Raw genomic sequence first — 144,179 nt, forward strand, 5'->3', positions numbered from 1 at the left:
CATTACACCACCACTAATGGAGAAGTCCATTACATTCGATTATACCACAGTGTATTAGTCTCTGTGTACAATGTTCTCCTGGTTCTGCTCCTCTTGCTCTGCATCACTTCCTGGAGGTTGTTCCAGTCTCCATGGAATTCCTCCACTTTATTATTCCTTTTAGCACAATAGTATTCCATCACCAACATATACCACAATTTGTTCAGCCATTCCCCAATTGATGGGCATCCCCTCGTTTTCCAGTTTTTGGCCACCACAAAGAGCACAGCTATGAATATTTTTGTACAAGTCTTTTTGTCCATTATCTCTTTGGGGTACAGACCCAGCAGTGCTATGGCTGGATCAAAGGGTAGACATTCTTTTGTCGCCCTTTGGGCATAGTTTCAAATTGCCCTCCAGAATGGTTGGATCAGTTCACAACTCCACCAGCAATGAATTAATGTCCCTACTTTTCTATAACAATCTTAAAAGGTGAAATTTTCACCACAACACTAAATGCACTTCTAACTACAGATGTATGCAATATTCAATTTTCTAAGAGGAAATTACAGTAGTGAGGGAGGAATAGAAAAGAAAGAAAGCAAAACCAATGTTTTGCTAGGCGCATTGACAGAAAGCCAAATTAGGGGCAGTACCCTTGGCATAAAAGTGTACATTTACAATTAAATGTTCAATCAAACTTCAGTTCAATCAACTACACCCAAAGTTGATTCTTGATCTTCTTGATGTAGTGTGGGTTTTCTGGCATCTTTCTGCAACAGTTCATTCTCTGGATTTAGGAGTTAGCAAGCTTCTTCCTTGAAGATATTTTCTTGAACAAAATCAAAATCTTGGATTTTTATAAAAATACAATCTCAAATAAAAAAATAAAAAATCTTGGATTTTAAATTAAAATACATTAGCCAATCTGCTAGGTGTGAGGTGATACTTCAGAGTTGTTTTGATTTGCATTTCTCTGATTATAAGAGATTTAGAAAACTTTTTTTATGTGATTATTAATAGTTTTGATTTCTTTGACTGAAAATTGCCTATTCATGTCCCTTGCCCATTTATCAATTGGAGAATGACTTGATTTTTTGTACAATTGATTTAGCTCTTTGTAAATTTGAATAATTAGACCTTTGTCAGAGGTTTTTGTTATGAAGATTGTTTCCCAATTTGTTACTTCCCTTCTAATTTTGGTTACATTGGTTTTGTTTGTACAAAAACTTTTTAATTTGATATAATCAAAATTATTTATTTTATATTTTGTGACTTTTTCTAAGTCTTGCTTGATTTTAAAACCTTTCCTTTCCCAAAGGTCTGTCATGTATACTATTCTGTGTTCACATAACTTACTTCTAGTTTCCTTCTTTATGTTCAAGACATCCCCCCATTCTGAATTTATCTTGGTGTAGGATGTGAGGTGTTGATCCAAACCTAATCTCTCCCATACTGTGTTCCAATTTTCCCAGAAGTTTTTATCAAATAGTGGATTTTTGTCCCAAAAGCTGGAATCTTTGGGCTTGTCATAGACTGTCTTGCTGAAATCACTTACCTCAAGTCTATTCCACTGATCCTCCTTTCTGTCTCTTAGCCAGTACCATATTGTTTTGATGACCACTGCTTTATAGTCTAGTTTGAGATCTGGTACTGCAAGGCTACCTACCTTCCTTCACATTTTTTTTATTGTTTCCCTGGATATCCTTGATCTTTTGTTCTTCCAAATGAATTTTGTTGTGATTTTTTCTAATTCAGTTAAAAGTTTTTTGGTAGTTCAATTGGTATGGCACTAAATAAGTAAATAAGTTTGGGTAGGATGGTCATTTTTATTATGTTTGCTCGTCCTACCCATGAGCAGTTAATGTTTTTCCAATTGTTTAGATCTAGTTTTAATTGTGTGGAGTGTGTTTTGTAGTTGTGTTCATATAGTCCCTGTGTTTGTCTTGGCAGATAGATTCCTAAGTATTTTATATTGTCTAGGGTGATTTTAAATGGAATTTCTCTTTCTAATTCTTGCTGCTGAGATGTGTTGGAAATATATAGAAATGCTGATGACTTATGTGGGTTTATTTTGTATCCTGCAACTTTGCTAAAGTTGTTGATTATTTTGACTAGCTTTTTGGTTGAATCTCTAGGATTCTTTAAGTAGACCATCATATCATCTGCAAAGAGTGATAACTTGGTCTCCTCATTGCCAATTTTAATACCTCAAATTTCTTTTTCTTCTCTGATTGCTACTGCTAGTGTTTCTAGTACAATGTTAAATATTAGCGGTGATAACGGGCATCCTTGTTTCACTCCTGATCTTATTGGGAATGCATCTAGTTTATCCCCATTGCAGATGATGTTGGCTGATGGTTTTAGATAAATACTGTTTATTATTTTTTTAGGAAAGACCCTTCTATTCCTATACTTTCTGGTGTTTTCAATAGGAATTAGTGTTGTATTTTGTCAAAGACTTTTTCTACATCTATTGAGATAATCATGTGATTTTTGTTGGTTTGCTTGTTAATATGGTCAATTATGTGGATGGCTTTCCTAATATTGAACCATCCTTGCATTCCTGGTATAAATCCCACCTGATCATAGTGAATTACCCTTGTGATGACTTGCTGGAGTCTTTTTGCTAGTATCCCACTTAAGATTTTTGCATCTATGTTCATTAAGGAGATTGGTCTATAGTTTTCTTTCTCCATTTTTGGTCTGCCTGGCTTTGGAATCAGAGCCATATTTGTGTCATGAAAGGAATTTGGTAGAACTCCCTCTTTGCTTACTATGTCAAATAGTTTGTATAGTATCGGGATTAGCTGTTCTTTTAATGTTTGATAGAATTCACTTGTGAATCCATCAGGCCCTGGGGATTTTTTCTTAGGGAGTTCTCTGATGGCTTGTTTCAATTTTTTTTTCTGATATGGGATTATTTAAGAATTCTATTTCTTCTTCTGTTAATCTAGGCAATTTATATTTTTTGTAAATATTCATTCATATCACCTAGATTGGCATATTTATTGCCATGTATTTGGGTAAAATAGTTTTTAATGATTGTCTTAATTTCCTCTTCATTGGAGGTGAGGTCTCCCTTTTCATCTATGATACTGTTAATTTGGTTTTCTCCTTTCCTTTTTTTTTATTAGATTGACCAGTACTTTGTCTATTTTTTTTAAACCCTTACCTTCTGTCTTGGAGTCAATATTGTGTATTGGCTCCAAGGCAGAAGAGTGGTAAGGGCTAGGCAATGGGGGTCAAGTGACTTTCCCAAGGTCACACAGCTAGGAAGTGTCTGAGACCAGATTTAAACCTAGGACCTCCCATCTCTAGGCCCGGCTCTCAATACACTGAGCTACCCAGCTGCCCTCTGTTTGTTTTTTTAAAATACCAATTCATTCACTTTCAATTTTATTAATTTCTCCCTTAATTTTTAGAATCTCTAATTTAGTTTTCTTCTGGGGATTTTTAATTTGTTTGCTTTCAAGTTTTTTGATTTGCATGTCCAATTCATTGACCTCTACCCTCCCTAATTTGTTAATATATGAACTAAAGGATATCAATTTTCCCCTGAGTACTGCTTTGGCTGCATCCCATAGATTTTGAAAGGATGTCTCATCATTGTAATTTTCTTCAATAAAATTATTAATTGTTTCTATGATTTGTTCTCTAACTGATTTTGGAGAATCATATTATTTAATTTCCAATTAATTTTTGATTTGGTTCTCCATGTACCCTTACTGATCATTATTTTTATTGTTTTATGATCTGAAAAGATTACATTTATTATTTCTGCTTTTCTGCATTTGTTTGCCATGTTTTATGATCTAGTACATGGTCAATCTATTTCTTTTTGTCCCTATTTATTTTTCTCCATATATCTATTAACTCTAATTTTTCTAAGTTTTCACTCACATCTCTTACCTCTTTTTATTTATTTTTTTATTTGATTTATCTAAATTTGATAGTGGTAGGTTCAGGTCTCCCACTAGAATAGTTTTACTATCTATTTCCTCCTTCAGTTTCACTAGTTTCTCCTTTAGAAATTTGGATGCTATACAATTTGGTGCATATATGTTCATTACTGATATTTCCTAATTGTATATACTCCCTTTTATCAGGATATATTTATCTTCCCTATCCCTTTTAATCAGATATAATTTTACTTTGGCTTTGTCAGATATCATGATAGCAACCCCTGCCTTCTTTCTGTCAGTTGAGGCCCAATAGGTTTTGCTCCACTGTTTGATTCTAACCTTGTGAGTATCTACCCACCTCAGGTATGTTTATTGTAGACAATTATGGTAGGATTTTGGATTCCAATCCATTCTCCTATTTGTTTTCATTTTATGGGAGAGTTCATCCCATTCACATTCAAAGTTATGATTGTCACTTGTGTATTCCCTAGCATTTTGATATCCTCTCCTTGTTCTGTCCTTTCTTCTTTTCCTATATCCTTTCAAACCCATGGTTTTCTTCTAATCAATCCCCCTAATTTCCTCCCTTGATATGCTTCCCTTTCTGGCCCCTCCCTTTTTGTTCCCTTCTTGTTTTTTTTTTAGGGTCTATTAAGTTCCCTCCCTCCTTTCTTTCCCTCCCTTTTTGTACTCCCTCCCCTCTACCCCCCTTAGTTTTCCCTTCTTACTTTCCCTGTAGGATAAGATAGAATTCAGGATCCCAATGGATCTATATGCTCTTCCCTCTCAGAATTGATTTCACTGAGAATAAGGTTTAAGTATTACCTATTAGCACTCTTTCCCTCTCCTTCTTATAAGAGAATTCTTCCCCTCCCCTTCCCAAGCATATCTTCGTGTGATAAAGATGATCTTATTTATTTCATTTCTTCAAGTATTTCTTGGTGCTATCTTCAATTCCCCCCTCCCTTTTTCTTTTTTTGTATATCATTTTATAGCATTTATTACCCCAATCTCTTCCTGTAAATGATTCTTCTAATTACTATAATAGTGAATATAATTTTTGAGAGTTACAAATAACATTTCCCCCATATATAATTTGACCTAATTGTAGTCCTTAAAAAAGAAAGTTTGAATAAAAAAATTTTCCCCCTTTCCCTCTCTTCCTTATTTACCTTTTCATGTTTTTCTTGATCTTTGTGTTTGGATATCAACCTTTCCACTTAGTTCTGGTCTTTTATTTACAAATACTTGGAAACCTTCTATTTTGTTGAATATCCATACTTTCCCCTAGAAGTATATAGTCAGTTTTGATGGATAGGTGATCCTTGGTTGAAGACCCAATTCTCTTGCCTTTCTGAATATCATGTTCCAAGCTTTTTGGTCCTTTTGTGTGGAAGTTGCCCCATCTTGTGTAATCCTGATTGGTGCTCCTTGGTATATGAATTGTCTCTTTTAGGCTTCTTGTAGAATTTTCTCCTTAGCTTGAAAGCTCTTGAACTTGGCAATTACATTTCTGGGAGTTGTCTTTTGAGGACTTAGTGTAGAGGGTGTTCTATGAACTCTTCAATGTCTATTTTGTCCCCTTGTTCAAGAACATCAGGGCAATTTTCTTGCATAATTTCTTGTAGTATGATGTCAATATTTCTGTTTATTTCTGGTTTTTCAGGTAGACCAATGATTCTCAAATTGTCTTGTCGTGATCTGTTTTCCTGATCTGTCATCTTGTCAGTGAGATATTTTATATTTTCTTCTATTTGTGTCAGTCTTTTGACTTGCTTTATTAATTCTTGCTGTTTTGCAAGATCATTGTCTTACAGTTGCCTAATTCTTGATTTTCCTTTTTAGTTTGGTCTAACCTGGTTTTTGTGGCTTCTAGCTGTTTCTCCAATTGAGAGTTCTTGTCCTTTAAACTGTTATTTTCTCTTTGAATTATTTCCTATTTTTCTTGTCAGAAGGCTTCCATCTTTTTGATAAGCTCCAATTTAAATTATTCAAGAGCTTGTGGGCAATTTCCATTTTTGGGGGAAGGTTTTGGGTTTATTTGAATTTCCTCTTGTATTTCCTCTGTAGCCTGGGTTTTTCCTCTGTAAAAATTTTCCAGGGTCAACCCCTTCTTCCTGTTTTTATTAGAGGGAGTTTATTGCTCCTGGCCACAATTTGCCATCACTGTGGAGGTTTTTCCTTCCCTTTTTAGTAAGAAATCTGAGTGAGATGGGCAGGCTATCTGTGTATGGAGCTAAGGAGCAAGGGTTTTGCCTGAGGCAAGCTCTTGAATCTCTGCAGCTTCTGCTTTTTGCTGCCCTTCTCTGTGCTATTTTCCCATGAGTGCCCATGGTCTGTGTTCTTCCGCCTGCTGGGGTTTCAGGTGTAGCTGCTCTCAAGGGTAGGTCTTTGGTGGTCTTAGTCAACTCCCAAGGACCTAGAGGTGCCCCTTATTCACTTTAGAAGTGCCCTTCACTCACTCACTGATTCTGGCACATGCTGGCTCTGACTCTGGCTCCGTAGATGGGGTAGGAGAGGGTAGATCAGCTTGTGGTTTTGGTGGGAGCTTTTTCATCCCCTTATAGTGTGGAAATGCCCAAATCCCATGTACCTTCAATGCTATGCCCTACTGTAGAGTCCCTTCATTCTTATGAATTCGGTTTTTTTGATCTTTTGAGGTAGTCTATATTGGTGGGTGCTGAGGAGAGGAAGAGTATTATGTTTAGACTGCTACCATGTTTACCCGGAAGTCCAATGATAGTTTTCTTAAATATTTTTATTCTTATAAAAAAAACAATACCTAGCAAAGTTGCTCAGCCTGTCAAACATTGGATAAGGGTTAAATTCGGTCACATTTGGGGTTCTGCACATGCCTAGGTTAGTCTTACTGTTGTACCTTTCTGGAATTCCCTTTCTCTTTGCATTGCTACTGTTCTTCATTTGTGTATGACTTACTGAGCCTGTGGTCCAGATCATGCCAACACTGTCTGTGATATTTTCTTTGCAATGATACCAGAGTGGTTTACCATTTTCTTTTCTGGTGGATTAAGGCAAACTTAGGGTTAAGTGACTTGCCCAGGGTCTTATAGCTAGTAAGTGTCTGAGGCTGGATTTGAACTCACATCTTCCTGACTCCAGGCCCCCCAAACCAGAATTGTTCTAAGTTTGATAGTTAATGAAACATCACATTGCAATTAAAACTAGACTAGTGTGTAGATGATAAAAGCATCTGGAAGGATCTTTGGGAAACAACACAGAATGAAAGCAAATCAGAACTAATAGAGTTTGAACCTCTGACCATCACAAAAGAAAAATGGCTGACAGGAAATGGCTCTTCTGGAATGAATTGAAGATGTTAATAGGTGCAAAATTAGTAGATTGCTTAAGAGTAGAGACTGCTCTTTTTGTGTGTGTGTTTGTATCCTCAGAACCTAGTATCAGTACCTAGAACATAGTAAATGCTTGTAGATGTACTAAATTATTTGTATTAATGTTTATATAAATTATTTTAAAATAGCTTTACAATCAAAAGTGGTGGTACTTGTCTGAATCCACTGCTGCCAAGGACAGGATGAGGCTGGTGGATTCCCTTCGGTTCAGATATTCTGAGCTGAAGCCCACCTGGTTTTCACTAGCACCACCATGATGTGCCCCCATCATAATGGAAGAGTCAGGGTTGAGGCAGCAGGCTGCTGAGAAGGGGCAGACTAGCCCTGATCGGTGGCACCCATCGGCAGTGGAATAGGGCTCAGCCTAGGAAACTTTCATAGGAAGACCAACCTCAAAGATTTTTTAAAATCTCCCATTTCTTCCAGAATATCACAACAAATAAAAGGCTTCAATGGGGGGGGGGGGTTGGTTTAAAGGTACCCTGTGAAACCCAATAAAGTGATCTTTAGAAGAAGCCAGTATTTGTGTATTTTAAAATTCTTTTTAATATTAGAATTTCCAGAAAATGTAGAAATTGAAAAGTTTACTTCGCTTAAACTCCACCCCACACATACATACATACATACATTCCTATATATACACATTGATACAAAACATTTTACTTTGAAAGCACAAAAAATGACAGAAAAGATTTCCCCATATGTACAAGGGTAAAGTCACCCACTGGGTACCACCCTAGCAGGGAGGAGAGAATGCACACATAATAAAAAGATAATTACAATTCAATTGCATTTAGACGCTATGGAGCTGCTGATGTTGAATGATCTTTCAAAGGAGCAATTTTCTAGACTGAGCTGGATGGACAATAGCTTACAAAAAAGTGAAATTTGGGTATCTTTTAAGCACCTACATTTTTTGTACAAAAGACAGTAGTTTTTCTAATCAGGATTTAAAATTTTATCTTTTAGCTAAATTGGAGCCCTCTCCTACAATGGAAACTATTCTTTTTAAGCTACTAGGTGGAAGCATCAAGTTGGGAGAATTCCACTGCAAGCTTGATGAAACACATTGACTCAGGTAACCCATGTGGGAATTGTGCGCCATCTTGATATATGAAAGAGAGAGAGAGACAGACAGACAGACAGAGAGACAGAGACAGAAAGGGAGAGACAGAGAGAGACACAGAGAGAGAAAACCAAAGAACAAAGACATTAATAATGATAAAAAGGAAAATGTCAAAGTTGGACTTTATACCATATTCAGTTTCTTTATGGATTTATTAAAATGGCACTTCTTAAAATCCCTTAGACTTTAAAACTTTTCAGCCAACTGTAAGATAAGTGCAATACCAGGCAGAGAGTGAACACTCATTCACTGAGAGTGAAATGAATATAATTTCCATTTTTGCAAACAAAGTGTTATTTTCAAGGTCTGCTTATTGACAGACAATATTTTCTCATGTGAATTGGAAAACTGCTTGGTGTAAGGGCTGTGAAAAATCTGATGAATACAATTGATTTTCATAAATAACTTTTTCTGGGGCTGGTGTATCTGGACATGTTATTTCATTGGTGAGGAAAAAAATGTATGATTCAGAAACACTTCACCAATGGACTCCCTTTCCTAGGTACCCAGGGATTCTTAGTAGAAAAAGACACTTCTTTCCAAACTGCCCAATAACTGAATGTACATATTTTCAAAGTATTCTGGACCTAGAATATCTAGATGTTGCTTAAAAGTAACTTGCATTGTACCTGGGATAACATTTCTTTATATACAAATTCTTTAAAAACGAATCTAATTGAAAACGAAAATTGTGTTTTCATACTTCACAAATGTCAATATTTATTGAGAATCAGAATTATTATTATCCATACCTCTGGCAAATTCCAGTCTTTATGGCCCCTGCTTCCAGGGTATCTTTAAATTAAATCCTTAGTTTCAGAATGGGTATTTTCTTTAAATACAGATAGCTAACCAGTTTGTTTCCTAGTAAGTGGTTTGTATTAGAATATTCGGTAGTAGAAATGGGGACCTGGAGTCAAGCCTTCATTCAGACTTTAATCAGGAAGAAGCAGTAGCAGTGGAAGCCTTCTACCCAGATGACTTTCTCCACTGGTTAAGTTTCTCTCTTCTGATCCTCCAGAACTCTCTTCATTCCTTCACTCCAGAGCAGGTTCTTCCCTTCTTTCATATGGGCCAACTCAACAGTCTCTTGTAACCATTGAGTCATCTTTCCCTTCAGTAAAAGAAAGAAACTCACAAACATTTTTTCCTGATAGTTATAAAATGAATCACTCATATTCAGTCACTGCACAGTCTCCAAACATTAATTTATCATTTTATGTTTTAAACTTTTCAGACCTTAAAACCAAGTGAGGTGAGGGATTGCAATATCTGTGGTCTCCATCTTCAAACTGGTCTGTTTTATGTTCTGTGTCTCTGAAAACTTTCTTCCCAATTGCATTTTATCAAGTTTTTCATAAATAAATTCTTTTTTTTCTGCTCTTTTTAGCTACTATTCATGTACAAAAGGGGCAACACTTTACATCTTTTATAAACCATTTAAGCCTTCTTATTTCTTGCAAAAATCCATATTCTAGGATCTATATTCATAGCATTACACTGCCTTTGTACAAAACAGATTAAAAAGGAAATCTTAGGGAATTTTTAGTTCTTTGCATCTACTAACAGAACTCTGTGAATTTATATGATTCTAGCATCTGAAGAGAAGCTGTTAAATTTGTAGTAAAGGGTTTAATAACTGGTGTGTTTTACAAAACTGTTAGGGCAGTTGATTTGTTCTGTTCTATCTACTAACTTTCTCAGTAAGTGAACTTTGAAATGTTTCTTTTATCTTTTAAAATAATAAAGCAGTGTTTTTACTCAAACTTAAAAAAAAATCCATATTCTGCTCCCTTTGGCAACAATTTAAAAAACAACCCCTACCTTCTGTCTTAGTTTCATTCCTAAGCCAGAGGAGCAACAAAGGGCTAAGCAATCAGGGTTAGGGGACTTTCCCAGGGTCACACAGATAGTAAATGTCTGAGACCAGATTTGAACCCTGGTCCTCCTGACTCCAGACTTTGCTGCTCCCAAATTGTTTCTTTATAAATGGATTTTTATTAAAGATAAGTTTTTTATCTGTCCCTTTCAGCCACTAAACTGTTCACCTATGGAAAGGAGCAATAGCTTTCATTCTTCCCAAACTTCACAGGAAGGGATTTTTCTTTATGCAAAAACTCTTTTCTGTCCCTTTCAGTAAATAAATAAATATATTTTATACGAAAAGGTATTACTTACCATTAAGATCTTGGAGTTGGAAGGAATCTGAGATAATTTAGCTCAAACCCTACCCAAATCAGGAATTCCATCCAAAATATCCTTGAACCACTCTACTTAAGTACCATTACTGATGAGCATCTCACCACTACCTTGAAGCATCCCATTCCAGTTTTGAAAATTCACTGTTGTTTTGCAATCCATATTCCAAGCATTGGTCCTATGTTCCTGCCTCTAGAGGGTCCAGTCCAGAGACAGACCTCCAAATATCTAAAATTATCTAAAATATCTAAATATCTTAAAAAAAAAAAGACCTCCCTTCTTGCAGAGTTCCTGATTCCCTCCTTGTTGTTAAATCTTATTTGACTCTTTGTGACCCCACGGGACATATTGCCTGTGAGGTTTTCTTGGCACAGAGACTGCTATTTCATCCTCCAGTAGGTTAAGGCAAACAGAGTTTAGGTGACTTGCTCAGGATCTCAAAGCTAGTACTTTGAACTTGGTCTTCCCGACTCTGTCCACTGAGCTCCTTAATTCCTTTGCTGTCCTAAAATCTTAAAGAGTTGGAAGGGATTTTAGAGGTCATCCAGTCTGGTATGCTCCCAACTTTTTTGATCAGGCACCCCCAATCAGAAAATTTTTTTGCATGCATCCCCAATATTTGTATTCTTATACATTATATCATGAGCCCCTACCTTAATTATATATAATAAGGCTTATATAAAAATAGGAATTTTAATTATGTTTTCATTTATTATTCTATTATTAATTAATATTGTATATTACATATAATATTAATCAAATAAAAATAAAATATAAAATAAATAAAATAATTAACTAAGTTAAATTAAAATAAATTAAATAAAAATGAATTAAGTTGATCTGAGGGTCTGAAGGGAGGCACTGGTGTTTACAGAGCAGGATAGCGATGTGTTATCAAAAAATCTTGTTGACATATAATTTATCACTCGGTTATATGGGTTTTGGTTTTAAAAGATGATCCTATTACAAAAGTGAATAATATGGAAACAGGTTTTGAGTGATAATATATGTATAACCCAGCAGAATGGCTTGTCAATTCTGGGAGCAGAAAGGGAAGTATGAGAGCATGAATCATGGAACCATGGAAAAATATTCTAAAATAAATAAATCATCTTTTTGCTAGCTGTGGTTTTGATGGATTGGTGAGAGGAGAGGCTGAAGCAGGGAGGCTAATGTTGGGGCCACTGCAATAGCTCAGATAAGAGGTGGTTATGTTGGGAGGAAAGAGGCGGAGGTAGAATTAAGAGAACTTGGAAATTTAATCAGATATCATGGATGAGACCAAGGAGTAGAGGATGACTCTGAGATTTCGATCTGGGTGACTGGATTTAGAATCCACAAAAATCTCCAGATCTTTATATACAAACCACTGTCTACCTCGACATTCAGGGCTATACATCTTAATGTGCTAATTCCATGCCAGAAAAGTAAAGCATCTTTCATTTATCCCAACTAAATTGTTGAGATCTTTTTGGATTTTGACCAATCATCCAAAATATTAGCCATCTTTTGAAGCCTCGTTACTGTCTTCTTTGATACGCTGTAGATGGTTGAGGCGACCAGAAATGTAAAAATATTCAAATGAAAATTAAGTAATACATATTTTATAGAATGACAATCAATTTAATTGCCACAGGCTTTCAAGATTCATATAAAAACAAAGCATCAAAACATTCAGTTAATTCCATCACAACCTTTAAGAATACTTTACAAATTGTGTGCCTTGACATTTAATATCATATTGTAAATACAAGTATAATAAACTTTAAAGAATTGTCTGTATATGTATTTCCCTTCTATTGGTTTAAATAAATGGGAAGAAAATGGCAATGATAACAGTTGTTCTCATCATGTTGATTAACTGCCTTATGTGTTCAGTCATGTCCAACTCTTCATGAGCCCATTTGGGATTTTATTGGCAAAAATACTGGTGTGGTTCACCATTTTTCCTTCTCCAGTTCATTTTACAGATGAGGAAACTGAGGCAAACAAGGTTAAGTAACTTGCCCTGAATCAACACAGCTGAGGCTGGATTTGAACTCATGAGTTTTCTAATTACAAGGCTAGTGCTTTATCTACTGTGCCACCTCACTGTCCTAACTACCATGTAGTATGGTAGGAAAAACTGGGGAAAATTAGCTTTGTTGGACAAAACTTGAATCTTTGTGATTCATTTCATGGTGAAGCAGAATGACTAATCTATACTCGAGTAGAGATTCATAGAGGAGCAAATTACCTCTCTTGGGCTATTAGGTGATTATTATGTGGTCCATTTTTTTTTTTTTGGATTCAAGACAATTTCAGTCTCTATGGCTTTTGAGCACTTTCCAATCAGACAAGAACAATTAAGGTAATTCACCTTAGGTATTGAGCTTCTTGGAGGCTGCCAGGCTTCCCATAAGTGGCAAGTATTCTCATTTTTTATGAGAATTCCACATGAACCCAAAAGATAAAATTCCATAGTGGAGGCAATGCTAAGAAAAACCACCAGCTCCTATGAACACCGAACATACCTCCAAACAGAAATCTCGTTGGAAAGACACTAGGGGTGGTTATGTGGACAGTGGGCAGTCAGGAGGTCCTGGGTTTCAAATATGGACTCAGACACTTGCTAGGTGTGTGACCCTGGGCAAGTCACTTAACTCCAGTTGCTTAGTCTTTTATTGCTTTTCAGACTTAAAAGAATTGATATTAAGAATTAAAAAAAATACACTGGTCTGCAATGAAGAACAACACCAATTATGGGCCACACTCAAGTTTTATACAAATCTATATTCAGAACGATACAATTTTCACACTTATATTTTGTTGTATTGAGTATTGCTTATTACAGAGATTTGGTTTATGTAGCTATCCTTTTCAATCAAATGAATCACAATGGTACTAGTAGCAATATATGAGTTTAAAAGCACCAATAATAATAATAATAATAATAATGACAATGTTTGGTTCAGTAAATTTTGAGATTTATTTACTGACTTAAATATAAGCACATTCTACAACTGGGTTGCTAGCGAATGGAGATATCCTGGACTTGTCTCCATAAGATGATCCAGGATCCTACACAGCTTCTGAGTAGGGACCGAAATCCTACTCAAGTATGGCTCCATTTGGGCATTTAGACCCTCTGTCATTTCAGCGGTGAATGCTCACACTCCTTTCCTCATAGCACCAGCACTGGCATTAATTCCTTGCACTGGATATTTTTCTACACCCTCCAAATGACCTGTCTATCCTCTGCCAGAATTTCTGACCTCCTTAATTTTAAGATGCCAAGGAGGAGAAGCGAATCCTGGGAGGGCAGAGGAAGAATCTATTGGAAGCACTCAGAAAGAAAAGGCTGACGACCGGTCATTAGAAAGAACTGACAGTGTCTAGTCTTACCTTGAAGTACTGACTGGTCATCTTGCCAATGTCTGCTTCCATATTTCCCTCTGGTCTAGCCAGCCAAAGTCACTTGAAATTTTGACCCACAACTCTAGCATTCATTCTTCTAAGTCCTGCCAATAAAAACCTCCTGTATCCTTGCACCATCAGCCTTAGCCCCTAGCACAAGACCTTATAGTAGATGCAACCTTAAATATTTATTTTGATGTCATACGTATGAATTCACTTGGGAGTTCCATTTATTGTGCAAAGTGGGTTCCATTTTTTTCCCATTGTAGGAACTACTCTGTACTTATTAATTTTTAAGCTTGGTAATTTCCCAAGATGACTTCAAGCCTAGCAGCAGTTCTAAGAGGTAGCAGTGGAAGTAGCTAGCACCATGGACCTTCCTCTCTTCCTTTATTTCTGAAAGGTTTATACACGCTTTCCAGGTGGCCTTTGGGCATGGTTGAGCTCCACTAATAACCTTGAGCATCCTTATGAACAACCCAATTCCCCTTTCCCCCTTAGCTTTCCCAAATTAAACATTTTCCTCCCCAAAGAACTCACATGCTAGTGGAAATGAAGAAGGGCAGAATCAAGCTCTTAATAGATTGGACTGCTACGACTGATTGTTCTCAAAAAGGGGTTTTAAATCTTTGTGTGTGTGTGTGTGTGTGTGTGTGTGTGTGTGTGTGTGTGTGTGTGTGTTATGGATCATTTTTGCCATCAGTTCAACATATAGAATTTTTTTTCTTTTCAGAATAATCCATCTTAAAAAGTAGAGGTAATTTCAGCTAGAGTTTGATGAAACTATTTAACCCCCCTCCTCTAGTCTCAAGTTCATGGACCTTCCCAAAATGATCCATGGGCTTCTTGGATATCTGTTGACCAAGTTAAAAAGTCCTGTCCTAAAGGCTGAAGAATGAGAGGTCATTCAGAGGTGAGAGCCCCAATGTACAAGATAAAAATAAATACATTTGACAGTCCAGATGACCGATGGTCAAGACCTTAGGCAGATTCAATAGACTAGGAGATGATTCCAATCTCCCCCAAACCCTGCCTAGCTCAGGGGGCACCATGGAACCATAGGCTCAGGGAAGACCTGCTGTTCTCAGATCCCCCTTCACAAGTAACTAATAGTTCACTCTGGAATTTCTAAGTAGCACCATTATGGGCATGACTAGGCTGAACTGGGTGCTCTCAGTTCTCCACCTAGTTTGAATGATTCAGGAACATCCAGACCCCTGGGAAAGAATGACTCCCCTCTTAGGGAAACTCTGTGGCAACAAGACAGAACGTCAGCAAGGTTGAGGTGGCTTGGCTTGAAGGGATGAGTTCATTACACATCTTGGAAGGAGGGTGGAGTGGGTTGGTGTTGTTTTCATTTTTATTTTATATAAAAGAGAGATACAAAAGTCATTAAAAATAAGATAAAATGTGATTTCAGTCTTTCAGAGTGATTTTCCAAATACATGTAAAGAGGAACTTCAGAACACGAAAGCCGGGTGGTTGTATTATGTGATTTCACTTGGAATGGGAAATGAAAGTCCATTCTAAGTGCACTGAAGTTCTGCATGTTGTCCGGGATGGTCACTTCCTTTAGGATTGACTTATGTCCTGGGACTGTAGCCTGAGAAGAAACAAAAAAAAAATCCACCATCATTTGATTGAGTTCAGACATCCCACCTTGCCAACATGTTCTACACTGAAAGACTGAAAGGTCATCTCTGTGTCGTTCCCCCAGAGCTTTGCAGGCAGTCAAGAACAGAATCCTTCCCCAGTATTCAACAAGCCTTCTAGGGTCCCCTGGATAAGAATCAAGGCTGATAGAGACGTAGTCAAGAACTATAAAATGAAACATAATCCAGGAACACAGCTGAGAAAGTAGAAAGCAAGAGGCTAATTCCAGTTCTACCATGGTCTTCTTCTGGAGATGGTGACTGAGCCCTCAGTGAAGGCAAAAGAGCTTACTCTAAATCTGTACCAAAGTGAGTAAGTAATCTTGGCTTTCTCCAAGGGAATGTCACAATGTTTGTAAATGGAATAAGCATATAGAGTCAGCTTCCAAGCAATTTATTCTCTCTCTTCAGAGTTAATCTAAGCTTGGAGCCTGAATTCTCTCCAAAAGAACTTGAAATAGGCTCCTTTGTCCATCTCGGGAAACTGGGATCAAGGTATGATTTTGTCTCCATGAGTTGTCAGTCAGCGGTGTAACCCATCCTAGCATGTGGGGGGCACTGACTTTGGTACCCCAGAATTTCCCCTTGCTCCAGCTTCACAAGGGAGACACCTGAAGATTCAGCAGTATACGACCCTGCTTTCAGAGGGTGGCCCATGATTCTTGGTCGCTGAATTGGCAGAGGGGATGGAGAGGAGGGTTGTTACCCTGGAACCCTGTCACTAGCTGGCTGAACCAGTTGTCATCCTCAGATCAGTAAGAGAGAAATGACAACCAACTGAAATGGCCCTTGGCTGTACTACTGACGATTGAAATCTTCTGAAAGATTGAAGAAAGATTGGAGGGAGAATCAGAGCTCTTAGATGTACTGATGCTGAAGGACAGCTCAATTCAGCCAGCGACAATGGTGAAAAGAGTGAGGAGAAGGAGAATTCAGAGCTCTACTCCCTAGACTTGTCTGGGGGCTTCCTATTGATTTCTGGGGTTTCATGATAGATAAAGGTCCCTACCAATGTGGGGCCAACACCCAGGCTGCCTTTCTTTCCTTCCTTTTTATTAAAAAGTTTTTTATATCGATCATTTCCAAATTTCTCCCTCCCTTATACAATGAACCATCCCTTTCAAAAGACTAAAAACAGACAGGAAAAATAGCAGTTTGGCCAAACCAATGACTAACCCACTGAAGAATTCCCTCTGACAGTATGTATGATTTCATACGTATGGTCAGCCCCCTACTCTGCAAAGAGGGGAGAGAGAGGCAGTGCCTAATATTTCTTAGAGGAAAAAAATATGGTGAGAAAGAAAGTGTGCAACCAGATGATCACAGCCAAAAATGTGACTGGTACAGAATCTGTGGTGAATGGGAGTGCAGCTGGCCTGAAAAAAGGAATCTCTAAATGTCAACTGGAAGGGACTTCAGGGAGAATAACTCATCCCTGACCAAAGAGCACTTAACATCCTCAACAAGTGGTCTGGGCCATCTGTGCATCTAAACTTCCAGTGAGGGGAGATGTGGTACCTCCCAAAGTGGCAGATTCCAATTTCTACCTCCCAAAGCAGCAGATTCCAATTCTGTCGAGCTCACATTGCCCCACTCATATCAACCTTAAAAGAGTTATCTGGTCCCCGCTGCTCCTACTTCTGTCCCCGGGGCCAAGTAAAACAAATCTAGTCCCTTCTTCAGGTGTATATTTGAAGACAGTTACCACGGTCTCCTCCCCATGTTTTCTCTTCTACAGGGTAAACACCTTGAGTCTTTTCAATGGATCCTCAAATCTCACAGGTTCGAGGCCAGCCTTTACCTTCTTATCCTTATTTAGAGGTTTCTCCAGTTTAGAAATGTCCCTTCCTAAAATGTGGTGCTCAGAACTGAACACAACACGGCAAATATATGGTTAGAAATGAATATAATAAGAACATTCTTAGTTTTAACCTCTGAGTTTTCTTTCACCCATTAAATGTTTCATAAGCGCTTGTAATGGCAGGCAAGTTGCTTTGAGCCAGGCTGGTTAATGGGGCATAAATAATTCACCACCTGGTATGTCTGAGTGCCTCCTTCTTTACAAGGCTGCCCAATAATTTTTTTATTTACAATGAGGATGTACAATCTGTCTAATGATTAAATGTTTGTATAGATTTTAATAGCTGAAGAACCTGGAATGAAAAATCCAAGGCAGCAAGCTTAATGTGTATTAAATGGGCAAATCGTTTGGTTCAAATCATGCAGAATATCCCTTGAGGTCTTGGCATGTCCTTGTACTGTAAGAAAGTTTACATTTCAAGCTGCCTCTGATGTCCCAGAGAACAATTCATTTTATTTACTAGACTACTCCAATGCTGCCATTCCACCGAGGTGCATGGGTTCCTAGCCAAAGGGAAACACCCCGGTGAAGTCCAGTGGACACAGAAGGGTCCATCTTACTACTATGGTGGGGAAAAAGGGATTGATGGCAAAGTAAAAGATCTGAAGGATCATTCTTTCATAGATTTAGATCTAGAAGGGATCTCAGAAGCCATCTAGTCTGATCCTCTTGTTTTCTATGAGGAAACACAGGTTGAACAGGTATAAGTGACTTGTCCCGTGTCACTCCCATGGCATATAGATGTCAGAGCTGAGATATGAACTCGGTCTTCTTTTGAGTACACCTTCCAGCTTCCTTAATTATGATGAAGTTTTGCTCTATTCTGACTAAGAAAAGGAGATGCAGCATCTCATTGGATGATATTCCCTCCACAGTAACCTTCACCCCTTTCTTTTACCTCCAGCCCCTTCACATCTAGGAAGGGCAGGCAAAAGCCCTGTTTCCCCAGTATATAGTGGAGGGAACAACGTTTAAGATGGTAAAGGGCTTGAATTGAGTGCCAGGGTAACTAAGAATAGAGCATTTAGAGCCACTAGTGATGATGTTTCTCTGGTAGAAATAATTAATAAAAGGGGACCAACAGCAAAAATCAGCAACAACCGAAAACTCAGAAGAAATACATCAATCTGCTACTGCGGGGGTCACGTTCCAAGGACCTACTATGAATGACTGAAACTGGATTTAAGTGAATACTTGCTGACCCCCATTTCGATGTGCTCTCTCCCTGCTTCTGCCCTGGCTCAGTGCCCCATAGTGCTCCCACAAAAAAAAAGTGAAAAAAGTAGCAGAAGAGACCACTGCCTCTGGCAGATTTTCAGGGCTTCATTGGGTTGACCATGGTAGACTGAAATCTCAGATAAGGGAGCCCTACTGTAATCCATTCCAGTGGAAGGGACTTAAAGGATTATTGATGACCCTGAGAATACTCTTGCTATTAAAGGGGCAAAAAGAAAACCTGGTGGAGATACTGTGGAAGTCTCTTATTGATTCAATCATTACTGCCCTGCCTTCTGAAAGAAGTTCAGAAACTTTATTGTTGCTCAGTCATTTCAGTTTTGTCCAACCCTTCAATCCCATTTGGGGTTTTCTTGGCAGAGATATGGGAGTCACTTGCCCTTTCCTTCTCCAGCTCATTTTACAGGTGAGGAAACTGAGGCAAACAGGGTTAAGTGACTTTCCTGAGGTCTCACAGATAGTAAGTGTTTGAGATAAAATTTGAACTCTGGAAGAGGAATCTACCTGATTTCAGGTCTGGCATTCTGTGCCACTCAGCTGAAAATTTCCTTCTACCAGTAAAAGGCAACATACATACCTGGGGGATGGGGTGCCAGTTGTTAAATTTTCATTGTGAGCATACCTCAAAAATGAGGAATTAGTAAACATTAGGGCTTGATTTGTCATTGATTGTCTAGACTTGAAGGTTAATGCAGATTAAACTGCTACCTGGTTGTTAAACATTGACCAGCACACCCCTGAATTGCTCCATAAATATTTCTTGCAATAGAAGGCTGAGGGGATGATGCCACACAGCCCTGGTGACTTTAGACTAATAACAAACAACAAATATAATTACTACTACCAGTACTACATCTATACCTGTTATTTATTTATATAGCATTTCAAGGTTTGTGAAGTGCTTTAGTCATTATTTCAATTGAATCTCACAATGGCCCTGCTTAGAGATTAGCTCCTAGGAAGACACACTTCAGTGACCCAGAATTCCATTTTATTTTGCACTCTGGGATAGGTTAATCCTGTAAGTTTATGGTTTAAATTGGACTGAGTGATTGGGTAATACCAATTTACATTGCATTAAATCAGTTATAAGGTGACTCAGTGGATTGAGAACCAGGTTTAGAGATGGGAGGTCCTGGTTTCAAATCTAGCCTCAGACACTTACTAGCTGTATGACCCTGGGCAAATCATTTAGCACCATTTACCTCAGTTTCCTCATCTATAAAATGAGCTGGAGAAGGAAAAGGCAAATCACTCCAGCATCTTTACCAAGAAAATCCCAAATGGGGTGAGGAAAAGAGTCAGACATGGCTGAAACAATTGAATAACAACAATAAAAAAATGGTTACATAATCCTGGTCATTCATTCTCACTGTCTTTTTTGTTCATTCTATCTCTGCTTAAACCTTATTGCCATACTAACTAACCTTTTCCCAAAGCTTCACTTTAAACTAATTTACCGAACTCTTAGCCCATTCTACTGTGCCTTTTAGAAAATCTAGTCTCAAACATTCTTCTATATCCTCATTTTTTTTAATAGTATCCCTTCTACTTCCTTATTTGAACTTTAGCTCAACTCTTTCCCGAGTACGTGCAATCCCTTGCAACTTCTGTGGAGGCTGTCTCTCTCATTCTCTAACTCATGGGTCAGGAAGGTTAGATATTTCTTGCTTCTTACTGTAGGTGATTTCTCTACCTCCATTACTTTTCTAGAATACATTGGTACCCATCTCTCCCCATTCTTGCCATCATTTCCTTATTTTCCAAACTTCTTTGTGTGTGTGACTTCAGTTTTTCTCTCCATTTCATTCTTTGAACATCCTAGGACAGTGATGGTGAACCTTTTAGAGATTCAGTGACCAAACTGCACCTTCATGACTCATATGAGCTTCCCTCTTATCCCAGATATGGGATGGAGGAAGTGATCCCATTGGGCCACTGGGCAGAGGGGTGGGTGATGGGAAAATTGTCCTCAGGCATGGTGGAGAGGGGGAAGGGAGCAGCCTCCTCTGGCACTTGTGCCATAGGTTTCCCAACATGGTCCTAAGAGATGTTAGTATTCATGATGACAAACTCTTCTAACCTGACCACACAATTTCTCAACCTGAAGACCCCCTTTTCTCCAATACATTGACACTAATATACTTTCATCTTCCCTATCTCTTGAAATGAGACGCTCTCCAAGATTTTTTGAGATTCCTCTTTCTGACCTTCTATTCTTCTTCCCCTCCCACTTTGCCAAACCTAATCTTCACTTTGAGCTATGGCGTTTGGAACTAGCCGGAGTCTCCTAATTCATTTCCTATACTTGATTTACTTCATCTCCACATCATTTTAGTAGTTTCTACCCTAGAATAGCTTGACCCCTTACGTGATCTTTAACCATTACCAAATAGAAAATTATCATCCCTGAGTAATTCAGATTTCTGATTTTTTTGCTTCAAGATATATTGCTGGATTTGGAACTATGCCCAAAGGACTCTATAAGACTGTCTGCTCTTTGATCCAGCTGTACCACTGCTGGGTTTATACCCCAAAGAGATCATAAGGAAAAAGACATGTACAAGAATATTCATAGCTGTGCTCTTTGTGGTGACAAAAAATTAGAAAATGATGGGATGCCCTTCCATTGGGGAATGGATAAACAAATTGTGGTCTATGTTGGTGATGGAATACTATTGTGCTCAAAGGAATAATGAACTGGAGAGATGCCATGTGACTTGGAATGACCTCCAGCAAGTGATGCAGAGTGAGAGGAGCAGAACCAGGAGAACATTGTACACAGAGACTGATACACTGTGGCACAATCAAATGTAATGGACTTCTCCATTAGTGGCAATGCAGTGATCCTCAACAACTCAGAGGGATCTACAGAAAGAGCACTATCCACATTCAGAGGAAAAACTGTGGGAGTAGAAACACAGAAGAAAAACAACTGCCTGATCACATGGGTTGATGGGGATATGACTGGGGATGTAGACTCTGAATGATGCACTCTGGTGCAATTATCAATAATATGGAAATAGGTCTTGATCAATGACACATGTAAAACCCAGTGGAATTGCGCATTGGCTATGGGAGGGGGGTGGGAGAAGTGGAGGGAGAACATGAATCATGGAACCATGGAAAATCTTCTAAATTAATTAATTAAATAAATAAAAACAATTTAAAAACTAAAAAAGATATATTGCTGGTAAATGTCACAAAAAGAAAATGAACTTCCACCTTCTTTTTAACTGTTTGATGTTAACTTCTCTCTTGGCCTCAATTACTTCCTATCTCACTCCCAATAAAGATGGTTGTAAACCCTTTTTCTGCCCCTTCTTACCCCTAACCACACCCCACATTGGGAAGATAGAGGCTATCTGAAGAGCGCTTGGTTACCTCTCAGTATCATCTTCCCTCTGGTCACAGAAGAAAATGCTCTACAGTCCTTACTTAATAAAGCTAGATCCTTTTCCTGGGTCCTTGAACCCACTTACTTACTCAAGAACCAAGACATTCTTCTCATGAATTTATCCCCCTTAGACATCTTCTGTCCTTCTCTCTGTCCTTAGACACTTCTAGTCCTTGGGATTTTTTGGCTTACTTTCAGTTGTCGACACGACCTCTGCCCAAACTACATCCCTTTGAGGAGAGCAAGTTGGTTACTGGATTTTATGACTTTTTTTTAACGTGTTTTAGAACCAAGCAGTCCCGTCCGCCTCAGCCTCTCTGATGTCATGCCCAAGGAAATTTGTTTAGGGGAAAGCCATGCCTTTTCACAGTGAACATGAGCCACATTGCATCATATGCTTACATTTATCGTATAGGAGCCAGGCAAAAGAAGAAGAAAATATTCTCCAAATCTGTTGGTTCTGTATGGGCAGATATGTTTTCTGTCAGTAGATTCCACTATTGCATTGGCTATTGGGTTTTTATTCACATCAAAAACTTGACCTTTAACACCTGCAAAGCCAAAAAAAGAAGAAGAAAAAAAGAAGCATCAGTGTTCAGAAGTATAGACTGAGAAAGACCAAACTTAAAAAAAAAATTTAACTATCAGACTAACCCTTATTAGAAGCTGCTTAGTTAATCAATGATGATTTTGTAAAAGGAAAAACTCAAATCTCGGTGGCTTAGCACCTGCTAGAGACTAGTCCCAACATCTATAGGGCATTAAAGGTCACAGGGGAGAATTTTAGGGGAAGAAGGAAGCAGTTCAATGGTTCAAGTTGTGCTCAGGAAGAGTGAACCAATGCCCAAGAGAGCTGACGATGGAGGATACCAATCTGAAGCTCAAAAGAAAAGGCGGTTATGGAGATTCCATGAGGCAGTTCAAAAGCTGCAGAGTGAGTACAATTGTGTAAGGTTGAGCATGCTGCAAAGTGATGAATAATAATTATTATTATTGATTACAATTGATACCGATAAATGACAGTTTTGCCTTACATTTCCTCTATTCAAAATGATGATGGTAGTGGCATGAGAGCCACATCCCCACCTTGCTCTCTTGAAACCTATTGTCCCACCAAAGACTAGTTCTCTCTAAAGCAGCAAGGGCTGGGCAATTGGGAGTTAAGTGACTTGCCCAGGATCATACAACTAGGAAGTGTTTGAGGTCAGATTTGAACCCAGGTCCTCCTGTCTCCAGACACTCTCTTATGCACAGTGCTCTTTAGTTGCTCTGGAAGACATCATTTTAAGAGTACAGCTCTTTGTCCATGGAGTCTGAATGCAGATCAAGGCACACATTTTTTCTTTTTATTGTCTTGGAAGGTTTTTGTTGCTGTTGATCTGTCTTCTTTCCCAACAAGACCAATATGGAACTATATTTACATGACTGCACTGTAGAACCTATACCAAATTGTGAGAAGGGACAGAATTTGGAGCTAGAAATTTTATTTTTTTACAAGATATTTTCTTTTACCAATTCCATGTAAGAACAGTTGCCATGGATTTTAAGTTACCAAGGCAGAAAAGACATTCTCCAAAGACCCTGAAAGCAAAGCATCACAAATTAGCTTTGAAATTGGTTGGAACTGCAATGGACAGTCTGAAACCACCAGAGGGCAGAATTGCTGCACTCATCCATGGTCATTCTCATTCTCATTCTCTCTTTCTCTCCTCTCTGTCTCTCTCTCTCTGTCTCTCTCCCTCTCTGTCCCTCTCTCTGTCTCTGTCTCTATCTCTTTCTCTCTCTGTCTCTCTCCCTCTCTGTCCCTCTCTCTGTCTCTGTCTCTGTCTCTATCTCTCTCTCTCTCTGTCTCTGTCCCTCTCTCTGTCTCTGTCCCTCTCTGTCTCTCTCTCCCTCCCCTCCCCTTCCCCCTTTCTTCAGCAACAAATGGAAACTTTCCCCAGCAAGAGTCATGTTCCTTCCACTGGGAACCTGACCATGGAGTACCATGAAAAATATAGCCGGCCTGCAAGGACTCTATTTCAAGATGCTACAAGAATAAAACATGAGCTATGACTGGGAAGTCGTTGTTCAGTCACTCTGCCCCTGTTCACCTCAGTTTCTTTGTCTGTAAAATGAACTGGGGAAGGAGATGGCAAAGCACTCCAAAATCTTTTCGAAGAAAGCCCCAAATGCAGTCATGAGGAGTCAGACACAACTGAAAAATGACTGAACAACATCAGGCAGTGGAGGATTCGTGTCCTTTGCCCTTCATCCCTGAGAGGAACCAGTGTGGACCCACCTCCTCTCTGAGAGTAAAGGAGAAGCAGTTCAGCTCCAGGAAAGAACACAAATGTCTTGGGAGTCAGGAGGCTGGAGTTGTGTCACTGATTAATAACAACCAACATTTAAGGTTGGCAAAAGCATTTTTCAAATATCTCATTTTGTCCTCTTAACAATCCTGTGAGGGTCTATTAAACCCATTTTACAGATGAGGAAACTGAGGCCCAGAGAAATAAAGTGACTGGTCCAAAGATTTGCAAGGAATTAAATGGAAGAGCTGGGATTCGAGCCCATGTCTTTTAACTCCTCTATCCACTACTGAGAGTAAACCTATGGATTAGAGAAAACACAAATGATTTCTTTGGCATGCTGGTCTTGAGAAAATTTGCCTTTTCTGTAACCCGCCTCCTTATGGAGAGGTGATGGACTCAGAAAGCAGAATGAGACATACTTTTTTTTTTTTGGGAAACTGCAAACATGGTAAATTTATTTTATTGGGTGCTTTTTATTTGTCATGGGTTAATTTTTATTTTTTCTTGGGAGAGAGAGAAAGACAGAGAAAGTAGAAATGGAAAAGGCAAAGGAGGTTAATTTAGCGTTTGAATGGCTGCATTCCAAGGAAACAAGTCAGAGTTCTGACAATATGAAACTATTTATCTAGAGCTGGAATGGACCCATTCCAAAGAAGAGGCAGCATTTCAGATTTGAAAGATCATGAGGACAGAGAAAGGCTTTGGGGACTTTAAAAATTAGATAAAGCGTAGGTGAAAAATCATGGAAAGAAAAACAGCATTTAAAGACATCCAAATTCTGATCAGTAACCAATCTTGACTTTAGAAGAGTGACAATGAACAGAGCCCTCTTTGGGTAGCAAGGGGGCGAATGAGGTATAAGGCATCGGACATGCCAGTGCTTTGTTTAAGTGACTATGCTTGTGACAAGGGAAGCTTCCATAAAGAACGGCGTGGGTATCTGTGTATGGGGAAATACTCCCATTTGGAGAAGCATCACTAGGAGGTAGAATTAATATAAAGAACCTGCTCCCCCCCCCCCCCCAAAGAAGCATCAGAAGAAGGAAGGAAAATCGTATATAAAGGAAGAGAAAATCCTAAATGCAACTAGACATGAAGGAAAAAACCAAAACAAAACCTTGCAAGAAAGATTTTAGATGAGGAAATCTATAGGATGAAGAGGAGGAGATTTTTTGGATGAAAGAATTTTGGATGTGAATGATGAATGAAGTTTAGTCAGGATAGATTTATTTTACTGGGCTATTTTTATTTATAAAGTGTTAGTTTTTCTTTTTTCTGGGGAGAGATAAAGACAGAGAAAGTAGAAATGGAAAAGGCAAAGGAGGTGAAGATCTATCACTTGCTTTATAGTGAAAACCTTTGGGTGATGCTTATATTCTATTTTCAAAAAACCCTTACCTTCTGCCTCCGAATCAATACTGTGGCAATGGCATTTAAGTGACTTGCCCAGGGTCACACAGCTAGAAAGTGTCTGAGGCCACATTTGAACCCAGGACCTCCCATTTCTAGGCCTCAATCTACTAAGCCACCTAGCTGCCCCCACTTATAGCCAATTGAGTAGCTAGGTAGCTCATTGGATAGAGCAATGGGCCTAGAATTAGGAAGACCTAAATTCAAATCTGGCCTGAAGATACTTAGTAGCTGTATGTTTCTGAGCAAGTCACTTAACCTTTCTTTGCCTCAGTTTCCTCATCTGTAAAATAAACTGGAGAAGGAAATGGCAAAGCACTCCAGTATCCTCCAAGAAAACCCCAAATGGAGTCACTGAGATTTGGAAATGATTGAACAACAAGCACAAAAAAATCCTGTTGAATGTACTTTGCAACTCAAAAGGAGAGAAAAAAAAAGAGAAAGCAAACTAAGGGGCCATCCAGTTTAGGACTTTTCTTTCATCTACATTTCTTACTACCAGATCTTTTTGAATTCTTTCTGAATTTCTTTGTCCTCTTTTCCCTTCTTAAGATATCCTCAAGAATATACTCTTGTGGCATTACACAAGTGACAGACAGAAATAAAGAGGGAGGTGAGGGTCCAAAGTAGGCATTCAGTTATGATCGCAATGACACAATAAGGGGATACATCATCAGGAATTTGGGCATCCACAGACATCAAAACCCAGGGAGCCAAAGAGACTCAGAGGAGTAAGTCTGGGGTCTCAGTCCATCAAGCAAGGTTTAGCAAGGGAACAGGAGGTCCTAGGTTCGAATCTGATCTCAGACACTTACTAGCTGTGTGACCCTGGGCAAGTCACTTGACCCCCATTGTCCAGCTCTTACCACTCTTCTGCCTTGGAGCCAATACACAGTATTGATTCTAAGGCAGAAGGTAAGGGTTTAAAATAAAAAAGAAAAGAAAAGAAATTAGCAAGGGAGAAAGACTGAGGAAGATGGGCCAACTCCCTAGAACCTGACTGAAGATGGAAATGATATCCCCTTTTAAAAAAACATGACCTAAAAAAAGAATGGTTGTGGCTGAGTTTTAGGGCAAGATCTTGGCACAACGCCCCCGATACTTTTCTCTCCTCTCTCCCTCCTTCTCCTTTCCTTGGCCAATGTTGGATTTTTCTTCCTGGAGGACATTCTAAATAGAAGCAGATGACATCAACATTGACAGAGTCAAAGAGCTTTACTAAAAAAGACTGAGTGACAGCTGGAACCCTGAACTGTACTTGATCCTAGTTAATATACCGCTCTATTGTTCATTGTATTTGACCAGCAGCTGTGGGGAAAAACACTGGCAGAGAGGACTTTCCAGAAGCAAGCTGGGTAAAGCCCCAGGACACTGGCTTGGGTCCATTTGGCAGGATTTCTGGGGGTAAGGGAGGTGATGCTGGAGTCTCTGCTGGGCCCTTCCTAGCTTGGAAAAAACAAACAATGGCCCAAAGGTCACTGGGAAGGTCTTTGGATACATCCATGGACTGCTCTGGTCCTCAGCTGGAACCCTACGCAAGTCATTTGCATTCTTAGCATCAGCTTCCCCAGCTGTGAAATGGAGCCAAGATTTATGTTGGGGAAACTAAAGTCAAGTCCAAATAAGAGATTAGATCCATAAAGAGAAGCCTAGGCAGGTGGGCTTTTATTCTCCCCCCCCCCCCCCACCATGGGGAGGTAATAAGCAGGTCACCATTAACTTGGAGTAAGATACTCAGTTCCTGGAGGATGGAGTTGGTGCCACGTTTAGCTTTGTATCCCCCAATGCCTACCAGAATGCTTTTTTTATACCACAAACTTAAAAAACCCAACCCTTATCTTCTGCCTTAGAATTGATACTGAGTTCCAAGAGACTCATACTTAGTATCAGTTCAAAAACAAAAGAAACTTCTACCTTGGAACTCATACTTACTATCAATTCTAAGACAGAAGATAAGGGTCTTGTAGTTAGTAGTGTCTTGAGGCCATATTTGAACCCAGGACTTCTTGTCTCTAGGCAATTGGGACTAAGTGACTTGCCCAGAGCCACATGAAGCTAGATTTGAACCCAGGACTTCCTGACTCTGGGCAATTGGGATTAAGTGATTTGCTTAGGGTCACACAGCTAATAAATAAGTGTCTGAGGCTAGATGTGAACCCAGGACTTCATGTCTCTAGGCAATTGGGATTAAGTGACTTGCCCAGGGCCACATGAAGCTAGATTTGAACCCAGGACTTCCTGACTCTGGGCAATTGGGATTAAGTGATTTGCTTAGGGTCACACAGCTAATAAATAAGTGTCTGAGGCTAGATGTGAACCCAGGACTTCTTGTCTCTAGGCAATTGGGGTTAGGTGACTTGCCCAGGGCCACATGAAGCTAGATTTGAACCCAGGACTTCCTGACTCTGGGCAATTGGGATTAAGTGATTTGCTTAGGGTCACACAGCTAATAAATAAGTGTCTGAGGCTAGATGTGAACCCAGGACTTCATGTCTCTAGGCAATTGGGATTAAGTGATTTACCTAGGGTCACAAAGATACTATGAAGTGTCTGAGGTCATATTTGAACTCAGGATCTCTCATCTCTGGGCTCTATCCACTGAATCACCTAGCTGCCCCAAGAGACTAATAAATATTTGCTGCACAAAAGCCACCTCTCTCTCTCTCTGTCTCTGTCTCTCTGTCTCTGTCTCTCTCTCCCTCTCTCTCTGTCTCTCTCTGTCTCTCTCTCTATCTCTGTCTCTCTGTCTCTGTCTCTGTCTCTGTCTCTCTGTCTCTCTCTCTCTCTCACACACACACACACACACACACAGAGGTTCATGTCTTGAGGCCAGTTTCCAAGTGACTTGATATTTGAACTTGGGGCCATTGGAAATCAACACTTTTTGTCCTCTTTTGCCCTCACTAGTTGAAACAACATGGCAGAAACATACTTCCCAAACAACATGGCAGAACATCTCCCTAAAAGAGGAAAATGTTCACTTCTAGTTATGCCTACTAGGAAAAACTACAACGTACCCAGGAAATGCCATTTGGCAAGCTCACATCTTACCCCACAGGTTTCAAGAGAGGTCACAGTTGGTGTTAGCAAAGCATTATTTTGACAGTCTTACAGACCTAGATGAACCTGTTTCATGTAGCTGATGAGTGAGTTTCGGTTATCATTCCAGAAGCTTGGGAGATCTTCAGCTGGTGGATATTTGCAGCATGACAACTCCAGTGTGATTTCAAAGCACTGGCTCCAGATGTAGTTGTAATCCTGCATCCCTCCTAAACAAAAGCATCAGACAGACAGAAATGGATGAATTAGGCAGTTTCAGATGCCTGGGTTAGAGGAAAAGAAGAGGCTCTTCGGTTTGGTGATAAGGGATAAGATAGAGTGATTGATGGCTAAATTCTGTTTTTGGTACCGATTACTTGGGAGATCCCAAGCCAAGTCTCTTGACCTCTCAGGGCTTCACATTCCTGTCTCTTAAAGCGAAGGGGGTGTAATTGATTATCTCAAAAGGTCTTACCAATTGGAGTAAAGAGACAGTCTGACAGTACGGTATCGAGGGCCAACAGGAAATATGGCTCTTAGAACAGGATCCTGAAGCACATTCAAGGCTGCCTCCACTTTACAAGATTCCCATTAAATAAGATTTCTTCACTTAACAAAATAATTCATTGTTGAGACTTTTAAAAAAGTCCTGCCGTGTGCTGCTGGGCAAGTCACGTAACCCCACTTGCCCAACCATTACTGTTCTTTTGCCTTGGAACCGATACTTAGTATGGATTCCAAGATAGCAGGTAAGGGTTTAAAAGGAAAAAGAAAAAGAAAAACAAGAAAACAGGGCCTCCTGAAGTGAGTGCACTGGAAATAGAAGTCGATGACAGGGAAAAAAAGTAGGTGCACATCCAGTTCTTTTTGATTCTTTTTTAATGAAGACTCACTTCCTGGGACATCTCTAGGTCAGTTGTCACCAGAGCAGTCTTCTGGGAGAAAAACAAGGCACAGGCTCTGTTGCTATCCATGCAAACAGAGTTTAGGGGGTTCCTACTGCTCCAACATTGAGGATGTTCACTCTGATCCTTTCTAGCATGCATTTTTTAGATTTAATTTTAAGTTAGAATCCTAGGAAAGTTGGAAAGTGCCTCAGGTATCAAGTAGTTCAGGCATTTTTAACCTGGGGACCGTGAATCCTCTCTGGGTTCTATGGGTAGATGCCAGAGGATCCATGAATTTGGATGGGGAAATGAATTATACATTCATTTCAATATAATTGGTTTCCTTTGTAATCCAAAGTATTTTCTGTATTTAAAAGCATGTGCCTCGTAAAACCCAGTGGAATTGTGTCAGATATGGGAGGGGTTTAGGGGAGAGGAGGGAAAGAACATGATTTTTGTAATCCTGAAAAAATGCTCTAAATGAATTAATTATATAAAATTAAAAAACAAAAAAACAAAACCCTAAAAACACATGTCTATAGGCTACCCTGGACTGCCAAAGAGGCAGAAGCTTTCCTAGGGGAGAGCTAGGTATCTCAATAGAAAGATAGAACAGAGGTCCTCAGACACTTCCTAGCTGTGTGACTCTGGGCAAGTCACTTCACTCCCATTGCCTAGCCCTTAACTCTCTTTTGCCTTGGAGCCAATACACAGCATTGATTCTAAGACAGGAGGTGAGGGTTAATAAAGAAAAAAATAAGAAGCTCCCCTAGACTGATCCAAGTCCCAAAGAACCTCTGACAAGGTTTGTGTTGGACTAGTTCTGGCTACAGAGGGCTTAACCATTTCCTTAATATATACAGTTCTGCCTCCCTGGAACTTCCAGCCTGTCCTCCTAGTTGTGCCTTGTGCAATCCCTTCTTTGCACACGTGAGCCCTTCAAGCATCTGAACGGAACACGCTTTCTGCCAAACTCCCCATTCTTCAGGCTAAAGACACACACACTCACTCAGAGCCCATCGAGAGACACGCTTGGGAGTGGGTCCCAGAATAACCACAGTCATGTCTCTGTTTCCAACAAATCCCCCACAATATGGGTTTGTTCTTATACACGAGACCCAGACACGACGTTTGCCTTTGGGCCAGAGACTATTTCTCTGCGAGGTGTGAGGAGAAAAGTTTGGATCAACAGCGAGGAGGAAGGTGACAGGAGGCTGGAAAGGGAGAGAGTGAGGGAGGTGAAAGTCATAGAAAGAGGACGTGCTCAAGACATGTATTCATCTGGCCAGGTTATCCATCAGACTGTCTGTCTGTCTGATGTTCTTTCATGGAGCTGGCCCAGAGCCACACTGCTGCAAAAAGACCGGCTGGTGGGGCTGCTCTCCATTCTTCCCCCAGCTGAACAGCAGAACTGGAGGGAGCTGAGGCGAGTGGCCCACTAGCACCCTGACTTGGAAGGAAGCAATATTTGGGCCCAGAGAGAGCACCTGAACTACTCCATTTTCACATTTCTGCCTGGGTCCCTGATGGCAGGAGACGTGATATTATCTATGTCGCACACAAAGTCCTCTCCACTCTGCTGGCTGGAAGGGCTGGAGGTCTCTGGACAACTGCCTGGAGAGATGAGTGGATCCCCTTTGGATTCAGGGAAACGAGAGGAAAACTAACCTTTGAGTGGGTACCACGTGAACCCATTCGTGATGCCGTTGCGGAAATTCATATTGTCACAGGCGTCTCCTTGGCTCATTTTGGGATTCTTTGAAGAGTAGGTATATGCCAGGTACTCAAACACATCATTGTCTGGGGTTAGGCTATGGCCCCGATTTGTCCCGGTTGCTGTAAAGGCAAGGCAGACCCATGGCAGTAAATCTCTACTTTGGCAGAGGAACCTGAACCTATCACTTTGACCAATCCCCGGGGCTGCAGTGTAATCAGACCACGCACCGACTGACGTGAATGGGGATGCTAGCTGCAGACAAGGAAACACAAGACGACATGGAGCAAGATGCAGACCAGAAACAGGACTAGATTCACTAAGCTCTTAGTTGTTCTCTTTATTCACTGGGGACAGTCTGGGGGGAAGCTAAGCCTTTCCTGGGCAGGGGAAGGCAAGAGTTAAAGGAAAATTTTGAAGCATGAAGAATCCTGTCTTGTTGCACCTCGCTCCAGGGAACCCGTTGGCTCTGCACGGAGTCAGAAAATTCTGAGCAAAGAGCAGACGAGATAACTGTCGGCCTTTTACGAGGTTGGGTTTTAGCTACTTTGCCAGCCAGGCTTGATGAAGGCTTCAGACCCAGGGAAAGAGGTTTTTCTTCTTTAAAGTAGCATATTGCCTAGGAAGAGTAGCTTCAAACTCAAGTTTCCTGCTTAAGTTGTTGGCATTGCAATTCCCCGAGCCTTTGTTTCTCCTTACAGAAGCTAGTCAACATGATTTTGAGGGGTTACCAGCACCCCTGCCTGATCTTTGAGATCCTTTGTTTAGGAAACTGGGCTAATAGAGAGTCTAGAGAAGGGCCTTGAAGGATTCTCTAGCAACACTCCAAGGAGAAGCTGAAAATATATGCATGTGGCGATGGTACACCAAGTGGGTGGGAATCCTGGTCATGGACTCCCCTTTCTTCTTCTGTTCTGCTATCCCCTGCCCAAGCGGACAGGAGGGATTATGGGGGCTGAGAAGCTGTCCTGCCACTTCTCCTCCACCACCCCTTGGGTTCCCATAGCAGTCCTCACCCAACGAGTCTGTCTTGTGCCAGTTATAGGACAATGTCTAACGTAAGCACAGCCGAGCCACATAAGATGGAAGGTTGAGGGAGAAAAAGACTCTCTAGAAGAGCTCACTGAAAATTCAAGGGGCCCAGATCGGTATTGGCTGAACCTCTCTCCAAGTGTTTCCATCAGTCTCTGCCTTAGGCGACATGGTACTAGATGCTGCTTTGGTCATTGCTTTTTTTATGGGCTGCAAAGGGATGTCCATTCATCAGGGGATGGAGATTGGGCCTGCCTCCCACTTTGGAGGAAAGTAAACAGAACGTTCCCCAGCTTCAGCGAACACCTGGTTACCCTCTGTGGAGAGAGATAGGAGGAGTGGGCCAGTGTGTTATTTCTTACCTACGACGCCATTATCAAACGGGTAACTGGCCACCAAAGCTCCACCGTGTAAGTTAGCAGAGAGAACGAATGATTCCGATTTCAGCCACTTCATGATGGCTAGAGTTTCGGGCTGTCTCACCTCAGAATTGTTTTCAAAAGCATCAGGAAAATTCCTATTTAGATCAAATTGATTTTCATTGAACCTTGAAAAGAAAATATAACAAGGATTTCCTTGAGTTATGGAGCACATTTCTATACGGTGAAAAAGACCCCCGATTATTCTGGCATGGGGAATGACCCTGTAGAGAGGACTAGCTTATGAACCAGAGGTCCTCGCTCTGATGGAGACTGTAGCCTGGGGGAACTTAGGCTCAGAGAGGCCAGGCATTGAGTTCAATTCCTTATCATCTAGCCCACAGGGTTTTAGGGAGGAGGACATGGAATAGCAAATGTGAGACTTATCACACGTAACATGCAACCTGCTGGTTGGCATCCCTGCTTCAAATCTCCCCTCATTTCAGTCCATCCTTCACTTAGCTGTCAGTGTAATAAGCACAAGTCTTACGAAGTGACCCCACGCTGCTCACCTCACTCAATAAACTCCAGTGGCTCCCTACCCTTGTCAGGTTTTATATAAAGCCTTCAGATTGGCTTTTAAGACCCTCTATAATCAGGTCCTTTCCTACCTTTCAGCTCTTCCCCTTCACATTTCGAGGATCCAGTAGCACTCACCTTCTTTGCTATTCTCTATACATCCCATCTGACTCCTACACTTGGGATTCTCTCCCTCCTCACCTCTGTCCCCTGGCTTTCCTGACTTCTTCCAAGACCCAACTGAAATCCTTCTTCCTGCAGGAGGCCCTTCTGGGTCCCCCCATTTCTCTCCCCAACACCTCCCTTCTCCAGTGCCTTTTCTCCAAGGTTCTGTTCTGTCTACATCTGGGGTGACTTGATTGGCATTGTGGATAGAATATTGGACCCAGAATCAGGGAGACGTGAGTTTCACCGAGTTCAAATCTAATCTTGGTCACTAGCTATGTGACCTGGGCAAGTCACTTAACCCTGTTTGCCTTAGTTCCTTATTTTTTAAATCAGCAAGAAGAGAAAATGTCAAACTAATCTAGTGTCTCAGCCAAGAGAACCCCTGAACAACAGAAGGATCATAAGATATAAGACCATAGATTCAGGGGTAGAGGGGACCTTAAAAGTCATCTAGTAAAACCCATTATGGGTAGCTATGTAGCTCGGTGGAGAAAGTGCCAAGCCTGGCCTCAGGAAGACTTTTGAGTCCCAGTCTGGCCTCAGACACCTCATAGCCACAAAACCCTGGACAAGTCACTTGACTCTATTTGCCTCAGTTTCTTCATCTATAAAATGAGATGGAGATGGAAATGGCAACCACTCCAATATCTTTGCCAAGAAAACCCCAAATGGGGTCATAAAGAGTCAGATATGAGTGAAGGAACAACATATATCTTATATACACACATATTACATATAATGTAGTATGACACATGCATCACACTACATATGTACAAGTAGGCACCCCTCACCCCTATTAGAATGCAAATTTCTTGAGAACTATGCTTTTATCTTTCTCTGTATCTTCAGCACTGAGAACAGTGCCTGGAACACAGTAAAGGCTTGTTGGCCACCACAAATGGATTTCTGATTTAATCAATGTGATCTTCCCTCTAGTGGTGACAACTGCATTCTACCCATCTTGTGCAACTCTTGTGAAGTTCCTCCATAAGTTTTCAAAAGAGATTCTTTTGCAAGTTGGGTACCTTTCCAGACTCTTCTTACCCTCATGGGCAACACCAGTGGAACACCAAGGTTGCCGCACTCTCACCGTGTGACCTGTCCATCTCTTCCATTCAACCATTTCTTTGGGGGCATCTTTTACTCCATTTCTTCTTCATTGTTCAATATCTTCTAAGTGTTATGGTTTTGAGTCCCTGAATACCACCATTTTCTTTTGCTGATCCATTGAGAAGGTAAGCAATATAACAAGTGTACACATTGTTATGTATCATGTTCATGGCTACCATGTGCCACTCCATTGCTTTTTGTGTGATGACCATTTTTAATTCTTTAGGGACAAGAAGTGACCAGCAGCCATACAACAATTCTGAAGGCATTTTGGTATGAAAAAGAAAGTTCTGGGTTTCTGGGAGAAGCTTGGGAGTCCTTAAAGAGCTTTGCTATTTCCCAAAGGCATCAAGCTTGGCTTCTTCTTCTTCTTGTCTAGTTCTGGGTGAAAGGCACTGTCCATATGCACTCTCTGTCTAAGAGGGATGTACTAATAGACAAGTTCTATAAGCTGACTATCTCAATACATGTCATAAATTGGATAATAGATAATATTCTTCCATTGGATTTTTCCTATGTGGATATTAGCCCAGACTCTTCTGAGCAGTTTCTGATATCCAGTATTCTGGAATGTTCCAGGGATTGATAGAAGCTGCATGAAGTTGGCCACAAATAGAATTATCAAGAGAACCATGCCATCCACATGGAATCTCTCTTCAATTTGAACGCTACTGTGGAATACTTTTTGTGAAAACTTAACTGATCCCTAGCCATACCTCAATCACAGATGTCCTTTGATTTGATTTTTCGAATGCTATTGACAACTGGGAAAACCTTTCTTGATCAGATGAATATCATTAATATTAAATAAGGTAAAAACAATAATTGACATTATTCTCATAATATTTTATGTAAATTAGAACAAAGATAACTTAGTTGTTATTGATCTGGTATCTTTCCTTCTTCAGATGTCTTGTGAATCAATTCTTCAATGGTTTCATAAATGTGTTGCTTCCAACCCAGATCTTCTCTAGACACTTCTTCAAATCCAGCTGCATTTTCTATCTTTGTTTCCTTTAGTGCTAGTTCTGCTTCTTCTGGCTAAGCATATCTGGGAGTATGGTCATACATTCTAGAGTTGGGGTTGGAAAAGATCTTGTTCTGTGATTCCAGTAATCATTTTGAGATGCTATTTTAAAGTTGGTTTGAGAGATTCTCCGAGTAGTTCCAGTTTTCCATGCCGCTACTCTGCCATCTTGGCTCTGCCTCCTAGAAAGGATCTTTAGTGATTATATCCTACTCCCTCATTTAAAAGATGAGGAAACTAGGGGCAGCTAGATGATTCAGTGGAGAGAGCTAAGCTAAGAGATGAGAGTTCCTGGGTTCAAATTGGCCCAAGACATTCCTAACTGTGTGACCCTGGGTAAGTCCTAGCTCTTATCCCTCTTCTGCCTTGGAACTGATATTTAGTACTGATTCTAAGGTAGACGGATTAAAAAAAAAGGATGAGGAAATTGAGGTCCCAAGAAGTCATAATTTTGACTTGCCCAAGGGAAGGATTTGAACCCAAGTCTTTCTGACTTCAGATGTAGCTCTCTACTATAGCATGTTGTCTCTGAGACCCATAGATTCTACTTTCCTTGATAAAAGGTGCTACTTAAAAGTTATTTCAGATCTAAGACTTTGATTCAGATCTCATTTTTTACTACCTATATGGCCCCAGGCAAATAATTTAACTTCTCAACCTCATTTCCTTATCTATGCTTCTAATCATTTTTAGTCTGTCATTATCTTTATATTTTTTTTCTAAAAGGCTCCTAGGGTGACTTTATTTGATTGAGTCTCTATCTAAGTATTCTTTAAACTGACTTTATATATCATTGAGTCTCTGTTTTACAAGAAAGATAATCTTTCATCTTCATTCTCTCCTTAAATTTTCACAAATGAATTTCCACTTAAAAATGGCATTAACTTTGGCTGTTATGTCTCTTCACTTGTTGAGTAAGTAAAATGTGTACTGACTAAGGTGTTTTCTAGGCTCTTTTGGCTCACCCTTAATGGCAACTGATTTTACAATGGCTCAACTTTTGTGTGAAATTATTGCAGTCAGTGCCTATGTCCTTTCTTCTATCCACATTCCTTTTTACTAGCCTATAACTTGTTTAAATGAGGTTAGGTTGTTTCATTATGTGCCTTATATTTTTTTAAAACTTGTATTCCTTTGGTAGCTTTGTGTTAATTTTGAACCTTGCCCTAACAAATGGGAAGACAACTGATTCAGGAACAACTAAATCAAGTTGTTTAATGACTTAAAATAGAATTTTTGACATTATTTAGCATTTTCCATGTATAGTATATTTTAATTGCTTTCTTAAAGAAATTATTCATGATTTGTAGAACTTAGGTTTCTTTATGATGAACAAACCTACAATTCCTTATTACTGATCTGCTATTTCTTACTTTTTAAAATCAAAATCACCTGACACACCACCTATGTATTGAAGTCACTGAACATCAAAGCATTTGGTGATTTAATTTGGAGGCTCTTATGAAAGTCTAAGAATATCTCAACTGTTTTTATCCTCTGCATTTGCAGCTGTTAAGAGCATAAGCTGAACTCATTTTGATGGTGGTCTTTGGTGTAATACTTATCAAAATGAGATGACATGAAATGATGTTTCTTCTTACATTTGAATGCTTCATAAAATCAAGTGAAAATTCCTTTATTTCCCTTTCCAAGGTGAGTATGAGTCATTTTCATCCTTCCATTTAAGTGCATCTTGTTTCTGACTTTAGGTTTCATTTATAGAGAAAATGACAAGATTCAATTCCTCTAGTGGTACATTCTATGGAAGTGGATTTCACATTTAGAGAACCAAGATCAAACAAAAAAAATTATAGATCATCTTAACTATGTTTTTCTTAATACTTATTGTCTCCTTTTCTGGAAGTCAGCCAGGACCACTTTAGAAGTGGGCTGGGTGGGGGTTTCCATGGCCACAGAATTCGTCCTTATCACCAATCTGTCAGAGTTATTCCACTCAAATAGCCTTAGATGAATTAAGATCACCTCCAGGCCACAATGAGGAATCAGTCAGATTGTATAAAGGACCACATGACTGAATCAATGTAAATGAATTTGTAGGGTTTGTATTATGCGTGCTGCTACGGAGATAAGAGTCTCAAGCAGATTTTGTCCCAGAGTTCATCAGCTGGTGATTTTTTCCCCAATATATTTTGAACTTGGATTTCTAGATGCTATTAGTGGAAAACTATTGGAGATAGTAAGTAGAAGAAGAGAATCTGTTTTCCATTTTGGAGTTCTATGAATTACTTCCTCTGCCAGTAAACCACTTCCCTCATTGTTCACTGTTCTTTCATGCCTATTGTTTTCTACAAAAGAAAATCTGATGATCACTGCTTCTCGTCAATATGATTACTGCTGGTATGGATACAAACCACATAGGTTTTTGTAGAGGGATGGGAATGATATCCCATGTCAGGAATAAGAGGAAGAACTAGCAGTGTCTCCATTTGGAAGGCACAAGCAGAATGATGAGATATTGAAAGAAGATCCCTAAGTGTGTGCAACTTTCCATAAACTTTCCATAGAGTTCTTAAGGAAGGACTGATTGATAACAAATGTAAATATACTTAATAGAGATAAGCCCTTTAGGCAAAAGCCAGTTTACAATCAGAAAGGAGGACTCTGTGCTGTGTTTTAAATGGGCTACCAGTAGGACACTCCCTGCACTAACCATCAAATGAGTCACACATAGAGCCTTTTCATTTTTAATGCTACAAGAGATGCCTCCCTTATATTCTTTACAAAGATAACACTAAAAAGCAACAAAAACTCAGGTCAAACACAATGTAAGTTTCATATTATTAAAGTTAAAGGATGCATCTTTCCTTTCTGATAATAAAGGGTAAGCTAAAACAAAGAAACGCTGCTCCAAGTTTCCTGTTTCGTTTGTACAAAACCTTTTAAATTTTATGTATGATAAGAACTGTTCATTTTATCTCGTGATCACCACTATCCAGTATTTGATCAAGAACTCTTCCCTTACCTGACATTGTGAAAGGCTATCTCATTTGATTCTTATTTAAGATATGACCTTTTCTCTCTAGATCATGTGTACATGTGGAATTGGCTGTTTGAACCACCAAGCTACTGGATTCAATTGCTTCTAGATCTTAGGTACCTACTTAGCTGTACTGAACAATATTTCCCATTTTGTAACTAGTACCACCAGGTTGTTTTGCCGTATAATTTGAAGCATGATATCAGCGGACTCCCTTACTTTCTATCTTACTTTTTTATAATTCCCCTTAAACTTCTTGACCTTTAATTTTCCAGATAAATTTTATTAAGGGTTTTTTTTTTTGGTTGTATAGAACAATTTGTTAAGTTTTCTTAGTTTGGCATTGAACCTATAAAGTAATTTAGGTAGTTTGGTTACTTTATTTCTGTTAGCTTGGTCCAACCTTGAATAATTAAATCTTTTATTTTTCATATCTTCCTTTATTTCTGTAATAAATATTTTATTTGTATTTATCTAGTTCTTGTGAATATTTTGGTAGATAGGTGTCTAGATATTGCATACATTTTTTGGGATAACTTTGAATGGAAAGTCTTGATTTTTTCTTTTGAATGTTTATTAGTAATATACAGAAAAAATTATGTTTTGTGGGTTTTTTATATGGAAACATTACTAATGTGATTAATTAGTAATATTAGTTCTATTTTCAGTTGGATCTCTTCAGTTTCCTACATAAACCACTATGCCATTGCATTGTCATTGCAAAAAGCACTTATTTTCTTCTTTGCCCATTTCCTCAGTTTCACTATTTTTGTTTCTGTAAGGCATGTATATATATATATATAATGCAAATAAAAATATTCTATATAATGGTGACAATGAGTATTCTTTCTTTCACCTGGCTCATATTGGAAAGGACTCTAATGTTTATTCACATGGTAGCATAGTTTAGAAATATATTGTTTACCACATTAAGAAAACATACACGATATGATCTTATGTTTATATTTTCCTAGTATTGAACCAACTCTGAATTCTTACTATTAATCCAGTGTAGTAATAGTATATATTTTTTAGTGTTATTATAGTCTGCCAATATTTAATTCAATGTTTTATCAATATTTATGAGAGATATTAGTTTATAGTTTTCTTTCTCTGATTTATCTTTCCCTGTTTTAGGTATCAGGACAACAGTAGTATCAAAAAGGGATTCCATCTTTCCCAATTCTTGCCATTAAAACATATAAAATTGGAATTCATTATTCTTTGAAAGTTTGAAATTTTCACTTTTAAAATCAACTGGTTTGGATTTTTGTTCCTTTGGGAGTTGATTTATGACTTATTTAATTTCTTTTCTTAATGATTAAATTATTTACATTTCTATTTCTTATTCTGATAATATATTTATACTTTGAAAACAATGATATAATTTCTCCCTATTTCAAGTTGACAAATTTTCTCCCCTCCTCCAAAAGGTGCATTGACCCTAGGGCAAGAATTTCTGATATAGAGCCAAACTAGTCCACCCTTACCTGCCATCTGAGGAATAACAGTCACGTATTTCGATAGATTCAAATCCATCTGGATTCATAGTAGGCATGATGTGTATCCGAGTGTTATTAATCAGGCGGGTGATTTCAGGATCCCTTCCATCATTGCTAACCAAGTAGTCTATCAGATGGAGGAGTAACTCTCGTCCTACAACCTATAAAAGAAGAAAAGCTGAACTACAGGAAACCACTCCCAAAACTGCAAGAGAAAAAGAACCACCAGGCATATGGATTTTCTCTTTCATAAATCACAAGACCAAATGGTCAAGTACCGCCAAGAATTTGCAAATGTGTCATCAGAATAAATTAAGGGCAGTGCTGAAGTTATAAATTTGACTCGTTCAGATACTCATAAGCATTGATTATATGCCAGGCACTGTGCTAAGCACTGATGATACAAAGGAACGCAAAAGACAGTTGCTACCCTCGAGGAGCTCACAATCTAATGGAGGAGATGGCATGGGTACCACTATGGGCAAACAAGCTACACACAGGAGAAATAGGATGTAATTAACAGAAGAAATGGATGACAATTAAGAGATAGATAAAGGTTTTTTGAAGTGAAATTTAAAATGAATCTTGAAGGAAGTTGGGGCAGCCAAGAATTGGAGATGACAGAGAACATTCCAGGCATGGGAGGCATCTAGAGAAGATTCCTAGAGATGAAAGATGGAGGGTTTTGTTGGAGGAACAGCAAGGAGTCCAGTATCAGGACAATATTGAGAAATAGAGTAATAAACCCAGGGACCGCCCTAAAAAGACACCAAAACAAACAAGTCTGGGGAAGTTCGGGTCTGGAAACCGTTTTTTGTGTGGATGTTTCATGGATCGGTTTGTCAGTGCAGTGAAATCTACAGACCTCTTCTCAGAATAATGGTTTCAAATGTATAAAATGAAATATGTAGAATTATGAAGGAAATCAATTTTTTTGAGTTCTAAAAATTTTAAGAACCATAAGTTCTTGGGCTGTGGGTTTTTTGACTGCTAGACTAGAAGGACAAAATAGTGTTTTGATCCTATAACTTCAGAAAATGTAAGTGGAAAATTATTATCACATGTAATTGGGAAAATAAAAGATTTTTCACTGGTTTTGCCCAAATTGAAATCCCCAATGTTTTTGTGTTTTTCAAACATATACCTTCTGTCTTGGAATCTATATTGGTTCCAAGGCAGAAAACCAGTAGGGTGTAGGCTAGGTCGAGTGCCCAGAGGGCAAATTCAAGCTTGCTTTGGGCACCTGTACATGAAAGTGGGGCATGCAAAAAATATGCTTGAATGCTGGGATGAGGGGGAATGGAGCAGGTGCATATCAACTAGGGGGCAATTAGGGTTAAGTGACTGGCTTAGGATAACACTGCTAGGAAGTGTCCGAGGTCAGATTTGAGCCCAGGACCTCCCACCTCCAGGGCTGGCTCTCTAACCACTGAGCCACCTAGCTATCCCTCCCCTCTGCCTACATCTTAAGATAGCTTCTTGCCAATAAATTTGATTTTTATTTTTACAAACAAAAGAATGAAAGAAAACAGGTAAATATCAGCAAAAGATGAATGCTGCAATTTTAAACTTCTAGGTCTAACAGCTTACATTCAAGTAATTTCTATTGGAAAAGAAAATGTTTGGGAAAGCTTTTTGGTTGGTGAATAGAAAGGAGAAAAGGGACTCTGTGTGTGTGTGTGTGTGTGTGTGTGTGTGTGTAAAACAGAAGCCCCTTGAGAACATGGTACAGAGTAACAGCAATATTGTACAATGACCAACTGTGAAAATGTGGCCACTCCCAGCAATGCACGGGTGTGGGACAATCCTGAAGGACTAGAAGGACTTATGATGGGGAATGTGATCCACCTTCAGAGAAAGAACTGTTGGAGTCAGATGGATGTGGACCAAAGCAGACTGTCTTTCACATCAGTGTGTTTATGCTCTTCGACAATGATCAGTGTGGAAGTGGGTTTGGCATGATAATCCATGGGTTGTCCAGATCAAATTGATTATCATCTCCGGGGGGGGGGGGGGAAGGAAAGAAGGGAGGGAGAGACAATTTGGATATTATAATTTTGGAAAACGGATGTTGGAAATGATGATTATGTGTAATTAGGAAAATAAAATATCTTTGGATTAAAAAAAATAGAAGCCTCTTGAATGTCATGAAAAATACCTAGAGACTGCCTCGGTCTCTTGTGTGATTTTATAAAAACCCAGTTTGTACTATATAACTAAGTGGAAAGAAGCAAATATACCAACATTATATTAGTAGGCAAAGAAGTAGAAGTAATTTTATTAATTTATTAAAAAAAAAACCCTTACCTTCCACCTTAGAATCAACACTATGGGGGGCAGCTGGGTAGCTCAGTGGATTGAGAGCCAGCCCTAGAGATGGGAGGTCCTAGGTTCAAATCTGGCCTCAGACACTTCCCAGCTGTGTGACCCTGGGCAAGTAACTTGACCCCCATTGCCTAGTCCTTACCACTCTTCTGCCTTGGAGCCAATACACAGTATTGACTCCAAGACAGAAGGTCAGGGTTTAAAAAAAAAAAAAAGAATCAACACTATGTATTTGTTCACAGGCAGAAGAGTCATAAGGGCTAGGCAATGGGGGTTATGTGACCAGCCCAGGGTCACACAGCTAGGAAGTGTCTGAGGCCATGTTTGAACTCAGAACTTCTTGTCTCTAGGTCTGGCTCTTAGTCCCTGAAGTCACCTAGCTGCCCCTGGCATCATCTATTTTTTAAGAATGACATGTTGAATTTATTATTATGTATGTCAAATATTTATTGATTACCAATTCCATCCAAAAATGGAACTTCTTCCTGGGTACTCTGAAATCTAGACACTGGTCTCTTTTCTTTTTTTTCCTCTACTGCATCTCCTGATGGCAGGCATTTACCTAGACTGTCTCTAATACCTGAAAAAGTCTCCTTCCCCATCTCTTCCATGTGGCTTCCTTAATTGCTGTAGTTGTTCAATCTTTTTCATCAAGTCCAATCCATCCTAACTTCATTTGGGGTTTTCTTGGTAAAGATATTGGAGGGGTTTGGATTTCCTTTCCTAAATCATTTTATAAATGAGGAACTAAGGCAAACAGAGTTAAATGATTTGCCTAGGGTCACACAGCTAGTAAGGGACCGAGGTCAAATTTGAACTCACTTCCTGATTTCAGGCTTGGCACTCTATTTACAGTGCCACTAGCTGGTTTCCTAAAGTACCAGCTAAGATTCACTTTCTACAGGAAGCTTTTCTTCTTCTTCTTTTTTTTAATAAAATTAAATAAAAATTTTAATTATTTTTATTTTTTGGAAGCTTTTCTTAATTCCTTCCTAAAATCTAGCATCTTCACTCTGTTAATTATCTCCAGTTTTTCCTGCCTATATCTTGCATGTCCATAGTCGTTTGTATGTTGTCTCCCTGTTAGACTATGAGCTCCGTGAGGGCAGACTATCTTTTGCCTCTTGTTCTATCCCTGGTGTTCAGCACAGTACCTGGTATTTAATACATATTTCTTGACCTGACTTGGACAGGTATTCTTAGGAGGTAGTGAGATGTCCTCAAAGCAAAAGCTGGAGGACCTCTCAGCGGGCAAAGAACAAAAGGTATTATTGTCTTCAGGACCAGCTGGTCTCTGCAATCCATTCTGGTTAAAATGAGGAAAAAGGCTAAAAAAAGAAAGCAAAGGTCCCGCCAATCCCCCAGATTCAAGATGTTTGGTAACTCTAGCCTGAAGGTAATGAACACAAAAAGAACACACAACAAGTAATTTTAAGAACTGAACTGACAGTCAAAGTGAATTGGGCACTTTGCCCAGAATAAAGATAGTCTAATGCCCCAGAGCATCTTAGAAAGTTTAGAAGAACGAACATAAACAGGGATATTTCTCCAAGAAATCATTTATCTAAAAGTTAGTATACTTTAGCTGTCCCCCCTCTCCCCACATTCAACTTCATATTTTGGGTGCTAAATAAGACGTGTTTGAGGAGAATATGCTGGGAAGGTAGTATGTGGGTTACACATATATGTGCAACTCTTCCTGACCCCACTTGGATTTTTTAAGGAAGAGATACTGGAGTGGTTTGCCATTTCCTTCTCTAGCTTATTTTGCAGATGAAGAAACTAAGGCCAATGGGATCAAGTGACTTGTCCAAGATCATACAGCTAGTATCTAAGGTCTTCCAGACTCCAGGGCCAGCACTCGATCCACTGAGCAACCCAGCTTCCCACTGTCTGACATCTGGCAGAAGCTTTAAGAATGCTGGATTGTTGATGGACATCTACTAGGTTGACCAATATGGTGAGAGAAGTAGACCTCATTCCATAAAAAGATGTTTACCCTGGAGACAATGAAACTCTTTGGGGGATAGGAAGTCATGAACAATAGCTCTCTTCAGATATTTGAGGGGCTGGCGCATAGAAGAGGGACTTAGATTTGTTTTACTTGGCATTGGAGGGCAGAACTAGGTTGATTCAATGGGTGGAAATTATAGGAGTAGATTTGAGGTCAATAGAAGGGAGCAGTGCTAATTGTAAGAGCTGCCTCTGGGATATGCGTCTTCTTGTTGGGAATGTTGTAGATACATTGGGTGAGGGTGGTGGTTGGAGAAGTTGGTCCTTTTCTGGTCCTGCCATTTTATAACTCCCATTCATAGTCTCCTTCACTGACCCACATTTTCAAATTTTCCTTTCCTGTCTCTCAAGAGCTTAGACAAGGAATAAAAGAGGAAACAAAATAAAAGTCTATTTTTATGTGTTTATAATAAATAAAAGGAAAAGAAAGGCTAAAGATATATTTAGTAACAAATTTCCACTTAAGTTTTCCAAAATTATATGATCCAAATTGTCTCCTTCCCTCTCTTCCTTCCCTTCTCTGGGGAGAGCTGGCAGGAAATTATCATGCAAAACATAAGAAAGGTCTATTTAAAGAGATGGGGATGGGGTGGAGTGATCTGTAAGTCCCAGCCAAGCACAGGTGATTGCAATTCTTCTTAACAAGGTAAGGGATACTTCTGATTTCAAGGCAGAGGGATGATGCTATCCCCAGCACTATTCCTTCTATTTGGGAAGATGGTCATGAGAAATCTACTGAAGACACAGCAATCACTGGGAGAAAAACAGAATCTGACCCCAGAGGCATCTTGGGTAGAGAAGAGGATGTTTATATGCAAACCAGAGCCCAAATTAACTGGGGGAAAACCCTAGGCACACCACTTTGCTTAATGTTTGAGAAAGGAAGTGCCAAGTCTCATCTTTCCAGTCTCACCTTAGAAACTCTTGACTGTCCTGGCTTTCAAAAGAGAGTATCTTGCCAGGTGACAGTACTTTTTATAAGTGGACTCTCTTATCGTTTAGCTACCAATATAGACAGATCCCAAGATGGACAAACAAATATCAAGGAGCTAGCAGGAAGTGGGTGAATAAAGAAGAGGCACCTTGAGTGGGAAAATGTTGTGTCTTAGAGGTTGTTAATCTTCTCTACTCTCAGTAATCTCAATTCTCCAGTAAATTCTATTAGGAGACCACTTCAAGAACAACCCCATGAGCTCTTATCTGGAGACAAGGGAATATCCAACTCTGGGTAACAGGTTTAGATATTAAGTGATTAGAAAGAGAAGAGGAGAAAAACCAACAAACCTTAAGACATCACTAACTTCCCTTTTAAAGGCAAGAACCATTGAGAATGATGGACAAGCAGCCAGAGTTAGAAAGGGACTCTAGACAGTATAAAATACTTAGGAATCTATCTGCCAAGACAAACACAGAGATTATATGAACACAACTACAAAACATTTCCCTCACAATTAAAACTAGATCTAAATAATTGGAAAAACATGAATTGCTCATGGATAGGATGAGTCAACATAATAAAAATGTCAATCCTACCCAAATTAATCTACTTATTCAGTGCCATATATATCAAACTAGCAAGAAAATTTTATAGAATCAGAAACAATATAACAAAGTTCATCTGGAAGAACAAAAGATCAATACCAAGGGAAATAAGAGAATGATGGACAATTCTAGTTCTAGGCTCCCCTCCACTTTCCTCACCCCACAATAGGGGGACAGAAGCATGTAAATGCTAACTCAGACCTACTAGCTAACTAGCATAATGCTGTTAAAAGGTATCTTAGTTCAATCTTTTTTTCCACTCAACTTTCTCCTACCTCCTGTTTTAATTTTTTTAAAAACCCTTACCTTTTGCCTTAGGATAAAGACAAAGTATTGGTTCCTTATAACTAGCCACAAATCTTTTGAAAACAGGGTTCTTGGATTTTGAGTCAAAAGCCCTGTTGCAGGTTATTTTTCTTTAATCTGTACACCTTTATTTGAACTGTTTTTTTTTAAACCCTTACCTTCTGTCTTAGAACTGATACAGATCCTAAGGCAAAAGAGGGGTAAGGGCAAGGGCTAGACAATGGGGGTTAAGAGACTTACCCAGGGTCACCTAGGTAGGAAGTGTCTGAGGCTAGATTTGAACCCAGGATCTCCCCTCTCCAGACCTGGTTCTCAATCCACAGAGCCACCTAGCTGCCCCTTCCTCTAGCTATTAACTGTGCTATTTATCACACATGAGTGGGGGTAACTGGTGAGTGAACCCCATCACAAAATACCATCATCTGAGATGCATCCATTTTGGAACTCTCATCAGTCAGCTGGCTTCATATGGAAACACTCAATTTATAGAGAGGAATGTGGAAAGATGTTTGTGACCCAGTGAGAATGACTGTGGCACATTCTGCTGTTAATCTTTAAGGAGGTGATTTTCAAATCCGTATAAATGATCCTCAGTTGTCTCCTGAGTTTCAGTCCTGCATCTCAAATCAACTATTCTATACAGATCTTAAACTCTACTTATCTTTTTTCTGGAACCCCTATTTCTATCCCACTTCCCCCCCCCCACCCCCCCAGTCACCAAAGTTCAAAACCTAGGAGCCATTCTCCACTCTTCACTTTTACTCATGCTCCATAGAGTGTCAGGTCTGGAGTCAGGAAGACTCCTCTTCCTAGGTACAAACCTGACATCAGACACTTACTAGCTGTATGACCTTGGACAAGTCCTGATTGCCTCAGTTTCCTCATCTGTCAAATGAGCTGGAGAAGGAAATGGCAAACCAGAATCCAGTATCTTTGCCAAGTTGGGGTCATGAAGAGTCAGACATGCCCGAAAAACAACTGAACAAAAAAGGTATTTTGAGTAGATAACCACTGAGGACCTTTCCATCTCTCAAATCTCATCTTACTCCAATAAAAGAGTAGTTAAAAACACAGTTGAAAAAGGCTTGGATCGATCACGCTAGAGCATATATCAATAATATGGAAATAGGTCTTGGCCAAAGACACATGTAAAACCCAGTGGAGTTGTCCGTTGGCTATGGGGGGGGGGTTGGGGAGAGGGGAGGGAAAGAACATGATTTTTGTAATCCTGGAAAAATGCTCTGAATTAATCAATTAAAAAAAGAAAAAGGCTGGATCACTAAGAGGTGGGACTGTATTTTAGTTGCCTTTCTTGCTTTTGATAAATTAAATTATTAAATGTTAATATTTCTCAATAATTTCCAATGAATTTAATATGCTTCTGGCCAAGCTCAGGAAGTATGCTACTTCTAGGTTACAGGAGACAAAACTGCAATCTTGAACAGAGACTAAGATGGATGGTTCAAATAGAGTGAGAGAACACCACTGGGAACCTCCTAAAAACAGTGAAGAGGGAGTGGCAGTGGGCTCCAAACCAGATCTTCTAACTTCAAATCTTCTACATCAGCATTTTGACAAACACTAGAAAAATGTGTAGAAACATGCGGATTAATTTCCATTTTTGAGATACTGGGTGATACAGTTAAAAAGCCTGAGTGTAGAATACAGGGTCCTTTAAAACTACTTTAATGATGATTTCAATCTAATTGGTTTCCTTCATAATCCTGTTTATTTTGTGAATTTATTATTCTGAAAATGGATTGCTGGCACCAAGAAAGATTAAGAAAAAAAGGTGTAGAATCTTGGCTTAGTCAAATCCAGTGTGGAGAATTCATTTTTTAGCCTATTGATGATCTTAAAATTCTCTAACAGGTGGTGCCAATACTTGTGGGAGGGGAGAAACTTTATCTGTCTACTTACTTAAGGCCACCTTAATAGAAAGAGAGTCAGGAGGTCTGGGTTCAAATTGAGCTCAAGATACTTTCTAGCTGTGTGACCCTGGATAAGTCACTTAACTCCAATTATATAGCCCTTACTCATCTTCTGCCTTAGAATCAATACTTCTAAGATGGAAGGTAAGGGTTAAGAAAAACCTACAAAACCAGTTCAAATAAAAGTGTACACATTAAAGAAAAAAAATCTGCAACAGGGCTTTGGACTCACAAAATCCAACGACCCTGTACTTGAAAGGACCTGGGGTCAGCAACAGGCCTCTTGGGTTTGAGCTCTTTCTCCTCTCTTCCCCCTTTCCTAGTTTTATCAGTGATCAGCTGATCTGTCCTGAAGTTGAAACCCCAAATATCAAACTATGAACGAGGCAAAGAACAATGGATGGGAGCCAGGACATGTGGATCCCAATCCAATACTCATGTGACCTTGGGCAAAGACTCTGGCTGCTCAGTAAAATAAGGGTGTTTGGACAAGATGACTTAGGCAGGCTAAGGGATACAGTGGGGAGTCTTGGGGCTTGGAGTCCAACCCCAGCTGACTTGTGTTGGGCATACCACTTAACATCGAAATGTCACAATCTCCTTAGCTGTGAGATAGGAATTATAATAGCACCAGCTTCACAAAGCACTTGTGAGTTAATATGAAAAGTGTTTTGGAAACCCTAAAACCTTTAAGATGCTGCCATCGATTAGTATTTCTAAGGTTCCTTTCTCACTGTCCATTATAAGACATAGTGTTCATTCCTCTTCTTTATTCCAGGGTTTGTTTGTTTTTTTAAACCCTTACCTTCCATCTTGGAGTCAATACTGAGTATTGGTTCCAAGGCAGAAGAGTGGTAAAGGCTAGGCAATGGGGGTCAAGTGACTTGCCCAGGATCACACAGCTGGGAAGTATCTGAGGCCAGATTTGAACCCAGGACCTCCCATCTCTACGCCTGATTCTCAATCCACTGAACCACCCAGCTGACCCCTATTCCAGGTTTGTTTGTTTGTTTTTTAATCTTTTGCCTTTTATAATAGATTCCAAGGCAGAAGAGCAGTAAGAGCTAGGCAATTGGGGATACTTGCCTATGGTTACACAGATAGGAAGTGTCTGAGACTAAATTTGAACCCAGGACTTCCAAACTCTAAGACTAATTCCAAGAGTTCTTAACCTGGGGTCAAGGAACTTAAAAAAAACTATTACCTATATTTCAATCTAATTGGTTTCCTTTGGCAATCTTAGGCATTTTATTCAATGCATCCAATGATTCAGAGGAAGGTGTGGTCCATAAGTTTTACCACACAGCCAAAGGGGTTCAGGTCACAGAAAAGGTTAATAATTCCTTCTTGATCATTACAAAATAGGCTATTAACTAATAGAGCCCTACAGGGTAAGCTGGTAATTAAAGTGTCAACAAGCAACACTTTAGAGCAGTGCATGCCAGAAAGTGAGTACAGTTGGGGCAGCTTGAAATAATACCATACTTTCAACCACTAATGACCACTACTGTTAACAAAGCATTTATGGAGTCCACCTGGGGCCCCTAGATTTACCTTGGACCCAGCTGTGTGCCCTTTGTCAAGAAGAAGAAAGAAATACATTTTGTAATGCCAATTTGGGGACTGGTAGTGTTCCTGAGCTATCAGGAACTTCCTTATTGGCTGTTTTTTTGGGAGGAGGGAGTAGTGGTTAGTGGCTTTTATTTGCTTTGAGAGAAGGGGTTTTGGGAAATGGATTTACTAATTGTTTACCTGAACCTGCAGGCTCCAAGTTAGGGTTGCTTCACCTTTATTTGATGTCTTGGATTCCTCTGGCAAAGTGGTGAGAAACCTAACATGACTGTGGTTTGTTGCATTCTTAATTGAAGAAAATGCTAAATTTCAGCTGGAGGTTAGTAAAAAGATGGAATCTCCCCTTTCCCTCAATCAAGATCATGGGCCCTCCTGACATCTATCCACGGACCCCAGTTATGGAACTGCTGCTAGAAGTGATTATTGGGCCAGATGTGGAACCACACCTGGGACTATTAGTGAAATGAGTCCTGAGAGAGGTGGCTTTTACTGGGGATTACTGATGATCCTTTAATGGCCAAAAGAAGGCCATCTCCAATAATGTGAGTGCTGCCTTGCCTTCCAACACTGCCAAGAGAATGTTAGCTTCTCTTGTGGCTTCTATTACTGGTAGAGCAGAAGAGTACATAGCTCCTGGTAAACTTTCCGGAAAAGCTAGGTAAATAAATATGTTTTGGATGTGAGTCGTGTTTGTTCCAATACGCTGTTACTAACTGGGAAGGACAAGCAGGTGGTTGTTGTCTGGATGCAAAAAACACCTACAGACAGACTAGGAAGGTTTCTGTTGGTGCATAGCAGGCTTCTACACTCAGGAAGACTCAGACAGGACTTCCTAAGAAGTAAAAAAAACCATAGCAGATAGAAGTAGTGAGCTGCTGAAGGGTGGAAAATGCTTGCATGGGAAAAGAGGGAGGAAGGGTTCTCCCAACTTGCTTTGCTTTTAAATTGTGAGTTCAGAGGGTTAACTTCGGAGTAGCAGGCTGTTGCCACTGAGATAGCAGGAATTCTGGGCCAAGTGGAAAAACATCTGTCTTCCATTAAAGAGATTCAGGAGGGCCATGTTCACCCAAGGTTAGAAAGTAGAAAAAGAAGTCCGAGTTGCAATCTGTGATGTTTGTAATCATTCCTGCAGCTTTGCTGGAGCAATATTTGTTTTTTAAGGGAACATAATCATTTTGACTAACAAATGCTCCCATTTACTTAGACCAATGATGCCAACCCATAATGAACAGTATGGCAAACTTGGCAATATGTTGACTTTGGATTGAAGCCTCCAGCTTTCTTGAACAGGGATCTATCCTGCTAGAGTAAGAGGAACTGGTTTCTGAACCCCATCGATAAAGACAACCCCGACAGGCTGCATGCTTGAAAACTCATCAAGGAGAGCCATCAAGGTGGTGTCATGAGGGGTGGGTGCTGTTATAGAGGGCTTTGGCTTTTTTTGGCGGGGGAAGGGGAAGAGTCAAGCCAAGACAATTTATATTAGAATAAGCCAAAGAACATTGGAGCCACCCAACCCTATTACAAAGTCAGAGGGGTTTGGAATATGCCTACAGCCTTACCCTCTTGATATTCGGTATATTTTGTAGGGTACTATGTATTGACGAATGTTTATTTTTTTCCTGTTTACATCAATCACTTGGAACTACCTTTCCTTGTCAGTGTATGTTCAATATTAGCATTATAAATCCACCCACTTGAGTCTGAGCACAAAACACCCTACTGGTTGCCACATCCCTAAAGTATTACAAAAGCCTGGGTTGGGAAAGATAAAGAATAATGAAATGATGGCTGTCCTGTGATAGATCACATGCCTGGCAAACTAGGAAAGAAACTGGGTGCTTTGGACTCGAAACCCAAGGGAGCATTAAAGGACATAGAAATTTAAAGGATGTAGAAAATGTCCCACATTGGGTTAGAGGATTTTGCTACATTGCTCAAACATGTTCAGTTATGTCTGACTCTTTATGACCCCATTTGGAGTTTTCTTGACAGAGATACTGGAGTGGTTTGCCATTTCCTTCTTCAGCTCATTTTATAGATGATAAAATTGAGGAAAACAAGGTTAAATGACTTGCCCAGGGTCATATGGCTAACAAGTGTCTTAGATGGAATTTGAACTCAGGTCCTCTTGACTCTAGGCCTGGCACTCTATCCACTTGTCACCTAACTGTCCAGACTTCAAACATAATGTGAATATAATGACTCTTCAGCTATAACAAATTCCATTTGGCAGGTTAGGAAAATTCCCATGAGGTCCTGCCATGGATCTTTTCCTTCAAAATGTATCAAAAGGGAATGTTGTCACAGAAGAAAAGACCCAAAAGCTCGGCTGAAGGGTCTTTGACCCAATTCCTTAGATTAACAGAGAAGATGCACAAATAACATCTGTGTCTCTTTCTACCAGTCAAGTCAATAAGCATTTTCAGGTGTAGTAAGTACAAAGGCAAAATCAGGCCCTGCCCACAAGAACGTCTAACTTACAACATCACCTCCACCCAAGATATGTATGCAACGAATTGCAGGAAATCTTGAGAGGTAAGGCGCGAGCACATTGAAGGGAGCCAGAGAAGACTTCTTGGGCGCAAGAAGCGAAAGGTAGACAAGGAATTCGAGGGAAGATGCTGTAGACTTGAACTGGTTCACCCAAGGGAATAGATGAGAACGAGATTGAAGTGTCATCAGTGCAGGGGTCAGTCAATAAATACTTATTAAGCACCTGTTGTTTATTAGTCATTGTGCTAACTTAACTGCTGGGGGTTAATGACCTGAATAAAGGGGTTGGACAGCTAGGTGGTATAGTGGATAGAGAACCAGGCCTGGATTTGGGAAACCTGGGTTCAAATCTGGCCTCAGACACTTCCTAGCTTTGTGACCCTGGGTAAGTCACTTAACTCCCATTGCATAGCCCTTACTGCTCGTCTGCCTTAGAACAGACAGTATTGATTCTAAGACAGAAGGAAAAAAAATCACAGTTAGGATGAAGAACAGGTAGAAGTTGTAAAGAAGAGGAAAAGATGGAACAATCCAAGATTAAGATCAAATGAAGGCCTTTTATTTTATTTTTTTAACCCTTACTTTCTGCCTTAGAATTAATACTATGTATTGGTTCCAAGGCAGAAGAGTGGTAAGGGCTAGGCAATGGAGGTTAAGTGACTTACCCATGGCCACACAGCTAGGAAGTATCTGAGGCTAGATTTGAACCTAGGACCTCCCAACTCTAGACCTGGCTCTCAATCCACTGAGCTACCCAGCTGCCCCCAGATAAAGGCATTTTAGAGTTGATGGATGCAGAAGTGGACCTCTTGTGGGTGATACAAGATCAAAAGTCCAACACTAATATAGATGAAGTGGGGAGGAAGAATAGGTGATGGGAAGTGAGTAAGTTGAGTAACTGGGAAAGTAGGGAGTTTGAGAATGTATTAATATGTATTTCCCCTCCCTAAATTTTTTACCTTCTGCCTTATTTTTGGTTCTAAGACAGAAGAGCAGCAAGGGCTAGGCAATTAGGGTTAGGTCACTTAACTTGACCAAGGTGACACAGCTAGGAAGTGTCTGGGTCTAGATTTGAACCCAGGTCCTCCCTATTCCAGGTTCAGCACTTTGTGCTACCTAGCTGCCCCTGTAAATATATAGGTTGTAGTCCCACAGTACAGAGGTAGGAGGAGACAGACTAGGAGTCAAGAGTTGAACTCATTGAGGAAGATATTTTTCAGGATGGTAGATAACAGTTACCAGAATCTTGGATTGGGTGATAAATATGGACTAAATTAATCCCAAAGGAAAGGAAATGACCGAGTGATGGTGGTAGAGGGAGACTCTGGAAATCACAGTGGTAAGCAAGGATTATTCTAGCATCTCTTTCATGGCCAACGAGGTAGGGAAACAAGTAGAAACACAACCAATGATGGGAAGTGTGGTTGGCCAGTGACAGCATGTCACTTACGCTGTCAGATGTCCTTGCCTACTCTTCAGTATTCAACTCTTGATGAATGGAGGACCTTAGCAAAATCCCTGAGTAAAAGCCCACTGTGGCAGTGCAGTCAGAATAAGATTCTTAGAGAAACTAGAAATCTAGATCTCATACATACCTCATCCCCATGCATGTTACCGATGTACTTGAACTCTGGAATCCCAATTCTGTGTTCCCTTGGAAACCTTCCCACAACGATAACCCACAGGTTTCTACCTTTATGAAGAAAAAAAAGGAAAATAAGAATAAGGGGTCTTTTTAAAATTTTTTTTTTAAATTTTATAGTATTTTATTTGATCATTTCCATATAATAAGGGGTCTTTTAAAGTAGCAGTCAACATATAAAGCAAATGTAATATTAGGAACAGGAAATACAGGGGGAAAAACCTCCCAAACTCCAAACCCTCCTAGTTCCACTAGAATAACCCTATCCGTATCTGGTGGTTTAAGTTCCTATAAGTAACACCTCAATGTTCACACTCTATTTTACCACAAAGCAAAGCTTTCAATATTAAAATATCTTTTTTTTTCAGTTTTTCAGCATGAATGTTTTAAAATACATAAGAATGACAGGAACTTATGGTTAATTTTCAGAGCCATTTAGACACTTTATAGTTTTAAGCTAGACCTCATGCATTATACCAATAATATTCCTTTATACAATTTAGACAGAGGTCAGATGCTTTTTTCAAAAGATTATAGTTGGTTGTAGAAGACAGATGGTTGTCTGAGGCTAAAATCAACTTTAGTTGGAAACTCTCAACAGAAGGAACGTGAAAAGACGACACCAACAACATAAATCCCAAGAGGGGATTTTCCCCTCCAAGTAAACAAGGTTAGAGTCCTGTTCCAATGTTTATAAGGCTTCATTTTTGCCAGATCTTAATCATTATTATGGAATGATAAAGAGCAAGCGGCTGATATACATCTCATTTGATCCTCATCGTTGCCTTATAAGGCAGGTGGTTGGTTGGTTGTCCTTCTATTGGAAGAGATCCAAAATGGCATCACTGGTGATGTCTTTTGACTTTTGTATAAATCGGATTTAAGTGAGGAAGAGTTGTATAAAGTCACCACCCTCATTCTCTCTTCCAGAATCATCTAAGTCCCCTGGTAAGGCAAGACCACTGGTATTAGGATATAGGCTTAGGATACAGTGGGTGGCTGTGGCTTCTTTGAAGTCTAACTGAGCTCCAAGGGCGCCACAGCACCTACTTGAGTCACCTCCATGGACACTGGAACAGATTGTTTTCATCTGCTCCTTCAGTCAGGAAAAGTCTTCACATGCCTCTCACTCACCCAGAGGACCAAGGTCTGTTGGTTACCCTCAACCTGGTTTAGCTCACCTGAAGACAGTTTACCTGGGGGTAGCTACTGGGTTTTTTTTCTTGGGAGCCACAGGTGAGAATTGGATGGCAGGTGGACACTAAAGAAGGAAAGCAGCCCCAAACATGGCTCAGCAAGCCCAGGATGTACAGTGTTCAGGGAAAACAAGATGGGAAGTGCAAGTAATCCAATTTACAGATGAGGAATCTAAGGTTGAGAGGTTAAGATGACCTGCTGAAAGTCATGCGGATAGGTAGTGGGACTCGACTTGAGATATTCAGACCCTTCCTCCCTCCCCTTCCACTGGAATCAATATTGTGGTAAGGGCTAGGCAATGAGGGTTAAGTGACTTGTCCAGGATCACACAGCTATGAAGTATCTGGGTCTAGATTTTAACCCAGGACCTCTTATCTCTAGGTCTGGCTCTCTCTATTCCCTGACCATCTAGCTGCCACATTCATGTTCTTTCCATTACAAAATCCTTCTTCTCTATTAAAACAAACACCACTGAGCCCTTTTGGCTCAATATAGAGGAACCATCAATATGACCTAATGCCATAATTCTGAAGTATGATGTTTTAAAATTAGGGACAGCGATAACCTAATTTCTTTGTGTAGGGAACTTCAGTGTCATAATTTATCACAATGTAGGCCAGCACCTTCTAGGCATTTTACAGAGTCTCATACATGGGACAGCTAGGTGGCTCAGTGGATAGAGTCATGCATGTAGACAGGAGGTCCTGGCTTCAAATCTGACCTCAGCCACTTCTTAGCTATGTGACCCTGGGCAAGTCACTTCACCCCCATTGCCCAGCTCTTACCACTCTTCTGCCTTGGAACCAATACACAGTATTGATTCCAAGACAGGAGGTAAGGGTTTAAAAAAAAAAAAGGATGATTCCACTTCAGAACTTTCAGGGGCTTCCCATTGGCTCTAGGATAGAAGCCCAATCCCACAGCACTGGCATTTTTAAGGTCTTCCATAATCTGGCTTCCACCTGCTTCATGGTCTTCCCCTCACAAATTTCCAACTGAACTAGACTACAAGATGTTCCCTGAACTTGCCATTCTCCAGCCATCACCTCTGTCCATTCTGGTAAGCTGTGCTTCCTGTCTGGCGTGCATTAACTCCTCCATCCTCATCACCACCTTGCAGAATCCTTGTTTTCCTTCAAAGCTTGGGTCCCTGGGAAATATTCCCTTCCTCCTCACAGTCTCTTTCAATAGGCTTCCTGCCCTTATTTAAGGAGATGAATACACCTGGGCACTTCACGGCTTTTCTTAGGCGTATCAGCTCCCAGAATCTCTGCTCTTCTACTATTAGTAACTAAACGGTGTTAATGAAACCAAGAGAAGCGCTGCTCTGATATGGACACAACTCATTCCAAGAGAGAACTCTGGACAAAGACTGATGTTTGGCACAAAATGATGTAATGATTCAATTAACACCTCTTGGAGCGAGAATGAGTGTGACTGACTGTACGCTTGGGAAAATGGAGTGGTTTTAGCACAGAAGTAAACGAAATGCACTTCTTGTGTTTTTCTGCCTTGATTTTTTTTTCGATGGCCAAGCGTGTCTACCTGAATTTGTGTGTATCGTTTGTGTAAAAGGAGATTCTCCTGGATCTAGCATTGTAGAAGAGTCATGCGCCTCCTGGCAGAATGTAAACTCTTTGAGGCAATGGATGCTTCTGTATCTCTGGCACCTAGTACTGTGCCCAGGGAAGGGAGAACTTTAATAACTCCTCGTTCGATTGGCTAGAGAGCTACAATCCCAGGGAGGAGAGTTTAAGAGCTTGCACTGAGAGCCAGTTTGTATCGACTTTGGGGTCTTCCAATCGCTAGATTCTAGAATAGGATGTACCGTTAAGTTGTCACTGAAGAATCAGAGAATGGGTATTACTCATTGCTTAATCCCTAGTTTGGTGTTTAATTTCCATAGAGATTTACTTAGAGATTGCAACAGCTCTTCATGGGATCATTTATATAATGAAGACCAGCTTTTGATCAACGAAGGAAATAGTTGCTTCTACAGCAATCCAAAGCCCCTCCCACCTAGCATTGACTCTAGGACCATCTACTAAAACTCTCCCACAATCGATAAAGGGGTCCCCTTGTAAAGGCAGCTAGGTGGTATAGCAAATCGGACACTGAGCTTAGAATAAGGAGATTCCTTGTGACGAATTCAAATCTGAACTCAGATATTTAACAATGTCAACATGGAATCTAGAAACCCTCAACTTGTAGCCTAGTAAGATCTGATGAACCCCAAGTTTTAGAACTAGCTTGTAAATTGGAGACCCCAAAGTTTGTACCTGTTCCCTCGAGAATCCACCCTGAAGGGAATCTCAAGCTAGCAGTTTCAGACTGAATAATGGACCCTAAAGTAAAGACAATCCACTTGTGGAGGCTAAGCCCAAGCTGAGTGACTCTTTAGCACAGTAGGCAGAACGTCAGTCTCAAAAGCTGAAGGTCCTGAGTTTGATCCTCGGAAGGAGGGTGTGATATCCTGGGAGAGGCTTCTGGAGACAAGAAGAGTCATTAAGTCACTTAGCCCTCTTTGTCTCAACTTCCTCATCTCTAAAATGGGCTGGAGAAGGAAATGACAAACCACTCCATTATCTTTGCCAAGAAAACCCCAAATGGGGTCACAAAGTCAAACATGACTGAACAGCAATAACAACCTTCTGTATAGCACAAAGATTATTGAATTTCATATAAGGAGACATCTGGGCTTGAACCCTGTTTGATACTGGCTTTGTGATGAGACCAAATGACAATTTCTATGAGATTGATGGATCATCTTTTAAAAGACTTTTTAGGGGGGCAGCTGAGTGACTCAATGGATTGAGAGCCAGGCCCAGAGAGAGAAGGTCCTGGGTTCAAATCTGACTTCAGGCACTTCCCAGCTGTGTGACCCTGGGCAAGTCATTGCCTAGCCCTTACCACTCTTCTGCCTTGGAACCAATATACAATATTGATTCTAAGATGGAAGGTAAGGGTTAAAAAAAAAAAGACTATTTAAAAGTATAACATTTGTAACAATTGCTTCATATGCTTGTTGTTAGTTCAAATTATAATGTATATAAAGCAATCTATACCTAGAGATGGGAAGTGCTATGTTCAAATCTGCTCTCAATCACTTCCTTGCTGTGTGATCCTGGACAAGTCACTTGACCCCCATTGCCTAACTCTTACCACTCTTCTGCCCTGGAACCAATACACAGTATGGCTTCTAAGATGGAAGGTCAGGGTTAAAAGGTGGGGGGAAAGCAATCAATAAATATACCTTAAGGTACCATGAAGCTTGTAGTTCTAATTGGTAATTTGGGGGTGGGATGGAGTGTATGTGATTCTCTAGTGAACCAGAAACACTGTCTTCTCCTCTCCATACCAAAGAAAAGTATTCTACACTTGAAACGAGTGCATGTCCACCATTTTCATGGCAGATGTTAGACATTAACTTGTTTTTGTAAACATTTCCTTTCTGGGAGGTCATTCAAAATGGACTGATCACCTACTGAAAACATTTCACTTTTCTTGACCTCAGTTTCCTCATCTGTAAATTGAGGAGGTGATGGCTACACTATCTTCTAACTGAAACCTTTTAGGATCCAATGATCGAGGGAGGCTTGAACTCTATTTTGCAACCCCACTCCCAAAGTGCCTTGGGATTAATAAACGTCTGTTGAAAAGAAGTGAAATCGATAGAACTTCAAGGACAAGACAGCAGGCGCCAATTTTATCATTGCTGGCCCTAAATGAATTTGCAAGATGAGAGTTTTATTTTGCATAATCCAAATGGCAGCAAGCCAAAGGCTAAAAAAAACCCAATAAAGGAGATAAGTGTATAAACCTGACAAGCAACCCTTTTGGGTAAGAGAAACCACTTTAAGAGTCACCCCACCTTTCCCCTCTCCTTTTGTGAGCCAGGCCATTCTTGGCCCATTCGACTTGTTTTTGGAGGTCAAAAGCAGGTTAGCAGGGTGGGGACTTCAAATATGAAAAAGCTCCATGTTGGAAGGCACTTCCTCCTCTTCGAAAAAGGTCCCGCTGATAACGGGTGCGCTGAAAAGTTCTCAAGGACTTTTGCTCTCTTCGCTCTACAAAATAAACTAAACGTTGATTCCTCTCATCACCTCTGTTCTTCTCAGATCCAATGACCCTCTCAGGGTTCTTTTCCACTTGAGTGACTAAATTCAAAACAATGCATGCTGGTTGGGATGCTGGAGGATGACAAAAATCGCCCAGGAAACACTTGGTGTTTTCATTCAGTGGATCAACAAATATTTATATGTGTGAGGCAGCGTACCATGCTATAAGAGAAGGACATATTCTATTATTCTTCGTAGATTAGGGAAAGAGGGAGATTTAGGATTCTGGGGAGATGTGGATAACTGCAACTCTGCCTCAGATGCTTACAAACTGACTGTGAGCCTCAACGTCCTTACCTGCAAAAATAGGGTTGACAGATGTATCAAGAGTGGAAAGAGATCTACACTTGAAATTTAGAATTCCCGAGTTCAAATTCTGCTGTGGACCCCGAGTAAGCGGTGTGCCTGGAGGCAAGTTATCCAACTTCTCGGTTCCAGTTTCCTCATTTATAAAATGGGGATAATCATAGCACCTACCCGATAGGTTGTTGTGGAGACCAGATGAGATGTCTGAAAAGAGCTTTATAACCTTTGGAGTTATAACGACAATTGTCATAATTAATTGCAGCGCTTATCTCCCGTGGTTGCTTGGAATTCCAAATGAGATGACATATAAATGTCTGCAATTGCTCGCAGCTTATAAACGCCATCAAATAATTTGTCTTTATGTTATCTTGGTACTTAGCCCAGTACATTCCAAAGTGGGATGCTCTTATGAGAGATGCAGGACTGCACAAATGCCCACCAGGGATTATGCAATAATATGTGTTGATACAACATATACTCTAAGAGTTACTGAGTTACTGCTCTTGTTGTCTGGTTGTGTCTGACTCTCCGGGATCCCATTTGGGGTTTTCTTGGCAAAGATACTAGCTAGAAATGGTTTGCCATTTCCTTCTCCAGTGGATGAAGAGAGGTTAAATCACTTGCCCAAGGCCACACAGAGGTGTCCAAAGTCAGATTTGAACTGGGGTCTTTCTGACTTCAGACCCAACACTCTATCCCCTGAGCCACCTAGCTGCCTCTAAGTAGAGGACGGTATATAGGAAGTATTATGCTCCAGAGTCGGTGTTAGGAGCTCAAAGAAAGCTCAAATTGAGTCTAACTAGGATAATCAGGAAGGTTTCATTGAGGAGGTGGGATCTGAGTGCGGGAGGTCTTTTAGGATCCCAACGACTGGCTGAGAAGAGAGAAGATGACAGTATTCCAGGTGAGGGTAAAGGTATGTGTGGAATCACAAAAGAAGGAAAGCACAGGGCTTGGGAGACTTGCACAGAATGGGCACATAGGAAATACTAGTATGTAAGATTTCATTGACTGAGGCCAGGTGGTGTAGAGCCTTGAATGCCAGGGAAAGGAGTTTGGTGTCTGTATCTTTGGGGATCAACCACAACCCCCCAACATTCAACCAAGAGGTGGGAAGTGTCTCCTATGTACAGGGTACCAAGAAGACAGATATACTCCTATATGACATAGACCTTGCTCTCAAGGAGATCACAATGTAATGGGGGTCAGGGAAGAAGGGGGCTCATGTGTGGAAGATTATATACAAATAAGAGACATGGACTTGAGAGGTAAATAGAAAGGGGAGGTCAGGGCCAATGCATGGAGAAATCAAAGGAGGAAGAGAGTCCCTGAGTTAGTTGAGCCTTGAAATGGAATGGAGAGACAGAGACAGAGAAAGAGAGAGAGAGACAGAGAGAAAGAGAGGGAGAGAGAGGCACACACACAAAGAGGGAGAGAAGGATAGAAAGAGGGAGGAAGGGGGAGAAAGGGGGAGAGAAGTGGAGAGAGAGGAAAAAAGAGGGAGGGGGAAACACACACACATGTATGAAGTAGATTCCAAGCATGGAGAAGTGGGAAATGACCAAAGACATAAAGATAGGAGATGGGCTGAAAAAGGGGAGGAAATAGAGAAAGGGAATAAGCATCAAGTGCCTGCTATGTGTCAGGCATTGTGCTAAGAGCCTTATAAATATAATCTTATTTGAGTCTTACTATAACCCTATGAGGTAGTTGGTATTATGGTCCCCATTTTGCAATTGTGGAAATTGAGGTAGATAGAAGTTAAGTTACTTGCCCAGGGCCACAAAGTAAATGATTGAGACTGAATTTGAATTCAGGTCTCCCTGACTCCTTAGCTACCTCAAGAGTAAAATATGGGAAAAGTAATCCAATGAAATAAAAGGAGAAAGCTAATCTGGAAGGCTTTGACTGTTAGGATGAGGAGTTTCTACTTTATTTGGTAAGCACGGGGTTGGGGGAATCGCTGAGGTTTGAGAATAGAGGAAGGACATTATTAGGAAAATCCAGCAGGATGATCACTCAGGCCTGGCCAGGGTCAGTGACTTTTGAGCCAAGAAGAGCGGAATTCAAATCTAGCCTTAGACTTTGGACAAGTCACTTAACCTCTGTTTGCATTTATCCTCTGGAGAAGGAAATGGCAAACCAATCCAGTAACTGCCAAGAAAAATCCCATATGGGATCATGAAAAACAACTCAAAGTTCTCTCATGTCCTTGACTCGAAATGGCTCAAGGGAAGGGGAAAAAACAAATTTTGATCGAGTTGTCCTTTCTCAAGGAGCACAGGGACAAGCAGACATCACTCCAACAAACTGGTTGCAGTTCCTTTAGGACGGCCAGGGATGAGGGTTCAGGGGTGAGTGACTACTTGTGGAAATAAGGAGGATCAAAGAGAGATCACCAACTGATAGAAGAGGCTGAGAGAAGTCCCAACATGTGATTGAACAATATAAGTCTTGTGTCTAGTTAATTATTATAGATCAACATGTTTTCCCGAAGTCCTGGCAATCATTAGTTGTTTGTTTTTCCCCTTGGATGTAATATTCATTGGTTTAAATAATAGATCAGACAAAAAGTAAAGCTTATGTATGTTTTGTAATAATTTGGTATTATCAACAGCCCAAATATTACCATGGCAGTCCTTCCAGTATTTTATGGGCTTGGAATGAAATTGTTTTGGGTTATACCAATCTCCAAGCAGTCTACCAGACAGGATAGGGTTGAGAAGGGTACAGTGGGCCACTAATTCCACGAGGGCACTCAATGATGTGCCATTTTCTCAGCCTTTTTCCCCCTTTGCATTTTTATTTTGGTATAAGTACTCATGGGTCAAGGCACCTTCTACTACCATGAGATATTGGGAGGGTTCTTGAGGGTCTAATTTCTTATCTCATTGTCAGAGTGGATAGAATGCTGGTCTTGAAGTCAGGAGGACTCTGAATTCAAATCTGGCCTCAGAAATTTACTAGCTGTGTGATCCTGGACAAGTTACTTAACCCTTTTTGCCTTAGTTTCCTCATCTGTCAAATGCGCTAGAGAAAGAAATGATAAACTAATATCTTTGCCAAGAAAACTGTAACTTGTATCATGAAGACAACTGACAACATAACAACGTCTGTGATAGAATAGAAGAGAAATTCCCAAATGACGGTTGAGATGTTCCTATTTGCTTTTGCTGAAACTTCTGATGGCATCAAGTCCCCAAATACTACAGCCCACTCAATGGGATGCAGTCACAGTATGCTGAAGATAGGGCACTGGACATGAGTTCAAACCATACCACAGATACTACCTAGCTGCATGACCACAGGCAAGGCACTTACTTTACTTCTCTATGCCTCAGTTTCATCATCTGTAAAATGAGAAGGAAGTGTCAGACTTGATAGCCTCTAAGATACTTTCCAGTTCAAAATTTATAATCCTGGGATCTATAAGAAATAGATTGATTGAGGGCCAGACCATCATGAAATAAACTCTGGCCTCAGCCACTTCCTAGCTGTATGACCCTGGGCAAGTCACTTAACCCCCATTGCCTAGCCCTTACCACTCCTCTGCCTTGGAACCAATGTTGATTCTAACACAGAAGGTTAAGTTTTTGTTTTTTTTTTTAAACAAAACTGATCTAACAATGTATAGAGTAAATATACTAGTAGATAAAAAATATATCTAGTCCAGGACTCAGGACATGTAATGGAATAGATGGGTTAGTCAGTCCAAGTCAACAAATTATAGCTTATGAGCCAAATCTGACTGATGCTCTGGAAGTGGAGAATAGTGTTTTAGATTCTTAAATACCATAAAAACAAATGGTGGGCCAACCCAGGTAGTTTGCCAACCCTTGGGGTAATCCATCACTATATAGCTTGGAAAGATACTGTAGCTGAATGGGAAGAAGAGATCGGAATGGATTGTCTTTGGAAAACTATGCAGAGCTTTCAATAATCTATACCAGTGATGGCAAATCTATGGCACGGACACCAAAGATGGCACACAGAGTGCTCTCTGCGGGCCCTCAGCCACCCTCCCTCCCCATCTGCCCCCTCCAGAGTTTGTTACTAGAAAGGCAAAGGGGACTTTGGTGGAGCTGTTCCCTTCCTCCTCACCACCATCCCTGATGACATTTTTTTCTTCCTCTGCTCAGCAGCCCAATTGGGTCGCTTCCTCCCTCCCCTGTGTGGGGTAAAGGGGGCAGGCACAGCACTCCATCTCTAAAAGGTTCTCCTCACTGATCTATACATATATAAACATAAAATAAATCCATTACACAGCACATGTTAACTAGCATTTATATAGCACTTTAAAAAGCATGTGTGCCATTTTATCATGACAATAACCCTACAGGTGGGTCCCATTTTTTTCTCATATAATAAAGAACGCAAGAGAAGCCAAGTGATTTATTCTGGGTCTCCCGGATGATGTCTGAGAAGGACCAGGGACCAGTGTGGACCAGGGAAGCAGTGATTTGGGAGTAGGGAAGGGAGAATGAAGGAGGGGGAAGCGATACAAAAAGAAATGGGGAACAGAAGACAATCTTAGCCTACTTCACCAGTTGTCCTGGGGCTAATCAGCTGCGATGTGAGCAAAGGGCTGTACTACTCTGAAGAAATCCAAGTGTATTATTACCATTGCTAGTTAAAGCACATCACTGAGGAATAACATCGGAAGTTTCATTCTCGTAAAGCCAATTGCTTCAGAAAAAGTTCAAATCCATAGCAGAAAGCTTCATCCCGGCCAACCAATCTTACAAGTTCATGCCAATGGTGACAACAGCCCCAAAGGAAAGAGTGTGCAGGTGCTATTTTGAGCATAATTCATCCTTCCCCTCAGGGTAGTTAGGTGGCACAGTGGATAAGAGTGCTGGACTTGGAATCAGGGAGACCAGAATTTAAATGTGACCATAGACACTAACTCTATGACCATCGGCAAGTCATTTAGCTCTGTTTGCCTCGGTTTTCTCATCTGGAAAATGAAGTGGAGAAGATCAAACCATCCAGTATCTTTGCCAAGAAAACATCAAGAGGTCATGCAGAGTCAATACAACTGAACGCCAAGAATGGCTTTCCCTAGAAATACCTCCAAGAACAAGCCTTGTTTTACCTTGGTTCAGTGCCATTGCATTCACATATAAATAAACTACACTTATAGAACAAAATTTATATTGAACAAAGCACTTTATGTATTCCTTTTTATTTTTATTGTCATGCAAAACATGCTTCCATATTGGTCATATAGTATTTCATTTGACCTTCACATTACCCTGCAAGGTAAGTAGTTTTAATATTATTCCTCATTTTAAAATGGTGGAACATATTGTGGTAGCTGATGGGGATGGAATACTCTTGTGCTCTAAGGAATGATGAACAGAATGCTTGCAGAAAGAGCTGGAGAGACCTCCATGAACTGATGCAGAGTGAAATAAGCAGAACCTGGAAAACACTGTAAATGGTAACAGCAGTATTGTAGAATGATCCATTGTGATAGGCTTAGCTACTCTCAGCAATACAGTGATCCAGGACAATTCTAAAGGACTGATGACAAAGAATGCTCTCCACCTCTGGAGAAAGAACCGTGGGAGTAGAAATGCAGCTGAAAACATATGATTTTTCACTTGTTTATTTGGGGATATATTTGGGGTTTTGGTTTTTTAAGATTATTCATTTACAAAAATAAATTACATAGAAATGTTTTGCATGATAGTACATGTAAAACCCAAATGTAATTGCTCATCAGCTCCAGGAATGAGGAGGGAAGAAGAGAGGAAGACAATATGGATAATATAACTTTGGAAAACATATGTGGAAATTTATTATTAAAATAAAAAAATTTTTTTAAATGATTCCTCATTTTGAGGATAAAGATCCTGAGGTTGAGATGGAGTGATTTGTCTATCTGGCCACATGGCTAGTAAGTGATGAGGAACAACACATCCAGGTACTTCTGACTCCAAATTTAGGGCTCTCTTTACTGCCACAAAGCTACCTATCTCTTCATGAAGGGGAGCTCTTGAATTATTATTTTTAAATTTCATTAAAGCTCATTTCTGCCTTCCTTGTCTTTCCTCCCTATTCAAATCGTTCTTATCCTTCAAAGAACTGCAATCCTGCTTCTTCTAAGAAACCTTCCCAGGCTATCTTGGTCCTCCCCTTCCATTGGTTCCATAGGGCTTTATTGTCTTTGCTACATATTTGAGCACTTGTCTACATTTGGTCTTTGTATCACGGTCTAGTTATTTCCGGGGGAGTAATGTCTCCAGCAGGACTGTAAATTCCAGCGGGGTCTGAATGGAATACTTTGTATATCCCTCCCATCTCCTTGGACGGTCAACCCTATCAAAGTTTAAACTTGCAAGTTTGTCTCCCCAGGGAAGCTTTTATCCCTTCCCACCTGACCAGTCCAGCACAAAGTGATTTCACCGCTCTCTCCCCTTTTCCAGCACGAATGCTGTGACTGCTGACATTGTACCATTTTAGGGCTTCATGGAGCCTTCTCGATATGCCTGCACTTGACCATGGAATTCCCTGTCTTTGCTGTTTCTCTAGCTCTTAATCTTTCACTGCCTTGAATGCTTAGTTACCTGAGATTGCAGATGTCTTAATCTTAAATGTCCAAGTAAATTAAGAATCATGGGGGGCAGGAAAGATCCTGCCACATATTTCTGAATCAAGGAAATAGCATGGAATAGATTTTGACATCAGCTGGGTGGTTCAGTGGAGAGTGCCAGGCCTTGAGGTTCTGGGTTCAAATTTGGAGTCATGCCTCCTAGCTGTGTGATCCTGGGCAAATCACTTAACCCCTATTGCCTAGCCCTTACTGCTCTTCTGCCCTGGAACCAAGCCATAATATTAATTCTAAGATAGAAGGTTGAGCTTTATAAAAACAACCACTACCACTATCACTAAACAAAAAACACTGCACTCTATTTGAGAATATGGGGTGTCTCAAAAATCTTAGTTTGGTAGCTTAAAACACATTAAGACTTTTGGAGACTTCCTGACTGTGTGACCCTGGGCAAGTCGCTTAACCCCATTTGCCTGGCCCGTACCACTCTTCTACCTGGAACAGATATCTGGTATCTAGAACAGATATTCTAAGATGGAAGGGAAGGGGTTAAAATTTTGTTTGGGATACCCAGTGTAATAATAGCTTGTATTTCTATAGTGCTTTAAGGTTTTATAAGCACGTCACATAAGTTAATTCACTTGATCCTCACCACAATTCTCACAAGTAGGTGCCATATGATTACCCTCATTTTACAAATGAGTTAACGAAGGCACAAAAAGATTAAGTCACCTGATGAGGATCATGGAGGTAGTGGATTGGAACTCAGCTCTTCTTTCCTCTTCCAAATTGAGCTCTGATACACTGAGTCACCTAGCAGGAATTTTGTGTGTTATTTTTAGAGGATGGGCTAGAAGAGTCATGTTATGATGGAGAGAACACTGTGAGACTGTGGGAAAGTCACTTCTCCTTCTCAGCCTCAGTTTCTTCATCTCTGGATCCTATGGCTAATGAGGAAAAGGTTGTTGTAAATCTTAAAGGTGTAAATCTGAGTTATTATCCCTGAAGCACCCAGCAAAGTGCCAACTTCAAGGTAGAGTTTAATAAATATTTGTTGATTGAATGAAACGTGTTGGGCAGGGAATGGTCCTTCTCACCTGGCAAGGGGTGGTATTTAAGGAGCAGGGAGAGGAGTTTTTAGCAAAGGAGGACTTCAACAGATTGTAGGGAGGGGAGAGTCTATTACAAACTTGGAGAATGGCAAAAGTAAAGAAATACACGAGAGAACAAGAAGAGAATTGGGAATAGCTTGGCTGGAACATAGAATATGAGAAAGGGAGTTGTGTGAGATAATTAAAATGAATGATTTAATCTACAAATGTCTATGGAAAGCAATCATGCAATTTCCTCATTGGAAGGTGCTTCATTGGCCATCTTGTCCAACCCAAAGCTGAAAAGAAATCCTCTCTATGGAAAATTCCAACAAGTAGCAATCCAGTTCTTGCTAGCTCTCTAACTTGCCCTTTTGAAGCTTTGAAAGCCCAGTGATCAAAATGTTTTCACCTCTAAAAAGAAAAATGCCCCTCCAAATCTCAGTCCTGGAATAGGATCTACAGCAATAAGAATTCATCAGAAAAGCAAGGAATTGTGGCAAGAGTAAGGAACTTGAGTCAGGAGGCCTGGGTTCAAATTCTTACTCTTAACACTTTTGGTTTAAATAGGCAGTTGATACCAGTTTTTCTGACCGTTTTCTCATTTATAAAGTGCTTACTATAATGCTTGTATTCTCTGTAGATAAGTAATTGATAATTTAGTGGACACAGCACTGGACCCGGAATTAGGAAGAGCCAAGTTCAAATATGACTTCAGATACCTACTAGCTGTGTGAGCCTAAGTAAGTCACTTACCCTTTCTGTTTCCTCATCCATAAAAGGGAGTATTGTAATAACAGAACCTACCTCTTATTCTATACTTCCATACATCCTTTCTGCTGTGTGGTCATGAGACATTTGTCAAGTGCTTTGCAAAGTTTAATCCTTTGTTATGTAAATATTTAAATATTAGCTGCCATTACCTAACTCACAGGATTGTGGTGATTAAAGGGCTTAATCAGCCTTAAAAAATGTTATGTGTGTGCTATTTTTAAAAGTGATAATAATGCTTATTCCTATTGGAATATCTCATAAGTCATGCAAAACAACCCTGCAACTTAGGAGCTATTATACTTATTTTCATCATTTCTACAGATAGGAAACCAAGGTTAATAGAGGTGAAATGACTTGCCCAAGATCACAGAGTGTGAATTTTAAAACTAATCCACCCTACTCAGATCATACTTTAGAAGATCAGATTTAGCTATTTCCTGATTAGTAACAATGGAGATACTTGGTTTAACAGAATCGTCTTGGTAACTCTACGTTTCTCCACCCTACTTGGTTTAACAAGGTCAGGAATGTCTGCACCATACTCAAGGATTAAATATTTGAGAAAATGGCCTTCCACAGACATGTGCAGAAACAGCAGACAGACCCCTGGGCTGTCCTAAGTCAAGCTAAGCTAACATTGGTAGAGAGGAGACACAGGAAAGTGACGTAAAACTGTCTACATAGGGCAAGTCACTTGCTCTCTTCGGACTCTTTCCCTGGAGAGGTGGCTCTGGCTGGCAGCGTGCTAAGCATTCCGACATCTTGGCATGGTGGCAGCTATTTGTCTGGGTTTTGGCGGTGAGTTTGCCCTTGAGCTAATTCAGGTTCAGGCATTTTGGCTGAGCCCTCTTGGAGTTCAGGCTGATTCCTTCCTTGTTCATACTCCAAACCCTTACTTTCTAGATCCCCTAATCTACCTGCCTGGTACAAGCCAGGCGGGAGAAAATCCTACACCCTTTCCTTCTCCCTTTTTCTTAATTTCTTTCCACTATATTAATTAAATCACCATAAAATTTCAGACTGACTTGGGTATTTTTATTTTATTATTTGGGATATCCATGGCAATCAATAATTGATATTTTAGGTCACAATGCTAAAATTATCCTTTACAAGAGGAAGCATCTGAAGCAGGATTCAAATTTAAGCTCAGTGCTTTGTCCAATACTCCATCTAATTACTTCCTTCCCAACATTACTGAATAGTGTAATATAGATGGCATGGACAGACATGATGTTGGCACATAAAATTCAGGCTATAGCTGTTCAGGGTTGGGCATATATACAGACTGGAGATGATATGCTCCAGTCAGATGGATCTTGCTTGTTAAGCTGAGGCAGTGAGCAGAAGGCACACTTACCAATGATCAACTTCCTATCTAGGCACTTGGGAAGCTCTAAACCACATGATACCTTTTGTGTAACTGTTTTCTAGAAGGTCCCAAGTCTGACGGGGAAAGAACCACAGGACTTGTAGGTAGAGCTCCTAAATGCAAATATGAAAGGAATAATAGATCTAGACCCCTTTGTTAGGTAAGGAAATTGAGTCTCAGAGAGAGACTTGACCAAGGTCACAGAGACACTAAGCAAGATCTGGACTTGAACTCCGGTTCTTTGGCTCTAATCCAGTATTCTTTGTACCACATTATATAGTTATCTTCTCTAGGAAGTTTTATGGTGGTGCCCAGACCCTTTCAGCCTACTAATCTCATATCTGATCCCTCACAATAATAATAGAGGTAGCAGGGTATAGTTCAGTGGTCTTTGAACTTTTTGGGTTATCATCATTAGTAAAACATTTCTTGAGCATGCCTTGCTGATATCTTTGTATTTAGACATTTTGTAACTTTTTCTAACTCTTGCTTGGTCTTAAAATCTTTCCTTTCCCATAGATCTAACAGGTAAACTAACCCTAAGGACCTTCTGTCTTGCAGATGAAAGTTTCTATAAAGATTACCTCCTATTCCAATGTGAGCTACTTAGGAGCTCAGGAAATGTTTTGCTTTTTATTTTATCTTCAGAACCCAATGTTTCACAGAGCAGTCCCACAAACTGTTTCATATTTTAGTACTTGAGTCTCAGCTTCTGAGGGGAGGTTACACAAGAGGAATAAATTACTGATACTCATCTTTGTAAATGAGCAACTGTGCTTTCTTTCTTTCTTTTTTTAATTTGGTCAATTTCAAACATTATTCCTTGGTTACAAAAATCATATTCTATTTCTCCCTCCCCCCCCCCTTCCTGTAGCCAATGCGCAATTCCACTGGGTATTACATGTATCCTTGAACAGAACCTATTTCCATGTTGTTGATGTTGGCACTAGGATGTTCAGTTAGAGTCTACATCCCCAGCCATATCCCCTTCAACCCATATATGCAAGCAGTTGTTTTTCTTCTGTGTTTCTATTCCCACAGTTTTTCCTCTGAATGTGGAGAGTGTTCTTTCTCGTAGATCCTTCTGAGTTGTTCAGGATCACTGCATTGCCACTAATGGATAAGTCCATCACACTCGATTGTACTACAGTGTTTCCATCTCTCTGTACAATATTCTCCTGGTTCTGCTCCTTTCGCTCTGCATCATATTGGTTCAGCCATTCCCCAATTCAAGGGCAGCCCCTCATTTTCCAATTTTTTACCACCACAAAGAGTGCAGCTATGAATATTCTTGTACAAGTCTTTCCTTATTATCTTTTTGGGGTACAAACCCAGCAATGCTACAGCTGGATCAAAGGGCAAACAGTGTTTTAGCACCCTTTGGGCATAGTTCCAAATTGTCCTCCAAAATGGTTGGATCAATTCACAACTCCACCAGCAATGCATTCATGTCCCGACTTTGCCACATTCCCTCCATCATTCATTACTTTCCATTACTGTCATGTTAGCCAATCTGCTAGGTGTGAGGTGATACCTCTGAGTTGTTTTGATTTGCAGATCTCTGTTTATGAGATTTAGAACACTTGTCATGTGCTTATTAATAGTTTTGATTTCTTTAACTGAAAATTGCCTATTCATGTCCTTTGCCCATTTTTCAATTGGAGAATGGCTTGATTTTTTGTACAATTAGTTTAGCTCTTTGTAAATTTGAGTAATTAGACCTTTGTCAGAGGTTTTTGTTATTAAGATTGTTTCCCAATTCGTTGCTTCCCTTCTAATTTTGGTTGCATTGGTTTTGTTTGTATAAAACCTTTTTAATTTGATGTAATCAAAATTATTGATTTTACATTTTGTGATTTTTTTTTCTAGCTCCTGCATTGTTTTAAAGTCTTCCCTTTCCCAAAGGTCTGACAAATATACTATTCTGTGTTCATCTAATTTGCTTATAGTTTCCTTCTTTATATTCAAGTCATTCACCCATTCTGAGTTTATCTTGGTGTTGATGTTGATCCAAACCTAATTTTTACCACACTGTTTTCCAATTTTCCCAGCAGGTTTTTTATCAAATAGTGGATTTTGGTCCCCAAAGCTGGGATCTCTATGTATTTTTTTAAATTAACCTCCTCTAGTTTAATTTTTGATTGAGACAAAATATAATTTATTTGGGAAACACTTAGTGTCTAGAAATAGTCTCAAAGTTGAGAAAAAGAGCTAAACTTTTCTTGGGATTGCCTTCTGTATGGTTCCTTTTCTCTAAGAGCCTGTATATAAGATAACTCCCCTTTCTGCCATCTCTCCATTCTAGGTCTTCAGAATCTTTCCCTCTGGTTCTGAGATAGCTTTCTCCTTTTATATAAGCTGCTTAGGGCATGATACAGTCTCTAACACAATGGCTTTGATCAATTTAAGGAGGGATACAGGCCCTATTCACGCTCATTTTAGTCAAGTCAATTCAATCAAAAAGTGTTTTTTTTTTTTACCAATTTTAGGTGTCCTGCAGACTAAAATCTGTGACTTCAGCCCTACCCTTCTGAGAGAATCTAAGGAAGTGAAAGACCTGAGAAATCATTTGTTCCAACTTCCTAATTTAAGATTTGGTGACTTGCTTAAGCAGTCAGTTTCACAGGTAGCAAGTAAAAACAGTAACAGAATTCAGTCCCAGATTTTTTTTTTTAAATTTTAAATCTTAAATCAGTAAGGAAGAGGAATAGAGTGTGAGAGTCAGAGTTAGGAAAAGGTTGAAGCTGGCATCAGGTGCTAGCAAGAAGATTTAGGGCAAGTCATTTAAACTTTCTAAGTCTTGGTTTTCTCATTCTGTAATATGGAGATAAATAACATCTATGCCTCATGAATTACTTTGTGAAGAGCTTTGGACATTTTAAAGTTGTTGTTAAGTTGTTTTCAGGCATTTCCAACTCTTTAAAAAAATGTTAAACATTATTTTTATTTGGTCAATTTCTAACATTATTCATTGAATACAAAAATCATTTTCTTTTCCTCCCTCCCCCCATTACCCCTCCCATAGCTGACGTGCGATTCCACTGTATCCAACTCTTTTTGACTCCATTTAGGGTTGTCTTGGTAAAGATACTGGAGTGGTTGGTCATTTCCTTCTTGAGTTCATTTTACAGATGAGGAAACTGAGGCAAATAGGGTTAAAAGACTTGCCCAGGGTCACACAGCTAGTTTGCCATTTCCTTCTCCAGTTCATATGACAGATGAGGAAACTGAGGCAAACAAGGTTAAGGGACTTGCCAAGGGTTGCAGTGTTAGTAAGTGATAGAGGCCATATTAAACTCAGGAAGAAGAATCTGAATCTCCTCGACTCCAGGTCTGACACCATCCACTGTGACACCTAACTACCCTGGAAACCTTAAAAGGTTATCTAAATTATTACTACAATGGAAAGAACATTCTTTCTCTGCAGTCAGAGGACTTGCATTCAAATCTGGATTTACATACTTATTCTTCACCTCTAAAACAAGGGAAAGGGCCCCATATGAACTGCCCAATATAAATCCAGTGTCCTCTCCACTGTCACACTGTGAAATCTCTCTTTGATGCTTTCTTGCATCTAAAGTGTTAGCAGCTTGTTTTTAATAGCCCCTGGCAGCTTGGACTTAGGGGAGTATACATAATCATCAATTCAGTGTTTGTTTATTCAGAAATAGCCCAGAAATTCAAAACAACTACCTCTATGGTCCAAAAATGGGTTCCACTCGCTTTGCCGTCACCCCTCCCCAATCTGGCTCTTATAAAACCTAACTTTGGCCCATAATCACATTCTTGGTACCACAGACATAGCTTTGGAGTCGCAGGTCTGTGCAGCAGCAGCCAAAACACACAGACACACAGGAGGATGTTCGTTGCTGCCTGAGTGTGGCTGTGGATCTCAGTATCCCCATCCTTAGAGAGCACGAGCTCACTGCAAAATCCACCTATCATCCATCCATCCTCAGACTAAATCCAGGCTGTGTTCCTCTTTACACATTCTCCCAAACCAGAATGGATTTCTTTTGCTCTCCTCTCTGCCTTGTGAAATCCTCCTTCATCTTCCTTTCAGGCATAGCTCAAATGCCAACTCCTGGAGGATTGGTCCCTCCATTCTTCCCTTCCCTGAGGGGGAGTGAGATACAGAGGAGCCCTCTCCCCACTTTGTACTTATCTGTTTTGCAGAGTTGAGAGGATGGTCAATTTAAAACTGTTAGGGGACTCGGAAGTCCAACCCCCTCATTTTACAAACATCCTCAGATTGGAGTGATTGGAGAAGTCACAGAGCTAGCCAGTGTCTGAGGCAGAATTAGAATCCAGGACTGATCCTGAGTCTGATCTCCTATCTCTTACCCGGCACTGATATTAGAGGAAAAGAAATAGATCAGGTTTTAATCTGGTTATCGCAAAAAATTTAAATTGTTCCTTTTAGTATGTAAAAGAAAAATTGAGATTATAGTCAAACTGGACCTCTTGAGATAAATGGAAGAGGGAGAGAGGGCAAGTCAGAATGAACTCCACTCCATTGGCTGATTAGTGGTTGTACTTTTGCGACTGTCAAGTGCTTAAAGCAACTCAACTTTGATTTCTTTGGTGCCACAGAGCAGAATTTGGCCAGATCAAGAGAGATTATTGTAAGAGAGCAAAAGTGCCTTGCTAAATCATAGAAAATACAAATTTGTACCTGGAATAAGTCAGTTCTGAAGCTTTTTTCTTTTTAAACCAAGTACCTTTGTCTTTGAATCGATAACCATATTAATTTCAAGGTAAGGGCTAGGCAGTTGGGGTTAAGTGACTTGCCTAGGGTCACACAGGAAATAAATGAAGCCAGGACTTCCCATTTCCAGACCAGGTTCTCTTTATCTACTGACCACCTATCCACCTTGGAGTCCTATAAACCAGTTTAAAATAATTTAAGTTTAACCAGTTTAAAATAATTTTTCTTAAATGTGATAGACTTGATCCAGGACAATTCTAAGGGACTTATGAGAAACAATGCTATCCTCCTCTAGAGAAAGAATTGTTGGGCTTGGAATGCAGATGAAAGCATACAATTTATCACTTGTTTATTCGGGAATATTATTTGGGGCTTTGGTTTTAGGAGATTATTCACTTATAAAAATGAACGATATGGAAATATGTTGTGTGTCATAATACATGGATAACCCAGATTGAATTATTTGTCAGCTCCGGGAGGGGGGAGAGAAGGGAGCGAGACAATATGAATCATATAACTTTGGAAAACTTATGTGGAAATTTATTATTAAAATAACAAAATTAAAAATTAAATAACTTGATTATTGGATCGGGGGGGGAGGTAAAGGGGAGGGAAAAAAAGGAAATATGTCAACATTGAAAAATATTTTTAAAATAAAAAATAATCAAATAACTTCTCTTTTCATGGCTAGTAGAAATGACATAAAAAATTTCCGCCATGTTTAGGTCACATTATCCCAAGATTCCACATTGGCATTGTTGTTAGTGTAATTATCTTCTTTCTCTTACCAGATTGTAAACTCTGAGGGTAGTGCTTAGCTTATATCATCTTTCAAGCCTCAGCATGCAGCACAATCCCTTGCACAGAGTAGGTGCTTAATAAATGAATGGATGAAGAAGCATTTCTTCTTCTTTTTTTATTTTTGTAAAAGTATAAAAGCTATGTTGTCTTTTTTTAAATTTGGACATTTTTATTTAATTAATTAATTTAGAAGATTTTTCCATGGTTCCATGATTCTTTCCCTCCTTTCCCTAAACCCCTCCCATAGCCGACACACTAGTCCACTGGGTTTTTCATGTGTCAGTGATCCAGACCTATTTCCATATTATTGATATTTGCACTAGGGTGGTTGTTTTAGAGTCAACATCCCCAGTCATATCCCCTCGACCCATGTGATCAAGCAGTTGTTTTGAAGAAGCATTTCTTAAATGATTTCTAGGTGTCAATCAATGGGCCAAGTTGTTTTTTTTAAGCATGTGGGGGTCTTTCCTCCCAAGGAGTTCCTGGTCTAAAAGGAAGAGATAACACACAAGAAGAGATTTCAACTGCAGGACAAATGGAAAGACATAGAAGCCCTAAGGTAAAGGCAGAGTGAATGGCAAAGCCTCTTGATGCATCAGCCAGCCAGACAACAGAACATGGAGAGTGATGAGGCCAAGAGGACACCAGGAGAGGCAGGGAACCTAGTGTGCCCTGGTGGGTCCCCATCTCACCAGAAGTATTGGAATTAGTGACTAGCAGCTCATCCAAATGGTATGAGTAGCCAGGGATGCTCTCCTCCTCTGGTTGGGGGGAGTATGACCCTAGTTGTAAATTGTATTGAATAGCAATAGCTCAACATAATGTATTGACTTACAAAACACAATAATTTTTTGAGTTAAGTAGTACAAGTATTAGCCCCATTATCTAGACTTGGGTTGAGGCTGCAAAGCTCCAAAGAAGTAGAGCTGAGATGCTGCTGGGTCCTCTGACTGCGAATCCAGTGTTCTTTGCAGTGTGGGAATTTGAAACAAATATTGTTGCTGGAGCCGACTCCTCTAGCTCTGAGATTATATTATGATCCTCCTCTGTAACGACCTCTGTGACTCATTGTCTCTTCCTTTCCCTGGGCTCATTTCCTGATGTGAAGTGTGAGAACACAACTATATGATCTAAGGTCTTCTTCAAACTGTTCTTATCATGTTAAGGATGACAAGTTTTGGCCCCCAGACTGGTCTTCCAAAAAAAAAAAAAAGATGGAAGGCATTTTTTGGTGCCTCCCTACTTCCTGCTTGTGCCCTTGCCATTGATTTTGAGTATGTTTGTGTATGTATACGTGCTGTACCATTTACCTTACATTCAAGATATACTTGAAATCAAAAGTGTAATTCAGCATCCCTTGGATGTAGTACCCCTGGCAGAACCTTGGTTACCCATAAGAACCACTTCTGGAGGAGGGGGAAATAGAAAGGGATGCAGGGATGCTCACAGAGAAATTCTGAGACAAAAAAAGGGAGCAGACAATTGGACAAACTACAAAAGGTCACCCCCTCCTAGAGTTTCTCTTAAAAGATCGTTCATTCGCTTAGTTCTGGCAGGAGTCAGTGGTAGAACCAAGAGCAATGAAAGGGCCCTGGCAGCAGTTAGTTCAGTCATTTCTTTGCATTGAGCCCCCTTTGGGGAAAGAGGGGAGAGTTTGTGAACATTTGAATCTGAGGAATGAGACTGACCTGTTTACGTTTCCCGATACTCTACTACCTTAGTGGATATATAATGTCGTGGCTAAAGTTCAAAATGAAGAGAAAGCGGAAAGCTGAGGACCATTTAATTTTGGAGGACAAAATTAGTGTTTAAAAAATAACGTGCCTGTGTATTAATTATACATAACTATACAGTTTGTTGGCTGTACTTAGAATTTCCATCAACATGTAAAAAACAAAACTGAAAAAAAATTTTCCAAAGGGACAGCAGTTAAAATTGTCAGTTATTGAGAACCCCAGAGAAGTTTCTGTGAAAAATGACAGGAAGGAACCATTTCCGTGTAAGTCTTTCTCCTCTACTTAGCTGATGGCACCCAGTCGAAGTGTTTTTGAAATCTCAAAGCTGTACAAATAGTTGTAAGAAGGTGGATAAAAGAGGTCATTCTATTTTCTTAAAGACAAAACTCATTTATTCTTCCATTTTAAGCTTTTCATACAGACCTCCAAAGCCCTTTTTACATACACACTTTACCCCCAGGGTTCTCAACACGGATTCACAGATCGATTTCAGGGGATCTATAATCTTGAATAGAAAAACAATTTTGTGTTTATTTTCATTCATCTCTAACTGAAATTTAGCATTTTCCTCCATTTTGAATGGAGGCAACAAACCACGGTAGTATTATCAGGCTTCACTAGACAGCCAGAGTCCATCACATACACAGTTTAAAAGCCTCCGTTCTATGTGTAGCTTCATCTCTAAGATGGTCATTTCAATGGTTAAATATTAAGAGATAACCATGAAATAATGTTTGTGGTTCTTAATTAAATTGTCATAAGTGGAGCTGATAACCATGAAATAATGTTTGTGGTTCTTAATTAAATTGTCATAAGTGGAGATGAAAGAAATGCAGAACTCTTTTCCAAAGAAAGCACCTTCTTATAGGAGAGGTAACGTATGTGCAAGTAACTACACACTCACACATAAAAAGGGGATGCGCTAGCTGCTGGAGGGGTTGGGGGGGTGAGAATTGGGCCTGGAATCAGGAAGACTTGAGTTCAAATCTAACCCCAGAAATTTAGTGCCTGTGTGATCACTCAAGTTGTCTGCCTTAGTTTCATCTATAAAGGGATGATAATAATAGCATCTTATTTCCCACAGGATTTGGGAGAGTAATCAAATGAGCTAGAAAGTACCTGGCACATAGGCCCTTCCTTCTTCAGTATGGAGACTGAATAATATTTAAGAAAGCAGGAAAGGTAGAAAGGAACCAAGTTACAAAACCCTTTTCAAAGACCATGCAAGAAATTCTTTTTGAATCTAGAAATTATATGGAACCACTCAATGGTGTTTATTGAATTGGGGGCGTGGGGGATATGGTTAGGTCTATTCTTAAATGACTTGGGCATTGGTGTAGAAAATGAACTGGAGTGGAAACAACAAACCAAGGCAGGAAGACCAAAGAGAAGGCAATAATTTAAATGCCTGCCAGGTGATAAGGATCTAAACTATGGCCATGAACATGTGAGAATAAAGGAGGAGCCCATTAAAATGGTGTGAAAGTAATAATTTGGCAACTGATTAGATAAGTGAGATTTCAGGTGTTGAGGTTGATGCCAAGCCAAGTGACACTGAAAGCTTGAACCAGGATGGTGGTGCCCGGCCATATAATAGGGAAATTTGGAAGGTGGGATGGTTTTGGAGGAAAAGATGAGTTTGATTTTGGACAAGCGGAATTAGAATTGTCAAAAGAAAATCCAGATTAAAGTGTCCAATAAGATTGGTGGTGACAAGACTGGAACTTAGTTAAGAAACCAAGGCTAGATATATAGATCTGAAAGTCTGTTTCATAGAGATGATCATTTAAGCCATGGAAACTTCTTGGGTGATCTTGGTGAGCCTTCCATTGTTTATCTTCCAAATTTATGGTAGTTTATTTTCCATAAGGCCCTTCACCCTAACCAAGCATGCATTTGTTAGAAAATCTCTTCTAGTTCCATAGTTTTGCATTTTTTCCAAGTTACTGATTTTTAAAACTTGAGTTCACCCCAATGTTTTTCCTGGGAAATATCTCCCTAAGGACATTTTCTCTGCAAGGAGAACACAGGAACTAAGACAGGGGAAAGAGTGATTCACAGACTACTGTGAGAAAGTGTTTGCAAAAGACATACCCATCAGGGGACTGTACAAATTTGCTTTTCCCAGCTATGATTTGAACCAGTTTGCAACTTGAAAAGGAGTTCCCTCTGATTCTTGAAGAGAGAAAACAAACAAAGCTCACTTTATTATATTCCATGATGACCTCTGGGATACTCTTTAGTGACACTCGAGATAATTTGAATGTCAACATCAGATGCTTTTAACTTCACCCAGGACAAAAAGAGAAAAGTGAAGGAAGTAGACAACATGCTTTCAGAAATCATATCATCCTAGAATACAATGTATCTATTAAATTGTATTGTTTTTGAAAAGAAAAGGAGAAAAGTTCTTTTAAAAGCTACTGTAAATCTTTAGGGAAATTATAATGCCATTTATACAGGCATTCCATTCAATCCCATACATACCTAATCCTATATGCACTCTAATACTTCTTCAGTAGGCTGCAGAGGTACCTAACATCTGGGACTGTCTTCACTGCCCTTATGACTGGCTTGTTTCCTGTTCTGTTTAGACTTCTTGGAGTATGTCCTTTCTGGTGCTCTTTTGGACACACATTTCCTCTTTATTTTATTGTCCTTCGAGAGAACCTCAATTTTGATTCTTCAGAGCTGTGGTTTTCTATGATTCATGGCAATATAGTTTCACCAGAAGGATGTTAGTATTAAAAAGTTTTTGTTTCAGAAAAAACCTTGGGGTCATTAAAAGGACTACAACACTATCTAAATGTAAACAGGTCCATTCTATTTTGCCTAATTAATCTGGGCTCAGCTCACTATCCACTTGTAATTTGTTCAAAATATATGTATGGCTGGACATACTCTTTGGATGTTCATCACTTAGACAAAAGGCATTTTTCCTCCACTTGATTGGTCCTGTATAGATTGTTGCATGTGCCAAGTTTTAAATAAATTGTTGGGAATAGGGCAAAACCCCCAAAATGGTGGGACAGAAAGGTCCCATGTATTCCAAATAATCAGTGGCAGCAATAAAAACTGAAACAAAGTAGGTGTTCATCAGTCAGGGAATGACTTTACCATTGAAGATATATAAATGTAAAGGAGTTATGTTGTGAGAAAGAAAGTATATATGAAGTTCAGATAAACATAGGAAGATTTGTTTGAACTGATGCAAAGTAAAGCAAACAGAACTAGGAGAATAGATATAGCAAATCTAACAATGGAGATGAAAACAACACTAAGAGGCAGATTAATTAGAACCCAGATTAATTGCAGTAATTAATCATGATCCCAGACAGCTTATAAAACATTTTTCTCTTCTAGGTAGAAAAGGATAGAACTGAGAGAGCAGAATATTTTTGCTTCATTGTTTTTCTTGGTTAGAAGTGAGGGTTCTATGTAAAAAAATAAAAGGCAGCAATAAACAAGTGTTGAAAGAAATGCTAAAATTCTGCCTTTAAGTCCAGTACAAATAGGACTGTTCAAACTAAAATATAGTTCATGTTAGAGATGGAAAGGACAGATCTTAACCTCTCACTCTTCATTTTATGGATAAGGAAACCGAAACCAGTTGCTCTTTGGTCAGGGTCACATACCTAGTGAGAAATAGGAAATTCGAATCTTATCTCTTTATCTTCTATGTACTAGAAGAATTATACTTTGGGGTAAAAAATTACTGTTAATTTCCTTTATCACTCATTTATCATTACAAGCCAGCTATTTCCCCTAAAGAAAATTTGGCAGAAACAGTGAGAAAACACAAACTCTTCAAGATAGAAACAAATCAGTACCAGAATTTTTAAAATGGTATATAAAATGAGTAGTATATTAGATAACTATTCAATGATTATCCTTATCATTGGGGGCCAATCACTTAAATTAAGGGCAGAAGCATAAAGTACTCCCTTCTACCAAAAGTTGCAAGAACACATTCTAAGGAAGCCTTTTCTCCTCATTTTGTAATCACCACAAGGTTCATATTGTCCTCACAGCACAGTGACACAAAATGGATTTTTTTAAAGACGCGTCCAGAAGGTTATTATGAATGTCAAGCTCACACATGAGTCACTAAAATCTAAGCACCCAGAATCCCAAAGTCAACAGGAATGTAAAAGGTATCTGGAAGCAGGGACTTTAGATTTAAAATTAACTTCAGAGTACTGTGTGTGGATTCTTTATTAACAGACATTTTAATCCCTTGTGTACTTTAGGCAAGATGGTACAAGAGGAAAAGGATGACGATCAAAGGGAAGAGACGAGAGAGAGAGACAGGCTTTATGGAAAGTATTTATTGTGCTCTATAGAATTAAGTTTAGGGATCCATCATTTTAAAAATCACTTCTATTTCTAGGATCTGGCTTATATTACAGATAGATGGCAGAGTAGATACAGCACCAGACTTGGAGTCAAGAAAGACCCGAGTTTAGATCCTGCCTCAGATGCTTTCCTAATGGTGTGAATCTGGGAAAGTCACTTAACCTCACCCAACCTCAGTTTCTTCATCTGTAAAATGGGGATAATAGCACTTTGTTGTAAGGATGAAATAAGAGAGCAAAATGCTTTGCAAACTTGAAAGCCCACATAAATGGGCTTTACTCTAGCTTAGCAGATATAATGAAATAAAGTTACTTGTAACATCACCACTCTGAAATGTCCTTAATTTAGATCACAGGAATTTTTACCCCTTTTGTGTCACAGATCTCTTTAGCAGTATGGGGAAGCTTGTACAGACCCTTTTCAGGATGTTATTAAATGCATAAAAGAGATAGTATTACAAAGGAAACAAATTCCAAAGCCAAGGGACATTTTTCCCCCCTCAAACAAATTCGCAGGCTCCTAGCAATCAATACATGGACCTATTTTGGGTTCAACGAAACCAGATTAAGAAATCTTGCTTTAGAGATCAGAGTCCTTTTGGTAGAGGAAAACGCCATCCAAGCAAGATTCTTAACAAAAAACTCAGGTGAAAGATCCTTCCCACACCAGAACCATCTGAAACAATGTCAAACAAAAGATAAGGAACAAATCTATGACCATCCACATTTGCCATCGAATACTCTTCAACCTGTGGGAAACTGTCAAGTGTGGCCAAATAGAAACTCCAGTAGAAGGCTTTCTAAGAGAACTTGTCAAAGGTCGAGTGATGGCTTGGAATCAGAGTTCCAGAGCCTTCACTTCCTAACTTGGGGAAATCATTTCACTCTTGTTCCTCAGTTTCCTCTATGTGTACTGCCTTTCCGGATTTTGGGAAAAAAATCCAATGAAATATTTTGAGTTCACTAATTCATTGAAACTAACAAAGGAAGTAGAAATAACATGTTGTTCCCAGGGGCAAAAATGCTTCATTAGCACATTCCAGCCATTCTTAATCTATTGTTCTCACCACAACTACATACACACTGCCATAATCACAAATAGATAAAAGACAGATCTTTAAATCTATCTCACTCCAACAAAAGTCTATTCCATTTACTCCACCACCAGCATGAATTGAAACCATGACATGCCTTTTCTTTCTTTTTTTTTTAAATATATTTTATTTGATCATTTCCAAGCATTATTCGTTAAAGACATAGATCATTTTCTTTTCCTCCCCCCCACCCCCCATAGCCGACGCGGGAGTCCACTGGGCATTAGATGTTTTCTTGATCATGCCTTTTCTTACCATTCAATTCTTGATCGTTTCTCAAGAGTGTTCTTGGAGAGAGAGACAAATGCTTTGCAACTTTACAGTGCTTTGAAAGTATTGTAATTATTATTATTTTAAACCCTTAACTGCCATTTTAGAATACTGTGTATTGGTTCCAAGGTAGAAGAGTGGTAAGGGCTAGGCAATGAGGGTTAAGTGACTTGCCCAGGGTCACACAGTTGGGAAGTGAATGAGGCCAGATTTGAACCCAGGACCTCCCATCTCTGGGCCTGGCTTTCAATCCACTGAATCACCTGGCTGCCCCTAAAAGCATTGTAATTATTAGTAATTGTTTATAGTCATAGATGAAGATTAGATGCTGGAAGGGACAGTAGAAGTCATCTGGTTCAGTTCGCTCATGTTACTGGATGAGGAAACTGAAGCTTAGAGTTTAAGTGACTTACTCAAGTCACATAGATTTTAAGTGACAGAGTTGAAATTTGAGCCCAAGCCCTTTCATTAGAAATCTAGAAACTCTAAGGCACAAGTAGGTTTTTGTGTGTTTTGGTATTTGAACTGGTCACACATTTCTCTTATTAATAAAAAAATTATCTTATTACTGCTTGGTACTTCACATCAATTAACACAGTTAAATAAATGTGTTATTTAAATAACATAAATAAATAAAATAAATAAATAACACATCAAATAACACAGTTCTTCAGGACAGGTATGGTTATGCCTGTTATACAGATGATAGACAACTAATTCTTTTCTTTATGGTTTGCAAAGAGTTTTGAAAATATTATTTCATTTTTTCTTCACAACCATCCTAGGAGGGAGGTGCTATTATGATTCACATTTTACAGAGGAGGAAACTGAGGCAATGACTTGCTTAAGAGTCATATAGCTATTAAGTATCTGAGGCTGGATTTGAACTCAGGCACTTATTCTCATTCTCAAGAATATGTAGAGAGCTAATCTCAGAGGGAAGACACTGGCAATAGGAAGATGGAGGAAAGTGAATAACAGGATTTTATTTTTATTTTATTATTTTTAAAATTTTATTTATTTAGACTATTTTCCCATGGTTACATGATTCATGTTCTTTCCCTCCCTTTTTCCCTCCCCCCTCCCCAATGAGCAATTCCACCAGGTTTTACATGTGTCCATTGATCAAGACCCATGTCCATATTATTGATATTTGCACTAGGGTCATCATTTAGAGTCTACATCCCCAATCCTATCCCCATCGACCCTTCTGATCAAGCAAATAACACAATATTTTAGCTGGGACTTGAAGGAAGCCAGGAGGGAGAGCACTCCATAGAGGATCACAGGTAAAAAGGCTTTGGGTCAGGTGATGGAGAGATGGGTGTGAATAATGGCAGAATGTGTTGCTAGATGGTGAAGTATATGGAGGGAGGGGAGTAGTAAAGAGCAAGAAAGATCTGGGTTGTAAAGGACTTTAAAAGTCAAACAGAACATTTTATATTAAATCCTGGAGGTGCTACTAAGTTTACTGAATGAATATGTGTGTGTGTGTGTGTGTGTGTGTGTGTGTGTGAGACAGACAGACAGACCGACAGACAGATAGACTGGTCAGATCAACGTAGACCACTATGGCAGCAGAATGGAAGATGTAATGGAGTGAAGAGAGACAGGAAGCAGAGGAACCAGCTAGAGGCTATTAGTACTGCAGGTTTCAGGTAATGAAGTTCTACACCATCAGCATGAAATTGAAGAGAAGGGGACATTGATGAGAGACGCCATGAAGGGAGGAAGGTAGGACTTGGTAATGTGGGGGTTAAGTGAGGTGTTGAGCACACCTACAGATTGTGAGCCTGGGGGACTTGGGAACATGGTTGTTCTCTCAACATTTACCAGAAGTTTGACAGTGGGAGGGTTCTTTTGGATGTGATGCTTTTGAGTTGTGTACTCAATGCCCAATTGGAGATGTCCGACAGACAGTTGGGGAATTGCGACAGCTTAGGAAAGAAGTTGAGAGCTATATAAATAGATCTTGAGTATCATTTGCAAAGAAATTATAACTTAACTCAAAGGCCCTGATCAACCAATGAGTTAGAGGGAGAAGTGGTCCAAAGAGAGATCCTTGGGAATTACCTCTAGTTAATATGTAAGAACAGAAAAAAGATTCAGTGAAAATTGGGAAGAACTATATGACTGGAAGCAGAGTGAAGTGAGCAGAACCAGGAGATGTACACAGTAACAGAAATATTGTAATAATGATCAACTATGAAAGACGTAGCCTTTCTTTGCAATCAAGATAGTTCCAAAGGACTCATGTGAAAAATGTTATCCATCTCTAGAAAGATATGATGAACTGAGATAGAATGAAGCATATTTTTTTCTTTTCTTTTTTTTGGTGACCTGACTAATATAGAAATGTTTTTATGATTTCAAATATATAATTGATATTGAAAATACTTTGTCCTTAATGGGTGGGAGAGGGGCTGGAGAGAGGGAAAGAATTTGGAACTCAAAATTTTTTAAAGACTGCTAAAAATAATAATAAAAAAAGCAGGAAATAACTGATCAAGGGGACAAAAAGAAGTGATAGGGATAGGCATGAAAAAGGAAAACCAGGAGAAATCAGTTTCACAAAAACAGAATGAAAATGGAATATCAAGAATGTGATGAATAGTGTTGAAGGCTGCAAAGAAATTAGAAGGGATTGAGGGAAAAAAACAGTTCAGAGTGACTAAGGAGAGCACTGGGAACTTTCGAGAGAGAAATTTCAGTTGAATAAGTTAGAAACTAGACTTCAGAGATCAATGGATCTGGAGTCAGGAGGTCCTGGGTTCAAATCTAATCTCAGATACTTCAAGTCACTTAACCTCAACTGCCTAGCCCTTACCACTCTTCTGTCTTAAAATCAATACTTACTGTCAATTATAAGAAAGAAAATAAGGGTTTGGGGAGGGCAGCTAGGTGGCTTAGTGGATTGAGTATCACACATAGAAATGGGAGGTCTTAGGTTCAAATCAAGTCACTTAACCCCCATTGCTTAGTCCTTACCACTCTTCTGCCTTGGAACCAATAAATAATAGTGATTCTAAGATGGAGGGTAAGGGTTAGAGAGAGAATGTGTGTGTGTGTGTGAGAGAGAGAGAGAGAGACAGAGACAGAGAGGGAGAAGTAGAGAACTTGACAGCTTTTTAAAGGAGTTTAGTTTTGAATCAAGGAGAGATATAGTCTAGAACACTGACAAGTCCTAACCAAGTTGGAAAGACTTTGGATATAGAATTAGTTCTCTGGCTTTGTGAGAACACTTTGGCACTATAATTTTATAAGGAACTCTCTATGTGTTAAAGGTAGGATTTGAATCTGGGTCCCCCAGATGTAAAGCTTTCTATCTATCCACTATTCCACATAGCCTTATTAATGTAAACACATGGATCAGTGATCCTAGTCACTAGTATTTTCCTCACTTCCATTCATCCTTCCCACCAAGCCTGCTGAACTTCCCCAAAACATTGTGGATCTGGTCATCAGAACTCATTTTCAATGGCATAAGTTCAAATTCCTTAGCTTAGGGCTTCCACATCTTAGCTCTAATCTTCTTAAGGCTTCTATCACACAGTTAGTTGCCTCCCAAAGCAGGCTGGGATAATATTTGTAAAGTGGTTAAGGTTTGCTCTCTTCCCTTCCCCTAATGCCTTCTCATTTTGCACCTCAGCTCACATTGTTGCCTAGTTGCCCCACCTCTGCCTACCCAGTGATCTTTCCTTCAATGCCTTGCTTGAATGCTCTCTCTATGAAGCCTTCCTCAGTTTCCCCAGTTAGGAAGTGATCTCCCCCTCCTCAAGACTCTTAGTACTTTGTACCACTCTTGTGCATTTAACTGCAAATCAGGTTAGAAATACATTTCTTTACTAGCATTTCAATCTCCCAATTTGTTTCCAGTAAAGAACCTGTCTGGTCCTTAGCTTATTCTTCCCCTCAGAGCTTAGTAGATAGGAGGTATTGGCTGAATTTGTTAAGTGTCCTCCATTTCTGCCAGGTGAGGAGTTTGGATCCCACACATGACAATAGAAGCTTCAGGACTAAGTGGATGAATAAACTTGATCATATATAAGGAGTCACCACCCTGTCTGTGTAAGGCAATCAAAAGTAAAGCCATGCTAGGGCTGCAATGTATCAGTTCAAAGAAGAGATGAAGGTCAGTGTTGCACAGGGGGATTCTTCCAAGGAAATCTCCCCAGATTATGGTTCATGAGACAATGAACGATCATAGCACAGCCCTTCGGGGATCCTAAGGGATAGGAAGTTATATTTTTCTTATATGGTCCTGGGGAGATTTCTAAAGATCTCAAATAATTTTATAGCATTTTCTTTGAGTTCATTCAATGAGGGGCAGTTGGGTGGCACAGTGGATAGAATGCCAGGTCTGGAGTCAGGAAGACTCATTTTCAGGAGTTCAAATCTGGTCTCAAACATTTTACTAGCTGTGTGACCCTGGGCAAGTCACTTTATCCTATTTGACTCAGTTTCCTCATGAGCTGGAGAAGGAGATTGTAACCCTCTCCAGGATCTTTGCCAAGAAAATCCCAAATGAAGTCATGAAGAGTCAGATAGTGCTGAAATGACCCAACAAAAAAGGATTAGAAAGCAAAATTTTCTTTTTTTTTTTATGTATGGCCAGGAGTAACAGTCACTTCAGCAACTTGAATGGTAATTCTTATATTGATTTTGTCATTGTTAATCTTATTAATTATTTATAATCTTAAATTATTAACCCACACTGTTTATCTTAGAATCAATACTATGTATTGGTTCCAAGGCAGAAGAATGGGAATGACTAGGCAACGGAGGGTAAAGGACTTGCCCAGGGTCACAGAGCTGGGGAAGTGTCAGAGGCTAGATTTGGACACAGGATGTCCAGTCTCCAGTCTCGGCTCTGTATTTGAGCCACCAAGCTGCCCCCATGATTTATTTTTATAGATTCTTTCATGGATAAATTGCTCTTTGGATTTGATAATACAACTATGCCACATGCATTAGAATTAGAAAATGAAAAAAACAACAAACCACCAAAAAAACCCAACAGTACTGGCTCAGGCTCAATCAATCAACAAGCACTTTATTAAATGCCTAACGTGTGCCAGATACTATGTTAAGTTATGGGGATACAAAGAAAACAGTGCCTGCCATCCTCAAGTTTATATTCTATGGGGTAAGACAATCACATAAAGAACATGGTACAAGTTATGATGATTATTTTGGTCCTATGATTCTTCATGACTATTTTTTATTTTCTTGGCAAAGATACTGGTTTGACATTTCCTTCTCCAGTTCATTTTACAGATGAAGAAACTGAGGCAAGCAGGGTTTAGTGACTTGCCCAAGGTCACACAGCTAGTATCTGAGGCCAAGCAAAAATGAATCTTTCTTGGGGGGCAGTTGGGTAGTTCAGTGGATTGAGAGCCAGGCCTAGAGATGGGAGGTCCTAGGTTCAAATATGGCCTCAGCCACTTCCCAGCTGTGTGACCCTGGACAAGTCACTTGACCCCTATTGCCTAGCCCTTACCACTCTTCTGCCTTGGAGCCAGTATACAGTATTGACTTCAAGACGGAAGGTAAGGGTTTAAAAAAAAAAAAGAATCTTCCTGACTCCAGGGGTTGGCACTCTTTCTACTGCACCAATACAAGTTTACATATGAGTGAAATAGTCATATGAAATACTGGAGCTTCAATTGAATTAGATTGAAAAATAATCCAGGCACTTAATGACTAATCTTTTCAGTGTTCCTAAACCACAAATTTTAACCTGCTGTGTTGAAGGGGCCCTTCTTCTGTTTGGGGAAGGGATGCTTGCCTCATCCCAGCTCTTTCTACTTTGTTATAGCCAAAAAAAATCTCCTCCTTGGCTTCTGGGATATGCCACCCCCACCCCACCTTCCCTACTCGGATAGACTTTGGGTGGCTACACTGAACACTTTTATTTAATAAACTGAGTACAAGGAAAGAGAGACTCCTTTGATTGTGAAACCCTGGCTGGCAGTCATCTCATCTCTCAGGAGCTCGAAAAGCTTTGCCAAATGGTGATCCTAAGACCTGGGATCCTGGCTTTAGAACCTAAGCTGTGATGGCGGAAGATCTGAGAGCACAGATCTCCTCCAGGACTTTTGGGACTGGAAATAGAGAAAATGCTTGGAAGTGAGGCAACAGAATGGCAGGGTACTCCTTCAGATCAGGGACCACCGTGCTTCTCTCACTCGGCAGATAGTAATTAACTCGTGCAGCTCACTACACAAGAGAGAAAGAAAGCTATGGGAATTTAGCACCTTTCTGCAATTCCCTCGTCATCATTTTAATGAGATTCTATTTTCAGACTTGTCTCAAGTTTGGTCTATGGTTTTCCACCCTAGGTAAAAACTTCACAGTTCTACAGAGCTGTAAGGTTTGAAAGCAGAACCACTCGGGAGATAGATGGAATAATATCCCCATTTTGCAGATTAGGAAAACCGAACCTCTGAGAAGTCAGTTGTCAATCTCATGATCTACAGAGCTAGCAAGTTATCTGTGGGAGGATTTGAACCCTATTTCCAGAATCCAAGTCTATGCAATTCTACACTATCCTTTATGTCACTGTGTCAAACAGCATCATCTTTTTAAAAATAAACTTTAAATCGATCTGAAATTGAATTGGCTTAAGGAACTGAATCAAGAAAGTCCCTCTACCTATTCAGAACAGCATTTGTTGTTGTTGTGGCCGCTAGGTGGCGCAGTGGATAGTATGTTGGGCCTGGAGTCATGAAGACTCATCTTCCCAAGTTCAAATCTAGCTTCAGCCACTTCCTAGCTGTAGCATGCCCAGTGAGTGGCCACATGGGGGTGGGCTAAACCAGGTTGAGGGTAACTGACAGTGGGTTGGGAGGGATGTCTATCTCTAGCCCGTGAAGACTTTCCCCAGGAGAAAGAGGGAAGGAAAACAACTTATTCCAGAGTCCATGAAGTCTAACCAAGCTCCAAGGCCATCTACTGCATCTCTGACCATGGCTTTCAGCTTACCAATGGACTTCCATGACTCTGGAAGACAGAACTAAGTTGACTCCGTACAACCTTGTTTTATGAAACCCCAAATTCATCCAGTCTCCAATAGATTCCCTGACAGCCTCTGGGCTAAGACTGTCCAATAAGCTCTCAAGCACCCCCAGATCACCCCAGACAGGATTAGCAGATAGGATCAAATCTTAGGTACCTTTTGGTCTTCTTTTCTCCTTCTGTATCTGGGTCTCTCTCAGCCTTTTTAGACAGTGGCGAGTGCTTCCTTCCCAAGCCAGTGGCTGGCGTGAAGATTAAATTAACTCTCCCCTGCCCATTTTTAGATTTAATCACCAAAATCGTAAACACCCCATTCACACTTGAGTGGGGGAGGTCTGTGAGCCACATGTGTGATAGTGGGTGTTATTGTGATTTTTAGGAAAGAGGGAAAGGAAGGGTATACAGGGGGAGAAGGCACGTATAATTGAATTTATTAACAGGGAAAGGTTTGGGGAATGGAATAAAGGGGAAAAGGTTAACATTAATTTATTTTATTATAATTAATTTGGGTGATGAATCTGAATGGACTAACTGCCCCCTGGGCAGTCCCAAGCAAAGCTTTATCTGTAATTGGTACACGTAAAATGGAAGAAAGTCACAGGAAGTGACGAAAAGAAATGATCTTAAAAATGCTAAGCTCTTGGGTCTTCAACTTGACTTTGGAGGAGCTCAGGCTTGAGATCTCAGACTGTTTCCCTTTGGATTGATACATGGTGAGTAAAAAGCCGACTCCTTTCCTTGATTTTCTGAAGGGTCCAGCCTCAGGAGAGACCTACCCCCTTGAGAGAGGCTTCCTGCATCCCCAGGTCCTCTGCTCAAGGCTGAGGCCCCTCCGGCTAAGGACTAACTAGCCTTGCCTGGGTTGAGCCAGGGACAGAGGAAATTACTTAGTGTGTAGGCTAGATATCTTACCCTATCCTCACTCTGATTTTCTTACTTTCAGTCTTTCTATATTTTATAAATAAATTGTTAAAATAAATCTCTTTGGAATTAATTAAAATTCCTGGCAACCCTATTCTTAAACAATCCAGTCCAACCTTTTATAAAACCCCTCATATTCCCCCTCCCCCTTACACCGGGCAGGCATATAACATCCTCCGCCCCACCAAATCTATATAAGCACATTGCATTCTGTAGTATCCCAGGATGGAGGTTCTGTGCATGTGCCCAGGTTAATTTACTTTGGTAGTTTTGTCATTTCAGGTCAACACTCCTTTGTGCAACTGCCTCACTTAAATCCAACGTATTCTAGAGCCAAAAGACATCACTGGTGATGTCATTTTGTCCTCTTCAAATAATGAGGACAACAATCAGCTGTATGGCCCTGGGCTAGTCACTTCATTCTGTTTGCCTCAGTTTCCTTATATGAAAAATGAGCTGGAGAAAGAAATGGCAAACCATTCTAGTCAGTATCTTTGCCAAGAAAACCCAAATGGGGTCAAGAAGTCAAGACATCACTGAAATGACTGACCAACAGAGCCAGCACATTAAACCCTGGGCAACACATTTAACCCTGTTTGCCTTGGTTTCCTCATCTGTAAAATAAGCTGGGGAAGGAAATGGCCAACCACTCTAGTATCTTGCCAAGAAACTCTCAAGTGGGGTCAAGAAGAATCAGACTTGAGGGGAATAAAAAGAATTAATTTGTTCTTCTCAGGATGGACATCCATCCTACTCTACCCCTCCCATTAGGAATGAAAGTCTGTTTAAGGTTGCAGAATAAGACCTCAAAGACATTTTGTTATTGCCACAGGCTCAGTGTTAGGAGGTGTCTTATCTGATAATCATTAGGCTATCCTACCTCCTTATCTCCTCATACCTTCAGGAGCCAGAGGGGTCACTCCCAAGGACATGGCTGCCTCTCCATAACCTTAACCCCTCCCTGGATGAACTTATGCTATATATCTTGCTGTTTTTTGATTGGGGTAGACTTCTCATGTCTAGATTGTAAGTCCTGGCCCCCAGACAAGGAGGCACTGGGCCCGGGTGGGGTGAGGGGGGTGGGAGTTGGGTCCTTAGGTCAGGAAAATATATAATGTTTGTATCTGTGCTCATGCATTGGCATTGCCATTAGGGCATTTTCTCCTTTCTCATGAGAAGAACAAAGACTGTTTCTTCCACTCCTACTCCCTGACTCCAGGTTTGCAATTGTAATTGGGTGGGTGGTCATTTTTATGCCACTCAGACATGACTGAACAACAACACACAGTCAGTATGTTAGAGACAACCTTCTTGATCTATATTTGGTTCGTTATTAACTTCACTCATCCTTTAAAATACTAGAATGCAAAAAAAAAATGAATGCACACTGCTAGGCATTGCTACCCTACATGGATACCAGAAGGTCAGTAAAAAATATTTCCCTAAGGCAAAGTCTTAACATCAAGGGACACAGTCTTATTTAAATACACAGCAATGCATTTATTTTTAAACAACAAAAAATATTGCTAGAAAAGGATTGCGGATCTGGATTTCTCTTTCTTTACCCAGTCACATTTGAAAGGCTCACCTGTTTTTCTCCTTTACATGATCATTTTGGCCTTTAACTACAAGGATGCACACAAACCAAAAAGGAAAAAAAAATGTGTCTGGCTCTCTTTTCACTTTGAATGTGGTTTGAAATTCAAGCAGCTATCAGGAAGGCCAAAGAAACCCCTCCAGTCCTTATCTCACTCAAGCATTTTTTTAAATTTAAAAAACAAAACACAACACAAAAACCCATGGTTTTTTTCATGATATCAAAACCAAAACAGCTTGCAGATATAGAAGAACACTGGTTAATTTTAGCTAACTTCCTCATTTGTTGTCTAATAAAAGTTTGATATTGGTATGGTTATTTAAACTCTAAAGATAGGTGTGGGGGGGGGAGGCTAAACTATAGTCAAGAAATGGGTCTCCTAGGAATCCAGCTTCCTCAATTTTATACTGAACCAGGAAATAATCCCAGCCTGGATTACTTACAAATAATGCTGCTGAAATAGGCAACATTATCCACATAGCCTAGTTGTTTTAATTTGTTTTCACAGTCATATGATTACATACTACTTAACTAATTTTATATTTAAAAATAAAATTATCTTAAAAATGGGGGGGGGAGATATTGAAATTATAAGAACTTCAATGGACTCAAATGCAAGAAAAGTACAAATACAAATTCTATGCATCCAGAATATAAAGCTAGAAGGAAACTTAAGCCCAACCTCCAGACTTTACAAACGAAGACTTGAAGCCCAAAATGACCCAGCCTAAAAGCACTCAGATAGTAAATAGCAGTGTCAGAACTAACAGGTAGGTGGCGCAGTAGATAGTGCTAGGCTTGGACTGAGTTCAAATTTGGCCTCCGACACTGATAACTGTGATCACTTAACCCAGTTTTGACTCAGTTTTCTGTTCTATAAAATGATTTGGAGAAGGAAACAATGAACCACTCAAGTATCTTTGCCACAAAAGCCCTGATGGGGTAAAAAAAAAAGTTGGACATGACTAATCAATTATACAACAAAAAGCAGAGGCAAAACTTGAACCTAGGTCTTCTTTGACCCTAAATCTAAATTTCTTTCTACAATATATCTTCTCTTAAAAGGGTAAATAAAGCACAACCAAAAAATATTGTAATAAGAAGTGTGATTTTTACATTAAACTTTGGCACCTTTTATTTTCAGGGTACTAAGATCCTCAATTGAATTAAAGTCTGTTATTTAAAACAATTATTTGATTCTAATTAAGAGGAAGACCTTAAACCCAGAATAAAACAAACCTAGGTTCTAATCCAGTAGATTACAGTGACATGTGCACTGGCTCTCCAGTTAGCAGATCTGGGCTCAAATTTTGCATCAGAGATGTATGGGCCTCAGTATTTTCATCTTTAAAATAAAGATGAACTAGATGGTCTCTGATAAGTTTCTGATTCTAGATCAATGATATTTTTTACTCTTCCTAGACCTTCATGGGCAGCCTTAGGCAAATCATGTATTATCTCTGTGCCTCAAATTTTCCTTACATTTATTTCAGAGTAATTGAGTGGAAAGTGTTTGGAGTTAAGGGCACCTGACTTTGCCACTGTGACTTTAAGCAAGTCACTTAACTTTATTGAGCTTCAGATTCCTCATTTATAAAATGAGGGAATTTCGATAGATTTAATGAGTTCCTTTCTAGCTTGAAGTCAATAATCCTAATAAGAAACTAAAAAGCATAGCTACCCCCAAATTCTAGAAATGAAAGGTACACATTATGTGGTCCTTGCCTTTACAAATTGTTTATTTTAAAAACAGACTTTTTTGAGCATATTATTGGTATAACTACTTTATCCAGCTTCCTTGAGTAATTTTTAGGACATCAGGCTAATTAAGTAATACTTGACATAAATTAATCTAACACTCTAAATTTAAAAAGGTACGGAAAACTCGAAGTTCCTTTTCATCCTAAATTGACATCAAGGATTATATTAAAACAAGTGAACAGGAAGAGAAAACAAATTATTGGTTCATTTATTTCACTGGAAGAATTTCAACAAAAAAGAACTTAAGATACCCTAATTCAAACCAGAGCATCGAAATGCACTAACAATAGGTAAATGAGCCACTAACATCTTCCCCCACGGCAACTAGCAAGAAGCATCTCACCTATTAATGCAAACTACAATCGCTTTGTTCCGTTGGACAAAATCGATTCCCTTTTTTTTTGGAGGGATGGGTAAAGTAGGAATGGAGAGTTTAAAAGGACGAGGGAGAAGCGTGAGTATGGTGGACTCCTACCTGACACCGATTTCCCAATACTGTGTAAATGAGTTATAGAATCGTGGGTTTGGGCAACATTCTTCAAAAAAGCTTCCATCTCTTCCTGGTGATGATACTTGAAGTCCAGCGGGGCCACCAAAGGCACCAACAGTCCCACGCACAGGTACAACGAGAGATCCATGTTCTAGGATGAAATTGCTACAATGAATTAAATTTTTTTTTTTTTAAAGTCAGTCTAGAACGGGACTGGGGAAGAGAGAGAAAGTTAGCAGCCCTTTGCAAAGATGCCGGGTCACCCTGAGAGCATCATTCAACAAGTCAATTCAGTTCAAATCAAGGCAATTCGGTTCAGTTCAGGTAGTTCAGTTCAATTCAGAGCCGGTCAGTTCAATTCATTCCAGGTTAGTCCAATTCCATTCAGTCCAATAAACATTTGTTGCCGGCTCCTCTGTCCCGAACCTTACAAGTTTAGTTCAAGAACATCCCTCACTGGCAAGCATGGGGAGCTAGCTGGCACCGGCCCAGCGGTCGTGGCCTCCCGCCTCCCTTCCCCCCCTCCACTCCGCCCCCCCCCCCCCCGCAGTGTCCCCAACAGCTGCACCAGCTGCGCTCTTACCCTGGCCCAGGCACTCACGGCCCCTGAAGCAGCAGCAGCAGCGGCAGCAGCTGCTCCAGGGGCACCTCTTGTAGCCCAGAGACTGGGCGAGTCTTCCGGCAGACTCCGCCCCTTCGGCGCTGAGCGACATCTCCATTGTCCAGTCAAGAGCCCCGCTGGCCGAGCTTAGCCCTCTCTCAGCCCCCCTCCCTTCACACACACCTTCTCAACCTCCCTCCTCCTCCTCGGCTCCCCTGGCTCGAGGGCGCCGGCTGTCTCACCTGTGCAAGTTTCTGCAGGAGCCAGCGGAGGGGAGGAGGAGGGAAAGGCAGCTGAAGGCTCGGTGCTGTCAGGCACAGGCGGCTTGACGTCAGCCTTGCTCCCTGGCTTGAGCTGTCGCCGAGCACCCCACGGAGAGGAGACACATACCTCCCGCTGGTTTGCTCTTGTGCGTGCTTTTAAAAAGCAGAGGAGGAAAGAAGCCTGCAACCCGAAGCTGGATTCCAAGCTGTGTGGTCCTAGCGAACCCCATCCTCCTTTTCCTCCTCTTCTTCATTGCTCCTTATAACTGCGGGCTGGCGGGGGCTGGAGTGATATTGAATGGGGGGGGGGGGGGAGTTCTCCATGAACTCAATTAGCCTTCTAAAGCAATTTCTAGGGAACAGCCGCACATCCCCGACTGACTTAGGAGTGATACCCGAGCGTGCAGACCACCTCTAAAGACAAAACTCGAGCTAGCAAACGGGTCCTAGCCCGGAGCCCCCGGTATCATTCTCCAATTTCCTTTCCAAAGTTCCCCAACCCCCTACTCTGCTCTGTATTGTTGCCCAGCCCCCCATCGGAAATTTGTGTATGTAGTGTAGATCAGAATAAAACCTCACCTTCCAAAGGTGCAAAATGCAAGCTATTGTTTTGGTCAATCTCTAGGCACAAAACGTGTTTGCATCTGGAAAGTATAAAGGAACAGTAATCGGTCGGGGAAGTATTCGATGGTGAATGGGGGCAGAATTCTCTCAGTTCCTCGACTTGCCGATCTAGAAATTACCTGAAGAGAGCAAGGTCCTTATTTGAAAGACTGATCCAGTTTGCATTCTCAGCATTCCGAGATTCTCCATTTGCATTTGAGTAGTGCCAACCTACACTCCTCCAGCAATGACTCTCCGCTTTTATTGAGCCCTGTGGGGTGCAGAGTGACATGCTGAGGGGGAGGAAGGGTTGGGGTGTGATAGCGTGCTAGGAAAATATGCTGGCTTCGCACCACGCCCCCGTTTTGCACCTGGACTGAGTAGTTTGAGAGTGAGGAAGAGTAGTGGCCAAAGAATCAGAAAGTTCAAAAAAAAATCTTGATCAGAGTCCACTAATTAGAGATTCTTCAGGATTAGCAAATAGGTTTGGGAAGACTAAATCCATTTGGTAACAGTATCAATTGCTTTAATCATATCAACAATTTTTTAAAGAGGAGAGATTGTGTAGGGAAGGCAATAGGAGAAAAATGGAAAAAGGAAGAAAGACATGATACCAGCACAGGTCAGACAGGTTCTCTTACCTCTGGCCTCCCTGCCCAGCTCCTCTCCATCCTTACTATAGGTACCAGGGAGCCCCTTTCTCTGGCCAACCGATTTAGATTTTATTTCGATCTTACTCCATTTAGGATTTCCCTCTACCTTAACTGCCTTATGAACACTTTTAATGAAAGGAAACTTACTACCTTAGGTAGAAACCAACATTTTGGAACAGCTCTAAGTACATACAGATTATAAAGGTAATATAAATTCAGAAAACAGGAAGATAAACACAGACTGCAATAACCATGGAAGACTTTGTGAAAGAGTTGGGATTTCAGGAAGGTCTTGAAAGATTTTTAGGATCTGAAACCCCACAATGTCCCTTCAGCTTTCAGGCTAGGATTTCTCTATTTTTCTCCCCTTTCCCCATTTCTAAAGTTCCAGGGGCTTTTATGCAATGTTAAGCAACAGCTATGACCCAAGATAAACTTCTAGCTCTCCCAAGAGGATCAGGGCTGTAAATCAGGTCAGTCATATTGGGGATCTTGCAGCTATGTATTAGTTTTAAAATTGTTTTTAATTTATTTGTATTTTATAATGTTTAAAAGAAAAGGTGAGGCCATAGGATTTTTTTTTTTATGCTGGGGCTATTTTTACTGCAAATGTTCAGTATTCAGACTGTATTTTGGGTAAAATTGATTGTTAATAGCTGGCTTGGGAACTCAATGACAATTTATTATATTGTTCTTTGGGGAAAATACTTTTGAGTAGGAAAGCCTAATTTACAAACAAACATTTGGAACAACCTATATGCAAGCTGAGAACTGATTGTTCTAAATAGCCAAAAGGAAATAACATCCATAAAAATGATGATAATAATAACAATGGTTCATATTTTTGGAGTGCTTGAAGGCTTACAAAATAGGTACTAAGATATTTGGGCACTCCTTCAAAGCAAGAATAGAGACTGCAGCACATCTATGCTTACCTATTCAATGTCATTCTTGTCTATGTTTTAGGAAGGGAGATAGTGTAAATTTATTCTCTCCATTTCACAGTCGAGGAAACAGATTCAGTTCAAGTGACTTGCTCATAACTGCCAAAAATTCTGAGACTCAGTCCTACCCTTGCAATACAACACTGATATCTCAAAATAGTGAAGGGAGGAAATTACAAATAAAAAGAAATGTCTGAGCTATAGATACCCCACAGGTCTTCTTGGTTACTCCCATTGGCCTATCTTTTGGAATATTCCTCTTTTTGTGAATTTTTTTGGAATCCTAATTTGCCAAACTCTTGGCTTTTGTATCTCTTGCTCCTTTGTTCCTACTGTAGACTTGGAAGAGAACCATTATAATCTTCTAGTATTATCTCTGTGGTACTTACAGGATATAGCAAAACAGTAGCTCACATTTTTATTGCACAAGTATTTTACATATGCTATCTCCTTTACTAGAGGTAGCTCAGAGATCAGGCCTCAAGAGGCCCAGAAGACCATGATTCAAATCCTATCTCTAAATCTTATTGGCTGGGTGAACCAGGGCATCCATAAACTGAGCACCCTAGGCAACTCCCTAAGAATATAAATTGCTAAACAGCTAGTAATTTGCTTTGGTTGTAGGAGTTTCCTGACAAAAATACCATCATAGATTTAATCTCCTTTCCCAAACCCCAAAATGGAATGTGTTGCTACCATCTTCCAAGGATGGAAGGATTCCACTTTTTATAGTGGAAGAAACAGAGAGATGACATAGTAACAGAGCTTGGGGAGGGAGAAACTGAAGCAAAGTCTATTTTTTATGATTTCTTAGATTTAGAACTGAAATTGATTTCAAAAGGGATCTAGTCTAATCCAGTATTTTACATAAATAAGCTAGATAAGTAAATGACTTGCCTAAGGTGACAAGTATTGAGTGGCAGAAGCTCGGGCTTGAATCCAGGTCCTCTAGTTCTTTTTCCAATGTCCACTGCTCTCAGTGGAGAGCTGAGGCTCTTTTGACTATGCTAAAGAATGGTATACTTAATTTGGATCCCTTTTATCACTGATCATAGTGTGGGATATGAGTAGATTTTAAAAAATATTGTTACTATAATTTCTAGTGAGAATAGAGAAGAGAGTGAGCTCTATCAGACTGGACAGGACCTCTATCTCTTTCAGTATATTTATCTTTCCAAGTGACAAAAAACTAGCAGTAGAAAAGACTTAATGGGAACAGCTAGGTGGCTCAGTGGATAGAGAGCCAGATCTGGAGACTGGAAGTCCTGGGTTCAGATGTGTTCTCGGATACCTCCTAGCTGTGTGATCCTGGGCAGGTTATTTAACCCAGCCTTGGAACTGATACTCAGCATCGATTCTAAGAAGGAAAGGATTTTAAAAAGAATAGAAAAGATCTAATGTAAATTGCGATAGGTTCCACTGAATAACTGTATTGCAACTTGGTAGCTTTCTCTTAAACATAGATATGTATATCATACCCATTTCTTTTCCTCTCAGATTGTATTAATAAAGCCAGCTTGAACAAACTACTTCAAAGCCCACTAAAAACTAGAAAATTTAGTCACTTTTAATGAGATTCCTAGATTATTTATATTTTTCATTTAAGCCAACCTTTACTAAGCATCTATAGCATACTAGCCATTCCATCAATCCAAAAGCACAGCAGAGGTCCATAAGCATCCATTTAATCATTGAATTGCATTCATTGGGGCCAACTGGAGGCAACCCTTGGTCACCAAAAAAGACCATATCCACAACAAAACCTTTAGAAAACGTTTCCTGACTTTTGTTGTTCCAAAAACTGGGCCCAGACTATTGGGACTGGAGTCATGTCCCCAAGGTTACTCAATGGCCCTTTTAAATATCAAGTCAAAGGCTTTCCACTTAAATGTGTTCTCCTGGCCTTCTCTCCCACTGAGTAAAAAATGGACATCCCTTTGTGCTCTCCCGTGCTTATTTCTTTAATCCCCGAATCTCCTCCTCTAGACCCAAACTTGAGACCTACTATTGGTTGTTAATGGTAACAAAAGAGATTAAACTAAAGGGCAATGAATTCCCCAAACCTGGTATGTTTCTATATCTTTTCCCTCTAAAAAAAATCCAAACAATCCAACCCCAAACTGAACCTCAGAAAATAATGAGCTGAGCTATACCTTCATTTCAGTCCTCCCCGTGGCATGGGACATTGTACCCAAGTGATAGGAGCATCTCGGGGCAGAGAAATTCCTTTGCTCCCTTGTGACTACTAACCTGAAACCTTCCTTGGATTGCCCTTTAGATTTGAGCTGGATCTGGAGATACACCTCCAGGCTATGCCTTGTATCTGTCCCCTAAACTAGGAGGGTGTCTTCAGGCCAACCTCCCCCCTGCCTCCCAATCTAGAGTGTCATCTTCACTGTTGTAGAGTATGGAGAGCCCAGCTTTCCACCTCTGCTGTCCTCTTGGCCAATTCAACATCACTTCTCTTTATTTTTACGCTAAGTTTGGGAGTTTCCTATCCTTGCAAAGGGCACCCTTCCCCATCCTCGGGGGTCACCTCAAGCCCCCCCCCCCCAACACCCAGACTATAGCTGAATCATGAACCAAGAGGAGCAATGGAGAAACAGCTTCCACAACGCTCCCGTTGGCCGGCTTCCCAAGCAGTCTGGATTTCACTGCTTTGCAGTAACAGCTGGAACAGAGGGGTCTGGGAAATAACTGGCAACATGAAGTTTATAGAATTTTTATTGACAGAAACTGGGGGGGTTTGGGGGGCTGATAGAATCACAGCCTTTCTGATGACTCTCAGGCTCACAGGACATGAACAGGCATCACAAAGGGACCCAGGCAAGGCACGAGATAATGGAAACTTCTGGCCCTGCAGATTCTGGCAATCTAGTTCCATATCTTTGGTCACATAGAGATGATCTTTCTGTCTGACCACTGGCTGTCCCCACTGACTGACAGGGGTAAGGAGAGGGGATTGAGAGGCCTGAGATCAAGGGGCTTCCCACAGGCTCAGCATTTAGGCTTCTGTCCTCTCCAAACTCATGAGAAAGAGCTAGCCATGCAGATCATAACTGCGTAGAATTAATACACTAAGGAGCAGCTAGGTGGCTTAGTGGTCAGAGAGCCAGGCCAGAAGATGGGAGATGCTGCATTCAATCCTAGCCTCAGCTATTTCCCAGCAGTTCACTTAATCCTAAATGCCCAGCCTTAGTGTTCTTCTGCCTTAGAACTTGATGTTGGAGAGTTGATTAGGAAAGCCTAGGGCAGAAGGGACACCTTCTTCAAGAATGACAAGACTCCAGAAATTAGCTTAAAAATAGCCCAAAATTTATTAAGTTTAATGCAAGTTGAATAATTGAGTTGAGTTGGCCTGAGATAGGAGGAGGTAGAATCCTGCCTCCCAGAGGAGATGGAATTTGGGATACTTACATCCTCCTGACAGCTGGCCTATGTGACTAGAGATGAGATGATGGTGGGGTGACGGAATGATGTTTTTGGGACTCTGCAACTCGAGATAGATCATGTGCTTATGCCCTATGCCTCAAAGTCAAAAGGAGATAAACTTGTCCAGTTTAGGGGATGGTTAGATATCTGAATTCAAAACAGGGGCTTATCAGAAGCAAGCTGGGAGGTGCCTTTCTGAGGGGAGAGGGGGAAGCTAGGTGGCTCATGGATTGAGAATCAGACCCAGAAGGGAGATCCTGGGTTCAAATCTAACCTCTGACATTTCCTAGTTCTGTGAGCCTGGGCAAGTCACCTAATTCCTTACCACTCTTCTTTTTTGGAACCAATACCCAGTAATGATTCCAAGATGGAAGGTAAGGGTTTAATTTAAAAAAAAAAAAAAGAAGAAGAATGAAAGAATGAGGGGAGAGGCCAGAGGGGATATTCCTCTCTGCTCAAAGTCACCTTTCCTCAGCACTGCAGGAATGCAAGGGAAAATGAATTCTTTCTCTACTCTCTCACCTGGGATACCTTTGGGGTTTTGGGATGTCTAGGGGAAACCCATAGTCCCATATCAAACTGATACCTAGTATTGATTCTTTCCCCCTCCATTATGTTTTATTTTATTTTCCCCTCCCAATTACATGTAAAAACAGTTTCCAACATTTTTCAAATAATATTGAGTCTTGAATTCCCCTCCTTTCTCATCCCCCCAATCTCTCATCCCCCTTGAGATGGTAAGCAATCTCATAGATTTTACATGTGCAATCAGGTAAAATATTTTTTTAATATTAATCCTTTTTGGAAGGAAACTCATAGGAAAAAATAAGAAAGTGAAAAAAAAGTTTGCTTGGGCTGGATTCAGACTCTATCAGTTCTTTTACTCTGAAAGTAAGTGGCATTTTTTTACCATGAGTCCTTTGAGATAGTTTTGGATTATTGTATTTCTGAGTATAGCTGTTATATGCAATTGTGCATTGGAAAGTACTCCTGTCACTCTACAATGTTCTTCTGGTTCTGCTTATTTTACTCTACTTCAGTTCATGTAAGTCTTTCCAGGTTTTTCTGAACTCTTCCATTTTGTCATTTCTTATAACACAATAGTATTCCATTACAATCATATACTATTACTTACTTAGTCCTTCCCCAATTGATGAGTATCCCATGACTTTCTAAATCTTTAACCCCCTAAAAAGAGCTGTTTTAAATATTTTTGCATATACAGATTCTTTCCCTTTTTGTTTTTTATCTCTTTGGGGTACAAACCAAGAAATGGTATTGCTAGGTCAAAGGATGTTTTATAGCTCTTTGGGCTCTCCTGAACCAATGTACAACTCCCCCAATAATGCATTCACTCATTCATTTGTATCTCAGCTTTCCCACATCCCTTCTGATTTTTGTCATTTTCCTTTTTTTGTCATAATAGCAAATTTGATAGGTTTGGGGTGTTGTAATTTGCATTTCCTTAATACTGATTTAAAATACTTTTTGTATGTCTGTAGAGAGCATACCATGTAGGAATGTACACAGTTTTACTGAATGTCTTGATTTTTCTTTCCTGTTTATCTTTTTATGCTTCTCTTGAGTCTATAATTTGAGAGTCAAAATTTCCATTTAGCTCTGGTATTTTCATCATCAATGTTTGAAAGACCTCTATTTCATTGAATACCCATTTTTTTCCCACCTGATGGACTATGCTTAGTTTTCTAGGTAAATTATTCTTGGTTGAAGACCTAGTTCCTTTGCCTTCTGGAATATGTATTCCAGGCTCTCTGATCCTTTGATGTAGAAGCTGTTGAGTCTTGTTATTTGCTATTTCCTGACTGTGGTTTCATGATATTTGAATTGTTTCTTTTTGCCTGCCTGAAATATTTTCTCCTTGACTGAGAGTTTTGGAATTTGACTATATTACTGGGAGTTATCTTTTGGGGATCTCTTTCAGGAGGTGATTGGTAGATTCCTTTGGTTTTTATTTTGTCCTCTGGTTCTAGAATATCAGGACATCAGTTTCCCTTGATGATTCTTAAAAGATGTTCAAATCTGGCCTCAGACACTTCCCAGCTGTGTGACCCTGGGCAAGTCACTTGACCCCCATTGCTTAGCCCTTACCACTCTTCTGCCTTGGAGCCAATACACAGTATTGACTCCAAGATGGAAGATAAGGGTTTTAATACAAAAAAAAAGATGATGTCTAAACTCTTTTTTTTATTATCATGACTTAGGTAGTCTAATAATTCTTTTAAAATTCTCTTTCCTAGATTTATTTTCCAAGTTAATTTGTTTTTCCCTTGAGATATTCCCCCCCATTTTTTCATTATTTTGATTTTGTTTGATTATTTCTTATGTCTCATTTAGTCTCTAGTTTCTATATGCCCAATTCTAATTTTTAAGACATTATTTTCTTGAGTGAACTTTTGTACCCCCTTTTCTACTTGGCCAGTTCTCTCTTGTAAAGAATTCTTTGCCTCATTTAACTTTTATGTCTCTTTCCCCAAAGGATCAATGCTGTCTTTTAAGAAGTTTTTCTTGTTAGTGTATTTTTGTTGTTCCTATGTTTTCCACTATTTATCCAAATTTCTCATATTCATAATTTTTATTGTATAATAATGTTTCATTATATTCCTATGCCACTCTTTGTTTAGACTTGCTTAAAACCCATTTTAAATTTATTTTTACTTATTTGCTATTTCAGTATTATTTTATTTTTTCTGAATTACATGTAAAAACAGTTTTTGGACTTTGTTTTCTGACATTTTGAGTTCTACATTTTCTCTCTCCTTGAGATGAAAAGCAATTTGATATTGGTTATATATGTAGCACCCACTTAAAAAAAGTTTTATTGATGTACTGAAAGAAAAATAGGATTGATACAAGTATCACTCTCAAGACAGAAGAGCAGTAAGGGCAAGGCAATGGGGTTAAGTGACTTGCTCAGGGTCACACAGCCAGGATGTGTCTGAGTACAGAATTGAATCTAGGCTCTTCCATCCCCAGGCCAGGTGCTCTATTCACTGAGCTACTTAATTGCCCTGATATATTTTGTTTTGATGTTACAAACATTTACAGATTACTCCCACTTTGTGAGAAGTTTCTTATTAGGAAACTCTTAAATAAAACTTTGATAGTGTGACCTTATCTGAAAATGCCTGTAACAGTTTGTCACATATGTAACACCCTCCCTACCTCTTTTTAAACAAACAAATGAACAAAAACAGAAACCTATCTTCCTTTCCTTCAACCCCAACCCCAAACCTTGGGAAAAAAAATAAAAGAAAAATTATTTTTTTGTAGAAGATATGCATAATATGCAAAACAAATTCCCTAAGCGACTCTCCAAAAATATGTGACTTACTCTGCACCCATCATACATCATCTTTCTGCAAATAATAGCATGTTTCATCTCTGGTCTTCTGGAATCATGAGAGTCATTGTATTGATCATCCTTACAGCTTTCAAAGTTGTTTATTTTTAATAGGGGAAGGGAATAAGTGTTTATGTAGCATCCACTATGTGCTAGGCACTGTGCTAAGTGCTTTGTTACAAATATTTCATTTGATCCAAGTTGTTGTTAATGGTACTCCTGGGTCTGCTCACTTTATTCTCCATCCGTTTATGAGAGACCTCAAAATTGTTCATTTTTATAATATTGATCTTATAAATCATTCTTCTGGCACCACTAACCTCATTTTACATCAGTTCATAGAAGTTTCTCCATGTCTTTGTGAAATCAACTATTTCCTTAGAGCATAATAGTATTCCAATTCATTTATATGCCACAATTTATTCATCCATTCATCAACCGATTCCCTTCATTTCTATTTTTTTTTTGCCATCACAAAAAAGCTGCTATCAATATTTTTGTGCCTACAGGACAACTGCTTTATTTCTGGTTTTTGTTATGTCTATAAGTAGTGCTGATATGAAAATTTTGGTACATGTGGGGCATTTCTATCTTTGATTTCTTAGAATATATGATCAGTGTGGGGAATCTCTGGGTCAAAGAGTACAAACAGTTTTGTTATTTTCCTCAAATAATATGAAAAAAAAAATTCAAAACAATTGGTCCATTTCAAACTTCACCTAACAAGTTGTGGATTGTTTTGACAAACTTCCTTTCTGTTCTTTTTTATCATCTTTGTCAATTTTCCAAGTCTTAGATGAAATTTCAGAATTCATTTTCATTTTCTTTCTCTTAATTATTTTTAATTTAGAGAATTTTTCTCATATAGTCATTGATAGTTTGCAGTTCTTTTGAAAACTATTTGTTTTCAAAAGATGATGAGATGAAAAGAAATGGGAAAGGACCCGTTTGTATAAAAATATTTGTAGCTGTGTTGGCAAAGAATTGGAAACTAAATGGATGGCCCTCAATTGGGGAATGGGTGAACAAATTGTGAAATATGATGGAGATGGAGTACTATTATGCTATAAGGGATGATGAACAGGATGATTTCAGAAAGAGCTGGAAAGACCCATGTGAACAGATGCAGAGTGAAATAAGCAGAATTAGGAGAACATTATACATAGTAACGAAATATTGTGGGACAATCAAATGTGATAGATTTTGCTACTAATATCAACACAATGATCCAGGATAATTCTGAGGAATTTATGAAAAAGAATGCTATCCACTTCCAGAGAAAGAACTCTTGGAATAGAAATACAGATAAAAAAAATTTGATTTATAACTTGTTTATTTGGACATATGATTTGGGGTTTTGGTTTTATATAAAATTATTCACTTTCAAAAATGAAAAATATGGAAATGAGTTTTGAGTGAGATTACATATACAGCTCAGATTGAATTGTTTGTCAACTCCAGGAGGGAGGAGGGAAGAAAAGAGGAAGATAATATGAATAATTTAGTTTTGAAAACTTATGCGTAAATTTGTTATTAAAATAAAATAAAGATAAAACTAAGAAAAAAGAAAAGAAAATATTCATTGGAGTAGTTAGGTAGCACAGTGGATAGAGTACTGGACTTGGAGTCAGGAGGCCTGAGTTCAAGTCTGGCCTTAGATACTTCCTAGTTTTGTGACCTTGGGCAAATCATTTACCCTGATTGCCTAGCCCTTGATGCTGTTCTGTCTTAGACCTGATACTAAGACAGAGGGTATGGTTTTGAAAAAACTATTAATATACTCCAACTTGAAGAATGAATTGTAGTCATTTATAATCATGTCAGTTTTCTGTATATATTGAACATCTTTAGACTTTTATCAATGTTATTTATTAAAATAATTTTTACTACTTAATACTAGTTGATTTTGTAAAAAAAGATTTTAATATGTAATATTATTAAAATTGCCTATTTTGCTTTTTATAACTTATTTTATTGCTTCTTTGAATAGAGAATTCTCCCCTTCACCATAGTTCTGAAAGATATCTACTTTTCTTCTAATTTTAAAAAATGTCATCACTGTATATATTTAGGTAATATATCCATTTGATACTTATTGTGGTAGATAGTATAAGAAGCTGGCCTAAACCTAATTTCTGCCATGCACCTTTCCAGTTTTTCCAGAAGTTTTTGTCAAATCTTTAGTCATTCCTTCAATAATTTATGGTCTGTTTTATCAAACACTGTTACTATTTTAAAATTTTTATTTAATTGATTAATTAGGAAAAATTTTCCATGGTTACATGATTCATATTCTTTCCCTCTCCTCCTCCCATCCCCCTCCTGTAGCCAATGAGCAATTCCACTGGGTTTTCAAGACCTATTTCTATATTATTGATATTTACACTAGGGTGATCATTTAGTCTATATTCCCCAATCATATCCCCATCAATCTATATGATCAAGCAGTTGTTTCACTTCTGTGTTTCTGCTCCCACAGTTCTTTCTCTGGATATGGATAGCATTCTTTCTCATAATTCCCTCAGAATTGTCCTGGGTCATTGCATTGTTCCTAGTAGAGAAGTCCATTACATTTGATTGTGCCACAGTGTATCAGTCTCTGTTACTATTTTTAATAGCAGCATCATTTAAAAAATAATAGTCTTAGAAATAAAAAATGATTCTACAAAAAGGGTATTGAGATCCAAATGAACCACTTCATTACAAAAACACCCCTGGATGAAACCTGCAGGAGGACAACAAAAAGACTTAAAATGAAACTAATTTGTCAATGGTTTTATAACAATATATTTTCCCTTTCAGAGACAGAGAAACCACCTCATTTGGACTTTATACCCTAGTATCCTTTAGTCTCCACTATTCTATATGGCATTTATGAATGTGAATCTGGAAAATTGACAAGAAATATTTTCTCTAGATGACACAACCTTGAAAGAATTGAGAAACTGTTTTCTGAGAATTCACAGGGAGGGGAGAATAAAAAAGTTCTTGGCTAATGTTTTTTTCCTGTGAAAATAAGTCTCTGCTGATCTCTTACTGATGGCTGGTGGATATTCTTATTACAAAATTATTTTATTTTTAAAAATATTTTTTCATGTTTACATGATTCATTTTCTTTTCTTTTCCTCTTCCCTTTCCCTTCCCAGAACTGATAAGCAATTTCAGGGAGTTGTACAAATGTTATCACTTTATACCTAGTTCTATCTTCATTTTTACCATAGATCTGAAACCCCAAATCATATATCCATATAAACAAGTGATGTCATAATTCATGTTTTTCTTCTGCATTTTTACTCCCATAGTTCTTTCTCTCAATGTGGATAGCATTCCTTCTCATAAATTCTTCGGGAATGTCCTGGATTACTGTATTGCTGCTAGTAGCAAAGTCCATTACATTTGATCGTTCTACAATGTTTCACTTTCAGTGTATAATGTTCTCTTGGTTGTGCTTGTTTCCATCAGTTCTTGGAGGTCTTTCCAGTTCATATTCATTACTCCTTACAGCACAATAGTTATTCCATCACCACCATATAACACAATTTGTTCAGCCATTCCCCAGCTGAGGGACACTTCCACATTTTCCAATTTTTTTGCCACCACAAAGGGTGCAGCCATGAATACTTTTGTATAAGTATTTTTCCTTATTATCTCTTTGGGGTACAGACCCAGTAGTATTGCTGGATCAAATAGTATACATTTTTTTAAAAGTCATTTGTGGGTAATGTGGATATGTACTTTGCTGGTTACATGGAGATTGCTATGCAGGGAGTCTTTGCTGGTTCATTACTCAACTAGTCATATACCTTGGACATGTTGTTCTATTAACCCTGTGCCGTTTCCATTGGATATGCTACTCTGCTGATTTTAACCGAGCATTATATTTGTTGCTTTTCCTAATCAGGAAGGCATTCCTCTATGTTGCCACTTTCTGGGCTTATCTTTTCAGAGCCACACAAGCCATCTCAGTTTCAGTCTGCAAGGGTAGTGGTAGATAGATAAAATAGGGATATAAGGTAGAATGTGATGAAGGCAGTATGACAACCCCAAAACCTTAGGAATAGCAGTTCTAGTTCTCTCATTCCAAAACACCAAACTGTTTCTAGTCCAGCCCCCACATAACTATATCAAGGGAAACAATTCTGGTGGGGTTGTAACTGCTTCTGCATCTACTGATGTTATAACTCTTGCCTCCCTAGTAGTCAAGCTACTTGGGACCCAGAAAAGAAAATTGATATCATTAAGTCTTTAACACTATCAAATAGTTCAATTTCAAAAATGGATATAGTATTATTGGTGAAAATGACATTAAAGATAAAGCATTGCCATATGTTTTGCCTCTGTGACCCAAGGACAATAGGACTTTCCATTTGACCTATGGTTGGGTCTCTTTTACAAATTGTCCCTCATTAGAATGTGAGTTCCTTGAGAGCAAGGACTGTGAAATGTTTGTATCCCAAGCACTTGCCATAGTGCTTACACATAGTAAGTGCTTAATAAATGTTTTTTCATTAATTTATTTTTTAGTCATAACCACCACACCCAAATAACTAAAGTTAGACCGAGTGACCCCAGGCTAGGATTAGGTCTTTCTTTTTCAAGTCTTATGTTGGGGTGGAGATCAAAGTTCCCTATTAGAGATAGCTATCTAATTTAGGACAAAATACTTCCAACATCATTTCTAGTCTAGCCTGCAAAAGAATTTGTGTCAGAATGAAAGGTAAGCTAAGGAGGTATGGTCAATATTGTCTACTTGTTTCTATCCCTATGATGCTCATCTCTTGGCAGCAAAGTCTGACTGCTATGATACCATATTTTAGCCAGGGAGAAATCTCAGTTTCTCTGAAATTACACCCCCAAAAGGCTTCAATTCAGTATAACCCACTTCCAACATGTTCTCTGTCCTCAATAACCCTCAGACTATTAATATCAAGAGAGAAAAGCAAGAAGAGAAATATTTGCTTACCAAAAATGTTCACCACTTTCTTGGAAGGTGTCTTACTGGGGTCCAAATGGAATAGGAGTTCAGTATAGACTAGAAGGTCCTCTAGGTTCTCCTGTTTCTACAATATTTGTATAATATTGTATAATATTTGTATAATATTTCACTGATTGCAGCAGGCCTCCAAATATTTATTTTCCATCACCTACTCCTCTATCCCACCTCAGCCACACGCAGAGATGATCATGCTCCTTATCTTTCCATAACCCACAAATGTACCACTCCATGTTCAAAGTTCATTCCCTTATTTGATCGAAATTTGTTGTCATTCCATCTCTTCCTTCACCTTATCCTCTCTATCTATGGAAGATCTTGCCCTGCCAAGCTTTAGCTTTGGATTATTCCTACCTTCTGCTATTAAGCTTTCATACTCCTATATCTGTGCTGCCAAATGAAGCTGGAGAAAATTATGAAACTGTGTTGACTGGATCTACTACAAACCTATTACACAACTTCAATTGGGCTCTCACTCTTGCAAGGCAATCCTTTCATTCTTCCCAAATTAATTTACTATCCCACTCACCAGAAGGGGACCTTCCAGATTTTTTCATCTCTATTCAAGACTTTCTCCTCTTCCTCATCTTGTACTACTCAGATGCTTTTTGCTGCTATTTCTTCTTTTACCACAATCTGATGTAATGAGTTGACCTTTTCTTGTATTGCAAAGACTGTGACATGAAAGTGAATGGTCAGTTAATTGAATTATTGCATCAGTGCCTATATTTAAGTCAGATGTTTCATATGAATAGAGAATTGGATCTGGAACTAAATAGGAGGCAGGCAGACAGCAGTTTGGACTGATTATGAGAAACTGGTCAGTTATATTAATGAGCCCAAACTGCTCCCTGGCACAAATACACATATTTTCAATACAAACATGTTCTTACTATAGTGATGAATCTTGCAAAGGTGTGCTGGTAAATGTTTAACAGCTGCCTCTATAGAGAGAAAAATTATACACACAAAATATTTTATTCATTATTAATATTCAATCACTTTTTAAAGTCTAAATAATCACCAAAACAATAAAGTAAGCACTGATTTGTATAACATTTGCAAATTTCTCTGGCGTAAATGGTCATGATGAAAATTTAACAATTAGCTCTTTGCCAGTTCAAACTGGCTCTAGTATGGAATCATAGTCATGGGTAACCCTGAAAACAATGAAGAGATTCATGGCAGGTGCAAAACTGACAACAACATATTTCCAATGATGATTTTTACTCAAGAGGTGGCATAAGAGATAGCAATGAAGAAATATATAACCAGGAATGGAGGCGAACTATTCATATGGCAAGGGGGAAATTATAACAGATAGCCAGAATACTTTACTGGTACCCTTGAAATGTGAAGCAACCTAGAGAAAGCTGTGATGGATGTTGGGTTAATACTTTATGGCAGGGAAAGAGCAATTCAGAGACTAATGGAATAGTTTAAGGAGAGTCACTCATTCGGTCAGGCAGTAAACATGATTAAGCACTATAAACTAGGCACTATACCAAGGGCTATGGATACAAAGAAAAACAAAAGCGTGATGGGGGAAACAGCATGTAAGTAGTTACACACTATGAACACAATATATACTGAAGAAATGGAAGGACAGAGACAAGAATCTCTCAAGTTAAGAAAATATGAAAAAGGTTTCTATCTGCAATGACTGGAGTGTCCACATTGATGAGATCATAGATCACTTGAAATATTGAAGAGAAATCCTCTTCTAGCTCTGAATCTATAATCCTATGAATATATCATCTCGTTCAAACTCTCTGCTTCCATTTTTAACATTAAGAAAGTATTGGCTCTAGAGAAGAGTTGAGAAAATGCATCTCCTTCCCTTCTCTGTAGAGGTAGCTTTATGAGATTCCTCAGTGTGATAGAACACTAATTAATACAGGATACTTTGCTTTTGTGTCTCTGGTTCATTGATTGGACTCTCTAGGATATTATAAGCAAGAATGAGCTAGTAAATTTTCACAATCAGCTGTATTAAAAATGTGTACTTGACACACTTTTAAGTTTAATCTGTATATTTACATTTTCTCCATTACTTTTTTAGTCTAGACAATCAAAAAATATATTAATCCTTGATTTGTAAGTTTGCTTGTTTCTAAGATGTAAATGCTCACACTGGACACTTGACAATGGACTCTCCCCAGCAGATTGGATCTGGCTCTAACACTGGCCTAAATACCAATGACTAAATATAAAACCTCCTTCATTATGTAGAATGTCTTTTCCTTTCACTGTCTTCTTTTCCCCCCACAGGATTGGGAGAGAAGGAAACCAAGGACTTTATTCCATACTTACAAGTTCTTCAGTAAGACACATTAATCTTGGCAGTATTTCTGCCTATTCTATGACAAATGAAATCAAAGGTCCTTCTCATTTCTAAATGATGCCTTGCTGGATGAAGAATTTGATATGTTATAGGCTCATTATTCGTAGACATCATTTTCACACATTTATGGAAGCGTCATTGTGATTTCACAGGAGTTGACAGCTCCTCCCAAACTCAGTTTTCTTTAGGTGTAAAGCTCTTTCTAGGTCTTTTTATTAGTTTTCCCTTTGTACTAATTTGGTATGTTGCTCTGTAAAATATTAAGACTACTGGTTTAGAGGATCTTCTTCTATCATTTTTCATTTGTGAGCCTTGTAATAAATAGCTCTTTTCTCCATGAGTTTTCTGCATGCTTAGGAAAAATTGTGTCATAATATTGTTATATGTATCTAGTTCTCTCTCTCTGTCTCTCTGTTTTTTTTGGGGGGGGGAGAAGGGATGGTATGTGTTATTTGGTAGACCCCATTATTACTATAACTAGGGTGGGGTGGCTGGGACTTTGTCCCAGGGTCCCAAGAGTAGTTACAATTTAGGAGCACATTTTCATCTTTTTTTTTTAAACATTATTTTATTTGGTCATTTCCAAACATTATTCATTGAAACAAAGATCATTTTCTTTTTCTCCCCCCCCCCCCATCTATCCCATAGCTGACGCGCAATTCCACTGGGTATCACATGTATCCTTGATTCGAACCCATTTCCATGTTGTTGGTATCTGCATTAGAATGTTCATTTAGAGTCTCTCCTCATTCCTATCCCCTCCACCCCTGTAGTCAAGCAGTTGCTTTTCCTCGGTGTTTTGACTCCCACAGTTTGTCCTCTGCTTGTGGATAGTGTTTTTTAGATCCCTGCAGATTGTTCAGGGACACATTTTCATCTTTTAACAATCCTCCAGTCAGCTGTTCCCATATTTTGTGACCGTCGTTTGCCATTCTAGAGGCCCCTTTCCCCCTCTTTTCTTAAGCCCATTACCTCCCACTTCTGTGTCATCAAATTTACCATGATTACAGGGGCCAGACACTCTGAGGAATAGACTGGTTATTCTCTTGCTTCAAATATTACCCTCTCCTATGAGGGGCAAATTTTCCACAGGCACCAGGATCCTTGGTTAGAGCTCCGAACCCTATACATCAGCAGTCGTATATATGATACTTAACTATTAATACTTCACTATTGATTCCAAGGCAGAAGAGTGATAAGTTCTAGGCAATTGGAGTTCAGTGACTTACTCTCAGTCACACAGCTAGGAAGTGTCTGGGGCCAGATTTGAAGCCAGGAGCTCCCATCTCTAGATCTGGCTCTCTATCCACAGAGCCATCTCATTGTCCCCCTCAGGCCATGTTGTTTTAATGCCAAACACATATTTCCTAAAAGACTGTTTTACAAAGAACTCTCTTGGCAAGCCGCACAGAGGTCAGAAGATGGACTACGAAGACACTCTCAAGGTCTCTCTGAAGAACTTTAGTATCCATTTTGAGACATGGAAGACACTGGCGCAGGACTATCCATCATGGCGGCCCACCTTAAAGAAGGTGCTAGGCTCTGTGCGCAAAGCAGAATGGAAGGAGCTCAAAAGATACATGACATGCAAAAACTTAGAAACATCATAAAGATTGTTTGTGCCCATCCTATGGTAGAGCCTTCTGAGTTCATATTAGCGTGATTAGCCACGGGCAGAGATACTGTACAGTGACCCCGACACTTGTAAAAGAGAGAATCGGCAAGGCATGCAAAGGACGTCAGCTGTCAATCAAAAGTAACATTCCATTGGAAAGCCCCAGGAGAAGCAGTTGGGGCCAAACCAGCAGCTGAACTGCTGAGAAAAACCTTAGCCAAGTTACTTTGGCAATTCTTTGGAGAATACGTTGAAGAAGGAAGAGACTTGAGGCAGGGAAAGAGCAATTCAGAGACTAATGGAATAGTTTAAGGAGAGTCACTCATTCGGTCAGGCAGTAAACATGATTAAGCACTATAAGCTAGGCACTATACCAAAGGCTATGGATACAAGGAAAGCCAAAAGCGTGATGGGGGAAACAGCATGTAAGTAGTTACACACTATGAACACGCTATATACTGAAGAAATGAAATAAGCAGTCGAGGGAACTGAAGGAAAGGCTTCCTATAGAAAGTGAAATTTTAGCTGGGACTTGGAGGAAGCCAGAGAAGTTAGGAGACAGAATGAGTAAAGAGAGCGCTAGTGAAAATTCCCAAAGCTGGGAGGCCAAGTTTCTTATTTAAAGAACAATTAGGAGGCCAATATTGTACACTGGGGTGGAGGTGTAGGGTGTAAGAAGACTAGAAAGGTGTGGCAGTGTGGGGAAGCAGGTTATAAAGGGCTTTGAATGACAAATAGCATTTTAGATTTGATCCTGAGGGTAACAGAGAGGTACTGAAGTTTCTGGAATACAGAGGTGATGTGACTACACCTGCACTTTAGAAAAATTACTTTGACCGCTAAGCAGAGGATGGAGTGGAGTGGGGAGAAAGTGAAGATGGAGAGACCCATCAACTGGCTACTATAATTGCAAGAATCCTGGCAGGAGGTGATGAAAGCCTGTGACAGAAAGAGAAAGAAGTGTATTGGAGGGATATTATGAGATGTAAAATGGAGATTTGAACCGTAGACTTCAATCCCCAGAAGTCCTTGGTATTTCCCAGAATTCCCTATAATCTCACCTGAGTCTCCACCTGGGCGAGATCACAATGAGTATTTAACTGGCAGCAACACCTACTTCACTCTCTTCCATTTTGCAATGATGTAGTAAGTAAGCTAAGCTTGGGGGTTCTGAATTGACTAATCGGCCATGGGCATGTGAGTTATTACTTTGTATCTTCTTTATTCCTTGATTTCTAATAATCCTTAATAAATAAAATATTTAATAAAGAATAATAATAATAAATATTATTTAATATATAATAAATAATATATAAATAAATAAAATAATAATAAATAAAATAAATAAATAATAATAAATAATAAATAAAATATATAAAAAATAAAAAAATAAAATATAATAATTTTATTACTAGAGACTAATTTAGTTTTTACAGAGATAAAAGAGATAGGTGTTGGCAACAGATTGGACACGGAGAGGGGTAAAAGAATGAGGGATAAAGGATGACACTTTGGTTGTGAGTCAGTGACTTGGAAGATGATAATAGTAATCAGCTCAAGAACTCAACAGTGATAGGCAAGTTCAGAAGGAGGAAGGATTTGTGGGAAAAGGTAATGAGTGTGGTTTTGGATAGGGCTATGTGAATAGAGATGTTATAGAAATAGCAAATACACAATTTGGAAACTGATTGCATACATGAGGTGAGGAAGAGTATGGAGTTGTAGATTTTAAAATTAATATCCAATACTCCAAGTATTATATTTATAAGATTTATTAATAATAAAACTTGAAGCAAGGGAAGAAAAACCTCAGTAAAGAAAACCCACTTTTCCTGCCTCGCACATGGGAAAAGAAAGTAAGAGGGAGGAGCCACAAAATTATATACAAATGTAACACTGCAAATGTAAAGGAAGGGAAAAGAATTCTGAGAGATGGTGTCCAAATTTTTCTAATTATACAGAGTCAAAGATAACACTGATACTGTGAACCTCAATGACTGGAAGAATAGGAGGACCCTGAAAAGAAATAAGGAAATTTAAGAAGAGTTGTAGATTTCGGCGGAAGATAATGGAAGGAGATTGGTGGCATGGTCAACCAATCATAGTCAATCAGTTGTTTGTTTTGTGAGATTCTTTCACTCCTTCCTACCTAGAAGAATTGGAGGACACTCACTTATTCACTCTCCACTGTTCCCACTGTAAAGACCTTCTTCCTCCAGGACCATGCCAAGGTCATCTGAAAAGCAGGGGGATGAGTATGTTGGAGGAGAGCAGGCAGCATTTTTTGATGGTACCTGTTGGGCTGCTGCTATTGGGACATGGGAGCCATTAGGTTGTAATTGCACTGAGAGTCTGACCTTGAGTCCTGAAAGAGAGAGATTAGTAGATGAACAGGAAGGGAGTAGGTAGAGTAGAGGAGTATCAGGGGAAAGTGTGCTTGAATTGAAGTTAGACCTTCTTTGGGCCATGAACCTGTCTTTGGAAACCTCTAGTGAGAGCTTTTGACACCAAATGCTACTGTCTTTCTTATGAATATATTGGCATGGAGTTGGGTAATATTTGTTAGTCGTTACCTTGGAAAAGAGAAATCAAAGCCTTGAGGGATAGGACAAAGGACAGGTAAGTTTTGGAGGAGCTGTTAGAAAGAAGAGAAGAAAAAGTTTGAAGCATGGGGATGTCTGAATAGGGCCCTGAACTGGGGTGGGTGTGGGCTACCAGAGTGCATGGCTTTGCCAAAAGCAAAAAGCCCCTTTCCCAGTTTTTCTTAGGATCAGCTCTGCCTACAGATTACCAAGAGAGCCTGATTGAGAAGTAGCCCAAGTTCAATGAAAACAAGTTATTAACGGAGCAGCTACCATACACTAACACTGCTAAGCTCCCTCAGAATTACCAAGGAATCCTAAAATGGAGTCCACTCTCTGAGGATGACTCTATAGCCAGTTTTAGGAACAAAAAGTGAGACTACATGATCAACTGAGCTTTCGTTTTTCTCCTCTGTGTTAAGTTCTCACTTCTTTCCCTGACTATTCATCATCACCTTTTCCCTAGACAGAATTTGATTTCTATCATTCATAAAATCCATGCTTTAAGAAAGCTTTAGGGGGCAGCTAGGTGGCTCAGTGGATTGAGAGCCAGGTCTAGAGATGGGAGGTCCTGGGTTCAAATCTGACCTCAGCCACTTCCTAGCTGTGTGACCCTGGGCAAGTCACTTGACCCCCATTGCTTAGCCCTTACCACTCTTCTGCCTTGGAACCAATACACAGTATTGATTCCAAGATGGAAGGTAAGGGTTTAAAAAAAAAATAAAAGAAACCTTTTGTCCTTTAGCTCTCTTTATAATCCTATGGTGCCACTGCCAGAAGAAGGCCCTTAGCCACAGCTAAACCACTAAGGGAAGACTGCACTGAACCTTTTGTTTGTGGGAAGTCCTTCCTTTTGGCACAAGACAGCCAACTGGAATACAGAAAAACGATTCCAGAAAATGCTGTATTTTGTTGAGTATTTCAAAGCAGGTAATTATTAACTGCTAAACAGTATTTTCTGATTCTTGTAATTATTTCTGTAATACTGGTTGCCTATGGAGTATTCCAAAGGACAGAGCTTGCCTTAACTGTGCTTCACCTAAATTGGAACTTCTGTAAAGATTTCCTACACTCTAAAGGTTTCCAATAGAAAAACTAGTGTGTATATACCTAAGCCACAGAAACATACGTTTACTGAACTATTTAAAAATGAATATTTTTTCTATTTATAATATTGTTTAGCTTGAGACTTTGTTAGTACATTTGTAAAAGCAACTCAGATCCACTAAGGTTTATGATTATTTTTTGTAACAGGGGATTGTTTTTACAACTTCCGCTAAACAAAAAGCAGTAACTGTTAATACTTGATAAAAGTTGGCTGTGTATCGTTTCTGTATGTTGGACTGGTTCAGAAAAAAGTGTAATGAATGCTCTAATGAGAAAATATTTCTAAACAACGAAAAACAAAACAAACAAACAAAAAAAGAAACCTTTACCTTCTGTCTCAGATTTAGGATTGTGTATTGGTTCCGAGGCAAAAGAGTGGTAAAGGCTAGGCGATGGGGTTTAAATGACTTGTCCAGGATCACACAAATAGGAAGTGTCTGAGGTCAGATTTGCACTCAGGTCCTCCAGTCTTTGAGCCTCACTCTCAGTCCACTGAGCCACCTAGCTGTCCTCTTAGAATCAATTCTCATACACAAGAGCAGCAAGGGCTAGGCAAACAGGGTCAAGTGACTTGCCTAGGGTTGCACAGCTAGGAAGTGTCTGAAACCAAATTTGAACCTGGGACCTCCGGTCTCTAGGTCTGGCTCTCAATCCACTGTGCTGCCTTGCTACCCCATAAAATCCATTTTAAAAAACAGATTTTTCATTTTGAAGAAGTAGAAACCAAAATTGTTCTGTAAATTTGGAATGGCATCTAGTAATAATTCTAGAGAAAACTACAGATACGTTTCTTTTTCATTGAAACGAACATCCTGTTCCCAAGTACACTTAAAAAGAAATATCTATATCTATATATATCTTTAAAGTCCAGAAAACTTAGTCTGAGTTATTAAAAGCAGGAATTAGTGGTTCCAATAATAGCTGCAGGTCCTGAAAAACTGGAAGAAAAGAGTCATATTTTCTCTAATGTATAAATGCACAAGTGATTCATTCTTCTGGCTGGGATGGAAACTTTATTTCTGGCTTTCTTGGCTCTTCATTTTATATTAGCATCACAGATTTTTCTTAATGGGATGTATACAGTGGATGCGTTTCATTCATAAGGAAAAGCTGTGATTAATAGACCGACTCATGCTCAACAATTTGAAACTTGTAAATATTCATGAGAAAACCGAGTCCACCTTTTTGGGGAACTCCTTGGAAACTTGGACTGTAATTAGGGCTAGAATTATATGCTCAGCGATAATAGGAAGTATTTTATAGAAGAGTGATGTCAAGCTTTGAATGGTAGATTATGATTTTTATTTATGCACTGCTGATCTCCACCACCTTCTTATATTGCCTTAGAAAGGCAGAGTTTCTAGGATGAGGGAGACTTTGTTCACGGTGCTCTGCTTTAGGCCACTAGTAGAGTATTTCAGTTCTGTCTGGGAGACACATTTTGTTTTAGTTTTTACTAATAGATTATATTTACAAGCCCCTCTCTTCCCTCCCACATCACAGACAGCATCATCTGGGAGACAGATATATGGATATAGATATAAATATAGAAAGATAGATAGACGAATAGATGAATGTAGATAGATAGATATAAATATAAATGCTGTCTTTCGTGTTTGGACCTTTCAGTTTTCTCTCTGGAGGTTCCACATTCACAAGTAATTCTTCAAGTATTGTTATCCGTCGCTGTATTTTGGCTCTACTCATTTCAGACTTTTTTGTCTTGAGGTCTAACAATCTATCTGCTTGAGTATTTAAAAGGAGTTGAGTATTAAAGATTAGAAGTCTAGAGACTCTATTAATTTCTAATTATTTATTATATAGTAAAAGCAGATTGGAGAGAGAAAAGGCACATAATCACCTGCCAGTTGCCTAGCTAACCTGAGTTTACCATTCAATCCATTAGCAAAAAAGAGCACCCTGCTTCCTCTGTCCTCAACTTAAAAGCCCGATGATGTCATTCTCTCCAGGTCTTCCTGGCTGGACAGGTCTGGGTCAGAAGCCAGCCATCTGAATGCCAGGAGTCATATGGGACAAGGTGCAAGAGTCCTCTGGCAGGTCTTCTCCTCATACAGATAAGTGTCAGATCTTGAGTTCTCAATCCAATCAAAGGATGTGGGTGAGATGGATTTCCAAAACTTTCCTTTTAGAAAGGAAAGAGGGGCACAATTGATATTAAATTCACAGAGAAGAGAATGGAAGGAAGTTTGGAGGGAAATACAGGCAAGCAGGATAGCTTTGAAAGTAACAAGATGTATATTTTAAAAGCAAGATATATACCATGGAGATTTGTGGTTCATACAGAATTTGATATTAATATATTAATATTTTGTGTTATATAATTATATGAATAAAATTAATAATAATGATATAATATTGTGCTTCATACATAATCAAATATTTCTGTTCTTTGTGTATAGAAATGTTTATTTTTTGAGGTGGTAAGTGCAGAATTACATTTTTAAAAAAAGTATAGTATTTAGTGATCATAGTCCATGGTTGGCAAGAGAAAGACAAGAAAAAAGGAAGGAAATAGTTACTTTTTGCTTTGGCTGATGCTTTCTTAAATGTCAAGCCAAGTTGAATTTTCTTTCTCTGGACAGTTATCCAGATCATCCTCGGGCAAGGAAAACTCATAAATGACACTGGATAGTCTGAGTATAGTCTCAGTATATCCAGCCCAATGTTCTTGTTCTTTTCCTCAATCATACCTGGGTGAATAGGAAGCTAAAGTCAAATTTATGAATATATGTAAACTAGTAGGTTGGTGAAGAACTTATCTTCTCTTTATATGATTCCATGGTGATATGAACTAGGTTTTTGTTTTAATGTTTTTATTGTTTTTGTGACTCATGACCCCTCTAAATACTCTGGGATTCCCTGGACCTGGGTTTATTCCTGAAGGTCTGACCCTTGAGAGCAACATTTCTTTGGTTTGTTTACCCCAAAGTAAAACTGTGGGGAAATAGGAATAAATATTAGAAAGGACTCATGTTTAGATTTCCCCAATATGGGTAACAAGTTTCCCACTCCCACCAAGTACTTAGAGTACAATAGAGTATCAAGTAGGGTTAGCCTATATCTTAATGGATCCTTACACAAATATAGAAACTTAACCCACTCATACATTCCTTTAGATTCCTAAACTGCAAGATGGTAAAGACAATTGGGAGCGATTTAACAAATATTTGCTATTTGCCTTCCATCTTCCTGGTATAGACAACTCATGGCAGTTGTCTATTTGTGAAGGACTGGCCAAGTTCAGTCCTCTCTTTCCTCCAAATGACATCTCTGTCTGGAAGACTGATGCCCAACTCTCAAACTCAGGAACTCTTGGGATCTTTAAAACTAGGAAACTCTTAAACTCAAGTTTTAAGAGGGACTGGCAATTACCATTCTCAGGATCACAAGTCTCTGCTGTGCCCAGAAAATGTGTGCCTTTTGCTTAGAAACTTAGAAGGTATCTAGAAACTATTTTCTTAGCCTTTCCAGGAAGAGCACATCACACTCTCCATGTGCTTCTTTTGGAAGTTGCCATTTTCTCCTCCAGAGGTGGAGAAATGGCAGATCTCTCATTCTCTCTAACTCCTGCATTCTTATTCCCTGATGCATTCTGGAGATATTTAATGAAGTTTTATACCTCTTTTACCATTAGGCCAATTCTGTTTTTTAAGCTGTTAATTTTCTTCAGTATTTTTTTTGCCTCCTTTACCAAGTTGTTTGTTCTCTTCTCATTATTTTCCTGCATTATCCTCATTTCTTTCCCCACTTTTTCTCTACCATCCTTATTTGATTTTTAAAAATACACAGGTGGGCAGGTGGGTAGCTCAGTGGATTGAGACCTAGGCCTAAAGATGGGAGGTCCTAGGTTCCAAACTGGCCTAAGACACTTCCCAGCTGTGTGACCCTGGGAAAGTCACTTGATCCTCATTGCTTAGCCCTTACTACTCTTCTGCCTTGATTCCAAGATGGAAGGTAAGGGTTTTAAATAAATAAATAAATATATATATAAATTCCCCTAAATACTGCTTTGGCTATCACCCATAATTTTTGGTATGTTGTCTCTTCATGTAATTTCATTAGTTAAATTATTGATTGCTTTATAATTTGGTCTTTGACCTCATCCTTTTTAGCATTAGATTATTTAGTTTCTAATTAGTTTTTGATTTGTCTTTCCATGGTGGTTTAGTGATTATAATTTTTATTGCTTTATGACATGAAAAGAATGCATTGATTATTTCTGCTTTTCTACATCTGGTTGTGAAGTTTTTATGCCCTAATACATGGACAATCTTTTTGTGTGGGTGCCATTAACTGCTGATAAGAAGGTATAGACCTTTCTATTCCCATTCAATTTTCACCAATCTATTAGTTCTAAATTTTCCACGATTTCATTTGCTTCCTTTATTTCTTTCTTGTTTATTTTTTGGTTTGATTTATCTAGATGTTAAAGGGAGAAGATGAGGTCCCACCTTCATATAGTTTTATTGTCTATTTCCTCCTGTAGCTCATTTAATTTCTCCTTTAAAAATTTGGAGGCTATACCATTTGTTTTATATATATATATATGTGTGTGTGTGTGTGTGTGTGTGTGTGTGTGTGTTTAGTATTGGTATTATTTCATTGGTTGTGGTATCTTTTAGCAAGATGCAATTTCCTCCCTTATTTCTTTTAATTGGATCTATTTTTGCTTTAGCTTTGTCTGAGATCATGTTTGCTACTCCTACTTTTTTTTCTTTTTTTTTACTTTACTTTTTTTACAATAAATTCTGCTCCAGGCCCTTACCTTTATTCTGTGTGTGTATCCCTGTCTCAAGTGTGTTTCTTGAAAAGAACATATAGTAAGATTCTGTTTTTTAATCCACTCTGCTATCTGCTTCTGTTTCAAGGGTGAGTTCATCTCATTCACATTCACGTTTATCGTTACCAACTATGCATTGTCCTCCATCTTATTTTCCCCTTTAGATCTTGCTTGTTCTCTTTTCACTCTGTCCCTCTTCACAGGGGTTTTGCTTTTAATTATACCTTCTACTTCCTACCTCCTTTCATTACCTCACCCCTCTTATTCCTATCCTACTTCTCTATAGGGTAAAATAGGATTGTATACCCAAATGAATATGGTTGTTATTTCCTCTTTGAACCAATTATGATGACAGTAAGGTTTACGCATTGCCTATCACCACCTCATCCTACTGTTTACTGTAATAGTTTTTCATGCCTCTTTAGGTGAGATTTTTTTTTACCTTATTGGACTTCTCTCTTCCTCTTTCTTTCAATGCAATTCTTTTTTTCACTCCTTGATTTTTTTTGCTTGTCATCCTAAAAATCTTACTCCCATACTCTCTATTTATGTATACTTCTAACTATTATTATAATGATAAAAAAGAGTTAAGATAAGAGTTACAAATATCATCTTTCCATGTAGGAATATAAAGTATTTGACCTTATTGAGTCCCTTAAATTTTCTCTTTCTTATTTATGTTGTATACTTCTCTTGAATCTTGTATTTGTACTTCACATTTTCTGTTTAGATCTAATCTTTTCACTAGGAATACTTGAAAATCTTTTCTTTTATTAAAGAACTACCCCCCCCCCCAAGAATAGTTACTTTTGATGGGTAGGTAAACTCAGTCTTGCCTGTAAACCCAGTTCCTTTGCCTTCTAGAATATCATATTCCAAGATTTCTGGTCCTTTAATGTGGAGGCTGCTAAATTCTGTGTAATCTTGACTAGCATGGTGGTATTGAATTTTCTTTCTGACTGCTTAAAGATTTTCTCCTTTTCTTGGTGGGGGAGGAACTCTTGAATTTAGCTATAATATTCCTGGGAGTTGTCATTTGGGGACTGATTTCTGGAGGTGATCTGTGGATTCTTTTAATTTCTACTTTACTCTCCTGTTCAAGAATATGAGGACAACTTTCTTTGATAAATTCTTTCTTTTTTAGCTCTTTTTAAAATTTTAAAATATTTTTGTTTCCATGATTCATTTTATTTCCTTCCCATCTTATCTCTTTCCTCATAAAGCTGACAAACAATTCCACTGGGTTATACACTGGGTTGATAATTTTTTGTATTATGGGGTCCGGGTTTTTTTCAATCATGGCTTTCAGGTAGCCCAGTAATTCTTAGATTGTCTCTCTTGATTGAATCTATTTTCCAGGTCAGTTGTTTTTTAGATAAGAAATTCATTTTTTTCTTCTATTTTTTCATTCTTTTGATTTCATTTTATTGTTTCTTGATATCTTATGAAGTCATTAGCTTCTAATTGCCCACTTTTAATTTTTAAGAAATGATTTTCTTTTGTCAGCTTTTGAACCTCCTTTTTCATTTGGCCTATTTCTTCTCACATTGCTTTCATTTCTTTCCCCCATTTTCTCTTTGCTTCTCTTAATTGATTTTTATGATCTTTTTTGAGCTCTTTCAGAATATGAGTCCAATTCATACTTTTCTGTGAAACTGTGTATGTGTTTGCTTTGCTTTCACTGTCCCTTTCTGTGTCTATGCCTTGTTCTTCTTTGCCTTCATAAAATTTTTCTATAGTTAGGTGTTGTTTTTAAAATTTTTATGGTTGCTTATTTCTCCAGCCCTTTTCTTGACTTTCATTTTTACTTTAAAGGTGGACTCTATTCTCAGAGTAGAGATAGGCACTCTCTTAAACTCCAGCTTTTCTTGGCTGCTATTTTTGGGTTTCTACAAGTTTCAGTTTTTCCAAGGTGGTATGATGGCCTATGGGCTGGGAGCTCTGAAAGCCACCTCCCACTGCTGATTCAATCACCCCCTAAGACTACTGATGACTTGCCGAGCTCAGAGCAGTGTGAAATACCGTGTGGTGGGGCTCAGAGTCTAGCTTCAGGCTTGGGTCAGGGGCTTTTGGTCTTACTCTGGGCTTGATTCAGTCAGGCATGCTATGGACCACCTTGCCTTAAGTTTGGGTAGGGGCTCTGGGCCTCTGGTATGGGCTTACACAGACCAGGAACATTCTGGATTGGCTTTGGCTAGGGTTCAGATCCTCATTGCAAACTTGGACTGGCTTCCCAGCCTTAACCTGGACTTATACAGGCCAGGCATACAAAGTGCTTCCTTGCACTGGGGTTCAAGTCCTTATTACATTCTTGGGTTGGGACTCCTGGCCTCACTTTAGGCTTACACAGATGAAGAATGTTGCACGGACTAGCTTGAGTTATGATTCAGGACCTCACTGCAGGCTTGGGCTGGGGATTGGAACTTTAAAGGGTGTGCTTGTGGTTACACTGTTGTTGGCTTAGAGAGGGTCTTGGGGTTTTGATGTTGGGCTCAGGTTCAAAATATGGAACAGTAGATGTGGGATGGGGGAGGCTTGTTGTTGGCTCATGCCAATATTTCTTGGTATTACTTCCTGTGACCCTTGCTCCCCTCTCACCCCAGTGAACCAAACCCTCTCTACCTACCTTTCAAATTGTTTTCTGCTTGAAAGTTGCTTTATTCCATCTCTTTGTTGGTTCTTTTACTCCAGTATTTGAAATGAGGCATTATTTTATTCTCATAGTGGATTCAGATTTCCCTGCTTCTACTCTGCCATCTTGCCTCTGCTTCCAAAACTTATTTTGATTTTAAAAATCTTTTGGGGGTGCTTCCCTCCCCTCATTCTTTCACTTTTCCAGGAATTCTTATTTGGCTTGTATACAATCTACATTTTCTTTGAGATTTTATTTGTAGCTGTTTTTACATGCCTTTTTCTGAGATTGTTTCTTGACCTTCCCTGTTCACTTCTGACTCTAACCTTAACCCTAACCCTAAATTCACTAACCCTAACTCTATCTCTTACCTTACCCTTAACCCTAGCCCTAATCCTAACCCTAACTCTAACCCTAGCCATTATAGATTTTAATGGTCAGTTTCTTTTTATTGTTGTTGTTTGCTTATTTTCCAGCCTATTCCTTGGCTTTGAACTTTATGTTAAAATTGATCTCTATTCACCTTTGGAGGGAAAGGGTCATGCTGTTCCAAGCTTCAGGATTTTTCAAGTTGATGTTTTCATAGTTACTTCTGAGTGGGAAAGGGGTGGGCAGGTTGTAAACTTTTTACTGTTTTGAAGGTGGTGTTATCTGAGGAGAGATGTAGTCATTGCCTTTCTGGTCTATGCTCTGGTTCATACCCAGGAAAGGGCACTGGTTCTTTTTAAATAAGTGCTAGTACTCCTCTGTGCTTTGGAACTGTGATCAAGGCCCCTGATCCTTCATGACCACAACCTATCTTCCCCAATCTGGAATGTGTAATGGGTAATAGAGTTCCCAAACAGTACCTAGTCCTAGTCCTATACCCAGGCCACGTCATCTCCTTTTGACCAATTGTCCAATTTCTTACTATCTCTGGGCAGAGATCTCAAGACTGGTGCTACTGTTACTATCCCTGCCTCTAAGGACCATATTTGGTGTTGCCTTCATTATATGCCCTGTTCCCCCTCCTTCACCCCTACCTGAGTGTCACAAATCTTTCCTTCCAACCTCCTAAGTTGTCTTGGCCAGGGAAAATATCTTATCTTTGACCTTTTATTGGCCACACCACTCTAAAATTTGATTTCATGTATTATTTTAAAGTTGTTTGAAGGGAAATGTTGGGAGAGCTCAACTGGAACACTCCCTCTACTCTACCACCTTGGCTCCATGTTCCATCTTAGAAATCAAAGGAAGAGAAAGTCAGGAAAAAGAAAAAGGGATAAACCTATGTCACAACTTTATTTGTTGTATTGCAGGAGGGTTACCAGTTAAGTCCAACCTCCTAAGCTTAAATCAACCAGTCATCAATCTCTGAAACCTCATGAAATAGAATTCAATCTGATCAGACTATATCTCTTTGCTAATGGAAAAAGAGGGAAATGATATACAGCAATACTTAAAATGACTGCTAAGTTTATAGTTACCACTAGCAAGTTTGAGAACAACAAAGCAAATTTGCCAACCCCTGTAGGCATCCTAACCTAGTTTTGCTCATGATAGGTATTTTCAAATGTCTCTGGGATCTATTACACAAAACTGGAACAGTCATAAAACAGTCTGGCTCCTGAGTAAAGTCAGGATTATCCTTGATCTTTCCAGGCCATTTGGACTCAACTTTCAAGACTTGTCTCCTGGAGCTATTTATGATCCCATTTTGTCTTCAGAATCTTTGCGTGCACCATTAGTGACTTATGCATTAAAACCTAGGAAATGTCAGAGTATAATGCTCTGGACCTCTGTACTCAGAAGTCCTAAATTTGAAACCAGATTCAGACACTAACTAGGTGTGGGACCCTGGACAAGTAACTTAAACTCTATATGAATCAGCTTCCATGGGTGTCATAATAGTACCTGCCTCCTTTGGTGGCTGTAAGGATAAAATGATTCACGAAACATTTTGCAAACCTTAAAACACTATGTAAATGTCAGTTATCATCATCATGGATGTTGGTTGATTGGTGCAACAGAATGTGCTATATGAATGAGGACTCCAGGACAGGATTAAAGGAGGATCATAGGGTTGCTACTGGAGAAATTATGATATACGTGGAATTTCTCTTTGAAGACTTCTTATAAGGCAAAGAAAGGGATAATGTTTGTGAATTATGGGAGTGACATGTGTCAGGTCAAATTGTTCACACTCAGTTGCACTTCACAATTCTGTCATAGATTTTATCTTTCCTCTCTCCTTAGCTATATATTTATGTACATTCTTTCCCATGTCTGGATAAGTATTCCCATGTGCCTATTATAATTTTTTTTCCCCTTCAAGGTCTAGTTTAGATGCTATCTCTTTCATTAAGTCTTCCCTGATTGCTCCATCTTGATGAGATATCTCCTTGATTGCATGTCACTCTTTGTTCTTTCTAAAACATTTAATAATATGTTTTTGGTGTGTAGTGGTAGTCTCTCGTGATCGAGAGTGACTATTGTCTTTGGGCAGTTTCATCTACGGTGTACCCTCATGTGGCTTTGGAGTCCAAAGGCTGAGGTGCAGAGTTTGTGGCACATGGGGCCTGGGACGCCAGTTGTTACGGGAGGTGCGGTTGTGGACTGATGTTGGCAGTGGCAAGACGTCAACGTCGCTCATCTTCAAAGGTGGTGGCGGCATGGTGAATGTGGGTTCGCCAGCTGCTTCTGTCAGAGGCAGCGAGTTCTAGTTGCTTTGGTGTGATGCCAGCCCACTTCAAGTTGGACTTTAGCTGATCCTTGAATCTTTTCTTTGGTCGGCCTTGTTTCCTGAGTCCAGCTGACAGTTCACCGTAGAATACCTGTCTTGGTATTCGCTGTGGGTCCATGCGGATGATGTGTCCAGACCATCGTAGCTGGGTTTTGAGGACCAGGACTTTGATGCTGGTGGAGTTGGCTCTGTCGAGGACTTCCTGATTGGTGATTCGGTCCTGCCATCGGATCCTCATGATTGACCGGAGAGAGTGTTGGTGGAATTGCTCCAGCTGTTTCATGCGCTTCCAGTACAGTGTCCATGTCTGACAACCGTACAGGAGCGAGCTGAGGACCACTGCATTATACACTTTAAGCTTCGTTGCAGTGCTCACACCTCTGTGTTGGAGGACTTTGCAGCGCAGCCGCCCGAGTGCCTGGCTGGCCTTTTGGATCCTGGCATTGATCTCGTGGTCTAGGGACCCGTCGTTGGCGATGGTGCTGCCCAGGTACTTGAAAGTGTTGACGTTAGAAAGCTGCGTGCCGTCGATTGTAATGCACGGCTGGTTCACTGGCCTCCCTGGTGCAGGTTGGAACAGCATCTCTGTTTTGCTGAGGCTGATAGTGAGACCAAACAGTTTTGTTGCGGTAGAGAACCTGTCCACAATGGTTTGGAGATGATTTTCTTGGTGGGCCATGAGAGCACAGTCATCTGCAAAGAGAGCTTTCAGGATGAGTCTCTCTGTTGTCTTTGTTTTTGCAGTCAGGCGGCAAAGGTCGAATAGTGAGCCATCCAGTCGGTATTTGATGTAGACGCCCAGATTTAGATCCATCACAGCATGTCGTAATACTTGGGTGAAAAATAGGTTGAATAGTACCGGAGCAAGGATGCAGCCTTGTTTCACGCCATTGGAGATGTTGAAGCGATCGGAAGTCTCTCCACCAGATAGGACTTCCCCTGTCATGTCGACATGAAAGAGCTGGATCAATTTGATGAATTTTGCTGGGCAACCGAGCTTGCTGAGGATCACCCACAATGCATCCTTGTTCACTGTGTTGAATGCCTTTGTCAGGTCTATGAAGACAATGTAGAGACTCAGGTTCTGCTCAAGGCATTTTTCCTGCATTTGCCTCATCATGAAGACCATGTCGATGGTGCTGCGATCTGGTCGGAAGCCACATTGTGATTCAGGCAGTTTCTGCTCTGAAACAGATGACAGGAGTCTGTTGAGTATAACACGGGCGAGGATCTTTCCAGCAGTGGAGAGTAGTGAGATGCCTCTGTAGTTGTCACAGGCTGCTCGTGAGCCTTTGTTCTTGTATAGGGCTACGATGGAGGCATCTCTGAGTTCTGGGGGCATGTCTTCCTCTTCCCATATGCTGGTCAGTACTATGTGGAATGCCTGGAGCGCCTTTCCATTTAAGGCCTTGTACACCTCGGTTGGGATCCCGTCTTTACTGGGTGCCTTGCCTGCACTCATTTGTTTAATGGCTTTTTGGACTTCCTCTATTGAAGGAGGGACGTCAAGTTGTTCAATGGAGCGGTTTTGGGGGATCTGGTCAAGGGCGCTTTGGTCGACTGAAGAGGGTCGGTTGAGAAGCTGACTGAAGGAGAGTGTCACCGTCAGAGGATAGCAAGGGAGTGGTGGTGGGTTTTAATGGCCCATAGACAGTCTTGAGGGCACTGAAAAATTGTTTGTAGTTTTTCGTATCAGAAAAGCGCTGGATTTCTTCTGCCTTTTTCCCCCACCATCAGTCTTGCATCTTCCTGATCTCATGCTGCGCCGTGGCTTGGAGAGACTTGAATCTGTCCTTTTTAGGAGCAGTGTCGTGCCCTCCTAGGGCAGCTCTCCAGCCTCTGACCCCCACCTGACACCCAGCTCTCACTTCTGGCTCCCAGTAGCTGCTAGCATGCAGCAGCGGCCACACCCCGGGCAACAGCTTCGACAGGCCGGCTAAACCTTGTGAGGGTAGCCATCGGGTCGTCGACCTCTGGTGAACCAGGGCTTTGCTCACCCAGCATGTGAAGACTGCTTTGGCCAAACAGGCGGAAGAAACCAACAAGAAGGTTCAACAGCTGAGAGGGCGATGCAGCAAAGCACTGTGGAGTGCTTAGGGCGTGTTGGAGCACAAAGGACAACACGGCCACCCAATGCAGCTGAGGAAGTCTCCAGGTGTAACGACCTTTCGTGCCACTGGACCCAGGCTTCCAACACCGAGAGAGTGGGACTGTCTCTGTGCATCAGCTTTTCCACTTAAATCTCCTTCACACACAAGTATCTTTGTGCACACTCATCTATCCTAACCCCGTCCACCCTCTTCAAGACCTGCGGCGATGGGGGAGTGGCGACGCAACAGGTGGAGGTGACCACTGGCAGTTGTAGTCACGATCCTGCACGTAGGTGGCCCACGGACCAGTGGTCACTCGGCCCTGTGGGCAGCAGGGACGTTCGGCAGCATCCTGGGCGACTGAGCAGCCCTCTCTAGGACAGCACTGCTCACCCTAATCAAGGGAGGGGGCTAGAAAAGGTGTCCCAAACATTACCTGCCCTACAAACACCCGGTCAGCACACCGCGGCTGGCAGGTCATCCCCTTTAAGCGGTCGAAATCAAAGAAAAAATGCAAAGAAACTCCTACTAAGAGCATGGAACATCAGGACGTTACTTGCTAGAGAGAATACCCCAAGACCTGAGAGAAGAACAGCTCTAATCGGTAAAGAACTGGCGCGATATAACATCGACATCGCAGCCTTAAGCGAAACACGCTTACCAGAAGAGGGATCACTCAGCGAACCCACCACTGGGTACACCTTCTTCTGGAAAGGCAGAGCCTCAGATGAAGACAGAATCCACGGCGTTGGCCTGGCCATCAAGACCAGTTTGCTCAAACAGCTGACAGACTTGCCTGTGGGCATCAGCGAGAGGCTCATGAAGATCCGTTTGCCTCTCAGCAAAGACCGGTATGCCACAATCATCAGCGCATATGCCCCAACACTGACCAGCACAGAGGAGACCATCGAGCAGTTCTACTCTGACCTGAGTGCCGTCCTGCACTCAGTGCCCACAAATGACAAGCTGATACTACTGGGAGATTTCAACGTCCGCGTTGGCCAGGACCATGAAAGATGGAAAGGAGTGCTCGGCAAACACAGCGTGGGCAAAATGAACAATGGCCTATTGCTACTCAGCAAATGCTCAGAGTTCGAACTCACCATCACGAACACTGTGTTCAGAATGGCGAACAAATATAAAACAACGTGGAGGCACCCAAGATCAAAACAGTGGCATCTCATTGATTACATCATTGTAGTCATACACATGGTACAATGATAAAAATCTTTTGCTTTGAATTATCAAGTCCATGGTTGTTCTAATAAAAGACAATATATTGATGGAGAGTCATGGAGTATGGTGTTTGTTTTTTTTTTTTTTAAACAAAATCTTCTGTCTTAGAATCAATACTAAGCATTCATTCAAAGGCAGAAGAGCAGTAAGGACTAGGTAACTGTGATTAAGTGACTTGCCCAGGGTCACACAGCTGGGAGGTGACTGAAGCCAGATTTAAACCCAAGACTTCCCATACCTAGAGTTGGCTTTCTATCCACTGAGCCACCTTGTACTATAGTTTTAAATAAAGACTGACCCACAGACTATCTTAGATTTGAGGTACCATTCAGAAGGCTTCTGTGTGGGGTACTTTGAGAACTATATTTATATTGTTCCTTGGTTCTATTTCTTTACGCTGCAATACTTCATACAAGTTTTCCATTGTTTTTATAAATTAATCATATTTATTAATGTTCTATTATAATTATATGCCATAATTTTATCAAATAATTCCCTGACTGTTACATATATTGTTAACTATAAATATATTCATATAGGTGTCTATATACAATTTTACATTATATATAATATAATATGTACCATATATAGTATTTCTAGCTTTATTTGGGAGAAAGAAGGTCACAAATACTGGTGATATGGACGTTTTCTTACATTCGGGCCATTTTCTGGTATCTAAAAGCACCCTGGGTATTGTCCAAGTAGTACCATTGCTGAGTCAGAGTGTCTTAGGCTAGGCTTGACGTCAGCCAATCTGGTTTAAGATGTGAAGCACCTGAGAATCTTTTAAGCCATCTCTGACAGTTACCAAAGGGAGATTTAATGAATGATTTTTGTTCTCGGGTAACCAAGAAGTCAAATCAGTAGTTTGAAACTTCGACCCCAGGACCAGTGAATTCTTGAGGGTGATTTTAAAGGAAAAATGATCCTATTCTGGGTGGGGTACATGAGCGTGAGTAATCGAATGCCATTTCTGGCCACGAAAGATTTCATTTTTCATCTTTTCCCCCCAGAACCTAGTTCAGTGCCTTTTAAACAATAAGCACTTACTAAATGTTTGTTTAGTTCAGTTAAATTAAGCCAAAGCTAATGTATTCGAGTCTAGCTATTGGCTTATGGTCAGGTATGCCTCTTATGTGATGCCCTTAATATATGTGATATTTTAATTTAGTTCTTAGTCACCGTATTTCATATATTCTATTGCAGATGACAAATGTTTGTGGCTTTCTCTTTTCTTGTTCTCATAGAACCCCCTCTTTATGTCTGTAAATTAATAAAATTTCAAGCCAGGGACCCAAGCAGCCTAGCATAGTAGAAATAGTGGGTCTGGAATGAGAGGAGCATACTTGAATATAGGTACCTCGAGGACCACTCTTTGTCTGATCGAAACCTTGTATTTCCCTTGGAAATTAACACCGTGCTATGCATCCAAAAGATGCTTCATACGTTGTTGATCTGAATATCTTTCATCATCCCAAGATTATTTGACTACATTTTATCTTATTTGACCCTCACAACAAATCTGTAAAGTAGGTGTTATTATTATCCCCATTTTGTAGATGAGCAAACTGAAGCCTAGAAGTTGAGAGGCTTTTTGTCTGTTTAATTACACTGCAGGGTCATGGGCAAGCTCCTGTAGTAACTATGAACATTTTTATTTACAAGAACTATGGGAAGTAGGGGGTGAGGAGGAAATACCTGGGTGGCAGAGGTAGAGAGGGTTCTGGACCTGGAGTCATGAAGATCTGAGTTCAGTTTCTACCAGGCACTAATTGTGTGACCCTCGGTAAATTACTTAACCTCTCTCATTAGTTTACTCATCCCAAAAATGGGAATAATGACAGCACCATCCTTATAGAAGTTTTTTGAGACTCAGATGATATGATATTTGCAAGCACCTTTCTGGAGGAACGCTTTCAGAAGAAGCCACTACAAAAGCATTCATTCACTCTGTGCATGAAACATCTTACTACAGGGCTCGCCAACTTTTGTACATTTCCTACCACAGGGGTGGGGAGTGGACAGTATTAAGAGGATCCCTGGACATAGAGAATAAGAAAGCCTGGTAGAGATTCTTGTGTCTGCAAAGTATTAATATTATTGCACTCATTTTTCTGCGAAGGAATCTAGAACTCAAAGAGATTAGGTAATTTTATTTTTTTTTCTTTAAACCCTTACTCTCCGTCTTAAGTAACAGCTCTAAGACAGAAGGGCAAGGGCTAGGCAATGAGAGTTTAGTAACTTATCCAGGATCACACAGCTAGAAAGTGTCTGAGACCAGATTTGAACCCATGTCCTCCTGACTCCAGATCTGGCACTCTATCCCCTGAGCCCCCAGACACCCCAAGATCAGGGAATTTTCTTAAGTTACATGGCAAATGACAAAGCTGCCACTCAAATTCTGGTGCTCTGACTCCAAATGAAGTGACTTTCCCACCCTAGATATATGATGACATAAAGTTGGTCTCAGATCAAATAGTATCTGATGGGATTTCAAATCTGGTGCCTTCTTTTGGTAGGCAAGGAGAAAAGATATTGGGAAAGATGCCTTCCCCATTCAGAGGGAAAAGGGAAGTCATGCCCTATAAAATACCATGCCTCACATTTTCAAAGAGTTTTTACAATTAAAAAATGTCATATATATATATATAAGTATATACATATATATGATCTTTTCTGATCTTCATGACCACCCTGTATAGAAAGTAGTATAAATATTATTTCCATTTTACAGGTGAGAAAACTGAGACTCAGAGAAATTAAATGACCTGCCCATAGATTCCACTGTTAATACTTTGCAGAGGCAGGAATCCCTACCAGACCTTCTTATTTTCTATGTCCAGTGCTCCTCTTAATACTGTCCACTGCCCACCCCCATAGTAGGAAATGTGCAAACGTTGGAGAAGCCTGTAGTAAAATGTTTCATGGATGAAGTGAATGCTTTTGTAATGGCGTTTTCTGAAATAGGTACTCCAGAAAGCTTTGAAAAGACATCCATTTTTAATCACTACTCATATTTAACTATTCTTGAGTCTTAATTATTTAAGTTGTCTTGACTTGTATAAAAAAAAAGTCCCTGACTCTTAGAGGAAAAGCAGGGACTGATTTTTATTCTATTGTTAAATCTGATGTTCAGAAAAGTATGTTGACAGATTGACTAGGTGATACATGAAAACAGACCAAAAAATGATCTGGCTACCTGCCCCTCCCCCCTTTTTTTGACTTGTCTGGCAAAATCCACACATTAAAAGAAACCAGTGGCTTTGTAAATGGCTTTGTTTATAAAGGAATTCTATGGTGTGTAAACAAAAGATAGTGATGATATAAAATATTTGTTACAGAACAAGTATGAACTCTTTTGGCAAGTAGGAGTGCACACTCATGCATACAAGAAAAAACTAAGATGAGTTTTCAAGTAGAGAAATTGACATTTTCTTGGCAAGTAATGTAAGAATTTTGTGGGAAATCATTTTCTTTCTTTTATTTAATTTATTCATTGAAAAATTACTTAGCAGCTCATGTGTACAGAGCAATTCAACTTAAATCAATAGGCTTTTATTCAACTTGAATTGTTTGAGACTCTGTCTTGGGTTCTAGGTCAGTCATTCTTAGAAGCGTGCCCCAAATCAAGAATCTTATGGAACAAACATTGTAATCTCATGTGTAATACATAAGACTTTCATAACAATGAATAAAACTGTGATGCAAATGGAAAAAAGTTTAAGAAAAATTGTGTATAAGATCTTTTCATCCTATTCCTTCATACACACACACACACACACACACACACACACACACACACACAATCAACCTGCTTCTACACTACTGCCCCAATACTACATGGTATCCTCACACAGCTCCCTCCATGTATGAGGTTCTGAGCTCCCAGTGTATGTTCCTTTCCATAGACCAATTCTAAATTACTGGAGATAACTCTTTCTTTAGTACACACCTGTTTCTTCATCTGAGTCCCAAGTCCAGCTCCCTCCCTTGAGTGATTGCTTTTCTGTATCCAACTATGTTTAGAGAATATACTTCTATTTCCTATTGAATAAAATTCCCTATTTGTTGAATAGTTAGTTCCCTTTTATACCAACATGGTGGTTTTGGAGGAAGAGAGAACTCTTCTCTATGGAGATTTTTTCCAGAGGCAATTCCTGACCTGACCTCACTAGAACGCCATATCTTACCCAGGGTTTAGCTATTTAAAACTCTTTAAAGGTATGATTGGTTTTTGCTTTTCCAGGAAAGGTTTCTCATTTTAATTCTGTCAGAGAAAGATACTACATATGCTAGACCTCTGAAGACTTCTGAATAGGTTTAGAAAGGAATGTGCATATATCTCAAGTGTTATGGCACCTTTGTGAAAATTGGATGTTGTGTGAGGACTGAAAATCTCACAAATTCAAAAAAGCAGAAATGTTAAATATGTCCTTTGCCTAGATATTATTAGGTATATGCCTCAAAGAAGTAAAACCTAAGGGGAAAGAACCCATTTGTATAAAAATAAATATAGTGGCACATTTAAGTGTAAGAAAGTGCTGGAAATGAAATGGGAGTCCATTAATTGGGGAATGGATGAGCAAATTAATAACAAAATATATGAACATGGCAAGACTTATATGAAATGATGTAAAGTGAAGTGAGATGAACTGGGAGATCATTGTGTACAGTAACAGCAATGTTGATAATCAATGGGGAAAAACTTGGCTCCTTTGATCAATACAGTGATCCAAGACAATCCCAAAGGATTCATGATGAAAAAATGCTGTCTACCTCCAGAGAGAGAACTGATGAATTTAGGGCAAACTGACATTGAATTTTCTTCCTTTATTTTTCTTGCTTTTTGTTGGAAATATGTTTGCATAATTTCACATGCCTAATTAATATCATATTGCTTGTCTTCTCAGTGGTCAGGGAAAGGGGTGGGAAGGAGGGAGAGAATTTAGAATAATAATTTGAGAAGAAATGAATATTAAAGTAAATAAATAATAAAAATTTAAAATATTAAATAAGCCCTCCCCAAAACCTCCAATAAAAGAAATATCATTGCTTTGTAAGAAATGACAAGTGGATTTAGAGGAACCTGGGAAGACTTGTATGAACTGATGCCGTGAAGTAAAGAGAAGCAGAACAATTTATACAAAAAGCCACAAAATCTAAAAGGAAAACAACCATAAGAGATGAGATCTCTATTCAAGGTAATGATGAATAATGACTCCAGAAGATTGAAGGGTGAAGCATTTCCCCACCTTTTAATAGAGAGATGATGCACTTTAGGTGCAGAATGAGATAAACATTTTCAGATGCAGCCACTATAATACAAATTTGTTTATTTGACCATACTTATGTGGTAAGAAGGAGGACTTTTCTTACAGGGGAGGAGAGAGTCATTGGGTGGAATTGTGGGATAATGAGGAAAATGTCAATGAAACATGTGAAAAAGTACACAGAAGAGAGCAGAAGAAAGTTCAGTAGCACACACAGCTAAGCAGGGTGATGGTACTATGACATTAAATTTGATGAACACTATTTTAAAAATACAAAACAGTATGTAATAATAGGCTAATGATTTGATAGCCCATCATCTTTTCTGGTCTTTATGGAAATGCTTGTATATGTGTTGATTACTTTCTGGTTCATAATACTTTTTTATTAAAAAATATAGCTCTGCTTTCATCATAATACTTTTTTATTAAAAAATATAGCTCTGCTTTCAAATATGCTTGAAGTTAGCCTCCTATCACTTCTAATGAAAGCTACTTTGACATCAGGGCAAGCTAGGATTATTGCTCCATATTTTAGACATCCAGAGACTGGCTATAGCTGAATGGACAGTGACCCAGCGGAGATCTTATGGCTTTCTAGAAATTTCCTCCATCATAATCAGAGCAAAGTAGGCAAAACTGAGCATTTTCCCTCCCTTACTCAATCCTGTGACTTCTTGTTGCTCATTTCAAATTTCTTTCTCCCTTCAAGGCAGTTAGTTCTTGATGTGCCTTTTAACCTGATTTCACCCACATAAACATGCTGAACTGACCTCACAGTTTGATTTTGTTGGTTTTTGTTTGTTTGTTTGTTTTGCTCTGAACCCAGACCCCCTCCAAGGGACTGATTGCCTTGCTCATAAGCACCCAGCACACCAAGACATTGGCTGCCCCTGTTCTCACTAAGAGAGAGAGATTAAACTAGGATCACCCAAAGTGCAAAAACTCGATTGGTCAGGAGCATGAGAGGAAGTCACATGTGTCTGGCAGTAGCAACTGGAACAGCAGGACTAAAGTATGCAGAGGAAACAGCAGACCTAGTGATGGGTTTTTTTTCTTTTAAAGGGCAGGGGTAGTCCTGCAGCTGTTTTTTATTTAGAGGAAAAACTTTGTGCCAGCAACTGGAAGAGAAGTTCTCCAGTTTGCAGTTGAATGAAGAGATCTCGTTATTTTAGTTAAGAATTCTGAACTTCTATTCTTTTCCCCACATAGCCTTGACATAAGTGCTATACAGTTATACACTAATATAATACAATTAAATTCTGCAGCTCTCTTCTGAGACCTTAAGTTGGGATCGCAAATGAGTGCTATGAGGAAGTTATAGTAGAGGATTAAAGCACTTCACTCTATTACATTTTTGTATAATTGTGTAACATTTGTAGTAAAGCCATGGAGAGAAGAGCATAGATAGTGGCTGGTCTTGAAATCAAGAAGATCTGGGTTCAAGTTTAGTCTCTGATACAGACTAGCTGTGTATCAGTGCTCCTGATGACTCTACAAGACTCCAAAATACAGGCAAGTGACTGCTCTGCATTGGTAGAGGGATTTTCCATATCTGGAATTCCTTATACCAGCAAAATTCAATCAAACATTTATTATTCAGTCAGTGAATCAATATACATTTAGTAAAACATTTAGTATATAAGTGCCAGTCACTGTCCTAAGAGCTGGAGATAAAAAGAAAGTCAAAAGACAGTCTCTGCCCCCAAGGAGCTCTCAGTCTAAAAGGGGAAACAACATGTAAGCAACTCTATGAATAAACAAGATATATAAAGGATAAATTGGAGATAATACACAGAGAGAAGACTGTGCTAGATGCTGAGGATACAAAAAAAAAAAGAAAGAAAAAAGGAAGTTGATATCCTATTGGAGATTTTCTATTATAATCCTTACTTTTTAGAATTCATGCTAAGGATTAATTTCAAAGCAGAAGAGGGCTAGAGGCAACTTGCCAAGGGTCACATAGCTAGGAAGTGCTGAGGTCAGATTTGAACCCAGGACCTTCCATATCTAGGCCCAGCTTTTTATTCACTGAGCCACCTAGTTGCCCCCTATTCTATTGGATATTATTGTCAATAGTGATATCCTCAATATAAATAAAACCAAGAGGCATGAAGCTGAATGAAGCTAAATGTAAGGATATCTCCCAAGTTCTTCTCAAAGGACCATATGAAATAGGTGGTGGAATTAGATTGATTTTGGTCTAAAAGGCAAGAAGAAACATCATATTATAGCAAGTGTAGACCTTGCAATGCTCATCAAAGGTGTGAACCTTCTTCCTTCCTTCCTTCCTTCCTTCCTTCCTTCCTTCCTTCCTTCCTTCCTTCCTTCCTTCCTTCCTTCCTTCCTTCCTTCCTTCCTTCCTTCCTTCCTTTCTTTCTTTCTTTCTTTCTTTCTTTCTTTCTTTCTTTCTTTCTTTCTTTCTTTCTTTCTTTCTTTCTTTCTTTCTTTCTTTCTTTCTTTCTTTCTTTCTTTCTTTCTTTCTTTCTTTCTTTCTTTCTTTCTTTCTTTCTTTCTTTCTTTCTTTCTTTCTTTCTTTCTTTCTTTCTTTCTTTCTTTCTTTCTTTCTTTCTTTCTTTCTTTCTTTCTCCCCTTCTCTCCCTCTCCTCTCTCCCCCCTCTCCTGCCTCTCTCCATCTCCCCCCTCCTTCTCCCTCTCTCTCCATCTCTCCCTTCCCTTCTCTCCCTCTCCTCTCTCCCCCTCCCCCTCCCCCTCCCCTGCCTCTCTCTCTCTCCTCCTCTTCTCTTCTCCCCCCTCTCCCTCTTCATCTCCCTTACCACCTCTCCATTTATCTAAAATAGATTTCTTTCTGTCTCTCTGTAGACAAATGTCTGTAGACAAATAGAGATAGGTATGCATATACATACATTATATATATATATATATATACACACATATATATGTTTTTCTTATAAGAACATTTTTAGTTAGAGTCAAATGATGGTTGTTATTATGTCTCAAGGACCACTTCCTTCTTCAGAGTATTAGAGTGAACAAAGAGAAGAAAAATTTGCTGTATAATAGTTGAAATCTTTTTTTCAAAATCCAAGTCCTTTTACTCTGATGAGAAAGAACGAGAAAACATTTAAATGGAAAGTTTTGCACTCTTTTCTTTCCTCAAAATTATTTTTATTTGAATAACTTTTTTAACTGAGTTAAATGAAAATGTTTCACAAGAAAAAGAAGTCAAAGACTACCCCAAGCAAAGCTGAATGATCAAATTGTTCTTCCCTAAGGCGGTGTGAATGGACTCCCTGAATCCTAGATAAACATTATTAAACAGTGTGTAACAGGACCCAGCTGCAGTTGCTGTTCTCCTCATCAATTCCATAGCCAGCTGCAGCCACTTTAGTCACACATCTGCAGGCCCATATCTACTCACATCCTAAGACCACATCCCACCCAGGTAGAATGTCTGTAAGGAAATCCTCTGGCCAGAAAATCGTGTTCTACGTTCAAGCTCTCTTATGTCTGCATTGCGATCTCTGGTACTGCTATCTTACATTGCCTGATTTCTTGGATTCCTCTGGACTCCTGAGACTTGACTGCCTTTTACTACTCTACTTTATATACTAGTTTCTAGACCCTTGGTTTGCCTTTGGCCCATTTTGCCCATGAAAACCTTAACTTTGAGCTTGTGACATTTATTGTGAATGCTAGACATTGACAAAAAATAGGAGTCTTCTCCCAAATTCTCTTGGTAAGCAATCACATACGACTCCTACCCTGGGAACTGGACAAATGACATAACATGTCTTCTTTAATGGAAAGATCCCTGAATTTGGAGTCAGGAAAAACACAGATTCCTTTCTAGCTTCTGACATTTACTAACTGCATGGCCCCAGGTCAGCCACGTAGACTGTCTTAGTTTTCTTATCTATAAAATGGAGATAAGATCGAGGCCTTAAAAAAGAGTATTTGTGTTCTTGATAGTCTGTGGGGTTCAAACACATAGATCCCCTTGTCCTATTCCTCCCCCTAAGCCCAAGACAGTTAATGAATTTTAGGAATTACTTAAAATGCACCCATCACTAACCCAATCAGTCATTTGTCAGAAATTTGTTTCATATTCCCAATCAAGCCTAGAGTAAACATTATTCTTTACTGTATCAGTGCCCAGTGGTTTATTCTCTTAAGGGCTACACTCCTAGTGAGATCTCTGTGAAAGGCAATAAATGCACACACAAGTCAATGGGAAAATTCAATACTAATAATTGTGAGAGAATCACTATATTAACACACACTGAACTATTTGGATCAGTGTTTTTTTTTTCCCTGCCAATCAATCAGTCAATATTTACTAAGCACCTACTATGTGCTAAGCACTGTGTTAAGGTGCAGGTGATACAAAAAGTGGCAAAAAACCCAGAGCTTATATAGAGACCTTATGGGATAAACATCATGCACAGTGATATGCAAAACAAGGTAGATGGAGGATAAATAGGAAATCAATAACAGAGGAAAGGCATTAAGAGTAAGAGAAGTTGGGGAAGGCTTCCAGTAAAAGAAGGGAATTTCACTGGGACTTGGGAGAAGCTAGGGAGGTGGAGTGGATGAGGGAGAGCATTCTATGCATGGGGGTCCACCAGAGAAATGACCAGAGCTGAGAGATGGAAGGGTCTTGTTTGTGAAACAAACTAGATCAGTAAGGCTGAAGAAGACTAGAAAGGGAGGAAGGTTTAGATTATAAAGAGCTTTGAATGCCAAAATATTTTATATTTGCTTCTGAAAGCAATAGGGAGCTGTTGGAGTTTATTGAGTTTGTGGGGTGGAGCTGTGACATATTTAGATCTGAGTTTTAAGAAAATCACTTTAGTGGCTGGATGGAGAATGTATTGGAGTGGAGAAAGACTTCCAGAAGGCTATTGAAATAGTCCAGGGCTTGCACTAGAATGGTGGCAGTAGCAGAGGTGAGAAGTGAGTGTATTCAAGAGATGTTGCAAAGGTAAAAGCACACATGCCGCCTTGGCACCACATTGGATATGAGGGTTGAGAGATAGGGAGAGGTTTACGATAACTCCTAGGTTTTGAGCCTCAGGGACTGGGAGAATGATGCTGCCCTTTACAGTAATAGGGAAGGTTGGGAGTGAGGAGAAAGATAATTGAGTTCTTTCTTTCTTTCTTTTTTTCAAATATTGAGTTTAAGATGTCTACTGTACATCCCATTTGAGATGATGTTAGAATGGCAGCTGGAGATAAAAGATTGGCAGTCAGCATGGAATTTCAGGCAGGATGGATAGATTTGAGAGCCATTTACATAGAAATGATATTTAAATTCATGGGAGCTGATGAGATCACCAAATGAAGTAGTTTGGAGGGAGGAGAGAGTCTAGGATCTCCATCTGTGCCTGAGGGCAAGATCTGGAAGAAGATTTTAGCAAAAGAGCCCAAAGAAGCCATCAGAGAAGAGGAGAACTAAGAGACAATGGAGTCCCAACAACCTAAATGAGGAGCAATTATTAAGGATGAAAATGAGATCAAGGAGAATGAGGATAGAGAAAATACTGTTAGATTTCCCCAAAAGTAAATAAATCAGCCTGTTGCCACACAGAAATTTAAGGTAAGGTAAAGGGAACCCAGAATGGTGGGGAGATTTTGAATGGCCAGCAAATATGGTAAGTTGGACTTTTTTGGTTGGGGAGAAGACTGATCTTCACTGATGGGTTCCTATTGTCCTTAACTTCCTTTTCCCTCTTCTCTGGTTCCTTTACTCTCAGGGCAATCAATCCCTCATTCAATAACCAAGTTTAGCAAATCCACTATTTCCTGGAAACTATTACCCCTGCCTCATTCCTTTGCCTCTTTGTCTGTTCTGTGACATTGACTTTGACAACGCCGCACCTAACTCTAAACAAAAGCTCCCAGGTTATATCTCCACTAGCAGCAATTAGAAACTCAAATAAGTCAACAGCACAAAGTGTACATTCTTTGGGAAAGTAGATTCTAATTGATCCTTTCCTGCCCTGTACCCTAAAGAGTCCCCTCTAACATGATAGATAATAGGGAAGAGGGGAGAGAGTTGATGACCTTTGCTAGGAGATCACTATCTCCTAATGACTTAGGCCAAGGATGCAGGTCAGTTCAGAATGTGTGGTCCTGACTCTGCTTCTTTAATTATAGGACCTTTGTTAAGTTACTGAACCTTATTGCTCTGTAATTTCCACAGCTGTAAAAATGAGAGGGCTAGACTGTCTAGAGGTGAGAGAGAGACAGACACAGTTATAGAGACACAGAAAGAGGGAAAGAAGGGAGGGAGGCAAAAAGAAGAGGGGCAAGTGAAAGAGAAAGAGAAAAGAAGAGACATTGGACAAGGGAGGAGAAGAGAGAGAAGAAAGGAACAGATTGGGAAGGAAAGAGGGAGAGAGGGAGGGAGACAGAGGAGAAGAGTGAAAGATAGAGAAAAGAAGAGAGAGAGGGAGAGAGAGAGGGAGGAGAAGAGAAAGAGGAGAGGGATAGATGGGGAAGGAGAGAGAGGGAGAGGGGAGGAGAGAGAGAGAAAGGGAGGAGGAAAAGAGTGAAAGAAAAAAGAGAGAGAGAGGGAAGGAAGGAGGAAAAGAGAGGGAGAAGCAGGAGAGAGAGAGATAGACAGAGAAGAAGAGGAAGAGGAGGAGGAGAGACAGGACCATGATGTGTTGTTGCTGGGGGGGAAAGGTGCATGAATTCTTCTCCATCTTATATTTAACAAGCTCATGTTTCTTTCATACATCCTTGTATTTTGTTTCCATTTATATACATGTATGCTTGGTTTCTCCTGATAGAATGTGAGCTCCTTGTGAGTACATATTGTTTCATTCTTTGTGTCTGTAACCTCCACACATGGTATAGTTATAGTAGGTGCTTAATAAATGCTTGTTAATTAATTGATGGATTTTAGCACTCTTAATAGGGCCAACCAGCAGAGGCTTCTCCAGTCTCCATGTAGGCTGATGGGGGAGCCACTGCAATTAGACCGGTGAGGCTTAATTTACTTATAGTGTTAAAAGGGTGATTAAAAGCCATATTCAAGTTTTTGATACAGTATATTACAGTTAGAGGAAATTCTTTGATGGCAAGTCTCAGGATCACTTTAGGATATAGGACTCATAATGAGCCCAAATTTCTGTCTCTGTGGCTGAGCCTTTACAATTTGGAATTCCTTCTGTAAAATTAAATCTCTAATAATAGAAATGTTATATTTTGTGGAGGTTTATTAAATGATCATTAGAAATCAAGGAATAAAGAGGATACAAAATAAAATCCTTGTGCCCATGGCTGGTTAGCCATTTTCAAAATCCCCTCCCACCACCATCACTGCTGATTCTGTATCATGCCCAAAGAGAGAGGAGGAGGCTCAATGCCCACTCCCTTAATTCTCTGTCTACAGGAAGTACGTTATGACAGGAAGTCAGTGGACTCTCTGCATATGTAGTTCTCTTTTTTTAGGGTAACAGATTTTCAATTATACCCTTGCCTTTTATGGGACTTTTTTCTAAAGCTAAGCTTTCAGTCAGCCAGTCAGTTGATTAGCTTTTTATTAAGTGCCTGCTTTATTAGCCAGGCTCCATGCTAATCATCTGTGATACAAAAAGAAGGCAAAAAGTCTTTGCCCTCAAGGGACTCAAATTTTAATGGGTGAAGACAATAGAACACACACGAATAAGATGTGTAGAGAAGAAACTGGTGACCCTCCCAAGCTATATGTCCAAGGTTTGATTCTCTTTTGCACATAATGAGTAACAAACAAGCCGGTTTATCAAAACCAACAGCATTTAATGAATGGAACTCAAAGAAGCTGTAGAAAAGAGAAAATATCAAGACAATATAGAGTGAAGGAGTTCTTCCTTTGGGCATGAGATATTTCAGTTCAAGCAATAGACAGTCTCAGATCTCACCCAAAGTCTCTAGTACAGTAAGTAGAAGATACAGACATTATCACGAGATTGGCTCTTCCTCCCATTGTCTTCTTTCCCTCCAAGAACCCGAAAAGTGTTTGGAATGCTATGTCTTCTTTCCCAGAGCTGGAAGCCCAAAGACCAGGATTGCTCTTCTCTTAGCCTTTTGCCAATTCTCTCCCTCACACAGAAGCAGAGCATTAAATATGCAATCTCTATCAATGCAGAAAGTCTTCTGCAAATGGGCTTTGAACCACAGATTAGATATGCAATGGTTCCCAAACTGTTTGAAACTAGATGTAAAAGGGATGTATAATAGGGATGCCACCTGAGGAGTTCAAATGGTCCATAAGTCATCAGCAAGGCTTATTTGCTCACAAAATATGTTTTTTTAAATAGAGAAATTACACTGGTATTCAGCAAGGTGCTCATCATCTTGTCTGGTCATACAATAGAAGGCTCAACTCACTATTCAACAAGTATTTATTGAATGTCTACTACATGTAAGTCGATATGTTAGATCTTTTTTTTTTTTAAACCCTTACCTTCCGTCTTGGAGTCAATACTGTGTATTGGCTCCAAGGCAGAAGGTAAGGGCTAGGCAATGGGGGTCAAGTGACTTGCCCAGGGTCACACAGCTAGGAAGTGTCTGAGGCCAGATTTGAACCTAGGACCTCCCGTCTCTAGGCCAGGTTCTCAATCCACTGAGCTACCCAGCTGCCCCCTGATATGCTAGATCTTACAATTTAGTAAGGATACAACAAAACAAATGCAACTGGAGAGAATACAGAACACACACAATTCAACAGAACACAAATAAGAATATGAAAATG

At 39.6% G+C, this 144,179-nt stretch overlaps 1 protein-coding gene across 2 annotated transcripts; it reads right to left on the minus strand.

The window, feature by feature from the left end:
- Nucleotides 1-12,168: 12,168 nt before the first annotated feature.
- CPM (carboxypeptidase M) lies at nt 12,169-94,899 on the minus strand. 2 transcript variants are annotated; one of them, XM_007502883.2, is made up of 9 exons: nt 94,813-94,899; nt 94,215-94,380; nt 54,022-54,119; nt 40,230-40,402; nt 32,861-33,045; nt 31,421-31,588; nt 28,943-29,095; nt 22,525-22,673; nt 12,169-15,579 (listed from the first exon to the last, which is right to left on the minus strand). In XM_007502883.2, exons 2-9 carry the CDS (start codon nt 94,375-94,377, stop codon nt 15,337-15,339), a joined length of 1,332 nt encoding a protein of 443 aa, XP_007502945.1. In that variant the 5' UTR covers nt 94,378-94,380; nt 94,813-94,899; the 3' UTR covers nt 12,169-15,336. The 2 variants fall into 2 exon arrangements, with proteins under 2 accessions (XP_007502945.1, XP_056654425.1); XM_056798447.1 differs by having other exon boundaries at nt 94,215-94,394; nt 94,813-94,876.
- Nucleotides 94,900-144,179: the final 49,280 nt, after the last annotated feature.

Source organism: Monodelphis domestica, chromosome 5 (assembly GCF_027887165.1).
Source record: "Monodelphis domestica isolate mMonDom1 chromosome 5, mMonDom1.pri, whole genome shotgun sequence".
Lineage (NCBI taxonomy): Eukaryota > Metazoa > Chordata > Mammalia > Didelphimorphia > Didelphidae > Monodelphis > Monodelphis domestica.

Bases quoted from the DNA above. Each gene is read 5' to 3' on its own strand.
- CPM (XM_007502883.2), bottom strand. From the start codon at position 94,377: ATGGATCTCTCGTTGTACCTGTGCGTGGGACTGTTGGTGCCTTTGGTG. The intron at 40,403-54,021 runs GTATGTATGAGA...CTTCTTTTATAG, and splicing joins GTAACATGCATGGGGATGAG to GTTGTAGGACGAGAGTTACT. The intron at 15,580-22,524 runs GTAAGCATATGA...GTTTCTTCTCAG, and splicing joins CTGGCTCCTATACGATAAAT to GCTACAGTCCCAGGACATAA.